The following is a 116,505-nucleotide window of genomic DNA, read 5'->3' as shown; positions in this document are numbered from 1 at the left end:
CCTGGGATCGAGTCCCGCGTCGGGCTCTCTGCTCAGCGGGGAGCCTGCTTCCCTTCCTCTCTCTCTGCCTGCCTCTCCATCTACTTGTGATTTCTCTCTGTCAAATAAATAAATAAAAATCTTAAAAAAAAAAAAAAGAGATTGATACATGGTGACCAGTATGAACCTGAGTCACAAAATTCAGTCCCTCACCTGAAACCCAAGCTTATAAAGAGCACAGGAAAGTGGAAAGAACTTTGAATTTGAGGTTGGACAGAGGGGCTGGATTCTAGTACCGGTTTCATATATTATCTGTCAAATGAGGATAGTAACATCAAGCCTCACTGCTTCCCAGGGATTCTGCTGTCATCAAATAAAATAGCCTTGAAAAGCTTTCCAAAGGTTCTAACAGTGCTTCGCAGCCATTAAAAATTATGTCTTGTATGTACCGACATACAAAGGTGTCAGAGATACATGAATAGCTGTATAGGCTTCCTGAGGATGTCAGCTGTTTTAAAGAGAGAAAAATGAGATATACTGTTATGCTAAAAAAAAAAAAAAAGTTGCAGAAGAGAATGATTCAACACTTTGATTCAATTTTCAAAAAAGATTTGTTAGAGAGAGAGAGAAAGCACACACATGTTGGGGGAGGGGCAGAGAGGGGGTAGAGTCTTAAGCAGGCTCTGCACTGAGCATGGAACCCAACACAAGACTTTATCTCACAGATCGAACTGAGCTGAAACCAAGAGTCAGACACTTAAATGACTGTGCCACCCAGGTGCACAATATTCAATTTTTATTTAAAAACAAAAACAATGGGGCACCTGGGTGGCTCAGTGGGTTAAAACCTCTGCTTTCTGCTCAGGTCATGATCCCAAGGTCCTGGGATCGAGCCCCGCATGGGGCTCTCTGCTCAGCAGGGAGCCTGCTTTCCCCTCTCTCTCTGCCTATCTCTCTGCCTGCTAGTGCTCTCTGTCAAATAAATAAATAAATAAAATCTTAAAAAAAATAAAAAATAAAATAAAAACAAACACAAAACAAACAACTGGGGCACCTGGCTGGCTCAGTCAGTATAGCATGGGACTCTTGATCTTGGGGTCATGAGTTTGAGCCCCATGTTGGACACAGAGTTTACTGAAAACAAAACAAAACAAAAAACCCTAATATTAAGTCTATGGATTAGACTCCGAACATTTTTAAAAAATATTTTATTTATTTATTTGAGACAGAAATCACAAGTAGGCAGAGAGGCAGGCAGAGAGAGAGAGGAAGGGAAGCAGGCTCCCTACTGAGCAGAAAGCCCGATGTGGGGCTCGATCCCAGGACCCTGGGATCATGACCTGAGCCAAAGGCAGAGGCTTTAATCCACTGAGCCACCCAGGCGCCCCTGTAAAAAAAAAATTTAAAGTGAGGCGCCTGGGTGGCTCAGTCAGTTAAGCAGTTGCCTTTGGCTCAGGTTGTGATCCTGGGGTCCTGGATTAATACTTAAGATTAATATTTAAGTATTAATCTCTTAATACTTATGGAACTTCGGGCCCTGCATTGGGCTCCTGATCTGTGGGGAGTCTGCTTCACCCTCTCCTCCCACTAGTGCTCTCTGTCACTATCTCTGTCTCTCTCTCTCTCAAATAAATAAATAAAATATTAAAAAAATTTAAGGCAAATGTGAAGTATTTTTAAAGATTTTATTTTTATTTATTTGACAGAGTGAGAGAAAGCACAAGCAGGGGGATGTGGGAGAGGGAGAGGGAGAAGCAGACTCCTCACTGAGCAGGGAGCCCAAGCAGACTCGAGTCCTGGGACCCCGGGATCATGAGCTGAGCCAAAGGCTATTGCTTAACCAACTGAGCCACCTAGGTGCCCCATGAAGTATCTTTATAACATTAGATCTAATCCCAAGCAAGACAAATTTTTGTTTGTTTTATAATTCTATTCGTGGTTCTGTGAGGAAATGGTGGCAGAAAATAATAAAATGGACAGAGAGAACCACAGGGTTGGGGTCAGGGAAACAGTGATGGGGAACAGAATCTAGACCTAGCCAAAGGGCCATGGCCATTAGCTGGGAAAAGCCCCTCCTCTTCCTGAGCAGGGACTGAATTTCCAGGAAGAGAGAGTCCTCCAGGCCTCAGAACCCAGTGCCGTCCTCATGACCCAATCCTCCTGCCTTCTTGTCCATTGGCTCTTGGTTCCTTGGGATGTTTCCGCTCTCCTCAGGATCACTTAAAAGTTCCAAATCAAATAATCATGTGTCCAGCTGGATGGGAAGTCAGAAAATTAGGAGCCTCTTAGTGAAAGATGGTGGTGTGTATCAAGTCTGACACCAAGCTGACCTTCCCACTTGAGGAAGAGGAAATGAGTTCAAGTGGAACATACTGACACCCTACTTAGCTGCTCACATACCCCAGAGCAGAAGGCCTCCCAAATAGCTTGATACTTCTATCTGGGCCAGGACCAAGGATAAACACTTCTGGGAATCACCCAGCAACTGGGATGAGTTGGAAAGTTCTATACCTCATGACAGGTCCATCCATTCATTCTTCTAACCAGATCTGGTTAGCCTCAGCTGGACTGAAAAAGTTTTAAAATAAAATATAAAAGCAAACACTTATGTGGTGCTTACACTGTGGGCCAAGTGCTGTTCTAAGCACTTAAATACAATAATGCTTTTAATCCTCAAAAGAGCTCTATGGGGGTAGAGACTGTATTATCATCCCTACTTTACAGATGAGGAAACTAAGGCACAAACTTGAACCCAGGCATTTGGGCTCTGGTTCCATGCTCTTAACCACTTGCCTGTACGGCCTCCCAGAACAGCATCATAAGCAGTGCGCCCAGTGAATCAATCTCTCCTTTGACCCATAGGGGCAGATACCAAAAAGTGGACCAGATAGCGGAGGCCAAACACTTCCGGTCTCTTGCCCTTCTCCCAGGATGGGGCTTGGGATGAGGGAGCGAGGCTGGGTGGGGGAGGGCAGGTCGGCAAAGACCCAAGGAACACAGGTAATACCTGTCATAGAAGGGGCACTAGGCAGGCAGCAAGAAGCCCAGTCACAGCAGATGCTTAATAAAAATATATTTAAGGCTGAATGGACAATGTCAAAGATGCCTTGGAGCTCTTAATTCCCTGTGCCTCTGATGAGAGAGAGTCCTTCCCACTCTACCCACCACCAACCCCTTTGGGGAAAGCTCAGCAGGGACAAAATTAAAGGAACCTCATTAGTCTGTCTCTTCTATTTCCTTATTGCCTAGGAATGTGGGGGCTCCCTCGTGCTTCCATTAGTAAATAATTACTGTCATCCCAAAGACCAAATCACTAACTAGGTTCTGGACTCTAGTCTAGTAGACTTCCCAAATGGGCAGCTCTTGAAATGCAAGGTGTGAGCTAGTCTCTCCTCTCCAGATATGTACTGACCACAGCCTCAGCAGAGCACCCACTGCGTGTCTGTATAGATAGACAAAGGCAAAGAAGACACAACTTGCTCCGGTCCTCAAGGAGACAGCACTGTGGCAGAGAGAGATGGAGAGTCTACAAATAACTATAAAATATATCTACGTTCAGCTCAATAGAGCAGAAAGAGGAAGTGGAATTTTGCAAGAGGACTCTGTCTCAGCTTCAGGATGGGGGAAGGAAAATGTATCTGTTTTTCTGTATTTAACCTCAACTTCTATTCCCTGCAGTCTGGGTGGGGGACCCCTTTTTCCCCCCTTCACTGAATAGGGACCTGAGCCCCCCACTCATTCCTCCCCCTATTTTCCCCTGCAGAAGCACATCCACGCTGCATTCCTGTAGCCCTAGTTGATGTTATCTCTCCACACAGGTCGGAACTTGCAGGTCCTGGTACATCTTGCATCCTCCTGTCTGGAAAGTAGCTTGGGACCCAGGGAAATAGCGCCAAACCCTTTCCAAAAATGGGTGGGTCTCCCCATCTCCAGCTCAAGCACATTCCAGGACATACCCCTGAGCCTACCCTCCCTTCATCCCCACCTTTCTTAAGGCTGGCTCCGCTTTCCCTGAGAAGCCTGGGTTTTGGTGGGAGGAGGAAAGGGAGATAAAATCAGGTGAGGCAGGGAGGGGCCCACAGAACTGGTACTGTTTCCTGCCCTGATGGCTTCCTCACCCTCATTGAGGCTGGGTGGGGAAGAATCAGGTACAGACAGGGTGTCCCAGTCCCTCAGCCATTCGTTGTTCTCTCCCCTTGCTAGCCCTTTGCTTAGGTTTCCTGCAAGGATATGGGACACAGGACCTGGTAGCCCCAGGTGGTGCTAGAAAAAGGCAGAAGGTAGGTAGCATACATGTGCTGAGCCGCAAGCTCATTTCTGCAGGCAGGTCCCAGATCTGCCCCACCCGGTGGTCACAGAAGCAACTGGAGACCCTGGAATGTCTGTGCAGTGGCATGGGCATTCACCCTACATGCTCCAGAGACTGTCTCACTCTGGATGTGGAGCAAGGGTCTTGCTGGGCAACTAGAGACAATAACTGTTCCCAGGGTGACAAGATCTAGAAGACCTCAGAGCCTCAGGCACTTCCCACTCATTTCTGCTAAGAGGCTACAGCTCTCAGTTTAAGCTGGAGACAGTCTTCACAAGGCTAGAAATACAAATGCCTTCTGCGGGTGAGCCCGCCTCTATCCTCGAACTCTGCAGATTCCGACTCACCAGGAATTATGGAAGTGGGTGCAGGTGAGGATGAGTGAATCACATCAACAATCGATTAAAAGTGTTTATTTTTAAGTGGAAAGGGGAGAGGGAGTAACACAGAGGCAATGTTTGGCCTTTTGTTTCTAGGCCATCATCCCCCACGTGCTCTCCAACTCAAAGCACTGGCAGGAGGGGCCCCAGGGCAGGCTGAGGGGCCAGAGAGTTGCAAAGTCAGTCACGGAGGGATCTGTACAACCCAGGAGAGGTGGGATCCAAGAGTCCTTCCCAGCCCCCTTGTTCTGGAACAGGGTTAGAGCTCAGGGGCATAGGGCTCCCCCGTGGGTGAGGGCACCCGCAGCTCGGCATTGTGCCTGACCACGGTGAAGAGCCCCACCACTGCCAGCAGAGCCATCACCATGACGGCAGAGCAGATGCTGAACATGTTCCGAGTGCCCGTTTTGTGATCGCTGTCATGGAGAACCAGGAGCCCCAGGCAGGCCAGTAAGTGCAGGGGAACCCGGAACCAGTTGAGTACGCCAGCTTGCTCTGTCTCTGGGATCACCTTTCTCCGCAGGAAGCTCATGCTGGGAAAGTAGAGCCCACAGGCCAATTCAATAAGTAGAAAGGCTATGAAGGACTCCACTGGATTCTCCTGGCCTGGGCTGGTGGAGAAAGTCAACATGAAAAGGGAGAAGACAACGATGAGGACAGCAAGGGACAGTAGGTGCATGGGCTGAAGGTGGTACCTCTTGGAGGTAGCGATGCGGTACAGCGAAGAGCCAAGCAGGCTGGCAGCCATGAAACTGGAGAAGACAATGCCCAGTGGAGCCCCATGTGGGTCCAGCACAGGCGTCCAGAGGAAGACAAAGATGAAGATAACACTCTCGAACAGGGCCTGTATGGTACCTAGCAGCAGCACGCGGCGGTCCGACAGGAGGCAGCGGAGGCCTCCAGCACAAGTCCTTGAAAAGGCACGCTGCCGATCATAGTTCTCTCCCCAGTTATGAAGGGCCAAGGCCCCAGCCAGAGCCAAGAGAGGGATGGCGGCCACGAAGGGCGCTACTGGCCCCAGTCCCATCCAGCAGGTCACAGCTTCAGCTGCCACACCTGCTACTACAGCCAGCACATGGTTCCAGAAGGCAGCTCGGGCAAAGGTAGCTGGGATCCACTCAGCAGGGAAGTCATGGCGCTCCATGTGTTCGTGGATGTACCAGGCCTCAAAGGCCGAGAAGAGCAGGGCCGTAGACAGCCCACCCAGTGCTCGGCCCATCAGCAGCACAAAGTAATCCCAGGAGAGTTTGGTTAAGCAGCACAGAGAGTAAGTGAGGGAGAAGAGGACACAAGACTTCTTGCGACCCAGCCAATCCACAAGGGAGGAGGCCACCAGTCCAAAAAGGACTGTGGAGGCCAGGCCACAGACATAGAGGATGGCAATCTGACCCTCCAGGAAGTGGTAATGCTGATAGAGTTTATAGAGGTAGGGGGCCTGGAGCCAGTCAGCCGCCAGGGCCAGGAAGTAGACCTGATAGAAGTCCAGTTGAAACCGAAGGAAGGAGGGGTTGCTGCAGGCCCTTCCAGGGGGCTTTGCCCTGCATCTTGACAGTTCCAACCCCAGGCAGGAGGCCAGGAGGACCACAAAAGCAAGATAGGCGGTCACCAGCATGGCGGGCCCCCGGACGACCTAGAGAAGAAGGGGGGCTCGTAATCACATCCATTGCCCAAGTAGCACGTGTCAAGGGGCTGGGTGTCTAAGCAGAAGTCAGCTTCACTCCCCCACCCCACCCCCCCCAACTGCATTTCCCCACCCCTCAACTCCACTCCCCTAGAGCTCAGACCGGAGGGACCAGTCGGGTGGGTGGGAGGAGTGGCCCGCCAGAGTAGGTCTCCTAGGACACTGTGGGGCAGGGAGGGGTAAGAGGAGAGCGGAGAAGATTGAGTATTCGCCCCACCCTTGCCTGGCATAGCGAAGAGTGAGTCCCTCTAATACACTAATCCCATAATCCCTGCTCCACAAATTAAGGGGGTGCTGTCCTCTTCCACTACACCTTTTGCATACTTCTACTACCCCCCAATCTCTCTGGAGAGCTCGTTTTTAGCCTCAAAGTCTTTCCATTTGTCGAGGGCATCCCTCCCGCCCGCGCAGGCCTCCTGAGTTGCTTCACGGTCACGCGCGTGCATCTCGGATTCCCGCTCCTCCGGGTCATAGGCACCCCCCGGCGCCCCCTAGCCCCAGCCCAGCGCCGCCACACCTACTCGCACCTCGCCCAGACCCCGTCTCACCTGCTGCCCCGGTTTGCGGGGACGCCCCGGACACGTCCGGCTCCAGGCCGCCCGGCCGCCCTACCCACTCTACCTCCGGCTCCTACTCCGGTTCGGGTTCCAGCAGCGCGCCCGCCCCTCACAGCCTGCTTCCGGGAGCCGGGTAGGCCTCTGGCCGCCGCCATGATGGCCCCGTCACGTGACGGGGTGAGGCGTTCAAGCCCCGCCCCTACTCCGCCCCGTAGCGCTCAAGATTGGCGCCCAAGTAGCCAAGCCTGCGGTAAACTGGCCTCGTCCGCTGCCTTCCCGGGACACCCGCTACTTCGACTCCCGGGTACCTGCGGGGCTGCCCCGAAATAAAGACCCATTTCCTCTCTCTCCCTCCGCGACAGAGAGAATGCCCGCAGTCCCGCAGACTCGTTGTCTGGAGCATCCGAAGGAACACCGCTGCCCTAAGCCAAGCCGGCTCCCCGGTTTTCCTCCTCTCTCACTATAGTGATCTCCAGGCCCGACGTCAGGATGGCCCAGACACCTGAGGGAGGCAGTGTGGTGTTAAGGACTTGGACTCCGGCATGAGGACGGGCTAAGGCTCAAATCCCACCCCTGTCATTTACCACGGCGTGGCCTTGGACAAGCCACACGACTTCTTCGACTTCTTCATGTCCCAGTTCCTTTGCCTGCCGTCACAGGAGAGAAGTGCCCAAGTAAAAAAGTCTAAAAAAGGGGCGCCTGGGTGGCTCAGCGGGTTAAGCCTTTGCCTTCCGCTGGGCTCATGATCCCAGGGTCCTGGGATGGAGCCCGCATGGGGCTCTCTGCTCAGCAAGGGGCCTGTCCCCGCCCACCCCACTCTGCCTACTTGTGGTCTCTCTCTGTCAAATAAATAAATAAAATCTTAAAAAAAAACAAAACAAAACAAAACAAAAAAACCCAAGGCTAATAAAGTTCAGCCCTGTTCCTGAATGCCCACTTTTACCACCACCAGCTGTGTTACCTTGGAGAGGTTATTTTCCCTGTACTCCAGCCTTAGTAGTATCTCCAATGGCTTTCCATCTCACTAAGCATAAAAGCCAAAGTCTTTATAATAACCTACAAAACCCTCTCTCCCTTGTTCCTCCGCTACTTCTCTGACCTGATCTACAGTTCGCCCTCCAGACTCTACTCCATCTGTATTGGCTATCTCCCAGGCCTTTGCATACTGCGCCTTGAAAGGTTTGGTTTCTTTTCCAAATACCCACAACAGTTCTCTGTTCAAATGTCACCTTCTCAAAGAGGCCTTCCTCGGCCATCCTGTTTAAAACAGCAGCAGCACCACCTCCGCTAGTTATTTCCCTACTGTCCTTCTAGCCTCTATTCCCTTTGCTGCATCTTCTCCATAGTACTTAAAACCATCTGGCACACTATATATTTTACTTACGTACTATCTCTTCTCCCTACAGATTTTTATCTATTTGTTCACTTGTATTCCCAGTACTTAAAACAGTAATTGGGGGGCACTGCATGGCTCGTTTAGTTGGAAGGCACCTGACTCTTGATGGGGGGAGGCAGATACCAGCCCCATGATGGGTGCAGAGATTTAAATAATAATAATAATAATAATAATAATAATAAAGTTATCAGTAAGTAAAAATCATGCAATAAATATTTGATGAATAAATGAGTAAGCGAATCCATATAAATTAGTCTAAAAAGTGCTGGCCCATATTAGCTGGTAACACTCATCAAACAGTTACCTATCTATGCATCTAAACTCTGTTTTAAGAATTCCTGGGCCATCTGCTATAGATTAATTATGTCATGTCACAACAACCCATAAGGTAGGTACTATTATCCTTGACAGTTGGAAAGCTTAGATAATAGGCCCAGAATCTCATGGTAAGAGGCAGAGTTAGAACTGGGACCCAGATCTTTCCAGTTCCACATTCATGTGGTTTCTGAGAAGATCAAATGAGTTCACTCATTTGCACAGGTGATATACTATACTAAGGCTTGGAGGGTAGAGGTGGGAGAGCCTGGGATTATATTTTGAGAAATAGTTTGTTGTTGTTGTTGTTGTTTTAAAGTAAGCTCCACGCCCAGTGTGGAGCCCAACACGGGGCTTGGACTCATGACACTGCGATCAAGAGTCCAGTGCTTAACAGATTGAATCACTCCAAAAAATACTTTCTTATGACAAAGTAAACAGCTAAGATTTATATCCTGCAAGTTCTAGAGTGCCTTTATTCCTAACTGACAAATCCTACAGAGTAGAAAGGAATAGTCATTCCCATGCATTCGTCTAGAAACACAAAGACTCAAAAACCATTTCCCCAAGGTCATTCAGTGAGTGAGAACATAGGGTGGAGGTCATCCTGAATGAAAGCAGAAGTGGAACAGGACGGCTTTACATTCCTGGGTTTCTGTTCTCCAGGAGGGAGGGCAGTTTTCTCCCACTGTTGAGCTACATTTTGCTCAGAAGCACCTGGCAGAGAGAGACTTACAGCAAGATTACATTATTTTGGATTATTTTTGCACATTGTGGGACCTATTAAAAATCATTTAGTCTTAAGTCTCCCCTGTCCCCTCAGAACTGAGAAGCAGAGCTGGGAAAGGTCCTAACATGGGAAATATGCCAGCAGAGGACTAGAGGGAATAAAAGCCATCCTGTGAGCACAACCTATCTCTAGGACATGTTTCTAGTAGAGAGAAAGGAGGACTGAGGTCTGTGTATTGAGGAGTTCTGGTTTTCAAGGAAGGTAGGAGGATGCTCTGGGAAAACTAGGAACCCTGCTCACCAGAAGAGCATCATGAAAACTTTTATTATGAAAATGTTCAAACATACATAAAGGTAGAGAGTATAGTTCTATGAACCTCTATATGGTTAATTCAATAATATTAATTTTTTCACTTTGTTCCTTCTTCTCCCTTCTTTCTGTCCTTTTTTATTTGCCAAAATATCTAACAGTAAGTGAATCCAGATAAATTAGTCTAAAAAGTGCCGGCCCATGTTAACTGGTAACACTCATCCAACAGTTCACTTCACTCATACCTCAACATGTATCTCCAGGAAATAAGGCCCTTTCCTTGCATAACCTAACTCCAAAGCCATTTTACATCTAACAAAATCAATACTGATTTCTTGGCATTGTAAATATACAATCCATAATTAAAAGGCTCCAACTCTAAAATGGTCTTTTTACAGTTGGGTTGTCCAAATCAGGAACCAAACAGTGTCCATGTGTTCCATATAATAGTTGTCCTTTTATTATTATTATTTATTATTATTATTATCTCTCCCCCCAGCCATTCAGTAGTTGAAGAAGTTGGGTCTGATTTCGTTGAAAAGATTCCACATTCTGGATGTGACTTCTCACTTCTTCGTTGTGTCATTTAAGTTGTTCCTCCATCCCTGATATTTCCTGTTGAATGGAAGTTAGTTCTATAGGTTTGATATGAATCACATTCAGCTTTTTTGTGTGTTTGTTCCTTTGTTTGGCAACAGTCTTTCACAGGTGGTGCTGAGGGCTTCAGATTACATCACATCTAGAGTTAGACGGTGGGTGGTTGTGCCCCTTTTGGTGATGGTAAGACCTATTAGTGGGGTCGGGTGGTGACAGATTGATTCTTCCATTATAAAGCTCCCCATCCACTGTCATCTTTGGTTTCATCCATTCATAATTCTTGCTTTGATCCATTATTTCATTAAGGGTTGCAAAATGATTTTTCTAATTCCATATTTCTTTTATATTAGCTGGAATTCTTCAGTAAATGAGAAGTTTTCTCCACCACTTGGAACTATTTGGCTATCCTGAAATATAGTTTATATAGGACAGGCAGCGTAAATGCTTAATTCTTTTTTTTCCCCCAAAGACTTTTATAAAAGTAACCTCTATACCTAATGTGGGACTTGAACCTACAACCCCAAAATCAAGAGTTGCATACTCCACAGATTAAGTCGGCCAGGTGTCCCCAGTTCTTCTCCTTTATTGCTGATTTTCAGAATAAGAAGTTGGAAGAAGGGGCACCTGGGTGGCTCAGTTGTTAAGCAGCTGACTTTGGCTCAGGTCATGATCCCAGAGTCCTGGGATGGAGCCCTGCATCAGGCTCCCTGCTCAACAGGAAGCTTGCTTCTCTCTCTCCCACTCCCCTGCTTGTGTTCCCTCTCTTGCTGTGTCTCTCTCTGTCAGATAAATAAAATCTTTTAAAAAAAGAAGGTGAGGGGTGCCTGGGTGGCTCAGTGGGTTAAAGCCTCTGCCTTCGGCTCAGGTCATGATCCCAGGGTCCTGAGATCGAGCCCTGCATTGGGCTCTCTGCTCAGCAGGGAGCCTGCTTCCTCCTTCTCTCTCTCTGCCTGCCTCTCAGCCTACTTGTAATCTCTGCCTGTCAAATAAATAAATAAAATCTCTAAAAAAAAAAAAGAAGGTAAAAGAAACATCATTTTTAAAAAGTTTGAGCTTAAAGCTGAGTAGGGATAGATTGCCTGGATCATGGACGGGGAAAGGAAGGACTATTCTGGTAGCTGTCTCTGGCCCTTACCCACACCAGTGCTTGGGACATGTGTGGGACAGACATTGGAGGATTCACTGTCCTGGACCTCATGCAGCAATGAGAGAGGCATGACACAGGCATGGTGTGTAGGTACTTGTAGGACCTAGGGAGAGAGAAGGCAAATATGGAGAGGCAGAAAAGGAGATAGGAAGTAAAAAAAAGGGGCGCCTGAGTGGCTCAGTGGGTTAAGCCTCTGCCTTCAGCTCAGGTCAAGATCCTAGTGTCCCCGGATCAAGCTCCACATTGGGCTCTTTGCTCAGCAGGGGGCCTGTTTCCCCCACTTCCTGCTCCTCTCTACCTGCCTCTCTACCTCTCTGCCTTGTGATCTCTCTTTGTCAAATAAATAAAATCTTTTTTAAAGAAGGAAGTAAAAAACAAAACAAAAAACAGCTAGACCCAGAAGACAGGGAGGGAGACAAGGACAGAAAGGGAAATAGAAATGAAAGACATGGAGAATGAAATGTACCAGAAGCAGAATAGGATAGAAAAACAGAGCGGGGCATGCAACTCTGGACTTCGGCATCCTGAGTTGGGCGTAAAGCTTGCTTTAAAAAGAGAGAGAGATGTATAAGGTGAACTGAAAGACCAAGAAAGCAGATAGAGATGATGACACAGATTGAGACAGGGAAGGGGGAAAGAAAAAGACATATATGTTAAATAAACTTTAAATTAGATGGAGAAGGGTGCCTGGGTGGCTTAGTCGGTTAAGCATCTGCTTTCAGCTCAGGTCATGATCCCAGGGTCCTGGGACTGAGTCACACATCAGGCTCCTTGTTCAGCAGGGAGCCTGGTTCTCCCTCTCCCTCTGCCTGCCACTTACCCTGCTTGTGCTCTCTCTCTCTGTCAAAAAAAAAATTTTTTTTTTAAATTAATGAATTAATTAGATGGGGAAATGGAGAGCGAAATAGAGGGATAGAGAATGGGGAAAACTGATGTAGAGACAAAGTTAGGTGAAAGCAGAATGTCCCAGTGATAGAAAGAAGGAAGTAGAAATGGAGGGAGTGATATAGACAGAGAGAGGAAAGGTAAACAGAAGGCTATACAGAGATAGAAAGGAAAGAACAAAGGGTCCCAGAAAAGGAGGCTGAGAAAGAGAATACTGAAACGAAATAAAATCTTTTTAAAAATTTTTATTTATTTGACAGAGAGAGAGAGGGAGAGAGCACGTGAGCACCATGGGGAGTGGCAGAAGGAGAGGGAGAAGCTGACTCTTCACTGAGCCGGAAGCCCCACATGGGGCTTGATCCTAGGACCCTGGGATCATGACCAGAGCCAAAGGCAGAGGCTTAACCGACTGAGCCACCCAGGTGCTCTGTGAAACAAAATAAAATTTTAAAAATAAGGGGGGGTCACTTGGGTGGCTCAGTCAGTTGAGCCTCTGCCTTCATCTAAGGTCATGATCCCAGGGTCCTGGGATTGAGCCCCGTGTCAGGCTCCCTGCTCAGCAGAGAGTCTGCTTCTTCCTCTCCCTTTGCCTGCTGTTACCCCTCCTTGTGCTCTCTGTCAAAAAAATAAATCTTTAAAAAAAAAAAAAGAACACTGAAACAGACTAGTGTCAGAGGACTTGAGGAATGTGGAGAGGAGCTTAGAGGCTCTCAGGTTAGGGCCCAGGCCTGGGCAGATACCTGGGGCTTTTACTTCCAGCTTCCTCTTGGTTGCTTCTCCAAACTCCCATCCCCACCCCCAGGGACCTGGGATTCTGACTAGCTATGTGGATGGGATCACTGGGAGCCTGAGTCCAGGGTTCCCAGCTTCCCTTATCCCATGCCAGATGAGCATGGATGTAGCAGATGCGATTATTGATGGAAGATTAAGGTCATGAGACTGCGTGAGTACTCAAAGATTTGAAAGACAAGATATCCAGGCAGAGAATGCCAGGTTCCTAGAAGCAAAGTACCAAGAAGGATGTCATGAGATCCAAGGGGAGGGAAGAGCCAGGAACCCTCTGCTCAGCATTCTCTTCTGGTCCTAGAGCCATTGACCTTCTTTGCCCCACTCACGGTGGGAGGTAAGGGATCCAGAGACTTTTGCGTCAGTCAGGGAGATGGGTAGAGGTCCAGGGGGCAAGAAATGTCCCCTGGACCAAGAATCCCCTCCTGACTCTGGAGGAGGAATGCACCTTATCCACAAAAACTACAGAGACAATGAGCCAAGAAGGATCTCCAGCAGAGGTTGACTAGAGGAAGAGAACAGCCAACTTGCTCACCTTCAGCGGCCACGACGGAGGCTCTGGGAAGCACGATTTCCATTCCAGAAGTGGCAGAAGAGGATGTTCTGGAACCAGGGGAGCATACCCAGAAACTAACATCAAAGTGGATGCACCGCTCTCAGGTACTGAGCGGGGGAGGCTGGGTCTCTGAGCAGCCTTCTGTCTCTACCTGCCTGGGTGAAGGTATTTAGCTGATCCCTATCCTCACTCCAGAACTTCTGCCTCCCCCCAGAGGAAGCAGTTGGCCAAAGGGCTCCAGGAGCCTGACAATCTCTCAGGAGGCGGGGGCAACAGCCCAGCTAGACTATCAGACAGTGCCTCTGAGAGGTGCGTTGTCCCCTGAAGCAGTGGCCAGTGGAGCCTGGAGGAGCCCCTCGGCCACAGCCACAGTTGTCACTGCAGCCCAGGCAGGAGCTGGGACAGGCAGCTTGGCCTTTGAAGCAAGGGTAATTTGGGCAAGGTGAGCCGTGGCCGCAGGTCAAGTGCGGACCAGTGCACAAGCTGCAGGAGTTGTATGGACAATTCAAGGGAGGGCAGGCAGGGCAGGGAGAGCAGGAGCAAGTACAGGGTGGGCCAGGGAGGCTTGGACAGGAGGGGCAGGGGGCTGCATAGGAGGGATAGGCGGTGCAGGAGCAGGTGGGAGGAGGACAGCTAGGGCAGGGGCAAAAACAGACAGAAGGGGGACAGGACAGGCAAGGAGAGGCTGCTGCTGGTGGGCCGTGCCCAGAGGGTGGAGGGGGCTGTTGGTGGGTGGGTTTCTTGTTCCGAGGTCCCAAGCGTAGGCCGAGAGAGAAGTCCATTTAGCTGCAGGAGTGGCCAGGCTGGGGGCTGGGTAAAGGGAAAGGCAGGGGTGAAGTAGGAGGGGCAGACTAAAAGAGGCAGGGGTGGGAGCAGGATTAAAAATCTAAGACTCGCTGAGCCTTTGCTGATCCTGCTTGGAGCTCAGACCTCCCCAGCCAGCCCTCCCCTTCAAGGCCTGCCCAGGGATGCTCTCCTAGGTTGCTACCCTCCACGGAAAACTCTCCAGCCAGTTCCAGCGCGCAGAACACAGAACGCCTTGAATCTGACACTCTCGCTTTCATGCCTCCAGTCCTTTGTTTCCACTGTTCCTTTTGCTCTGCTCCAGTGCTCTTTTTCTCTTCTCTGCCTGGTGAGGTTCTCCCATCTCTGAAGTCTTCCCCTTTATTCAATCAAAATGTTTTTTCTTGAGCTCCGGATACTTGGGGACTTGACACCTGCCTGGGTAAGGACCCCTGCCCGACGTGCTGCTCTGGCCCTGATGGCCACTGGCCCAACAGCCAGACCAGCTGCTTCCAGCTCCCAGACAGTCCCCAGGGGATTTAGGGAAGCAGCAGCAGCAGCAGCAGCCTGTGCAGCAGGCCTGTCTGAGACACTGAGCCAGGGATGTTGGCGGGAGCTGGCAGTGAAGGGAGGATGCTTAGGTTCTGGGGATTTCCAGCCAGGGCAAATCCCAGGTGTGGGGGTGGGGTGCCCGGCTGTCTCTGGAAGACTGTATTTATTGAGGACTTATCGTGTAGCAGGTAGTGAGTAAGACAGCTAAGTTAACTCTTTCACAAAGCTCCCGTGAAAGTGAGGGGTGGGGCAGGGTGGGGACCAAAACCAAACCAGTAAATAAACAAATACAGGAGCTGATTTCAGAGCATGAGAATAGCTGTGGGAAAGCCAGGGTGCCCTGATAACAAGGGGCTCAGAGAGATGGGTCCATCGGCAGGAGCAACTAGTCAACCCCCAAACTGGCAGGTATGACAGCACTTAAAAGTTTGCGGGGAGGGGTGCCTAGGTGGCTCAGTTGTTGGGCGTCTGCCTTTGACCCAGCTCATGATCCTATGGTCCTGGGATCAAGCCCCGAATTGGGCTCCCTGCTTGACGGAAAGCCTGCCTCTCCCTCTCCCACTCCCCCTGCTTATGTTCCCTCTCTCACTGTCCAATAAATAAATAAAATCTTAAAAAAAAAAAAGTTTTGGGGAGATACAATCTGTAAAGCCCCAGCAGATCAAGGGGGAGCTATCTGAGGCTGAATGTATCCCAGGTGGCTGGGCTATGGAGAAAAACAAAACTGAGGAGGGGATAAGGAATGTGGGAAGTTGTAGTATCAAATTTGGTGGTCTGCGTTGCCTGCGTTGGTGGCTCAGTCAGTTAAGCATCTGCCTTTGGCTCAGGTCATGATCCCAGAGTTCTCTGGGATGGAGCCCTGTAGCGCATCAAGCTCCCTGCTCAGCGGGGAGTCTCCTTCTCCCTCTTCCCCTCTCCAGACTTGTGATCTCTTTCTCTCTCTGCCAAATAAATAAAATCTTTTAAAAAATTAAATTAAATTAAGTGGTCAAGGAAAGTGTCACCAAGAAGGGATATTTTAGCAAAGACTTGAAGGAAATGAGGGAGAGAGCCAAGGAAAGATCTAGTGGAAGAACATTCAACAGAAGGATGGGGGTGGGGCAGAGGTGGGGACCCTGGTGGGACTGGGGGTAAAGGGGAGAGTCCTAATGGCACAGGTAGGGAACAGGGCAGGGCCCCCAACACGCAAGGCCCTGGGAACCCCCGCAGGGACTTGGATCTTACTCCAGTAAAAGGGAAACCAAGGAGGGTTTTAGGCAAGAAAGTGTATGGGTCTTCTTGGTCTCACTCCTGACCCGTGATTAGAACATTCTTCCTGTGTATTTGGTGTAACCACTTTGGAAAACAGTTGGGCATTATCTAATAGAGATTGCCCGTAGGAACACTTTGACTCTAAGGTTTGGTTTGGCTTTTTTCTTTTTTAAAGATTTTATTTATTTATTTATTTATTTGACACAGAGAGAGCGAGAGTGAGAGAGCACAAGTAAGCTTTGCAGCAAGCAGAGGGAGAGGGAGAAACAGGCTACCCACTGAGCAGGGAGCCTAATGTGGGGCTTGATCCCAGGACTCCAGGATCATGACCTGAGTGGAAGGCAGACACTTAACTGACTGAGCCACCCAGGTATCCCAGTTTGGCTTTTCAAGTAAGTTCTACACCCAATGTGGGGCTTGAACTCACGACCCTGAGATCAAGAGTTGTATGCTCTACTACTTGAGACAGCCAGTGCCCCAGGAATCTTAATTTTTTTTTTTAAGATTTTTTTTTAAAGGTTTTATTTATTCATTTAACAGAGAGGGAGAGTACAAGCAGGGAGAGCAGCAGGCAAAGTAGGAGGGAGAAGCAAGCTCTCTGCTGAGCCAGGAGCTGGATGTGGGACTTGATCCCAGGATCCTGGGAATCAGGAGCCGAAGGCAGACTCTTAACAAATTGAGCCACCAGGTGTCCCCCAGGACTCTTAGTTTTATAGCCTGGAAGAACTCTTGCATGTATGCCCTGGAAAACACATGCAAGAATGTTCTTAGCCAGGGGTGCCTGGGTGGCTAAGTGGGTTAAGCCTCTACCTTCAACTCAGGTCATGATCTCAGGGTCCTGGGATCAAGTCCCACATCAGGCTCTCTGCTCAGCAGGGAGCCTGCTTCCCCCCTTCTCTCTATGCCTGCCTCTCTACCTATGTGATCTCTGTCTGTCAAATAAATAAATAAAATCTTTAAAAAAAATAAAAATGTTCTTAGCCATGTTAGTTATGATGGGCATACTGAAAACAACTCAAACATCTCCCAACAGTAGGATAAAAACATAAATAGTGATATATTTATGCAACTGAGTACTATGCAATAATAAAAAGGGAGTTATGTGCAACAACTTGGATATGTCTCATAAACAGAAAGTTGAACAAAAGAAGACACAAAAGAGTAATACAGTGTCATTTCATTTACATAAACCTCAAAAAAAGACAAGATTAAGTAATATTATTTAAGGATGCATACATAGGCGCTAAAACTATAAGGGAAAACAAGGAAGGGACCCCTGGGTGGCTCAGTTGCTAGGCATCTGACTTTGGCTGGGGTCATGGTCTCAGGGTCCTGGGATCAAGCCCCATGCCCCCATGCCAGGCAACCTGATCAGTGGGGAGTCCACTTGTCCCTCTGCCCCTCTCCCTGCTCTCTCTCTCTCAAAAGATAAATAAATAAATAAATAGATAGATAGATAGATAAATAAATAAATAAAATCTTTTAAAAAATGCAAGGAGATGATTATCACAAAAGTCAGGATAGTGGTTAGTTACTTCTGAGGGGAGGAAAGAAATTATGGGAAGAGAGGTGCCTGGGTGGCTCTGTGGGTTGAGCCTCTGCCTTTGGCTCTCCTCAAGCCCAGCATCCTATTGGGCTCTCTGCCTCAGCAGGGAGCCTGCTTCCCCTCCCCCTCTGCCTGCCTCTCTGCCTGCTTGTGATCTCTCTCTCTCTCTCTCTCTCTCTCTCTCTCTCTCGTCAAATAAATAAGTAAAATCTTAAAACAAAATAAAGAAATTATGGGACACAGGGAACTTCTGGAGTGCAGGAAATACTATTTCTTTTTCCTTTTTTTAAGATTGTACTTATTTACGGGGCGCCTGGGTGGCTCAGTGGGTTAAGCCGCTGCCTTCGGCTCAGGTCATGATCTCAGGGTACTGGGATCGAGTCCCGCATCGGACTCTCTGCTCAGCAGGGAGCCTGCTTCCTCCTCTCTCTCTCTGCCTGCCTCTCTGCCTACTTGTGATCTCTCTGTGTCAAATAAATAAATAAAATCTTTAAAGAAAAAAAAAAAAGATTGTACTTATTTACCTGGCACAGAGAGAGACAGAGAGAGAGGGAACACAAGCATGGGAAGTGGGAGAGGGAGAAGCAGGCTTGCCATGGAGTGGGGACCCCAATGCCGGGCTGGATCCCAGGACTCTGGGATCATGACCTGACGCTTACGACTGAGCCACCCAGGCACCCAGGAAATACTATTTCTTGACTTGGATGGCAGTTAAATAGGTTTTTGGTTTGTCCCAGTTTATCTGTACCCTGTTCGTAATGTATTTATATATTCTGCCTAGAAAGAGAAAATAAAGTATCACTTTTTTTCCCCTCTGGTCCATGCCACCTGTTCAGATCAAGATGCAGAAGTTAGATACTTTCTAGCCCACGTATCTATTTTTTCCACCAGATCTTAAGCACAGCGACTTTCTCTGTATTTCTGGTACCTATCAGTGCCTTGCACAAAGCGGGTGATAAGTGTTTGCTGGATTGCATTGAATTTCCCAAGTCTCCCATCCCATGGAGAGAGGGGCAGCTGCGGAAGAGGAGGGTCCTGGGATCAAGTCCTACGTCGGAATCTCTACTCCACAGAGAGCCTGCTTCCTCTTCTCTCTCCCTGCCTGCCTCTCTGACTACTTGTGATCTCTGTCAAATAAATAAATAAAATCTTTAAAAAAAAAAAAAAAAGAGCGCTCAGGACCACCAGGACCTGGGTTCCCATTTTAGCTTTGCCACTTCCTAACTGTGCAATCTGGGCAAGCTGCTTAACTTCTCTGATTCTCAGCTCCCTCTTCCGTGAAATGATAACGTGGGATCTTATCTGCCACCCCTCTGGACTGCTGTGTGGGTTAAGGCACATGCCTAGCACAGTGCCTGGAACACAGTAGGTGCTCAACAAAGGATAGCTTCCCAACCCCCTGGCCCCAGCCCCACATCTTTTCTTCAAAGGAAGCTACTAGATATCAAGCTACTAGAAACTACTAGAAGCAGCCAGATATCAAAGATAGCCCCAGAGAGTGGGACAACATCTTTGGCGAAGGCCCCTGGAGCTCAGGTGGATCTGTGGTCTGGTGGAGAGCTGGCAGACAGTGGGATCCAACGGAAGCTGAACTGATCCCAGGCAGTTGGTGGGAGCTGGCCATGGAGATAGGACACCAGGGTTCTGGGAGTTTCCATCTCGGGGAAGTCCCAGGTGTGGGTGCGGGGGTGCCAGTTCGGCCCCACCCACCACTCTGGCTCCAGGGAATGTGGGCACAGGGAGGAAAGTGGGTCAGAGTAGGGCTGGAATTTAAGCCCATTGGTCCCATTACCTCTTTGCCAGCTCCAGAGGAGGCAGGGCCACAAAGGAGCCTGCTCCTTCCTCCAATGGGCCTTCAATTCCTTATCCTCAGAAAGGAAGAACCTTGGCACCTTGGTGTCTAGCCAAGAGGAACTGGAAGCCCCCCAGTGGACAGAGCAGAGAGAACCCTCTAACTCCTGGATTGAGGGTGTACAAAACACTGCTACACCCACCCACATGACCACTGACAGACCCCGGGAGCTCTCCCCTCACATGGACTCCAGACAACTAGACCTGCTACTCATTCCTGGGAGTGGGACAGGTCAGGGCTGGATCAGGGAGGGGGAAGGGTGCATGGCAGAACAGCTTGGAGGAAAAGGCTTTTCTGTCTGGTGAGGCTCCAACTAGGCAAACACAGGAATCCCTTACCCTGGGGGATCTGCCAGCAATATGGGGCCTTGTATTCTGTGTATAATCTGAGGCCTAAGCCTGTGGTTTCCTCTTCTCTATCTGTGCCTCTATTTCCCTTTCCGGGAAAGGAAAATCAAGGAGGAGAAATTTCCGGAGGAGGAAATCAAGGAGTTACCAGGTGTCCCCGGGGCCCCACTGTGGCTTTTAGGAGGTGCTTATCATCTCTCCCTTGTACTGTATCAAAATCCAGGTGGGGAACAAGAGTGGAGGGACCCTCTTCTTTCCCTGGGGGAGAGGGTGGCTAGGAGCCAGTATCCTGTTTCAGGCCCTTTGCACATATTCTTTTGTTGCCTTCCTTTCTCTCCACTCGTCAGTTTTTCCTAGAAGCCTTTCCTGATCTCCTCAGCTGGGGGAGGTCCCCCTATTACCCCTCTCATTGTGCCCTATGCCTCTGCGCACTACTTATTACTTGCAATTTTGCAGATTATTTGGTAAACATCTGACTCCTTCACCAGATTTTGAGCCCGCGGCTGCAGGAACCATCTCTGGGTATTCCCAGGGTCTAGTAGAGTGCTTGGCACACAGTGGGTACTTAAAGAAGATTTCTTAAATTAACGAAGGATGCATGTTCAGGGAAGAAACTCCTAGAGTTGTTTAGGCTAGTCCCCCAGTCTTGTGTTTCAAAATCAAGGCCTTATTCCTGGCGATCTGGGCGGCACTGGGGGCCAGGAAGGGCCTTCCACACACAAAGTCATTCACCAGGAAAGCCGACAAACTGGCAAGCAGAAGAGGCCTGGTAAGAGGGGTGGAATTGAGCAAGCACTCAGGACAGGGCTGGCACCAGCCTTGGCACGGGGCAGGTCTGAGGGAGGAGGTGGGAAAAGAGGGGAGGAAGGGAAAAGAGAAGACACGTGTTGTACAAAACATGTTTTCATCACACTCTCCCTGGGTGCCCTGGCCTCCAAGCTCCAATGGCACTTCCGTGCCTTAATGATGTCCTTGGGGGCTGTAACATAGCTCCCCCACCTCCTGCAGACATCTGCCAGCCACCTCTGAGCGAGGCATAGGATGTTCTCCCCACCACAAGTGTGGGCATGGGATAATTACCCATTCAGTGTCCTCATGCTGGTGGGGGGAGGGAAGGATGACAATAAGAGGTGGGGCAAACAAGAACAGTCAGGGCAGGTGGGTTGGATGTCCTGTCCTCTGTATCTCTCCTTTTGGTCTTTGTGATGAGGGAAGCAAAGGAAGCCTGGTCCTGAGGCGCCCAAGAAATAATTTCTTCAAGTTGCCAGGGTGACCCGGTGGAGCAACCACAAACAGTAAAGGCTTGAAATAGGGATGACAGAAGGGAAGAAGAAACCAGCTTCCAGAGTAGGAGGCCCTCTTCCCAAGTCTCCTGCTGAAATCCCTGGACGGAACCCTGATTCCATTGCAAGACGGAGAGAAGAAGAATCCGAACCCCTCACAATGCTCCACTTCCCTGATCCCCAGTCTGCTGGCTTTTTGTTTTGACTTCCAAACAGACCCCAGTCATTGGGTCCCAGGGAGGGGCGGGGGCGGAGGCGCGGCAATCCCGAGGGGAGGGGCCGGCACAGGGCGGGTCTTCCCGGGCATCGCCCCCTGGCTGCAGTCCTTGGCTGGGGACGGAGCAGGCCACCCGAAGGGAGGAGCCACAGTTACCAAAGGCGGATGGATGGACAAACACCACCAGAGACAAAGACAGAGGCAGACAGACAGACAAACCAAAACAAAGAGAAGGGCAGAGATAGATGAGATGGAATTTTAGACTTGCTGACCCTTTCCAGGCCACCACAAGGGTTTGGTACCCCCTGCCCCCTTTAGCTTCCTGGTCCCCAGCTGCTACCCCAGCTGCACAGTTCTAGAGCCCTAGCTCTTGGCCTCTGGGACCAGCCTCTGAGCCCCTTTAAGAAGGAGAGTGGGGAAGAGTTGGGAGAGGAGATTTCCAGCAGGAAGAGTGTCATGGGGGTGGTGCCTGGTTCTGTGTCAGGATGCCCGGCCAAGGGCCAAGGAGGGAGCGGTGCCCTTGCCCGGTCATGAGGACAGGAGACTCATTCACTGTAAACCAAGTACAGATGTGTTGGGACAGGGAGGGGGAATTGGGGCCACATTCACAAACCGCACTTGGGCCCGCCCTTCTTCTGACTGCCGCCAGCATCAGGACAGGAGGGGTTAACTCCGTAGCCTCCTGGCAGGATCCCTGCCACACAGGCCGGAGCCATCCCACCCCAGCCTGGATGCCTGGGTCCAATTCCCTGATACTCGCCCCTCCCGCGCTGCTGAGTGCTGCTCCCAGGGTAACCAAGCAAAGTCAACAGCAGCCAGGCCACCTGGGGACGGGACCCTGGAGTACCTATTCCCAGTTCTTTCCACCCCTGGAGTGAAAGGGAGGGCCTTGTCTGCCCCCCCCCATTGACGTCTCCTGTTCTCCTGAGAGAGCCACAGCACGCCCCTTCTTTCCCCCTCTCCGTCACCTGACTCTGGCTACCAAAAGTGGCCTTTCCTAGGAGGAAGGACACCTGGCCCCCGGGGTGGCAGTGAGGACAGAGCAGAGTAATTTCTGTATGGAAAATGTGATGATGTGATCAGGAGCCCACATCCCCAGTGCTGGCCACCCAGGGACTGTTGCTGGGGGAAGATCCTTTGGGTGCGTCCCTCCAGCCCAGCTCAGCCCCTATTACTGCTCCCCTTCTCTCCTTTCTCACTCCCACCCCTCGTGCCTATGGAAGTGTTTGGGGTCCATGCACAGAGCCTGGATTTCAGACCCCTCCTTTTCTCTCACTCTGCCTGCAGTAGAATGGAGACAAACCCCTGGGTTCCCACTGTTGGCCTGAGACTCTTTGGTGGTCATGCTGAAGTCAGACACACACACACACACACACACACACACACACACACACACACACAGAGAGTCAACAACATTCGTGGCGCATCTACCAGGCAAGCAGGCGCTGGTTAAGGCCGACACACACCCTCTGCTTAGGCTTTCTCCCTCACACCCAGCCCCAGGCTCCTCCCACTCCCAGCTACAGTTCCTCCTGCCCTCCTCACCAGTCTCTCCCTTTCCAGATTCAAGGTGGGGACAACATTGGCAGCCAGGGACCCAGGGATCCTAAATCCTGGACTCAAGGCAGGGTGAGAGGAGGAGGTCTTCCACAACCCCTTCCGTGCCTCAGCAGCACCCCCCCCCCCCAATCCCACTAGGTAAACCAGTTTGCTCCTGGCACCAAAAGACGACCTGGGATAGGCTAGGGGAAGTGGAGACTACCTTGACCTGCAGGTGAAGGCTGAGCAAAGGGTAAAGACAGTGGCATTTGCTTCGTACCCGCAGCCCCATCACTCCACCCCCGGAGATAAAGCTCCCATCGTCTCCCCTGGGGAGTTAGCAGAGATTGGCTTCACTGAACCACACAGCCGGGCCAGGGAACCCAACCAGTCCCCCTAAATGGCAGGAAGGGGAAAAGTGCCAGAGAGAAAGGGTGGCATCATGGGCCCAGGACACTGACCTCTTCTGCCAGCCTTGCCCAGCCTCCTGGGGATGGAGCCACGGAAGCCCAGCAAATGGGAGGGGCAGAGACCCAGGCGTCCGGGGCTGCCCCGCCCAACCCCCCTCCCACCCACTCCCGCCCCCCAGCCCCAGGGCACCGAGGAGGGAGCCGGGCAGGGGCAGGCGGCAGGGGAGGGAGGAGCGAGGGCGGGAGGGGGAGGAGGGAGCCAGGCTGGGAGGGAGGTGGGAGGGTGGGGAGGGAGAAAAAGAAAGAAAATATTTTCCGTGTCCCCGCCTGCAGAGTCAGTGTGCGGTTTGGGAGAAAATGTGTCGGATATTTTGGGGCGGTCACGTGGGCGGGCGGGCTCGGAGAGGCCCCGGGACAGTCCCAGCCTAGAGCCCGTGCCCCCCCAAAGCCCCCCGTTGCCGCGAGCCCCTGACACTGCGACGCCGCATCCCCGCGACCGCCCGACGCCGGGACCTCGGGGCGTCTCCGGCCTCCCTTCCCCCTCCCTTCCCTCCAGGTGAGTCAGGCGGGGAAGCAGGCTCGCCGCCGCCCGCGGACGCCTGGGTCCCCGCCGAGGTGGGCTGGGGGCGGGGGCGCGGGGCAGCTACGCTGCTCAGTCCCTGCCTCCGCTGCTCTGGCAGTCCGCAGCGCTGGAGGGGCTTCCTGCCCAGCTTGGGGGTCAGCCCCGATGCGGGAGGGAATAGGAAAGATTTAGACCGACTGGGGCTGGGTTGGGCTTCAGCGAGACTTCATTTGGGGAGAGCGCTTGGGGAACAGTCTTCAGCCAGGGGGTTTCTAGCCTACTTTTGCCCTTTGGAGCGCGAGGGAAGACAGGGTTCCCTTCTGTGTGGAAGGACCTCGCTAGCCCTCCCTCAGGCTTCCGCAGGGGAGTCTGACGGGTGAACTTCTGGTCCAAACTGGTCCAGGTTCCTCCTTTCCTGGTGGAATGGCCCAGCTGGGACATCCAAAGGGCAAGGAGACATCCAGAGGCAAGTGCTCCGAGCCTTTTGGGTCCTGGAGTTTGCAGAGACAAGTGGATAGGATAGGGGTCTGAGAAGGTTCCTTAAACTGCACTTCTGTATTCCCTGTCACTTGTCCCCAAGCAGGCTGTGAGTCTTTGCTCCCTCCAGCCAAGGATGGGGGCTACTCAGGAGTATTCAGGAGGGGAGGCAAAGGGAACAAAGGAAGAGCAGCAAGACTGGGCCAGGACCTAGTCTGGGAGCCCCATTGACATGCCTTTCTGTCTTCAGCAGTGACAGCCCAGTCCCCTCAACCTGACCCAGTATGTAGGAGGGCAGCTCTGCAGGTGGCCAGAGGGTAAGAGTACGTACCTTGGCTGGGGGGTGGGGTGGGGGTGGCAGGGGAGGCTAAAGAGGGGTCTGTAGGGGGAAAAGCTGAGATGACTGTGCCCCTTCAAGGCCCATGTGCAGGGTAGGTGCAATTCCAGACCTCAGGTCTGAGGCTCCAGCTCTTAATATCACTCCTCTGATGCCGAGTTTGGGTTGAGGACCACAGGCAGTGTCCCATATCCTTGAGGCAAGAAGAGAGAGGAAAGGGGTGGGGGGCACGAGGTAGTACATGCAGGGTGCCTGGAGCATGGGTATCCCAAATAGACACACACACACACACACACACACACACACACACAGACACCCCCCACATGCATGCTCCCGTACACACACGCATGCACACTGTAGCTTAAAGCCTGGTAGGCAGAACAGGGCACACCCCCCCACACCCCGGCACACCCCCACCCCTGGCTCAGAAAGCCACCTAACTGGCACCTCCAGTTCCCCCCTCTGCCCCACCCTGCCCGTGCCCTCCATTGCCCACACACATTCCACTGGCATTGCCCGCCTGCCTGCCTCCTGGGCACTGCCCCTCCCTGGGGCCAGTGAGGTGGAGGGAGGGCACCTGGGGATGAGAGGTGGAGACTCAAGGGTCTGGACTCCCCCAAGGGTGGCACAAGGCCAGGGAAACCCAGGCCACCGCTGCCTCCTGGGGAGCAGGCTGGGGGCCCAAGCTAGAGCAGAGGATGCCTGGGTTCTCTGCCCAGGCTGGGGATGGGGTCATGGAAAAAGGTGGTCGTGTTTATACAGGGGGGAGGGGGGCAGCGGGTGGAGAGCAGCCGACAAGAGCAGCTTTGTTCCAAGCTCTAGAGCAGGCCAGGGCGGCAGGGAGACTTGCTCCCCGCCATCCGGCAGCCCCCTTCATCCATGCCCTCCCTCAACTCCACCTCAGCCCTAAGAGAAGCAGCTTTGTAAGGGCCCCCAGTACCCTAGTCAGCCCCGCCTCCATCTGAGGTGGCATCTTGGGAAGAGAGAAGGGTTCTCTTCCTTCCACAGGTTCCCCAAAGAACCAACGCTTCTGGGTCCCTAGTGCAGGATTTCCTTTTACTCTCTGTACCACTGTCCTCAGTCCCTTGGTGCCTTCCTCCACCCAGAACCTAAGACCCTCTGGTCCCCTTCCCTTCCCAGCCAGGGCAGAGGAACCAGGGCTCAGAAATGAATGACTCTCTGTGTCCTTCCCCTCTCCACTCAACTCTCAAGTCCCTTCTCTGAGGCAAAATAGGTGGAAGCCCAAGGTGAGCTGAGGTATCCTTCCCTCATTACAGCTTCATTCCTCAGTAAGGACCAGGAGCCTAAGCATCCCTCTCTGGGACACCGACGTCCTCCTGCCCCACACTCAGGTCGCCGTTTCCCACCCGTAAGTGAGAAGCAAGGACAGTGAGTGCTGGAGCCAGAGCTGGGGCCCAGTGGAAGGCAGTCTGAAGAAGATGGGGGGGCTCTTGTAGCTTCTCACCCTTGGCATCCTAGGGGTTAATCCACCTGGAATGTGGCCCAGCCTGTTGAGCTATGGCCCAGGGGCCTCTGGGGCCCGGACTCCTGGCTCCACCTGGGCTTAAGCAGGGATGAGGACTTGAGGGAATAGGGGAAGGAAAAGGAGGAGGACCCTAGGGGCTTGGGGGTCAGCCTTTTAGGCCTGGGGAGACACTGGGCTGAGGAGTCTGAGGGCACTGGGGATATGGGTGATGCCTCTTGAGGAGCAAGGGTTGCTTCTTGCATCAGGAGTGAGTGAAGGGTGGTGGTGTTAGGGTCTAAGTTTCTGTAACTTCCACAAGAGAGTCTGCCCTCAGGAGTTTGAAGGCCAAGGTAGATGAGAGATAGAAAAGAAAGAAGGGAAGGAAGGAAGGAAGGAAGGAAGGAAGAAAGAAAAGAGGGAAGGAAGGAAGGGAGGGAGGAAGGAAGGGAAGCAGAGGTACAAAGATGTAGAGATACTGGTCCTAGAAGCAAAGACTGATGAAAAGAGATGCAGAAATGCCTATCACCTACCTCTGGGCCTGCCCACCCCATGATCTGTATGTGTTTCATTCTCAGTCTTTCTCTGTCCTTCCGCACCACAATCCATTATGGTTCTGGCTGGTAGAGGAGGTACCCAGGCTGGGTGACTCTCCTTCCCCCTAACTCCCCTAGAGTGGGCAATTCTGGGGCTCCTGGGAAAGTCAAACTTTCCTTTGTCAGAGCATCAGGAAAGAAACCACCTGCCCAGTCCTTGGATTCCCATTTCCTCTCTCCTTCCTTCCTTTGTCCCTCCCCTGGGCTCAGGTTAAACATCTACTGGGGCCAGGCCACACTTGAGGGAGGGGAGGATGTAGGGAGGGCTTCCTAGAAGGAGAAGGCTCAGAGAAGACAGAGAAAAGGAGTTGGGGAAGTAAAGTAAGGTGAGGACAAGGAAAGGAGCTGCTCCCTGGCCTCATACCTAGCACTCAGTGGGGCTTCCATCAACATCTGTGGTTTTGAAGGAGAGTAGGCAAGACAGGTTAAGGAGTGAGGGATAATGGAGATAGAGATCAAACTGGGAGAGGGGGAACTGGAAGAGGGAGTATTGAGGAAGATGGGGACAGAAGGAAATGCTAACTACAAGAGAGGTATGGAGGAAGAGAAGGTACAAAGAGAAATGACATGAGACACATGGTATTTAATATGTGCCCTAGATTAATCTAAGCGCTTTACATATGTGAAATCATTTAATCCTTACAACAACCTTATGAAGTAGGCCCTATTATTCCTAACTGACAAATGAGGAAACTAAAATTCAGCAAGGGGAGATTAAGTAACACACCCAAGGTCCAGCTAGTGAGTAGTGGGGATCAATGCTGGTAGCCCAGCTCCAGAGTCAGGGTTCCTAACCACTGGACCACTACTCCTTTCCAGAGAGATGTAGGGCCCCAAACTTACAACAGAAATATGTTTGCTTTCCCCAGAGTGGTAGAGAGTTTAGTCTCTTTCTTCTTCTTCTTCTTCTTTTTTTTTTTTTTTTAAGATTTTTAAAATTTATTTGACAGAGAGATCACAAGTAAGTGGAGAGGCAGGCAGAGAGAGGAGGAAGCAGGCTCCCTGCTGAGCAGAGAGCCCAATTCTTATTTTTTAAAAATTTAAAAAAAATTTTTAAATAAGCTCTATACCCAACATGGGGCTTGAACTCACAACAGGAGGGTTTGAATCCTGGCTCTACCACTTACAGCCTCATGATCTTAGGCCAGTGACTCAACTTCAGTTTCCTCCTCTATGAAATGGGAATCCTAATTCCTACCTCCCAGCATTGATGTGAAGGTTAAATCAAGGGTCTAGGGCTCGCTCTTGGGCTTCACAGTCACGTGTCAGCTTAGGGGTCCTCTCTGCCGGGATTCCTAAGACCTGAACTAGTTTACCCTTCCCTGGAGAATTTTTTTCCTCAACCTGCATAAGATCCTGCCCTGCCTTCTACCCTGGGGTAGAGCTAGGGTGGTGCAAACCTTAGAAGCATGGAGGGAAAAGGCTCTAAGTGAGAGAGGGCCAGGGGGCTTGGAACCTTCTGGTGATCATTCTCTTATCTTTCCCTTTCCTCTCTTTCTCCCCAGGACTCTTGGAGACCCAGTGGGCAGGCCAGGAAGGGCGGGCACGGAGCCTCCCAGGCTGGGGCAGTGGGCATGGGCGGGGGCTGTGGCTGAAGACCTCCCCCGCCCATTGCAGACCCCAGGGGACACAGCCTCCCTCACCACAGCGATGGCCACCAATAAGGAACGACTCTTTGCAGCTGGTGGCCTGGGGCCTGGATCTGGCTACCCGGGGGCTGGCTTCCCCTTCGCCTTCCCAGGGGCTCTCAGGGGGTCTCCACCTTTCGAGATGCTGAGTCCTAGCTTCCGGGGCCTGGGCCAGCCTGACCTCCCCAAGGAGATGGCCTCTCTGTGTGAGTCTCAGGGACCTTGGGGGATGAGGGCAGGGGGAAACTGGAGGACATTTAGAGGTGGGAGCTAGAAAACATTGGCACCCTAGTTAGCAAGGCGGGCAGGGTTGGGGGTTTCATCTAAAGTAGTAGGGGACAGGGGTTGTGGGAGGGGGTTTGCATGTGGAACAAATGACATTGTTTGCAAATGAGAGTTCTCCTGCCCCCAAAGCCTCGAATGTTGCCTCCTGAGTCAACTGGTGGTAGAGAATATTTTTTTTGGGCAGCCAGGGGTGTGTCTGGGGAAGTGTGAGGCTCCTGCCTGTATGCTGTGGTGGGTACAGTGGGGGAACAGCTTGGGGGTGGAGGAGTCTGGAAGGCCAATCAGCTGACTGTGATCAAGGGGTGAAGCTGGTGAGGCAGCTTAGAGGCAGACAGCACAGAAAGAAAATGAAATAGTGCCAGGTGCCCAAAGATGTGTGGGGTCAGGGAACTCTCCTCTTGGTGGTGGGGATGGTGGAAACAGCTGCAGAGAAGGTGGCCCTTATACCATAAGTAATCCGGGGAGGTAAGGGGGTGTTCCAGAAACATCCTTTCCTCCAGCCCTGTGGGTTCTGGACTCCTCCCCTCCCTCTAGCTCTGGCGTGGTGCCCACATGCTGTGCAGATCCCTACTTGTCCCTCAGGCCTGCCCTCTTTGGGATAAGCCTGAGTGCTGACAGCAGACAAGCGTCAGGCCTCTTCTCTTGCTTCTGGATCCTCTTGCCTCCCACTTCGTAGTGGATCTTCTTGACCAAGCCATGACAGGCGTGGGTGCCCAGGGGCTGGAGGGCTGGGTGGCTGCGTTCTGCTGGGGGGTAAAGGGGCCACATGTGAGCAGGTGTAGAGAACCCTCACCTGGAAAGAAGGGGCAGTGATGGAAGAAGAGGCACAGAGAAGGGCAGAAAAGCAGAGGCCCAGAGACGGAGAAGGAAAAAAAAAAAAGACAGAAAGATAAAGACATCCTTTATAGCCCCGCAAGGTCAGGGAGAGAGAGGTGGGAGAGAAAGGGCCCTGCCTTCAGGAGGGGTGCACATGGAGGGTTGTGTGTTTGTGTGAAGGGGTGACTAGATGGGCTGGCAGCTCTAGTGGAAAGAGTGTGCTCATCTGGAGAAGGTGTGTGAATGTGTGTGTTTGTGAGTGTGAGTGCACACGTGTGTGTAGACCATATACAGTTGTCTAGGCACAGCCTGTCCTCGAGACTCTCTGCTCATACATAGATTCCAGTGCACACAACAGAGTCAGTGTGAGGAGGCCACATTTAATAGGGCTGTTGACGGTGTGTCTGGTTGCTGAGGCCTTCTGGTGGCACGTCTGTAGACCAAAAGGGGATATTTGGGTGGTATACAAGTGAACAAGAGAGCACAAAGCCCCCTTTTTGGAAACCTCAGCTGGACTTCCCCTGCCTCATTTACACCCCATGAATCTATCCCAGGGCCTGAGGAGGGAGAAAGAAACCACCCATCGCACAGAGAACTGAGAATCCTACAACTCAGTGCCTTGGGACTTGGTTTCCCTAGGTTCTGGGAGAGGCTACTAAGGGAGCGAGGAGTAAGGAGGGAGAGGAGAAAAAGAATGGTAGTGGGGGAATGTTGAGAGCATGTGGCCAAGTCCCCAAGGAAGTTCTCCTGTGCCCTGGACACGCTGAGATCAAGGTCAGGGATCAAAGCAAGGTCAAGGCAAGGGAATGGGTCACACTGGGCTCTATCCTAGCAAGGCTGCACTGAAAGGGGGGAGGGGGACTGAAAGCAGAAATCCAAAGGAGGAGCCAAAATCAGGGCAGGTAGTTGGGGAGGGTGTGGCTGGCAGCAGGGGGGTGGGGGGGGGGACAGGCCTGGGCAGAGAGGTGCTGGTGGGGTGGAGAGGAGGGGAAGGCTTGGGTCCAGACAGCCTGCATGGGAGTGGGGCATGCAGGGCCCAGTGGCAAATGAGAGGGAGGCAAAGGGGAGAGGAAGGGATTCTGGGGTCTGGGAGACTTCACAAAGTGGGAGAGCAGCTGAGGGGTGAAAGGGCATAGTCTCTCATTTTTCTGCCCCATTGTCCCTTTTTGCCTAGGGCCACCCAGTGGAGAGGGGTTGGAGGCCTAGGTCGGATGCCAAAGTCACACTCACCTTGAGTCTGTGTCTCTCTCTTCGCCCTCTCTCTCTCTTAGTCTAGGGGAGGGAGGGTGGTGCATGAAGGAGTCTGGAACTTCTCCCTGAGGCTGCCTCCTGGATCCTACTGCTGGGTCCCTAGCACCTTGGAGACATCCACATTGAGAAGGGAAATCTTGCTCCACCTCTTGGGGTTCTCCAGGGGCCTGAGTGGGTAAGGCAGGCATCTCAGAGTGGGGAGGGGGAGGGGGAAGGGAGGGGGGCATGTGCTGTGGAGGCAAGCACAGGCCTGTGTGCATGGAAAAGCGGAGGGGTGTGTGTGTGTGTGTGCGCGCGCGCGCACGCGTTTGCTTGTCCCGGTGTACGTGCTCACAGGGGTGTATGAAACCCTGGGGTCTGCGTCTCTCTGTATCTCTGTGTTTATGAACACTGATGTGTTCTATTTGCTTTGTCAAGACTACAGGGAACAGAGTGGGATGGGAGGGAAGGGAAGCCTTGCCCTCTTCCCTGCTTGAGGAGATGTCTGTGGTGTGGAGGACTTAGCCCTGTTTATCCTCTGAACTTGGTGACAGTGTCCCTGGGGCAAGGAGCCCAGGCTGCACTGCACTAAGTCACATGGAGAAACTGAGGGCAGGCTGGCACAGGAAGAAAAAGAGTTCTACTTAAAAGAAACTGAAAAAAGACAGACTCAGGGACCTAAGTGAGGTGACAGAGAACTACACAGGCCAAAAGGCACAGACACAGAGAACCCAGACGCTGGGAGAGGAGGCCAGCAGAACAGGCGGGTAAGGGTGGCGAGCAGGCAGCGGGCAGGCAGCGGGCGAGGCCTCCTCCAGGAAAAAACCCCAGCCCACTGCCTCCTTCCCCTCCCCACCCCGGTCTCCACTGCTTAGGCTTGGGCTCCAGCTCCAGGCCTACACAAACGGGGCTTTGATTGCAACAGGAAACCTCTCTGGCGGGGGGGAGCTGGGCAAGCCGCCGCCACTGGGGCCCAGGCTGCACCCCCCTCTCCTGGCCCCCTACCCAGTCCCAGCCCCCATCCTGCCCTGCTCCTTCTTTACACCCCTGCTTTGGGCCCCATCCCTCATTCACACCTCCCTTCTCTCTTCTGCTGCCCCCTCCTCCAGAGACCCCCTCTCCCTATTGTCCTTCAGGTGGGACTCCTAAATTAGGACTTACCCTCAGGGTGGGGCTTCTGGCTTTGAAATGCCCCCTCTTCACCTTTTTGAGGGAAGGTTTTGGAAGAAAAGGAGAATTTAGCATGAGGAATTCGGAGCCACTTATCCTCCAGCTCTATCCAGAAGGTGGCAGGAGGGGGGAAAGGAGGGGTGCATAGCAGTAAGCTGTTCCTCCCTCCACAGTCCCTCGTTGGCCAAACTCCTCATTGCTGGGGTGGTAGAGGCTCGGGAGGGGTGACCATGCAAGACCCTGAGTGCTAATGGCCCTGTTAGTGGGGGGAGGGGTACACTTCTCTGCCTCTGAGGTCTTGCCTTTGTGGGGCTCTAGCTGGGAGGGGTGAACTGTGGTGGTGGTGGGGATCATAGATTGGGAGGGGGGGTGAGTCAGGCAGCAGCCCCCCCTCATACTCCCACCAGGCTGGTGGAGAACATCTGGTTCCCATGAAATGCTAGAAGGCTAATGGGTCTAATTGCTGCAATAAGGGCTGGGGGGACTTTGGGGATAAGAAGGGGCACTAGATTCCCCCATCCTCTTACCCTCTCTTCAAGGCTGTGCTAAGACTGTCTAGAATGGGGGGGTTGGGGTTGATGGGAAGGGTGGGCCTGGCACTCTAATGCCTTGTCCCTTATAAGGCCCCCTCTCCCTGCAGTGCCTGGGAAGCACACACAGATGGGGTCATGAGGAGTGGGGTGCATCTGGTGAAGAGAAAGGGGGGTTATTGAGGACTCATGACTTCCTGGAGCCCTCCACCCCCCTCCTGTGCCCCACTCCCAACCCCCCTCCCTGTGGCCTGGCCACTTCTGGTTCTAATTACCAACCAGGCAGGGCTGACTTAATTGGGACCTTTCAGATTTCGGAGGAGGAAGGGGGGGTGGGGGACTGACAGCCTAGAGTTGACTAATCAGGGCTCTTTTCCCCCTGGTTTTGGGGGTACTTCCCATTTTATACTTAATTGATTTTTTTTTTTTTTTTTTTTTACCAGTACCCAGAGACTGACTCAGAAATCTATCATTCCCCCACACCTTCTTTTTGTGTGTGTGTCGGGGGCTGGATTGAGAAATGGGGTATTTGAGGTCGGGGGGCAAGAGCAGGGAGCTCACATTGGGTTGGAAAGAACGCTGCCTTCCCACTTCATCCCCACTTCAAGCCCCCCCACCCCCACCCCCGCGTCAGCTCTGCCACCCCGGCCGCACTCCCCATTCCCCGCCATCCACGAGCCAGGCCCTTCGTCCCAGCCCCGCCCCCCCACCAGCTCGCCCCCCCCAGTCCCGGGCCACCACCCCGGCCCCTCCTCCGCGCCCGCCTTCCTTCCCTGCCTACTCCTGGCACCCCTTCCTGCTCTTTATTCTTACAAACTGGCGCCCCACTCCTGCAGCACCCCAGTGCGCCCCCCACCCGGTACAACAGATTCTTAGAAAAGCGCGCCCCGCCCTGGCCCAGCCGCAGCAGCCGGGCGGGGGAAGGGGCCGGCCGGGCGCCGCTCCCGCTCCCCCGGCGCTCCCCGTGCGAGCGGCGCTGACAGAGCCGGCTGGGCCGGCCCGCCGGGCGGGCGGGCGGGGCCGCGGGGGAGGGGGCGGTTTCCGGGAGTCGCCGCCGCTGGCGCTGTCCCGGGGCCAGGGTCCCCGATTCGGCCGGGCGGCGAGGGCAAACTCTTGACGTGGCCAAACCCCAGCCCCCCTCACCCACTTCTCCGCCGGGCGAGGGCGCTCAGTGCCCGGAAGGGGCTACCGAGGGGACAGCGAGGCGGCCCTCGGAGATCTGAAGGGCACTCAGTGTGGCACTGAAGGGGAGAAGGGCCAGTGACTGCCCATGGGGGGTGATGTGTAATGAGAACAGTTGACGACCGGACCCGAGAGTTACAGCCGAGAGGGGCCCTTGGCACTTTGGGGCCACTGGCACGGTAGAAAGTCTGGGGGAGGGGAGTTGGCACTCAGCAGGGCAAGTTCATCGGAGGCGCGGTTGGCACTGTAGGGACAGTTTGGGGTGGCAATTTTGTGCTCGGAAAGTGAAGTCAGGCTCGAGGAAGGGGCACTGAGAGAGGCGGTGGAGCGCCTGGGGAGCGTCAGTCGCGGGACGGGGCTCAGAGATCTTCGAGGGAGGCAGCCCGGGACGCGGCGAAGGGAGGACGGCTCCGGCTGGGAGGGGTAGACTCCGGGCTGCGCTGGAGGGGGCGGGGGACTCCGCGGCGGCGCTGGCGACCGCCTGGGCGGGGTGGGGCGGGGCCGGGTCAGGAGGAGGTGAGCGCGCCCGGCCACCCGCCCCGAGGGGGGTTCCCGGAGAGTTCACGGCGGGAGCGCGCTCCGGCCCTTCGACCGGGGGTGGGGAGAACGGGAAGGAAGGAGGAGGCCGCGCGCGCCGAGCCGCAGGAATGTACGGTTCGGCCCCGAAGCGCGCGCGCGGAGGGAGAGGGAGGAGCCAGGCCTGGGAATGAGGGGGTGGAGGTAGTGCAGGTCCCCGAGCTCCGAAGAACTGCCGGGCGCCCGGAACCTCCATGTTCCCCTCTCCCCCGTCTTCCTTGATACCCCTGCCTGTAGCGACTTGTGTGCAAAGAGTGCTGGGGAGAGGAGGGGGAAACTCAAAAGGAAATGCGTGTGCTTGGTTCCTTCACTCCTTCCCCCTTTCCCGACCAGGGCACGCGCCGAAGTGCAAATGCGTGCAAAGCCTCGGGGCTGTGGAGACAGAATCCTTAACAGCATTCTCCCGAGCTAGATGTGCTTGCACAAGCGTTTGTGCAGCTATGGTTTTGTGTGCGTGCAGATAAATGCACGCGCACTGTTGCATATTTGCAGATACGTGGTGCCTTCCTAGATAAATGCATGCACGGTTATGTGTCTAAGCAAGCGCGCGCGCCGGGTGCGAGTGTGTGTAAGTGTCCGCTCCACTCCTAGCTCCGCTAATCTTAGTGCCCGGCCCCCTTCGCTCTCCAAGCCCCACCCCCCCACCCCTCCGGGCTTCGCTTTTACAAAAGGTCTCCCCAGTGTTAGCCGCCGAGGCGCCCAGAGTGAGCCGGACCGCGGCCGATGCGGCAGCCCCGGCTTTGCGCCCCGCCCAGTCCCTTTCCCCTGCTGGGGATCCCCCTCTTCCCCGCCCACCCCTTACCCCCCATGCAGCCTGGCGCCCTATGCTAGCCTTCCCCCTCCCCCCCTCCAGGAGCGGGGCGCCGCCGGGGGAGGAGGGGGAATCGGCTGCGGGTCCTTGGTGTTCCTAGCACCCAGCTTCTCTCCAAGCCGGGTCGCAATGTACGACTGCATGGAAACGTTTGCCCCGGGTCCGCGACGGCTGTACGGGGTGTCCGGGCCCGGGGCCGGCTTGCTGCGCAGAGCCACCGGCAGCTCCTGTTTCGCCGGATTTGAGTCTTTTGCCTGGCCTCAACCCGCCAGTCTGCAATGTAGGTACCAGAGCCCAGGGGTGGGGTGAGGGGTGCAGGAGAGGCAACGCCTCTCCCTTTCCATGTGTAAAAGGTGGAACCGGGGTGCAAGCGGAGATTCTCACTCTCTCTATGTGAGGGGCGGCTGTGTAGGAAAGAGAGGTACTGGCCCTTTAAACGTGGGGACCTCAGCAACTCCTTTGGGTGTGTGCCGTAGTGTTTGGAGTGTGTGTGGTTTTTATGGTGGGTGTTTAGCTAGGAGCTGCGGTTGATGCCACTCCAGAACTTCTGGGGATAGGGAGAGACCGAATTGCTATTGGTAGCTTGTGCCCGCAGGTCCGTGGCCCGGAGGGATATGGCACCCAGGACCGTGGGTGGCGTTTGTAGAGTCCATGTGGGAAGTTGAGAGCGTAAAAAATATTTGCAGAGCGTGTGAATCCCTGGAGTGTGCAGCGCCTTATGTAGGCGGTGTGGCTGTGAGTGTAGGGGGGTCTCTCCACGCCTTGTCGCCCTCCGACAGCGCTGGCAGGTCCGCATGGCCCTTGCGTGGGGATGTTTGTGGCGTGGGACCGGGAAGGCGTGTGCCCCTGCGTGACTGCGGGGGCGGTTTTGGAAAGTGCCGTGTTCGGGCGTGCATCCTGTGTGCTCTGCGTGCGGAGTGGACCGGGTGGTGCACACAACGGGGAGAGGGCTGGGCTCTTGCGCCCCTCCCCCACCCTAAAAAGCAACGTTTGGAACTGTGTATAGGGTTGTATGCGGCGAGACGACTTTTTCCTACGGCTCCGACACGCACAATTTCAGTAGAAAGCGAAAAGTTTACCCAAAGTCTGTTGACGGTGGGGGGTGGCCCGCAGGAGGCAGCGGCACGGAGAACTGGACTCCTGGGTCCCCAAATATCCATCTTCCCCTCTCTGTGAAATGGGAGATGCCAGGCCTGGGGCCCTGGAACCCCTTTCCAGAGCGGTAATAAAAAGCTGGGGACTGAGAGGCAGTAAAAATGAAGTCCAGATGAGAGGCGGCTTTGAAGCCTGGGCCGAAGTGCCTGGCGGGGGTGGGTGTGGGGAGGAGCCGGGAGGGGAGCCTTGAACACCCCCCAAATTTACCCAGGGCTGGGAGTGCGCTAGTAGCCGGGTGCGGACGCCGGGACGAGGGGCTTGTGGGCAGCTGGGAAGGGGCGGGCGGCGGGCGGGGCGGAGGGCGCAGGGGGAGTGCGCGCGCGGGGTCACCGAGACCCCGCCAACGCGCCTCGCTCCTTGGCACTCGGCAGCGCTGTTTACGAGAGTTTGGCTCCCCCCCCCCCTTTACTTTTTTCTTTACTGCTCTTTTTTCTTCCTTAGTGTATTTTTTCTTTTTTTTTTTTTTTTTGGGAGGGGTGCTTTTGGTTCCAGGGCAATGCTGCTCATAGATTGGAGGAGGGAGGTGGCAAGCAGAAGATCCAACTTTGGGGGTGGGGCGGGGCAAGAATTAAAAGTGTGGCATTTGTAGGGTGGAGAAAGCATGGAACTGTTATTACTTTGCACCAAATCCTGGTGACATCTTAACCTTCCTTTCACTGCCCAATAGGAAGGGGAGTTGGGGTATGTTAGGAGGAGTGCTGAGGTGCAGAGACTTTCTCAGGAGGGGTTTTTGTGAGGGCTGGGTCCTTTTTTCAGGAGCTTGGCAGTCTCAGGGACTTGGCTGGCAGTCTGTTTTTTTGCATTTCAATTTGGACCAATAATTTTGGCCTCTAGGGTCTTGGTGGGCTTCAGGCCTGCTCCACACACTTTCAGAGAGAAAGTAGTTTAGACCTGTGTCTGCTTTGGGGAAGGGAAGAGTTCCCTTGAGGAGAGGGCCACATGGTGTGTTTGTGGGTGTTTGCCAGAGTCCTGGTGCTGCGCTGGCAGGCTGGGGGTGTTTGTCTGGTCGTGGAGCTGCTCTCTTGCAAATGTGAAGCTGGGTGTTGTGTCAGTGACTTGTGCCTCCACCGTGTGGCTGGAGTGAGTGTGCTTTTACCCCCGCCTGTGTGTTCTCCCACTCCAGGGGTGGTTGGGCTATGGGGGCCCATGGGTAGTGTGTCTGCTTTTGTGCCCTGTGTGCTGTTGATGTGTGAGTGTCTCCCAGGAGGTGTGTGTCAGACTGTGAGTCTGGGATTCTCAGCCCTGTGCCTCGCAGCTGGGAGCGTTTACAGCCGGTTATAAAGAGTTTGTTTGAAGCTCCGCTCAGCCTGGCCAGGAATTTCCTCAATTTCAGCAATTTGGGCTTTAAAAGGAGAAAAACCTAGAGCCCACCCCCCTCCTTCCCGGCAGGGGCCCCTGCCTAGCTCCTGTTGGGGTCTGGGCCCAGGGCTGAGAAGACTCTGAGCAGGCCTGAGCCAATTAGCTCTCTTGTGCCCTTCGCCCCCAGAGCCCCTGGGCTGCACTCTAGGGTTCAGGGGGCGGGCTTGTGCCAGAGGGGTGCCCAGAAGGGGTGACACTACCATTTAGACAGGAAAAGTTGTCCCCAGGGCTGTCTCCCTGCGGCCCCCAGTCTTGTAATTGCCTGGCACTGCCCCATGCCAGTCTGACCGCACCCAGGCCCTTTCGCAAGAGAGGAAATGAGGCAGCGCTCTGCGGGCAGGGAGGGCGTCAGCGCTGGAACGAACACCACCCCACGCACTGGCCTGTGGGCCGCACTTGTGCCCTCCTAGGATGTCAGGAGGGGTCCTGAAAGGCATTCCAGCCCGCCACGCATCTCTCTGCCCCAGCGCCTCCTGGAGTCCCCCCCACCCCCACCCTGGTCCTGAATAGACTGGAGGCACCTTCTTTCCTCCCCTCTCCTCGGTCCTTTTCCAACTGGAAATCTCTCTCCGGCAGGATTCTTATGCTAATGGGGTCTGCGTGTTGGTGGGTGGGGAGGGCTTCCCTCCTGTGGGGTGGGTGGAGCTAGCCCAGAACCCCGGCATCCTGGGCATTCCTTCTGCCCTGCTGGCGGCCTGGGGCCCGCCCTTTTGACCAGGTGGGCCACAGCGGGTTAGAAGAAGAAGGTGCTCACGAGGTGGGTGTGTGGGCCACTCCTCAGGGAGGGTCTCAGCGTTTTCTTGCACTAATTGGGCCCTCTAGGTGTGGGCATCAGGTCCTACCGGTTGAATAATTTATAGATTTTTCCAGCCTTGGAAGATGAACTACAGACCCAAACAACCTGCAGAATCAAAAAGATCTCCCAAGTAGCCTCCTGAATAGGGAGGGTGTCCTCCCAGCCACACATGCTCAGTGTGGCAGGGGCTGAGAACCACCCCCCACAACCTTTGAGCTGCAATTGGGTATTTGTGTGGGAAGTTTAGGAGTGAAGACCTAGGCTCAGAGAGGGTCCAGAGGTAGATCCCCTCCCCCACGAGCCCTGTTTACCCACTGTCACCTGACTTTTCCTGCTTTGCTACACCCCCAACCTCTTCTGGACCTGAGAATCAGAGCAAATATCTCAGTCTCTCCTTCCCCAACTTCTCTTGAGTCCTGCAGGCCACTTAGACTTAGTCAGAGGACCAAAGTGGCTTGGCTCCACCATCAACTGGTAGTGTGGCCCTGGGCTGGCCACTTCCCTCTCTTGGCTTCCGTTCCTTAGGTGTAAAATCAGGCTATTGCATATCCTCTCACCTGCTTTCTTGATACCTGTGTTTCATTTGCTCCACTGCCTCAGTGGTTCCTGGAGAAAAGGACACTGGCAGTTATTTGTGGGGAGGGGGCGGTATGATAGGCAAAAGCTGGAAGATTATCTACCATGTACTACTTGAGAGAAACTGAGGACCTCTTCCACCTACTGAATATCCCATCAGGTCAACTCCCTGGGCGCTAGCTGCTACTTGCCTACTGGGCCCCAGAACTCTTGCCTCATGAGGAGGAAGGTGGTGGGAGGTAGATGATCTGACGAGGTGGACCGACATGGACGTGACAGACAGCGACTATAGAGTGCAGAGCCACAGCCCATAACCCCTCCCCCTGCCCACTTGATAGCTGGGGAAACTGAGGCCCGTGGCAGTTAACTGCCAGTATGACCTGGACCTGGAATTTGGGGAACTGAGCAGTGTCACGAGGGCTTGGACTGGCACTGTTGTGCAGGGAGATGGCCCGACTGCAGGAGGTGCACTAAGAGTGGTTTTCTGGAAGCGTTTGCTCTGGGGCTGTACATGGTCGTTGGGACTTTAAGTCACCTTGCCGGAGATGTGGTGGCACCGCTGAGCTGGAGGGAGAAGTGGGAATGGGGTAGATGTGTATAGTGAGGGTGCCTGGAGAAGTGAGGGACCCTGCTCCCTGACCCTCATGTCACTGCTTTCCCCCCAGCGGTGGAGACGCAGAGCACTAGCTCAGAGGAAATGGTGCCTAGCTCGCCCTCGCCCCCTCCACCTCCTCGGGTCTACAAGCCTTGCTTCGTGTGCAATGACAAGTCCTCAGGCTATCACTACGGGGTCAGCTCCTGTGAAGGCTGCAAGGTGTGTGAGTAGTGGGGGTGGGAGCCCTGGGCCTCGGGTCCAGACTAGAGGGGCAGGACCCTGTGTGTGAGTGGCTCTCACTGGGGAGCGGGAGGGGCTGCTTTTCACAGACTTGGCCCCTAGTCTGGTGGGGGCCTGGGCCGACCCACAAGGCCCCAGAGAGGCTGGTATACTCCCAGCATCCTGCTTCACTGCCCACCCCCACCCCCAACTCCAGGGCTTCTTCCGCCGCAGCATCCAGAAGAACATGGTGTACACGTGTCACCGTGACAAAAACTGTATCATCAACAAGGTGACCCGGAATCGCTGTCAGTACTGCCGGCTACAGAAGTGCTTCGAAGTGGGCATGTCCAAAGAAGGTATTGCCCCCCCCCCCAAGCCTGGCCAGAGCAGGAACCCTCCCAGCCCACGGGTGGTAGCTACCCTCTTCCCGCTGGCCCGCTGCCACTTCCTTGACCTCTGGGACCTGGCCTGCCTTGCCGTGCTGCTTCTGCTTCTTAGTCCCTGGCTCTTCTGCTTCTTAGTCCCTGGCCCATCCTATTTGATGAGTACCCGCCCATTCACCCAGGAGGCCCAACCCCTTGCCCTTCTTCCCTCTCAGTGCTTAATCTTTTCTCTGAATGAGTGAATGGGGGTTACTGGCTCTCTTTGCCTGGTTTCATGGGGAGATAGTTGGGGGGGGCTTGACAGTTGCCTCCCTGCTCCCAAGACTGAGCCTGAGGTGGATCTGGGGTGGCCCCCTCTCCTGCACCATTGTGCTGCCAAGGCTATAAGTGGATATCCTGCCGCCTGCATATCCTGCCCCCCCCCCCAGCTCCTGCAGGGTGACAGGAAGGGCAGGATGGAGCCGAATGGCTTGGGGAGGGAGCAGGGGCTGCAGGCCCTGGGTGGGGCTGGAGAGAGCCAGCCTGGGAATGGGAGCTCATAGGAGCTAGGGAAACTGAGGCAGCGATTAGGGTCCCAGGGAACAGATGTTCATGATAAGGACAGAGGACAGGATAATTTGGGTGAGAGGGGATACCCAGAGGGAGGTTCTGAGAGTCCTGACCCTCTCTGTGTACCTTCACCCCCAAGCTGTGCGGAATGATCGGAATAAGAAGAAGAAAGAAGTAAAGGAAGAGGGGTCGCTTGACAGCTATGAGCTGAGCCCTCAGTTAGAAGAGCTCATCACCAAGGTCAGCAAAGCTCATCAGGAGACCTTCCCCTCACTCTGCCAGCTGGGCAAATATACCACGGTGAGTCCAGTGAGGGCAGGGGACCCTTCACTTTGGAGACTGTGGGTTTGTATTGAGGTTACGGTCTAGTGCTGAGGACAAGGAAGGGCAACAGAATGCAGAGGGGAGAGCTTGGGGTTTGGGCAGAAAGAAGATAGCCCCCCAGGGCAGGCTTTAGTTTGCATTCCCACCTGCCTTATCTGTAGAACTCCAGTGCAGACCACCGGGTGCAGCTGGATCTGGGGCTCTGGGACAAGTTCAGTGAGCTGGCCACCAAGTGTATCATCAAGATCGTGGAGTTTGCCAAGCGGCTGCCTGGCTTTACCGGGCTTAGCATTGCTGACCAGATCACTCTGCTCAAGGCCGCCTGCCTGGACATCCTGGTGAGTTAAGCCCGGAGGCCTGTCTCCTTCCACAGCCTGTGAGGCCAAGGAATTGGTCTGCACAAAGATCTCATTATCTCCTCCAACCCCATCTCCAATCTGGGACTCCCCAGATCTTCTCTAAAGCCAAGCTTTTTTTGTCTTCCTCCTGCCCAAGACCTGATCCTACACTTCTGGACGCCCTGCCTCTTTCCGACCTCTCTTCCCTCCCAAGCTTTAGATTCCCCTCCTCCGCCTCCCTCCTGTGCCTGCTGTAGGTTGCCCTCCTTCAGCTTCTAACTCCTTCCCGTGCACCCCATCACCTCTTCTCTCCACCTGAGATGGGCTCTTCCCCAGACACAGCACTCAGCCTTCCCCTTGCCTACCTCCAGATGCTACGGATCTGCACAAGGTACACCCCGGAGCAGGACACCATGACCTTCTCCGATGGGCTGACTCTGAACCGGACCCAGATGCACAACGCCGGCTTTGGGCCCCTCACAGACCTCGTCTTTGCCTTTGCTGGGCAGCTCCTGCCACTGGAGATGGATGACACAGAGACTGGTCTGCTCAGTGCCATCTGCCTCATCTGTGGAGGTGCGGGGGCGCCCCCTGGTGGTTACATGCGCTCCTTTCCCACTGTACCCCATACCTGCTCTCGGACCAGGCAGGAGACCTTGGTCCTTCATTGTTGCAGCTGCCCCATGTGCAGACTTCTCAGAGCCAGTACAGCGTCCCAGCAGCGCTGGGGCCTAGGACAGAAAGGAGAGCAGAGGAAGAGCTGAGGAAATCCCAGATGACTGATGCTGAGATATAGCGGTCTGGGCAGGAGTGATTTACCAGAGGGGAGAAGAAGGTGTGGGGCCTGGAGCAGGGGAGGTGGTCTGGGTAGGAACCATAGGAACCATAGGCAAAGGGCTGATGGGTTAGATTGGGGTGCCTCGGGGGGCCATAGGGCAGGGCCAGTTGGGATGGGCCCTCTCACTGTCTCTTCCAACTCTTCCTCTCTCACAGCTCTGTGCTTGTTCCTGCAGACCGCATGGACCTGGAGGAACCCGAGAAAGTAGACAAGCTGCAGGAGCCGCTGCTGGAGGCCCTGAGGCTCTATGCGCGCCGGCGGCGGCCCAGCCAGCCCTACATGTTCCCGAGGATGCTCATGAAGATCACGGACCTTCGGGGCATCAGCACCAAGGGTCAGTCATGAGGGCACTCCTCCCCTCTCCAGGCACCTGCTGGTCTCTCGGGTCAGGCAGGCAGGCAGACAAGCGAAGACCAGAACAGAGCATCAGGGGCCCTGCACTGGACTCCTAGCTCTGCCGCAGGCTGGTGGCAGACTTCGGGAACATTCCTTTACTTATTGTACCTTGTTTTCCTGTTTGGAAGCTAGACTGTACTTAACAGTTACCCCACCAGTTGTGAGAACTAAGCAAGTTAACAGAGCGGGCTTAGAATGGCTCTGAACTAAAAATGCAGTTCCTCAGTGGCTATAGCCGCATTTCAAGTGCCCAGGGGTGAGTGAGGACTGTGCTGGATGAAGCAGAGAGAACCATCCTCACAGAAAGTTCTTTTGGACAGTGATGATTCAGAAGGATGTGTGGCAGATAGTAGGGGTTCAGTTGGTATTAGCTGTTATTCTAAAGCTTAGTAAGAAATGACCTAGGAACAGTGGGCCAGCTGTAGACATGGGAAGGGGGAGTGCCTGAGGGATGGGACTGAGAGTTAGGCCGTGATCTTGGAGCCTAAGAATGGGATAAGTGGGCAGCAAATTTGGCAGAGAAGGCAGGTAGAAGCTGCAGCAGAGGAGTGGCCCCCAGGGACCATGGAGTAGGGAGAGGGTGAGCTGGGACAGAGAGGTGGCAGGCTTGTGCTAGGTTCCTATGGTTTCCTGTGTGTTCCCAGAGAGAGAAAGGTTGTGTTCCCAGAGAGAGAAAGGTTAGGGAGATGGCCTCAAGGGGCATGGGCTTCTGCTCCCTTGAACCTCTTTGTCCCTCTGTTGCAGGAGCGGAAAGGGCCATTACCCTGAAGATGGAGATTCCAGGCCCGATGCCTCCCCTAATTCGAGAGATGCTGGAGAACCCCGAAATGTTTGAGGACGACTCCTCGCAGCCTGGTCCCCACCCCAAGGCCTCTGGCGAGGATGAGGTTCCCCGGGGCCAGGGCAAAGGGGGCTGCAGCCCCCAGCCTGACCAGGGCCCCTGACTTCCCTGCCGTGGGGGTTGGGGCTCCAGGCAGCAGACTGACCATCTCCCAGACACTGCCAGTGACTGGGGGAGGACGTGCTCTGCCCTCTCTCCACCCCTTCCAGTGAGCTCCTTGTTTTTGCCAAAGTTTCCAGGGGTGCCTCTGTGTTCAACCCCTCCCTGTTCTAACTGGCTCCCTCTCCAATCTTGGGGCCTTGCTCTGTTCCCACCAGGAGAGAGGGCAGAGGGGTGAGCCTCGGTTTGGACTCTAAAATCTCAGCACTGCCCCTCAGACACCAGGGTCCCAGGCTCCCCAGGGCAGAAGGAAGACCCTGCCAGTTCCATAGCCCCTTCCTCTGCCAGGTGCTTAGGCCTCTGGGAGCAAACAGGAACACTAGAGACCAAAAAGGGGGCATGGGGGGGCTGAGCCCACCCTCTTGCCCCTGCCCTTGGTGCCTCGTGCCGCTAATGCACCTGCCAGGTGTACGCTGCCCTCGGAGCCCCAGCCTCGTGCCAGGTCAGGTTGGGCCAGGCTGGGCCCTGCATTTTTGGGGGGCCCAGAGGGTGAAAGGGACAGACACAGCTCCGTTAGGCACCTCTTTGCTTGGGCCCAGAGTTGACCTTGTGCCCTCCGTTACAAGTCCCTCCCTCCCCCAGTCCCGTGTTGTCCCCCACCCCTGTCATGTGCCTTGGGCTTCCCTTGCCTCCCATCTCAGCCACTGGGGCAGGGACCCTCCTACACTACAGAGGGGCCAGGGGATCCCTCTCCCCCTAGTGCCTTCCCCACTCCTTGATCTCCAGAGCAGCTTGGCCCAGGGAGGGGGGTGGGTGGGCGCTGCTTAGCTGATCCTTCCCTGACCCAGAGGAAACCTCTATTTATTTATTAGCTTTTGTTTACACCCTGGACTTGACCCCTTCCTCCAGGGGTCTTGGGAGGGGGAGCCCAGGGCCCCTGTGACCCCTCCCTTCTTCCTCCAATCCCCAGTTTGTATTTAGCTGCCAAATAAGATTCCCACTGGCTCCCCTTTTTCTCTGGGGGGGTCAGGGTGCTGTTCCCTCCCTTCTGTTTACATCTCCCCTCCACCCCGCTGTATCGCATATTGCTGAGTTTTCTATTTTTGCAAAATAAAGTGATGGAAACTCATGGCACATGACTCCCTCTGGGAAGAGGTGGGGGAAATGACCTGGCTCACCTGGAGAGGGGCTGGGTGAGTCTACTGGATTTTGCAGCTTTCTTAGGGAAACCAGGGAAATTGGATGAGATGCACCTAGATGGGGGTGGTGGGAGGGTGGGGGAAGGGAGCCCATGGGGCCTACCCTGGGTTTTTGGGCCTCCCACAGCCACCAGGTGTGGGCTTTTAGATTGGGCCCTGTGGACCTCTGGGAAGGTGTGAATGGTCCCAGAGGCCTTTAAGGTGTCCCCACAGCCCTGGTTATGTATATGTGATATCTGCCCTTCTCTGGGGAGGGCGTTCATCGAAGCTGCCTTTGGCTCTCATGAGGGTCTCTGGCCCCAGAACCACCACATCCCACATCTGAGTTGCAGTGTTTCTGTTTTACACCAACCCTCTCTTTACTTCATGAGCTCCCCTGCTCTGTGACCCCACTATCACCTCAGAAATCACTCCCTCTGCCCCTTCTGACCCCACTGTTCCCTTTGGTCCTATCTCTCCTTGCCCCCTTTGGTCCTAATATCTCTCCTTGCCCCTGCAACACCGCCACCCTCAGCGCATTGCCTGTGGCCTCCCCACTCCCCCTCTCCAACTCTCCCTCCATACCCTGCCCTACAAACACACTGTGGCCCACCTTCCTCACTGGGACCACGCCCTGCCTACCTTGTGCCTGGCTTTCTTCCACCTTTCTTGGAGGTTGACCTGTGCATGTAGGAGAGAGGTTGGGGATGGGGGAGTCAGAGAGAAAAGAAGAGTGGGGAAAAGCAGAAGAAGAAAGTGAAAGAAGCTGTGGTGGAAACCACAGGGCCTATGGGGAAGGAGGGGTCGTCGCCATAGTAACCCCTGCTTGTGGGGGAAGGGTACAAGGGCTGGTAAGCTGAGGCCAGCTGAAGAAGCACCCCCCCACACCAAGAAGCACCCCCACTCTGTTCCAGTGGCTCTTCCCAGCAGCAAAACTCCTACAATCCACCTGCTGCTCACACCCACCAAGAGACAGGTGCTTGTCTACATGTGGTGACGTGTCAGTCAGTCCCCGCCATGCAGAAGCTCCCTCTGGCAGAGGAGGCCAACCTGTGAACATAGATCTCCAGTCCAGCTCCTTCTCAGAGCTCCCTGTGGTCAACTGTGGGTTGGAAGCCGGTATTTTCCACACCCCCTTTTCCTCCCAGGCTTCATCCTTGCCCTTGCTCCAGCGGCCGTGACCTCCAGCAGACCTCCAGCAACCGTAACCCCACCCTCGGCTTCTTCCATTTCCCTCCTCTCCGCCTTTCCCAGCCTCGGCCGCTGCCTTTTTGGCACTGCTCCCCCCCCCCAAGTCTCGTTCTCTGAGCCTGGCCCTGTGTCCATCTCCAACTTCCCAGCTGGCCGGACCTTGAATATCTCAGCCTCTCTGCTTCTCACTGTGTTCCTTCTCATCCACGGAGTCTATTATCAAGCCCTTAGGTTGTCCCGGGTTCTCTTGGAAGCAGTTGATGTGATTTAGCTCATTTAATTATCACGGCAATCCTCAGTTCCCTGGGACCGATGAGAGGAAGCCACAGGAAGGTTAAGTAACTGCAGAAGTTCTCAGGGCTGTCATGAGAGATCCAGGATTGGAGCTCAGGCTGTTTGGCCCCAGAGCCTGTGGCGTTCAGCCCCCAGCATGAGAGAGTGGGCACTGGGTTTTCAAAATGAGTGCCCATAGTCCCTTACATTCCCCTTCCCGGTACTTACTGCCTCCCTATTTCTTCCTTTCCTAACATGTTCCTGTATGAAGAAGTGGAGAGGTCACACCAACTTGGGAAGTAGGCAGCCCTGGACGGAAAGCCCATACCCGCGAATTGTTAGCTAGGTGGTCTTGGGCAAAGATTTTCATTTCTTACCTCTGAACCACAATATCTATCTCTCCTCTTAGCCTCTATATCTGTATAATTTGGGAGCTGGGGAGATATTAACCTGTGGCTGTGTCATGGGTTAATTATAATATGGGACACCCCAGCATGTCATAGGGTCTCGGTAGCCAGACAAGCTTCCTTGCTTCCTTCCAGATCCCTGTATCATCACCCCCTCCCCTTGGCTCAATTCCACCCCTATGGGCTCCACCTTCTCCTAGGTCAGTTACCCCACCACCCCGAAATCTCCTCCACCCCACCCCACCCCAGGGCGTGTCACTTCCTCCTCTGCAGCCTCCCAGATCAGTACACAAAGGCCACCACTGCTGGAGGAAGAGCTGCTCGGTGACATTCACCTGTGAGTACCAGGGCACCAGCCCTCTTCCTCCTCTCTTCTTACAACCCAACCCCTGCCTGCTCCCTACCACCTCCATGGAATAGGGCTCTGGGCTCTGACCCCAAGATGCCCAAGATCCGGCTGAGACTGGAGAAGGCTCTGAACTCGTTTCTGAATTCCTAAGATCCTCTTCCCAGTTCCCTCCTCCAGTCTCTCAAGCTCTCCCCGCCTCACCCCTACCCATCTCTCCTGCATAGGTTTCCCAAAAGTGGGGCTGGAGAGGGAGGCAAAGAAGGTAGGGGAATGTATGACTGCTATCATTGGAGAACCTGCCATGTGCCAAAGATTATGTCAAGGTAGGGCTCTCCCAGTGTGACTCCCCAGCAGCTACCCCAGGTGCCTAGTGCCTGGTGCTCAGATCAGATCTGCCAGTGACAGCTTGACAGTGACTACCACAGTCCTGGGGGATGGTGGCCCAGTGGCTCTGTTCTCTTCCCTCCTTGTGCTGCTGAGTGGGCAGCAGAGGATTCCACCTGATTTGGGAGCTCTGAATAGGTTGGGCAAATGCTCTGTTTCTCAGGTGGTAAGGGGGGCATGTTAGGGTGTGGATTGGAGTCAGAATCGAGGCCAGGAAAATGGGACAACTACAGAGGGAAAGAAGGGAAGATGGCAGAAGATCCCCTCAAGGGAAGAGAAAGGGGGTCAGGTGGAGCCCACTGGAGTTGATGGGGAGAAGGCACAACTTTTGATGAGTCTCACTGTCTTAATCCCTGTTCACTGTCACTTTCTGCCCTGGGATTCAGGTTTGTAAAAAGAGGGGGATAAAGTTGACAGTCCTGCTGCTCTATGGTTAGGATAAGAGGGAAAAGGAAGTAGAACAAAGAGTTGTACAGAAGTGGTGAAGAGGGGCGCCTGGGTGGCTCAGTGGGTTAAGGCCTCTGCCTTCAGCTCGGGTCATGATCTCAGGGTCCTGGGATTGAGCCCCATGTCCAGCTCTCTGCTCAGCAGGGAGCCTGCTTCCCTTCCTCTCTTTCTGCCTGCCTCTCTGCCTACTTGTGATCTCTGTCAAATAAGTAAATAAAAATCTTTAATAATAATAAAAAATGGAGAAGAGAAAAGCAGCAGAAAGATGTCATCAAATTTTTTTTTTTAAGATTTTATTTATTTATTTGACAGACAGAGAACACAAGAGACAGAGGCAGGCAGATAGAGAGGAAGGGAAGCAGGCCCCCTGCTGAGCAGAGAGCCCGATGTGGGACTCTATCCCAGGACCCTGAGATCATGACCTGAGCCGAAGGCAGCGGCTTAACCCACTGAGCCACCCAGGCACCCTGTCATCAAATTTTTGAGTGGGTTGGGGGAGAAATTAACAGAAACAAGCTGCAGGTCGTGTATCCTCAAGTTAGAAAGAAGAGGGAAAATTGGGAGAAGGGGGTTGGCAAGTCCTGGGCAGGGAGTCCCAAGGGCTCCCTTTAGGGGAAATGAGTGGGTTTGAGGTCTCTGGATATGTCCAATCCTGGGGGCCCCGCCTTGACAGATGAGTCAAAACTGGGCTTTGTGCTGCAGCATCGTTGGCCTCCTTGACCACAGGCGTGCAGAGCAAGCAGGGTTGAGGTTACAGAGCCTGAGCCGTGGGCCGACCTTGCACAGGACGGGGGCCCCGAGACATATACATATATATATAGCACCCGAGGTCCTAAGTGGTAGTACAGCTGAGGTCAACAACTTGGCACCCCACCCCTTCCCCATGCTGTATAGAGCATCCATTTGAATCTAGAACCAGGAGGAGGAAGATGCAGGTGCTTCAAGCCAAGGACTTAGTTGGCCTTTCTCATACACACACCACTGGTGGGAATATAAACCGACACAGTTGCTAAAGTGCTTATGTCAGAGATAACCCGCCAACATTACAAGTGATACCTATTTACTGACCCTACAAATCCTCTTCCAGGGACTTTAAAAAAATTATTCATTTATTTGCCAGACAGAAAGGGGGGGGGAGCACAAGCAGAGAGAGGTGCAGGCAGAGGGAGAAGCAGGCTCCCCACTGAGCAAGGAGCCCAATGTGGGGCTTGATCCCAGGACCCCAGGATCATGACCTGAGCTGAAGGCAGACGCTTAATCAACTGAGCCACTCGGGTGTCCCTTCTTCCAGGGACATACCCTACAGATTCACTCACACACATGTGAAATGATAAGTGCATGAATTTCCATTGCAGCTTTAGTTTCAATAGTGAGCAATTAGAAGCAATTTAAATCCCTATGAGAGATTAACTGTAATGTGATATATCCGTGCTAAGTGGAAATCTATATGGCTGTGAAAATGACAAGCAAGTTCTTTACTTTCTTCAGTAACAGGTTTCCAAGAAAAGTAATTGAAAGAAGAAAAAAATAGAGGACAAAACTGCGTGTATTCTAGAATTGTGACCGTAGAAATCTGTCATTTGATTTGACCATTTGAAGAACATATGTATTTATATTAGTTTGTATATGCATAAAACAATCCCTAGAAGGATTATAAGCAACAAAAGATAATAAAAAATTGATGGTTATTTATTTGGAGTGAGGTGTGGAAATGGAAGGATGGGAGATACGAGTGGGAGATTTGTAAATGTTTTGATATTTTATGTGATAAAATGCACATAAAATTTATAATGTTGTAAAGATTTTTTTTAGATTTTATTTATTTATTTCAGATAGAGACAGAGAACGAGAGAAAGCACACGCCATGCACAAGCAGAGGGAAAGGGAGAAGCAGGCTCTCCACTGAGCAGAGAGCCTGTCTCACGGGGCTCGATCCCAGGACCCTGGGATCACCACCCAAGCCGAAGGCAGACGCCTAACCAACTGAGCCACCCAGGTGCCCCTAAAATTGATCATTTTAACCATTTTAAGTGTTCAGTTCAATGGCATTAAGTACCCTTACAATGTTGTACAACCATCACCACTATCTAGTTTTAGAACTTTTTCTTCACTCCAGAACAAAACTGCCCATCAAGCGGTTATTCCTCATTCTTCCCTCCTCCCCAGCACCCCCTGCAATGACCATCTACTTTCTGTTTCTGGGGATTTGTCTAGTCACAAGAGTTCCCATAAACTGAATCGTACAATGTGTGTGGTTTTTTTTTTTGTGACTGGTTTCATTTACTTAACATTGTGTTTTCAAGTTTCAGCGATGATGTAGCATGGGTCAGGTCTTCATTCCTTCCTATGGCCAAATAATATTCCATAGTGTGGAGATAGCACATTTTGTTTATCTGTTCATCAGTCAATGGACATTTGCATTGTTTCTACCTTGAGGCTATTGTGAATAGTACTGCTATGAAGGTTCATGTACAAATTTTTGTTTTATTTATTAAATTCTGTTGTACCATTTTACATTCCCACCAGCAATATATGATGGTTTCATATTCTCTACACCCCCTTTTTCTATTTTTTAAAGAATTTAATATAGCCGGGTGCCTAAGGTGTGTCAGTGGATTAAGTCTCTGCCTTCGGCTCAGGTCATGATCTCAGGGTCCTGGGATCGAGCCCCACCCCACGTCTAGCTCTCTGCTAGCCGGCTTCCCCTCTCTCTCCCTCTGCCTGCCTCTCTGCCTACTTGTCAAATAAATACATAAAATTTAAAAATATATATATTAAAAATTTTAATGTAGCCATTTACTGGGTATGAAGTAGTATCTCACTGTGGTATTTGATTGGCATTTCCCTGATGATTAATGGTGTTGAGCATCTTTTTCTGTGCTTGTTGGCCATTTGTCTACCTTCTTCAAAGAAATATCTACGTAAGTCCTCTGCCATTTAAAAATGGGGTGGTTAGGGGGCGCCTGGGTGGCTCAGTGGGTTAAAGCCTCTGCCTTCAGCTCAGGTCATGGTCTCAGGGTCCTGGGATCGAGCCCCACATCGGGCTTTCTGCTCAGGAGGGAGCCTGCTTCCTCCTCTCTCTCTGCCTGCTTCTCTGCCTACTTGTGATCTCTGTCTGTAAAATGAATAAATAACATCCTTAAAAAAATAAAAAATAAAAATAAAAATGAGGTGGTTAGGGGCACCTGTGTGGCTCAGTGGGTTAAAGCCTCTGCCTTCGGCTTGGGTCATGGTCTCAGGGTCGTGGGATCAAGCCCCACATTGGGCTCTCTGCTTGGCAGGGAGCCTGCTTCCTCCTCTCTCTCTGCCTGCTTCTTTGCCTACTTGTGATCTCCGTCTGTCAAGTACACACATAAAATCTTAAAAATATAAAAATAAAAATGGGGTGGTTTGCCTTTTGGTTGTTGAGTTGGAGGAGTTCTTTATATGTTCTGGATCCTTCCCAGATATATGATTTGCAAATATTTCCTCACTTTCTGTAGCTTGTCTTTTCGTCTTCTCCATAGTGCTCTTTGAAGCACAAAAGTTTTATATTTATATATTTATATTTTTTGAAGTCTAATCGACCTATTCTTTTTTCTTTTGTTGCTTGTGTTTTTGATGTCCTCATTAAGAATCCATTGTCAAAGGGCACCTGGGTGGCTCAGTGGGTTAGGCCTCTGCCTTTGGCTCTGGTCATGATCTCTGGCTCCTGGGATCGAGCCCCATGTTGGATTCTCTGCTCAGTGGGGAGCCTGCTTCTCTCTCTTTCTGCCTGTCTCTCTGCATGCTTGTAATCTCTATCTGTCAAATAAATAAATAAAATCTTTTAAAAAAATCCATTGTCAAGTCCAAGGTCACAAAGATTTACCCCTCCATTTTCTTCGAAGAATTTATAGTTCAAGGACTTACATTTAGGTCGTTGATGCATTTTCAGTTAATTTTTGTATATGTGGTGAGGTAGGAGTCCAACTTCCTTCTTTCACATGTGGATAACCAGTCATCCCAGCACCATTTGTTAAAGACTGTTCTCTCCCCATCGAGTAGTTTGGCACCCTTGTTGCAAATCAAATGGCCGTAAATGGATGAATTTATTTCTGGACTCTGGATTTTATTTCATTGATCTACATGCCTACCCTTGATCTACATGCCACATTGTCTTGATCACTGTAGCTTCCTAGTAAGGCTTGAAAGATGTGAGAGACCTCTGATTTCATTCTTTTTCAAGATTGTTTTTGGCCATTCGGGGTCCCATGCAATTCCATAGGAAGTGTAGGACCAACTTTTCCATCTCTGTAAAAAAAGGCCATTGTAATGTACCTTTCTGATTTTTTTTAAACATTTTAATTTATTTATTTGACAGACAGAGATCACAAGTAGGCAGAGAGGCAAGCAGAGAGAGAGGAGGAAGCAGGCTCCCTGCGGAGCAGAGAGCCCGATGTGGGGCTCGATCCCTGGACCCTGGAATCATGACCTGAGCTGAAGGCAGAGGCTTTAACCCACTGAGCCACCCAGGCGCCCCTACCTTTCTGATTTTTAAAAAATATTTATTTATTTGAGAGAAAGCGCGCTCGCACACAGGGGAGAGAGACAGAGGGAGACAGAGTGTCATGCAGACACCGTGTTGGGCACAGAGCCAGAGGGACATAGGGTAAGAAGAGAAGCAGGCAGAGAGAGAGAGAGGAGGAAGCAGGACCCCTGCTGAGCCCCAGGACCCCAAGACCCCAGGACCCCGGGATCATGACCTGAGCCGAAGGCAAAGGTTTTAACCCACTGAGCTACCCAGGCACCCCTCTTCCTCTCATTCTTATTCCCTGACTTTCCTTCCTTAAATTTAGAACCCTTGACCCTCTCTTTCTTTTTCTTTCTTTCTTTCTTTCTTTCTTTCTTTCTTTCTTTCTTTCTTTCTTTCTTTCTTCTTTCTTTTTCTTTCTTCCTTCCTTCCTTCCTTCCTTCCTTCCTTCCTTCCTTCCTTCCTTTCTTTCTTTCTTTCTTTCTTTCTTTCTTTCTTCTTTCTTTCTCTTTCTTTAATGTTTTTTCTCTTTTTAAAAAGATTTTATTTCTGGGGCGCCTGGGTGGCTCAGTGGTTTGGGCTGCTGCCTTCGGCTCGGGTCATGATCTCAGGGTCCTGGGATCGAGCCCCGCCTCGGGCTCCCTGCTCCGCAGGAAGCCTGCTTTCCTCTCTCTCTCTCTCTCTCTGCCTGCCTCTCTGCCTACTTGTGATCTCTGTCTGTCAAATAAATAAATAAAATCTTAAAAAAAAATAAAAAGATTTTATTTCTTTATTTGAAAGAAAAACAGAGACAGAGCATGAGCATGAGCAGTGGGGAGGAGGCAGAGGGAAAGGGAGAAGCAGACTCCCCGCTGAGCAGGGAGCCCAATATGGGGCTCAGTCCCCGGACCCTGAGATCATGACCTGAGGCCAAAGTAGACGCTCAACGAACTGAGCCACCCAGGCACCCCTGTTCCTTCATTTAGAATCCAAGATTATGAAAACTGCAAGGCCTGTCAGATTATTTATTTAACTGTCTCTTTACAGATGTGGGAACTAAGGCCCAGAGAAAAAGTCTGATTGGCCATACAGCCATCGAGAGACTGAAGCAGGACGAGAACTTGGTGTGTTTCCTGTTTGGTTCTGTTCCACTGTGGCTTGGAATCTTGGTGACTAGACATTGGTGGGTGTAGACCTTAGTGCTTCGGGGGCTAGTCCCCAGACTCTTGTTAGGCCATTTTGGCCACCTTCGCCCTGGCAAAGTCTGCACAAAGGAGGGACAGGACTTCTCTGAGGGTCCTACCCACGTGTGGTGGCTGCCTCTTCCCTACATTTTTTTAAAAAAAGATTCTATTTATTTATTTATTTGAAAGAGAGAGACTGAGCAAGACAGAGACAGCATGAACAGGGGGAGAGGGAGAAGCAGACTCCTGCTGAGCAGGGAGCCTGATGTGGGGCTCGATTCCATGACCCTGGGATCATCACCTGAGCTGAAGGCAGTTGCTTAACCAACTGAGCCACCCAGGCCCAGGTGCCCAGTCTTCCTGACATTTTAAAGAAACAGCTGAATCCACAGGGAGAGACTCTCAGAGGAGATAAAGAATTGAGGTAGAGGTTTGTTTGTTTGTTTTCTTAAGTAAACTCTACACCCAAGGTGGGGCTTGATCAAGAGTTGCATGCTCTAGGACTAAGTCAGCCAGGCACCCCTGAGCAGAGTTTTGAGAATGACAAACACAGGCTAAGTTTAGAGGACTGAGAGCTTAGAGGCCCTTCCTTAAGGACCCACGTGTCACCCTTTATGTCCTATTGTAGGCCATGGTGGCTTTGCCCGTAGTCCTTGTTTTCCTGCTGGTCTTGAGCAGAGGGAAGAGTGAGTTGGATGCCATGATCTCCCTGTCCGAGAAGACCACAGAATGGAGAGATCCTGATCCATCCCTGCCGGGGTCCTGCCAGCCCACCTCCTCCTGCCGGGAGTGCATCCTCTCACACCCAAGCTGTGCATGGTGCAAGCAACTGGTAAAGCTGGGCCTGTGGCCTTTGGAGACTGTGTATAGGTGTATGTGCAGAACAGAGCTCTGTGCGTGATTGTGTGGGCAAATGTGTGATTTCTGGGTGCACTTGGCAGTCCCATGGGTGACTGAGTTTGTGCACCTAGGACTCCTGTGTGTGACTGTGTGTGTGTGCATGCATGTGTGTGCAAGGGTCCTGTGTATACACTTGTGTGTCTGTGTATTTGCGTATCTCTGGAGAAGACTTGGTGACCTTACATTTGGTGGAAGTATGTTCTTGCTGGAACTCACACTTGCATACAGGTAAAGTGAGCTTTGGCACACGTGTACATGTGAGAAAGTGTTTGTCAGCTCAGGCAGCCGTAACAACATACCACAGGCTGGGTGGCTTAAGCAACAGGGATTTATTTCTCACAGTACTGGAGCCTAGAAGGTGACAGTCATTTTGGTTCCTGGTGAGAGCCATCTCCCTGGCCTATAGTCAGGCTGTAGACAAGATATCTGGTGTCTCTTCTTATAATGGCATCAATTCCACCACTCCCCAGCCCAACCACGTGAGGGTTCTCCCTTCACGATCTCAACTAATCCTCATTTCTTCCCAGAGGCTCCATCTCCAAATGCTTTATCATCACATTGGGGGTTAGTCCCTAATAGAAAGTATATGACTGGTTTTCTGAGTCTGTGTTGGGGGTGCATGGGCATAGCCTTCCCAAGGTATGTAGTCTCCTGTGGCTGGGAAAGTAGAAGGAAAGGAGGTAGAAGTGGGTAGGTTTTGGGGGAAAGACTTGATCTACCCAAGTGGCCCAGAAGGATGCTGGGGAGGAGATGTCTCCCTGGCCTGTCAAACAAGAGGGTTCTTTGTGCCTTAAAGAGACAGGGCTCATGGAATGGCAGAGCATGGTGGGTACCTGAGCTGGGGGGTAGGAAGAAGGAGAGTTCGATCAGAGATGAGGGCAAACTCCCTAGAAGGCAGAGCTACAGAAGCTGAGTGGAGGCTGAGCCAGCAGGGGGAGAAAGGCACCCTGTGAATCTGGGAGGACCGGAAGAGGATACTCAGAGTCAGTGGGAGACAGAGAGCAGAGATGGGCGAGGCAGTCAGATACCAGTCTGCCTCCTTCAATCTCTGGACCTAAGACTGGCACCAGGGCCAGTTGAGAAGCCACTGTAACCATTTCCTTCCTCTGCCACTTCCCAGCCAGTCCCCAAGGGACCAGACACAGGGGTGGGAGCTGGGTGGAGGGAGGGGAGAGGAGTCTCCTGTTCTGTCCTGGTCCTTCCCCCTCTGGGGGCAACTTAGCCTGGGTCTTAACCTGACCAGCTTTCCCGTTTTGGCCTGAGCATGCAGGAGAGCTAGGACTAGGAGACCAGGCTCCTCCTTTTCTTGTGGTAGTGAGGTGCCTGAGATCTCAACAGGAAGTCTGTGGCCCTGCGGGGGAGGAGAAGGGTAGGTGGCTAGGGAGAGGGGGTTGTCTAGATGAGCAGAGGGTAAGTGTGGTGCTAGAGGAAGTGGGCTCAGACAAGACAGAACCAGGTTTGGAGGTGGCTGTGGGGGGGATGGAGAGGGGAGGGCATTCGAGGGGCTCAGGGCACTGTGAGGGGAGGGTCGCGAGCGGCCTGGATCGCAGGTGTTGGGGTGGGGGGTCCGTGGGGGACCAGAGTCCCGACGGGCTTCCCCTTGGATTCAGAACTTCACCGCGTCGGGGTTAGCGGAGGAGCGGCGCTGCGGCCGGCGACAGGAGCTGCTGGCGCGTGGCTGCCCCTTGGGGGAGCTGGAGGAGCCCCGCGGCCGGCTGGAGGTGCTGCAGGACCAGCCGCTGAGCCCGGGCACCCGCGGCGAGGGGGCCACACAGCTGGCGCCTCAGCGGGTGCGGGTCACCCTGCGGCCCGGTGAGTCCCCGGGGCGGGGCCGGAGGGCGGGGCCGAGGTGCCATCTCCAGCCCGCTGACCCACGCCCGCCCACCAGGGGAGCCACAGCAGCTCCGAGTGCGCTTCCTCCGGGCCCCAGGATACCCCGTCGACCTGTACTACCTCATGGACCTGAGCTACTCCATGAAGGACGACCTGGAGCGCGTGCGCCAGCTCGGGCACGACCTGCTGGTGCAGCTGCAGCAGGTCACACACTCCGTGCGCATCGGTGAGCGCCCCGCCGGCCCTCGGCCTTCCCTTGCGGGGAGCTCGGGCCCCTACCTGCCCTCTCCTAGTTTTTAGCAGACCTGCTCAGGCAACGGGTTTCTGGTCTCTCCTCCCAAAGACATTCATCTTCCAGGACAGAACTGGAGGGGATTTAAGAGGCTGTCCAGTAGGAGCACTCATTCCACATGAGGGGTAACTGAGTCCCAGAGTCTAGCCAGACGGGGTTCAGACAGGGTCAGACAGGGTCAGACAGGGCGCCCTGGATCTACCAACCAGATACTACCCTGATACTGTTACTACCAGATACTGCCCTGATGCCACTGTCTCAGCCCCATCTGTGTCCCTCCAGCAAGGGCTAAATACCACTGTCCCTGGCTGTGCCTTCTGCACTCACATCTCCCTTGTTCAAGGGATGCCCTCCTTTGCATCAGGCTATACCCTATTCCGTCTCCTTCCTCCAGAGACCCTGCCTGACTGCCACTGTGTCCTCCTCTTGATCTCCTCCATCCTCCACTGCTCTGAACCAGTGATCCAAACCTTTTGCTCCACCCCTTCCCCCGCCTCCACTGGCCAAGTAGGCCAGATACTCAGACCCTTCATGCTGGGGGCACTTGCTCTCATTATCTCCTCTACTCCTCTGTGACTGTCCCCCTGACCGCCCGCCACTGCTTTCCATGGACCTCTGCCTTCTGAGTCCTCAGCAGAGGCCCTTCCACCCTGCAGCTAGCCAGTGACTTCTGGCACAGCCCTCATGATTTCCGCCCTCCCAGGCTTTGGCTCCTTCGTGGACAAAACGGTGATGCCCTTTGTGAGCACGGTGTCCTCCAAACTTCGCCACCCCTGTCCCACCCGGCTGGAGCGCTGCCAGCCACCCTTCAGCTTTCGCCATGTGCTGTCACTGACTGGAGATGCTAAGGCCTTTGAGCGGGAGGTGGGGCGCCAGAACGTGTCTGGAAATCTGGACTCGCCTGAAGGTGGCTTCGATGCCATTCTGCAGGCTGCACTCTGTCAGGTGAGGACGTGGGGAGGGCATCTGGGTCCGAAGCACTGTTTGGGGCTGAGACGGCCACCTAGGGTCATGCAGTGCCCAATTCTAGAAGTGCCCTTTGTACCATCCTCAGTGTAGTTTGCATATTCATTTGAACAATTTCCTGGTGGATTGGACTAAAGTACCTTAAGGAAGAGGCATGTTTTTCTAGTTCATAAGAAGGCCTCCACCAGCAGCGACCATGTTTGGGGGGCTGGGGAAAAGCAGGGGGCTGGAGACAGGGGGGTACACAAATGACTCAGAATGAGGCTGGCAGATCCTTGGCTCGTAGAGCAAGGTGCACAGCCTAACTTCCACCCTTCCAACCCCAGGAGCAGATTGGCTGGAGGAATGTGTCCCGCTTGCTGGTGTTCACTTCGGATGACACATTCCACACGGCTGGGGATGGAAAGTTGGGTGGCATTTTCATGCCCAGCGATGGGCACTGCCACTTGGACAGCGATGGCCTCTATCGTCGCAGTCCAGAGTTTGTGAGTCTCTACCCTCGCCCCACCCCTATCGGAGCCACCCCTCCTCTATGCCCAGTCCCCCCATCCCTGCCTCCTTGCCCTTACCAGTGACCACCCTGCCCTCTTCCCCAGGAGCTCCTCTTCTCCATGTCCCCCCACTGGTCAGACAGAAACCCATGTCACCCCACTCCCTAGCCCCTCCCTCCTCCTTGCTGAGCCTCCCGGGTTCCTCTAGCTGGTGGAACCCTGGTTCCTGGACTTCCTGGGCAGAGGGCATATTGGATGTTGTGGGGGAGACTGGTGGACCTCACCTTATCCCTGTTCCCCTGCCCAGGACTACCCCTCTGTGGGTCAGGTAGCCCAGGCCCTGTCTGCGGCAAATATCCAGCCCATCTTTGCCGTCACCAGTGCCACGCTGCCTGTCTACCAGGTGAGAGCTGTCTGAATGCCAGACCTTCCCGCTGTGAGCCTTTCTCAGCTCCCTCAAAGACCGCTCTCCTCCTCCCCATACGTCCTCGCCTCCCTTCCAGACCCTTCAGAAGCCCATTTCCCTCAACTCCTCATAACCTAGGAGCTGAGTAAGCTGATTCCTAAGTCCGCAGTGGGGTTGTTGAGCGAGGACTCCAGCAACGTGGTGCAGCTCATCATGGATGCTTATAAGGTAAGGGGCTGAGACTGGGCAGCATGGCGAATGCAGGCCCTGGAAAGGGGCCTTTGGGGAAGTGACAGAACTGAGAAGGACTGATCGCTTTTCGGTGTAGCCCCCCACGGCTCTTACCTACAGTTTGTCTATGGCTGTCATTAATCATTCACTCAGCTGAGCTGACACTTGTACATCTGAAGTATCTGGCTTGTGTGAAACACAGAGCCCTGCTCTGGGCAAGGAAGGAAAGGAACATTCATTGAGCCAGTATTTCATGCCAAACACTGTCCTAAGTGCTCATGCTGCTTGCCTTCCCACTTATCCCGCTGAACCCCTGTTTGCTAACGATTAGCATCCCTATTTTATACATGAGAATACGGACTCAGGGGGCTGAATGACTTGCCCAGGGTCACACAGAGAACAGACAGAAGGGCTGGCATTTGTGCCCCAGATGATCCATAAGGAAAGTAACATCTGAGCTTACAAATAATTCAGAGGCATTTTTCACAGGAACCATAGAATTTTACAGGTAGAAGGAACCATAAAGATCCTTAAGTGTTTCTTGAGCTTAGCTCTGTAACCATGCTATAAGCGTCTTATGATGGTGATCACATCCTAAAGCCACAGTGAGAAAATCTGAGACAGGATCCAATTTCCCAGGGCAAACTCAATTGAAAGACTCTGCCCTCGAAGCTTTACGTGTACAGGTTGTATATCCTGATTGGGAGTATGAGAAGCAGCTCCTGCATGTTATAAGGGGCCCCACAGCAGGCCTAGGGCAGGCCTGTGGTGGAATTTGGAATGGCTGCAGAGGGCACAAGGTGGGTTTGGAGTCCTGCTTTCACATGGTTACTCACTGTCTCCCTTCCACAGAGCCTGTCCTCCACGGTGACCCTCGAACACTCTCCACTCCCTCCGGGGGTCCATATCTCATACGAATCTCAGTGTGGGGATCCTGAGAAGAGGGAGAGTGAGGCTGGGGACCGGGGCCAGTGCAACCATGTCCGAACCAACCAGACGGTGAGAGCCAGCCGAGATAGGCAGAAGGAAGGAAGTGGGGGTGGGGGAGGGAAATTGAAGCAGGCAGGAAAAGATTGGGGGCAGACAGAGAGAACAATGCAAAAGCTTGGGGTTGTTCTCCCTCCATCCTTTCTGGAAGGGTTTTAATGAGTGGCTTTCTCCAGTGGGTTTCTAAGAGATGGGTGTTAGCATGATCTTATCCCTTCATTTCCTAAGGAATAGGTTCTTGATGATCAATGGGTTTGGCGTGTGTGTGTGTGTGTGTGTGTGTGTACACGGGACCTCAAGTCTGATTTCTGCCCATATTGTCCTCAGGTGAATTTTTTGGTTGCTCTCCAAGCTACCCACTGCTCCTCAGAGCCCCAGCTTCTGAGGCTGCGAGCCCTTGGCTTCTCAGAAGAGCTGACTGTGGAGCTACACACTCTGTGTGATTGTAACTGCAGTGACACCCAGCCCCAGGCTCCCCACTGCAGTGATGGCCAGGGGCTCCTACAATGCGGGGTATGCAGGTGAGGCCTCCTGCTTCCTTTCAGCCATGTGGCTCTTCACACATGACCAAGCCCAGTATTTCTCCTCTCCCTTCTTATCCTCCCACTGGCATCTCTAGACATCTTTTTCCAGATGTCCCAAGACTCCACCCTGAATTTCATCTGAAGTTTCCCAGATATGCCAAGACCCTCCCCTCCATTCTTTTACTCCGTGGTGCTCAATCACATACTAGCATCCCTTCAGCCACTCGTCTCTCTCCCACTCTTTAGAGATCTTAGGTTTAGAAGATCCTGGGAAAGATAGGTCAAGGGATGGTAACCCTCTGACCCACCCTTCCCTTTCCTGGCTCTGCCTGACTCTGTCTGACTCTGCCTCTGTCTTCCCCTCTCAGCTGTGCTCCTGGCCGCCTGGGCCGGCTCTGTGAATGCTCTGAGGCTGAGCTGTCTTCCCCTGATCTGGAATCTGGGTGCCGATCCCCCAATGGGACAGGGCCCTTGTGCAGTGGGAAGGGACGGTGTCATTGTGGCCGCTGCAGCTGCAGCGGACAGAGCTCCGGGAGTCTGTGCGAGTGTGATGATGCCGGCTGCGAGCGACACGAGGGCATCCTCTGTGGAGGTACCTGCAGGCTTTGGGAGAAGGGAGGGATTGGAGTGGCTCCCAAGGGTATTTAGGCTCTGGGGACTTCATGGCCTTAAGGGTGAGTATGGAAGGTTCTGGTGTAAGAGTTGGAGGTGGCTGGCAACCTTGGGAGGGAGTTGGATGCACGGGAACAGACCAGCTTTAGGCAGCCTGTGGTGGCATGTGATGCCCATTGTGTGTGAGGAGCGTGGTTGTCAGCCCGAGCATGGCTCTGCCCCAGGCTTTGGCCGCTGCCGATGTGGATTGTGTCACTGTTTCGCCAACCGCACTGGCAGAGCGTGTGAGTGCAGTGGGGACACGGACAGCTGTACCAGTCCCGATGGAATTATCTGCAGCAGGCACGGAGAGTGCAGGTGCAACCGCTGCCAGTGCTTGGAGGGCTACTTCGGTGCCCTCTGTGAGCAGTGCCCAGGCTGTGCGACATCATGCGAGAGATACAGGTGAGGCCTCCAGTCCTGTGGCTTGGGAGCAGAGGCACAGCGGGACTCGCAGAGCCACTCCCATCTGCCTGCTCCTTCCTGCCGTGTAGTGTGGGTGACAGCTGCCTAGCTGGTAATCTACTGATGTCCACTGGACAGGGACTGTGCAGAATGTGGGGCCTTTGGAACTGGCCCCCTGGCCCTCAATTGCAGCAGGGCTTGTGACTCTCTCAACGTGACCCTGACTTCTGCCCCTATCCTGGATGACGGCTGGTGCAAAGAGAGGACCCTGGACAACCAGCTGTTCTTCTTCCTGGTGGAGGAGGGAGCTGGAGGCAAGGTTGTGCTCAGAGTCAGACCCAAAGAGAGTAAGTGGGCAGGGATGCTATGGACATGCCAAAGGGAGCCCTGGAAGTTTGATTGGTAGGGCCTCAAAACTCAGGTTCGGGAGGTGAAGAGAATGGGAAACGAGGCTAGGGGTTGAAGTAGAGCAGAGTGTCCAGGCAAAAGTGGAGGTGATGGACTAAGTGGACAAGACTAAGGTCTTGGCTACTGAGGATAACCTTGGCCACTGCTGGGTTCCCTTTGTTTTCAAGGACAGGCAGGGATGGGGAGGCTGGACACATTGTGGGCAATGGCCGATCAATCCCCATGGCTGTTATTTCTTCCCCATAGGAGCAGATCACACGCAGACCATTGTGCTGGGCTGTGTGGGAGGCATTGTGGCAGTGGGACTAGGGCTAGTTCTGGCTTATCGGCTTTCTGTGGAAATTTATGATCGCCGAGAATTCAGGCGCTTTGAGAAGGAGCGGCAGCGGCTCAACTGGAAGCAGGTGGGGAAGACTGCCTCCTACCCTGCTGGGCTCTCCCTGGTTAGGACCTCTTTGCTCTCTGCTGCCCACCCCCTGCCCCCCAGCCCTGGCTCCTTCCACTTAGGCCGCCCCCTCACTTTGGTCTGTACCTCCTCTGGCCCATCCAGCTGCTAACTTCCATCAGCTCTTGGGGTGCTGCTCAAGTTTGAGGTTGGCCTCTTAGGATCAGATAAAGCCCAGGGACTCTTCCTCATCATTTCCAACCTCCTTTCCCAGGACAGCAATCCTCTCTACAGAAGTGCCATCACGACCACCGTGAACCCTCGCTTTCAGGAGGCAGGGAGTCCCCTTCTCTGAAGCAGAGGGAGGAGCACTCCTGCCAGGGCTCTTCTCAGCTGCCTAGAAGGGGACTACTGAGGAATAGTCACCACCCACTTCATTCTCAGAGTGACACCCGAGGGCTGCCTACCCCTGCAACCATGCTTCCCTACCTCATGAGTGGGGGTTAGCCCCCGCTCTCCGTATACAATAAAGAGTCTTACCTCAGAGCACCGCTGTCATCTTGCTTTTACCCAAGGCCAGAGCAGGCTGTGGAGCCTGGGCCTCAGGAAAACATGTGCTCCTTCCTCCCACCTGAGTGTTGGGAGAGCCTGTAACCTGACGTGCAGGAGGTTTGGTAAGCGGCTGGCTGCCGGGCGGGTGGGAGGGGGCGCTTCTCCATCCCCAGGTAATGCTGATATGGGAGGACTTGCAGACACACACTCAGAGACACGTTGGTACCCCGCCTCATTTTGTTCTAGCATGCATGTTTTTTTCCCCGCCCCCCATATTCAGAAGTGTTACCCTGTTTTCACTTGCACTTGTTGCTCTTCTGTGGAGGGGAGTTTTAAACAGTGGTTTCCAGGATGCTGGAGGTTTGGAGTGGTTACATTTGGGGGGAAAACAGAAAACCACTTTGGCCCCAAAGAAAAAGCTTTCCCAAAAAAAGAGATAGTATGTAGAAAAGCCCCATTTTCTTTTTATTTAAATATCCTAAATATATCACGAAGTAACATACACTGCACTTTAATGGTAAAAAGATACAAGTTTATAACATCTTATAAAAACTACCATTTAAAAGTGATTTTGTTCATTTGATATTCCCCTCCCCCAATAGCAAAATAAGTATATTAAAAAAAAAGAGAGAGAGGGAGGGAGGGAGAGGGCAGAGAGGAAGAGTTGGGAGGGATTGTTAAGATAAAAGCCTCAGGACTGCAGCAGAGGCAAAGAGCGTCTGGGGAGAGGGTTTGAAGTTGTGGTGGGACCCCACGTCTCATTTAACCCTCCAATGTCAAGCCATAGGGCACAATCAGTAGCTAAGTGATGAAAGAGGCTGTTGGGGGTGGACGGAGAAGAGTTGGGGTGCAGGCAAGGGCAGGGCTGGTAGGGCCCAGTACAAGCCGCCCCCCCCCCCCCCCCGCCAAGAACTGGTGCTACTCTTTCCCAGGTCCCCAAATTCCATGTCCTGGTCTCTGAGAGCCTGCCCTAGCTCCCTTTCCCTTCACTCCAAACGCACCTGAGGCATCTGTCCAGTGCTAGACCTCACCAGCTGAGGAGGGCTGGGGCCTTGTTCTGTGCTTTCCTTGGGGTGTAAGTGGGACTTCTGGGCCCTCTGGGAGGCTAAATTACTCCTTTCTTCTCTTTGCTCCTCTCTCCTCACACATCCTTGGCCCCAGAACCTGGACACCTAAACCTCCCTGCTCCTAAGTTGCCCCCACACCCAGTCCTTGGCAGGGGTGCTTCTGGTATGGCTCTTTACACACCTGCGCACAAACTCCTTCTCACCCACCCTGGTAGGAGACTGAAGCTGTGGGGGGGCCGCGGCACACTGGGACCTAAGCACACATCCGCACATGTAAGGGAGAGGTCACTCAAGGGATTCTCTCCACACACATTCCACCCCCTAAACAGATTAGCTGCATCTGGCAGGGAATGAAGCCTCCTATTTTCAAAAGTCTCCTGGGAGAAGTTTGTTAAATGTTGCCTCCTTCCAAGAATCTACTCCCAGAGGTGAGTGATAAATTCCGGCCCCAGCAGAGCCCTCTAACAGGAAAGGGGTTCACTCATATACGGGAAGATACCCAGCTTGCGGGGACCACATGGCAGCTTCAAGGACTGAAGCCTAGGTTCTGGACGGTATCAAATGCAAGTGCCAGCGTAAAGCTAGAAGAGCACAGGCGGCAAACACATTCCCCAGTGTCTCTTCCAAAGGATCTCAGGCGCCATCAGGGAAAATCTGAAGGGTGCCATACCTCTCTCTTTCCCTGAAATCCTCACATTTCGAGGTATAGAGCCCCTCCCCCCACCTCAGGTAACAGCCAGGAGCTTTCTGCTGCTGTTCCCTACATTTTCTAGGAAATGAAGTCACACTGCCTGGAGTTGCCATCTTAGAGCCCCACTGACAGCATGGTCAGGTTCACCAAGCCTCCATGATTATTCCATGATTACTCCCCTCTACAGGTCAGGGCAGGCCACAGTGGGGGCCAACCAAACCCCAGGACCTTCCATAGCAGAAAGAGGGTTTTTTATTTCACTTAAAAATTCATGTTTACAAGCTATGGCTTGGATTAAACATCCTAACCAGCCTGTTGAATCAATAAAAAAAAAACCCTCCAAAACAAAGCACTTCACTCCCCTAAATCAAGTTCCTCAGCTCCTGCTGGGACCTCAAGCACCCTCAGATTTGGTGGTGGTGATGGGGGCTGTTTCATGCTCATCCTCCCCTGAGTTGAGGGCCAGAGAAGGGTTTGGCTCAATAATATGCCATCTCCAAGCATACAAACGCAAGCACACACTTGAATGAACACATTCACACACGCACGCGCACACACACACCCCTGATCACTTTTTTGAGGGTGGGTAGGGTGGTGGTGTTGGGGCAGAGAAGAGCAAAGAATATGATTAAGAATAAAACCTATGATAGATTTCTTCCTCAGTCCTTTCTCTGCAGCACCCCCCTCCCCCAATTCTTTGTTGGGTAGGGATGGCCATTAAGAAGGAAACGAAGATCTTATTCTTTGGGACCAAAGGCCACACCCCTATCTCCTCTCCCTGAATACAGTGATAGGACTTGGGCAGGGAGAGCAGCTCATACTGCTCAACCGTCATGTCAGGGGACACCAAACTCCTCTGTTTCTTGAACAGTTGTTGCTGACCTTGGGACTAGTTTCGGGTTGTTCCAAGAGGGAACAAGGAGAGAGAGCCCCCTTTGATATCCATGACTACCTGCTGAACACCTCTGTCTGGCTCAGGAGTCAACGGCAGCGAGGTAGCCACACACCATCTCCAAGATCGAGTGCCCAAAGAGGGCATGGAAGGGCTCTGTGGGCCGCTCTCGCCCAAGTTCCCTCCACAAGGCACTTGAGCTGACCCCATCAGGTACCAGGGTGGCCTGGACCAATGCAACAGCTGTGGGCACAGCTCTTGCTCTTCCCTGGAGGAAGAAAGAGGTACCTGCCTACTCTAGTTGGACCCAGCCCTTATCTGCTCCTCCCGCCATTCTTCCTTCTGTCCTTACAGTGTATAAGGAGACCAAGGTAAACTCAGCTGCCATCCCTGATCCTACTCTCCTTCAAACAGAAGGTGAGATGCAGGGCTGTGGAACACTGAGGATCAACTGCAACTAAAAACTCAATTTTGGGGAGGGCTGGAACAGCCATAGTCCCTGCTTTGACCAGGGCTCTATGCCTCCATGTTACCTGTATCCACAGTGTAGCTGCTAAAATTGCTTTTGGATAAACAAAAACAAGAACAGAACAAGCAAACAAATCCCTCTCCCCAAACCTTTCCATTTCAGCTGCCAGCTGGAGTCCAAGGTTGTGGGAGCCACACCAGTCTTGGTCCTGTACCTTCAGTCCCCACCTATAACCTCAGCCAAGGGTCCAGGGACTAGCTTCCCTACCCAGGAATGCTGTAGGAACTTCCCCGAGATACTCATAGTCTCAGATTATTTACAGAGCTGAAGCTCTGAGGCCGCTGTCCCCTGATGCACTCTTCTGGTCTCCTGGGTCAACTCCTCCAGGAGGGGGACAGGTACAGACGGGGTGGTGGTGGGACCATCAGACCAGAGGGGGTGCGCTCTTCGGTAAATTCTTCTGATCACTCCCACCACCCAGGGCCCCTTGCGCCTATAGAGAAAACTGCCCGTCGGAAGTCTTGGACTGGCACCCTTGGCACATCCGTTTGTGTCTGAGTAATCGATCTGTCCGAGAAAAACACTGAGAAGAAAGGAAGGATTAAGTGTTGAGAGAACCTCAGCTACCTTTGGCTAGCTCTGCCGTCCCTACGTGGGAGGCAGGCATTCGGTTCCACATGCCCTCAGCAAGTACACAGACAGCAGGAGCTCACAGTGGTTAAGAGCACAGGCTCTGAAGTTGGGAGTCCTGGCTCTAGCACTCAGCAGCTGTGCAACCTTAGACATGGTATCTAACAGCACTCAATCTGGACACTCATCTGTAATGGGGCTAAAGTACCTACTCACAGAAGGGCTGTGTCATTCATCCAATATTTATTGTCTGTCTCAAGGCAGGTACAGTTCTTGGGGCTGAGGATAGAATGGTGAACCAGAGGGGCAAAATCTCTGCCTCATGGAGCTTCCATCCTAGTGTTTTGAGATTCAGTGTAAGAGGGTGGAGCAAACATTCTTATCAGATCAGACAAGGACCCCCGCCCCCAGGGCAGAGATGGTCTTTCTTCCAGGTGCACCAGCTCTGAGTTTGACTGAATCCTGCCTCTGCCCTCAATCTGCTGTGACTTTAGGAAACTTAACCTCTTGGAATCTCAATTTCTCCATATGTGAAATGATGAGAACACAGGTCTTTATAGAATTAACATGAGGATTAAAAAGATAATCTATGTTAAACAGGCTCTCACAGTACCCTGCACAGAAATAAGTACATGAAAAATACTATTGTTAATACAATTATTCTCATGGCCCCTCCCCACAGACAGCTGCATAAGGCCAGAGAGGTACACCTCACCGGGACATACTAACTCTATCATGGCCAGGAATTCAATGTGGCCCCTTGTTAGGAAAGTGACGGGGGCGGGCCCTGCTTCTTGGTGAAGGAGAAGTTTGTTGTGCGGGGTGGGCGGAGGACACATGAGCTTACCTGATGACACCGTTCACACTGGTAGGGCTTTTCACCACTGTGTACACGCTTGTGACGCTCCAGGTGGTACTTCTGGATAAAGCGCATATCACATATATCACACTCAAATGGCTTTTCACCTGGCCCACGTGGAGAGAGAAGTTGATTATCAGGAGGTTCACAAGGTAGGGACTTCATTCGTATTTTCCCAGAAATTTTTAATTTTTAGCCATGTACAGATACCTAATGAGGAAGGGTGCCCAAAGCTGTTGGTCTCACTGACACTAGATACAGAGCCACAAAATTTCTCTAGCTAACTCACTTATCTTCTTTTTCTACTTCTAATAGTTGGCCTCTAAACAAACCCAACAAGAGCTACACACACAGACACACAGACACACACACACACAAAACTACAGACTACTGAATATGAGCAAAAGACTTACCAGTATGAATAAGAATGTGCCTCTTGAGGTGGTAACTGCTCCTAAAGGCTCCAAAGCAGTGTTCGCAAATAAAATTTTTGGGAATCTTTACTTGAAAAGAACCATTTTGTTCCACTACCACCACCTAGGGGCAACAATCAGGCATGTCATAAGGCTATCTCTCAGTCTCCTTTTTGTCCTCATCCTACCCTAGGTCAATTTCCAGTTGCTGGACAAAGCAATTTTTCTGATGCTGTCATCTCCCTCATTCCCTAGATTTAAGAGACCTTCTGAGGAAGGAGGTGGATATGGGTAAGCTGTATGCCCCATCAAACCCAACACCTCTGAATGCGACCTGAGGGAAGTCTACCTGCCCACAGAATCCCATGCCCTCCCTGGCCCTCTTTCCTTTACCAAGGATGTTCCGGAGAGGGCAGAAATCAAAGACCAAAATGGTCTATGGAAGAAATCCGAGTGATACATTCACTGGCTACGAGTGACCAAAACATCTAGGAAAAACTCTAGGTTGAATCACAGATGAAAAGAAAAGAAGGATTATCCTATTACCAAATGATACCAGTTCGGGGATTACCCCATTACCTGCCTTTTTAACAGTCTTCTTTGAATGAGAGGCCTCAGCCAAGCTGTCATCATCTTTGCGACTCCGGGACTTATCGCTGTCTTTTCGGTGGCCCTTTTAAAATAAATCAAAGCTAAACTCACAGTCTATCTCCCTACACAAGACAGGAAACCAAATGCTGTGCTTGCAGACAGCTTCTAAATAACAGTAACCACCTGCCCCAAAGGTTTAGAGAAGGTACTCATCCATTTCCTCTCTAAGTACTATGGTGTTAAGGGGTTATAGGTAAAGAAAAGCCCTTCCTTAGCTCTCTAAAATACCCACATTCACTCATTCCCCGACTGGATCCCTTTTCCCCACTTCCCTAAATAGATGCACTGAGGAATTAAAGCTTGACATCTCCTGGCAGAGAGCTTGGGCCACCCGACCCCCAGGTGCCACAATGGACTCAAACGCTGTACCTGACTTGAGCACCTCAGCACATCAGGGCTACCTGCCCGCTCTCCATTCTCGGCCTGCTTGCTGGCAATCTGGCTCAGCATCATCTTCTTGCTGGCTGCAGTGGGAACCAAACTCACACCTGCTAGGCCTTCACAAGCCAGGAGACTTGCCTAAGTTGAAAGGAGATGAGGTGTCAGGTCACCTGGCAGGCAGGGCAGGACAAAAACAGGCTGCCATCTTCTGTACAACTACCTTTCACACCCAGCCACAAACTGCTTCTCTAGGGAGTGTCCCTCTCTACTTTGAGAAACTGTTTCCTTCAAGAGTACTCCCTAACTCACCTCACCAAGAACAATTTACTTGTTGTTATTCAGCATTTAAATACCAATCAAGTGAATAACCAAGTATTACTGACACTTTTGTCATTAGCAGTGTGCTAGGACATGTTACCAACTTGACCTTGTGAATAGGCATGAGGGTCTGCCCTGCTGATCCACTGAAATGGGAGATTTCTAGCAGACTTTCCTCCTCTTCCTCTCTCAACAGAAGCTTCAGAGCTCACTATGATTGGCAGATATCACTGGTGCCAAATACATATTCTTTCAGGTCCCACAAACATGCTTATCAGCAAACTAGGTTATTTCTCCCTTCAGATTTTAAATTCCCGAGGTGTTGTCAATTTTAACAGGTCTAAAAATTAAATCACTTGGAAGAATTTTAGGGTTGAGTATCGCTTTCTCTTGACCTCCAAGGCCATTTATTTATGTGCAAATCCATATGTTTTCACATTCTCTACTCTATGTGTAGTTTAAAAACTGCTCAAACAAGGAATGATTAAAATTTCCTCTTTTCCCGGTTATATTCTTCAAACTAACTTTGTTTGGCTAGCACTAGAGGATATTTTTTTACTGAAAAAACATTTAAGAAACACTTCAAAGAAATAGTCCATCAGCAAACTTCCACAAGTCATTTATTTAAAAAATTCATTTTAAAAATTATCTCGGGGTGCCTGGGAGGCTCAGTGGGTAAAGCCTCTGCCTTTGGCTCGGGTCATGGTCCCAGGGTCCTGGGATCGAGCCCCACATCGGGCTGTCTGCTTGGCAGGGAGTCTGCTTCCTCCTCTCACTCTCTCTGCCTACTTGTGATCTGTCAAATAAATAAATAAATAAATAAAATCTTTAAAAATACTCTCTTTAAAAAAAGTTCCTTTTAGTATAACCTGCGATCCCTTCTTTCCTTTCTCCTTCAAGGACTTTGGACATTGAAAGGTTTAGAGATGGAAAGTTCAGATCTGCTGTTTGCACTGCATAATCGTGGGCAAGTTACTCCACCTTTTCAGGCCTCAGTTTCCTTAAATGCAAAATGTTTATGAAGAGTATCTACTCTCACAGGGCTGACAAGAATAAAACTAAGATACAAATACATAGTGGTACCCAATACAAAGTTAGTTATTAGTGAAAGGCAGTTTCTCAGAACAAGAGTGAACATGATGCTGTGAAGGGGGTTGGAAACAAAGGAAGAAGAAACCAAAGGGCTCCTAATCTGCATGGAAAGGAGGAAGCTATGCCGGCAGCTGGAAGAAAGCCAATTATACTATAATCAAACTGCCCTCCTGGTGAGACTGGTAAGGAAGGTCCCTGGAAGAAAGCTGAGAGAAGCTCCAGGGATGCCTGCACATAGCTTTGCTATCCACACTTAGAGCAATATAACAGATCATCCTGTCTCTCCAATCCAATCCTGTCCCCTCACAATGACAACTACCTTCTAAATACACTGATCTGACACCACTCTGCTACTTAACATTCTTCTGAGAGCTCCCATTCCCTACAGAATAAAGTCTGATTCCTTAGCGAGGCATAAAAGGCCCTTGGGTTATACTCTTACATCCTTAAGAAACAACTCCCTTACTCTAACTCTTCCCTCTATCATTACCTACCCTGTCCCCCTAACCCATTTAAGTCCTTTCCTCCTTAACTAGCAAACTACATGCAGTACTTCTAACACCTCATCACATTCTCCTATGCCTTTAAGCCTCTGCCCATCCAGTTCTCCTTGTCTGAAAGCCTTGTCTGCCTGTTCGTCTAGGAAAATCCCATGTATTCTTCAAGCTTCATCTGCTTTTGTTCATCCAAGCAGAGGTACCCTTCTCTCCTCTGCCACGTACATACCTCTATTATTATATGTTCCTTCAATCAACAGTTTCATTGAGTCTCTGCTGCTAATCAACCACTATGCAAGGTATTATGTACATAAAGATAAATAACAGACTTTCTCTCCATTTCCCCCGACCCCAACCCAACTATCCTGGAAGCTTGTTGGGGATGGGGATAATCTTATTCATCTTTGTATCCCCAGCATAATGCCTTGCATGTAACAGGAGTTCAATTAATTCCTGTTGAAAAAAACAAATGAAGCATTCACCAGACTCTTCACTCCCTCATGCCCCTCAGCACTTAATGTACCAAGTGTAAACTGAGTAGTTGTTTCGCAAATGTCCCATCAGTGCCTGTGAGGCAGAATGGCCTACCTCCTTCATTTGACTGGAAGCTCCCTGAAGGCAGGGGCTGTGGCCTGTCTCTTTTCCTTCCTCTAGATCTCCCCCTGGTGTTTAATACAGAGCTTGGCTCACTGGGCTGGTCAATATGTTGACTAAGGCAGCATTCAAGAGTGAAACTGCAAACACGCTTCCCAGTGATCTTGAAGGAGGAGGATTCTATAGCTTTTTACCTGAGCCATGCTGATTTCTCACTTAATGCAACCCAAAAGTTCAGGAGTTTGTTGATCCACCTTTCCTAAGACACTGTTGTTTGAAGAACTGTCACCAAATCACTGTAACAACTCCTTCGTGTCCTTTCAGTCCTGCTGCCATATTGAACTGCCTTTGTCTTCAAACAGAACTTAGTGTCCTCCAAAGGGAAGATAGATGTTCCGATGTTCCAAGAATCCCTGGACTCGGCCTGGCTCCTGCCTATGATCTGAAGAAGTCTGCCAGTCTTGGTTTTCCAACTGAATCCTCTTGTTGAAGTTCACGATCTGTTTCAGAAACCTGAAACCAGAAAAGGAGATGGGGCTGTTAGGTGCAACATTCTCAGGCCATACGACCTGCAGTAGGCTGGACTTTTTTTTTTTTTTTTGGTGACCGTGGCCGCTCTCTGTGAACCTCAGAAAGAGGACATTAGTTAAGCAGAGTTTTCTTTCTAGGTCAGGAGAAGAAACTGGCCTCCAGGGCAAAGACGAGCTGCCAACAGGAGTAAAAGTAACTGGGGCTTCTCATGGATGAACTGCAATAGGCCAACTGCTTGGATTTGCCATCTTACGAATAGAAGAAGGGGGCGGAGGCCCTTCGGGGCTTTTGAGCCGAGTGGGCCGGGCCGCGAAGCTCGCCCTCTATTAAGGAGATCAGAACTGGGGTGGAGAAAAGCTCTGAGGCTATCGCTTGAGTAGCAAGGCAGCAACCGGACTGGCAGTGTGCGCCGGGCCGGCCCACACGTGCGCGTTCTCCGAGTCCGCCCGAAGGTACGGAAACTCGCTGCGGAAGAAGGCAGGCAGGCGGAGGCCGGCGCTCCGTGTTCCTTCCCTGCTCCTCCTCCTCCTCCAGCCAGCCAGCCAGCCGCAGCGCCCCGCCGCACCGAGCCGGAGGAGAGCGCGGAGGAGAGCCCCGAGAAGCGCGCTAGGTGCGTGCTCGCGCCCGCGTCCCCGCCAAGCAAGCCCCTCTTCGCCGGGCGGAGCGAGCGAGGTGCGCGCGCGCCCGCGCGCGCGGCCCCTTCCTCTCCCCGGCGAGCCCCCTCCCTTCGCCACGCGCCCCTCCTCCCTTCCCCTCCCCCTTCCCGCGCGGCGCCCCACGGCCTGTGAGCTGCTGAGGCGCCGCCGCCTGCCCGGACGACGCTGCGGTCCCTGAGGCGTGCTCCTACCTGCCAGGCGCGGCCTCCCGCGGTCTCCCAGACCGCGCGGCGCCTCCTCCAGGCCCCAGCACACCGTGCCAGCCCCGTGGCCGCCGCTGCCCTGCCGGGACCGAGGCAAGTTTACAAACACCAACCCGGGGCCCGTTTCCCCGGAAGCACTTCCCCCTCCCCCTCGTCCTCTCAGCCGAGCCGCAATATCCACTTCCGGGCTCGGAGCCTGGACCGGCGGGAGCAGCCAGAAAGGGGGTGAGGCTGAGGACGCTGGGAGGGTTGCGGGGGGGTGGTTGTGCAGCTGGTGAGTGGGCGGTACCGGCGCGCGGAAGGACGGGAAGGGGGCGGGCCGGCGGCACGACGCGTGCGCCGTGGTAGGGCGCGCCCCGGCGGCCATCTTGGCTGAGGGCAGGAACGGAGATTGTGAAGTGACGTGCGTTGCGTTCTTTCGATAGGTTTTGCTAAGTGGGCTGTTTGAGGCTCCTTGAAAAAACGCCATCAGTTTCTTTTCCTCGCGTACGTCCCCCTGTCGCATCTGAGCCTGCAGCCCCAAGTACATGAATAGTTCGTACTCAGTCTTTTCACGTAACTCAGCGAAGGTCCTCTTTATCTGAGTTTTCTATCAGACCCAGCCCTGAAGATTCTGGGGCCGCCCGGTTCCTGGGAGAAGAGTTAATTTTCTTTGCATGCTTCGGCCGTGTACACTCAATCTGGGCGTGTGCCGAGGCCAGTCTGGTTGACTTATACCGCTTACCCCTTCATTTCAGACCTTCCAGTGTCTAACATTGGCCTCCTCGCCTGAAAGAAGCCATAGGACTCCCCTCAGTAGAAGACGAGTTTCATTGGAGACTAAGTCATAGAGGGTGGCCCTTGGATCTGGCGTTAAGAAGATGGAAACTTGAACTTTTCTTTAGAATCTCCCAGCTTGAGCTATTAGGGAGAGGTCCCGCTAAAGATGGACTATGCCAAGTGTTCTTAGTGGATGGAAATGTTAATCCATTTTAATCTCAGCTTCTGCTGTAGGTGCTGCTAGGATGTGAGTTGAGGAGAATTAATTGAGATGCCAAAAGAAAAATACTTATTTATGAAAGAGAGGAATTCCCAACTACACTTTGTACATGGGCTTCATTTCCTTGAGCACTTCATGTTTTGAGCCGTTGACAGCAAACCTTTGTGCTCTTAGACTCATGATAAAATTGAGATAAAAAATAGAGATATGTCATCAGAAAGAACCTTTTTTTTTTTTTTTTAAAGATTTGCATTTATTTGACAGATCACAAGTAGGCAGAGAGGCAGCAGAGAGAGAGGAAGGGAGGCAGGCTCCCCTCGATTCCAGGACCCTGAGATCATGACTTGAACCGAAGGCAGAGGCTTTAGCCCACTGAGCCACCCAGGGGCCCCAGAAAGAAGTCTTTAGAAAAAAAAAACCGCTCATATTTAATGTTTTTTTTTTGTTTGTTTGTTTTTGTTTTTGTTTTTTACACTGAGAGATAGATCGTAAGTAGGTAGAGAGGCAGGCAGAGAGAGAGGGGGAAGCAGGCTTCCTGCAGAGAGCCCGATGTGGGGCTCCATCCCAGGACCCTGAGATCATGACCAGAGCAGAATACAGCGGCCTAATCCACTGAGCCACCCAGGCGCCCCGCTCATACTTAATTTGCCAAGTCCACACACACATAAGAAGAAAAGGCAAAAATGTTAACTGTCGGTTTTCTACTATCCTGTGCTCCTGAAGATAGTCACTTTTATCCATTTGGCAAATATACTTCCAGGGTTTTTTTCTATGTTCATACAATTTTTTTTTTTCATCCAGAGTATATTTATTGAGCACCTAGAGTGGTGGACACTGTGTTAACATGGTAGATATCTAAGTTCTTTAACATTTTAACAATTGTTGCATAATATTCTAACTTATATTTGTGCTTTGATTTGTCTAGACTCATCCTGATGGGCATTTAGGTTAATTCCATTATTTGTTTTATAAACAGTGTCATAAAGAACATCTTCATACAGTTAATCCTTTTGCACTTATAGATTTGTAGATAGAGTATGTGCATTTAACACATTTTTAAAAAGATTTTATTTATATGAGAGAGAGACAGCACAAGCAGAGGGAGTGGCCGAGGGAGAGGGAAAAGCCAGGTGGGGCTTGATCCCAGGACCTTGGGAAATTGACCTGAGCAAGGGCCCCTGTGAGTTTTATTTTTTTAAATTTTTAAATCTTTAAATTTTTATTTTTTCCCCTGTGTGTTTTAAATCTTAATTCTGTGAAATTGAATTTCAGTTTGTTACAATTTACGTGCTCACTCAGAACCATGTATGAATGCCCCCATTTCCTATGGCATAGCAATACTGGATATTATGAGTTTTTAGTGTGGTTGCCAATTTGATAGATGAAAAATAGTTGGGGTGCCTGGGTGGCTCAGTGGGTTAAGCCTCTGCCTTTGGCTCAGGTCATGGTCTCAAGGTCCTGGGATTGAGCCCCGCTTTGGGCTCCCTACCCAGTGGGGAGCCTGCTTCCCCACCTCTATCTGCCTGCTTCTCTGCCTACTTGTGATCTCTTTCTCTGGCAAATAAATAAATGAAATCTTAAGAAAAAAAAAAAAAGAAAAATAGTGATTTCATCATTTAAATTTGCATCACCAATAGTGGAGTGGAGCAACTTCTATTGCATCTTCTCTAAGTTATATTAACTTTTTATTTGTCATATGTGTTTAAAATACTTTCTCTTCATTTTTCATTTATCTTTCAGCTTCTCCCCTCCCCGAGCAAATTATGCTTTACAGGAAATTATTTGAAGCATTTCTATCAAAAATAGGAATAAGACAGGAATGTTTACCATCAAAGCTAATATTGTATGGAGCTCCTGGCCACTGAAGAGTCTCACTATTTTCATATGATACATTCATCAAGAAAGAGAATTGACTGACAAAATACTGAAATAGTGAGTTCAGCATTATGACCAGATGGGAGATTAACAAACAGAAATCGCACACATAAAATATAAGAACCACCAACCATAAAAATGCCATGAAGTAAATACTCTCACAATAAGAATATTACACTTCTAGAAATAAATTTGACAGGAAATTTCAAGCCATATATTAAGAAAATCAGACTATTTTGGCGAAAGACAAAAAGATTTTGCTTAAATGGAGAGTTTTTAGCGTATACGAATAGAAAGACTTAATTTTGTAAGAGGCATGAGTTTTTGCTGTCGATTAAAGTAAGTTCTGGGGCACCTGGGTGGCTCAGTGGGTTAAGCCTCTGCCTTCAGCTTAGGTCATGATCTCAGGGTCCTGGGATCAAACCCCACATTGGGCTCTCTGCTCAGTGGGGAGCCTACTTCCCCACTCTCTGCCTTCTGCTCTGCCTACTTGTGATCTCTCTCTCTCTGTCAAATAGGTAAATAAAATCTTAAAAAAAAAAATAAAGTAAATTCTAATTAAGATAGGACTTTGGGAGCATCTGGGTGGCTCAGTCGTTAAGCATCTGCCTTTGGCTCAGGTCATGATCCCAGGGTCCTGGGATTGATCCTCACATCGGGCTCCCTCCTCGGTGGGAAGCCTGCTTCTCCCTCTCCCACTCTCCCTGCTTGTGTTCCCTTTCTCCTGTGTGTCTCTCTGTCAAATAAACAAATACATAAAATCTTAAAATAAGATAAAGTAGAACTTTGCATGGAACTTAATCTGATTTTTAGATTTTCACGGAAAAGAGTGCTTGTGTGGCTAAGTGGGTTAAGCATCTGCCCTCGGCTTAGGTCATAATCCCAGGGTCCTGGGATCAAATCTGGTGGTTGGTCGAGTTCCCTGCTCAGTGGGAAGTCTACTTCTCCCTCTCTCTCTGCCCTTCCTCCACACATGTGCTCGCACTCTCTCTCTCTCTCTCAAACAAATAAATCTTAAAAAATTAGAATAAAATAAAATTTTCATGGAAAAGAATAATTGCAAGGAGAACAAAAATAACTTTGGAAAACACAGAGTGGGTAAAATAAGGGGTGGGGTAAAGCCATGAATTATCTTTAACCACTTTAATGGTGTCTTTCTTTACACAGAATTTTGAAGGTTTTATGTAGTCAAGTCTGCCTGTGGCTTTTGGGTTTTTGTGACGCTACCTCAAGATTATAAAAATATTTCCCTGTAGTTTCTTTTGACATTCTTATAGTTTTATATTTTCAGCTTATGTTTTTATCTTAGCTGCAGTTTATTTTTGTGTATGGTGAGAGGTAGTGAGAACTGCCAGACTTAAAAGTAACCAGTAACATAGTGGGAGAGGTACTAGCCTAGAATTCAGAAAATCAGAGATCTAGTCTTGTTCTCGTGTCACCTGTGTAATCTTGGACAAGTTAACTCTAGACTGAGAGTCCTCATCTTGAAAACCAGGGTGAATGAATAAATATCTCTCAGGCTAATTTGCAGCACAATGTGAGGATCAGATGAGGTCACAGATGAGAAGGTTTTGAGAGAGAAAAAACCCTTTGCAAATCTTCCATATCATTAATTCAGATTTTTGGTCTATGTAAATCAAATATGTAAATCAAATATAAGTGAAATGCAGCATTATTTTTCAGTGCCTGGAAATAGTGGGTCAATTCACTCAGATGTTCATTGAGTGCAAAACCTTGGGGGAAGGGTGAGAGGAGAGGGGTAAATTGAAAACTAACATTTTTTGGAGTGCCTCTTTTGTATTTAGTGCTTTCTTTAAAGATAAGATTTTAGGAGCGCCTGGGTGGCTCAGTGGGTTAAAGCCTCTGCCTTCAGCTCAGGTCTTGATCCCAGGGACCTGGAATCCAGCCCCGCATCGCATCGGGCTCTCTGCTCGGGGAACCTGCTTCCTCTTCTCTGCCTGCTTCTCTGCCTACTTGTGATCTCCATCTGTCAAATAAATAAATAAAATCTTAAAAAAAAAAAAAAAGATAAGATTTTAACCCCCAGAAATTTACAATCAGAAGGGGAGAAAACATTATACACATAAGGAGAGTTGGTGCCTTTATGGATGTGGGTATAGAGTCTGTAGGATTTGTGACCATGTAGATTGTACCAAGGTCAGTATCATTTTCTAACAGTAAGCCTGGCCAAAAGTACTTTAAGGAGCAACTGCCCTGATCTTTTTTTGTCTGCGCAGGCCTCCTCCTGTGTTACCTTCCCTAACTTCTTTGGCACACCTCTCCCCTCAGGCCCATCCTATCAGTTATTCAAATAGTATTGTAATGATTACCAATGAGTCTTTTCCTGCACCAGCTCTCTATCGCTTTAAGTCCTGAGTATTTTCTCTTTGAAGGCTGCCATGAGCCAACAGAGCAGAATTAACCAGCCTTGACTTTCCTTTTGAGCATTCCGCTCCTTTGTGGCAAGTGTGTCTGCCCACCTCCCTACTGGCCTGTTAGCTGAAGCACACAGGGTAGACACAGCCCCGCCTCCCCTGTTCCCCCTGGGTAGTGCCAGTGCCAGGGATACATAATGAGTCAGTGTTTTCTGAACTGGCTGACCCCGTACCTCTCTCTGAGAGCCATTGGGGCTGCATCATAGAAATGAGGAGTATATGGCTACATTTGTCACCAGTGAGACCTTTTTGATGATAGTGGATTGAAGAGTTGGAAACCACATGATGTCCTAGGGCCATTCTTGAGCCTGGTGATTTGTATGTTTTGGAGTTCTTATTGCCCCTTAACCTCCTTAATTTTTCTTGTTGATTAAAAATAACCTTTATTTTGGGGCGCCTGGGTGGCTCAGTGGATTAAAGCCTCTGCCTTCAGCTCAGGTCATGATCCTGGGGTCCTGGGATGGAGCCCCACATTGGGCTCTCTGCTCAGCAGGGGGCCTGCTTCCTTCTCTCTCTCTGCCTGCCTCTCTGCCTACTTGTGATCTGTGTCTGTCAAATAAATAAATAAAATATATATTTTTTAAATTATTTATTTATTTGACAGAGATCACAAGTAGGCAGAGAGGCAGACAGAGAGAGAGAGAGGAGGAAGCAGGCTCCCTGCTGAGCAGAGAGCCCGATGCGGGACTCGATCCCAGGACCCTGAGATCATGACCTGAGCCGAAGGCAGTGGCCCAACCCACTGAGCCACCCAGGCACCCTAAATAAATAAAATCTTAAAAAAAATAAAAATAACCTTTATTTTAATGATGTGAGTAATATGAAGTCATATAAAATTATAAAAGTATATGTGTATAAATAAGAAAATGAAAATAATTCATAATTCCAATAGCCAGGAATAACCCTAATTACTATTCTGAAAGCTTTCCCCATCTTTTTCAGTCTTTTAAAAAATGCATGGGGAGTGACTGCTAATAGGTATGGGGCTTTTCTTTGGGGTGATGAAAATGTTCTGGAATTAAATAGTGTGAATGATGCACAACTTTGTGAGTATCCAAAAAAAAAAAAAAACCCACTGAACTGTACAGTTTAAAAGGGTGAACTTTATGGTACGTGAATTGTATCTCAATAAAGCTATTCTTCTAAAAATGCCTGTAGATACATACAGTGTTTGTCTTTTTCTGAACTGAGAGAAACTTGCAGATACCATACTCCTTTTCTGCTGAATGTTTCAGTATGTTTTCTCAGAATAAGAATATTCCCTTATATAACTACAATGCAATGATCAAATTAAGGAAATTTAACACTGATTGAGCGCTAATATTTATGATACCATCCATAGTCAGCCTCCACCAAGTGTTCCAGTAATGTTCTTTATAGCAGGTTTTTCCTTCCTCATCCACATCACAAGTAGGCAGAGAGGCAGGCAGAGAGAGAGGAGGAAGAAAGCTCCCCACTGAGCAGAGATCCCGGGGCTCGATCCCAGGACCCCGGGATCATGACCTAAGCCGAAGGCAGAGGCTCAACCCACTGAGCCACCCTGGTGCCCCAACAGTTCTTCAGTCTTTCTTGGAGTTTCATGACATTGACATTTTTGAAAAGTAACCGGTTAGTTCTTTTGTAGAATGACTCTCAATTTAGATATATCTGTTTCCTCACAATTAAATATGGGTTACGTATTTTTGGCAGAAATGTGACAGGAGTGAGGTTGAATGCTTCTCAATGCCTCACATTAGGGCCATATGTCAGTCTGTCCCATTATCAATGATGTTGTCTTGATCACTTGGGTAAGGAGGTGTCCCCCGGGTTGCTCCACTGTAGAGTTACCTTTCTCCCTTTAAAGTGTTTTTAAGGAAAAGAATTTTATAACAGAGCCCATGGTGGGGTGGGGGAATGAAGCTTTATTCAGGTTTTGCTGTTTTGCTGATGTTTTTGGATGAGACAGAGAGAAAGATGTAACAATATTTGAAGACGAAATGAAAAGGGGGAAAAAAAACAGTCAAGGATGAGGAGGCAGGGAATCAGTTAGAATCTAAAGTTTGAGTAACCAGTAGAAGATGGGGCCATTCACCAAACCAGGGAACCTAAGAAGGAGAGAAGATTTGAGAGGGCCGATATTGAGTTTAATTTTGGACCTACTGAGTATGAAGTGCCCAGGAGTCTTCTTAATTAGGCAGGTGGCTTTATGGACCTGGACTCAGGAGAGAGGTCTGGAATGGAGGAGCTGCCAGCAGGTAGCCCTAGGAACAGAAGCAGTTGTCCAGGGAGTAGTGCAGAATTCAACAGGTAAAAGAGGCACTGGGACAGAGCCCTGAGGGACTCTAGCATTTCAGGTCGAGCAGAGGAAGGTGAAAGTGCAAACGGATCTAAGAAATGGCTGGTGGTAATCCTATGGAAGCCAGGGAAATAAATGTTTCTAGGATAACACTGATGTGTGTCCATTGGATATAGAAATTCTTGGTGACTTGGTGGTGGGCTGGGGAAAGTGTGAGAGGAGGGAGATCGAAGATGGAGTGCAGATGACTCTTTTAAGAAGGTTGCTTGTGATAAGGAGGTGGCTAGAGTGGGAGCATGTGAGAGGCTTAAACAACTTAAAATGCTATGAGAAAGAGGTAGTAGGGAGAGGTAGTAGGAAGGAGGTAGTAGGAAGGAGAGTTGAGAAAATGAGGGGATAATTAGGAGGAAATTCCTGAGGGAAAAGGGGAGTGGTTAGACCAATGGTTCTATCAGTGGTTCCAACTTGGGTATCTCCAGGGCCAGGCAGGTAATGCGGATGAGTGAGGTTGGCTGGTGTGGGCTGAGGTGAAACAGAATGCAAAAAGAATTTTTAAAAAAGATTTTCAAAATTTATTTATTTGATAGAAACGGAGAGCAAGAATGGGGGGAGTGGCAGGCAGAGGGAGACGGAGAAGCAGCCTTCCTGCCGAGCAGGGAGCCCAATGTGGGGCTCCATCCCAGGGTCAACCTGAGCCAGAGGCAGATGCTTAGCCGAATGAGCCCTCCTGGTGTCCCCAGAATGCAAGGGTTTAAGGGTTTCTGTCCAGTGCCCTTGCGATGAGAGTTTACATCTTCACCCATTGCCATGACTTTGGCAGTGCCCGCCTGCAGGAGGACCAGACATCCTCACCTTGCTGCCCTGGGGTTTGCCAGGGTCTCCAGTGTATGAGCAGATGTGCCCTATGCTGAGGTTTTAAGAGTCCTTGCATGGTTTTCTCTGCCTTTTGCTCCTTTTCTTCTTCCAAGAGAACATTGTGTCCCAGATAGGGGCTGTTCCTTCAACTTAGGTCTTGGACTAAAGGTATACGAATCAGAGCTGTAGCCAGCCATACCACCAAAGTAAACCAGGAAAGAGAGACAAACTTCTCTTGTGGCAAGCCCGTGGGATTTTGAAGCCATTAGTTCCCACAGCAAAACTGTCTGATGCAGGTGTTCACCTAAAATAAAGCCATACTAAGATACCATTTCTTACTCATCAAACCACAAAGATTCAGAAGTTTGACAGCATACTCTGCTACTGAGGCTAAGAAGGCAAGCGCTTTTTCATACACTGGTACAACCCTCTGTGGATGCCGGCAGTCCTCATCAAAATTACCAATGCAGGTGGCTATAACAAAAAGGGTAACAATAAGTCTGCCAAAGACGTGAAGAAATTAGAACCCTCACACCTTACTGATGGGAATAAAGAATGGTATAAAGAATAAAAAATGGTACCGGCTCTTTGGGGGACAGTTTGGCTGTTCCTCAAAAAGCAAGACATAGAGTTACCGTAAGACCCAGCAGCAGTTCCACTATCGGGTATGTACCCAGGGGAATTGAAAATACGGACCCACACAGAAACTTGTACATTCATGTTTGTAACAGCACCTGCTGTTCACAATAGCCGAAAAGTAGACATAACCTGAATGTCCATCGGTTGGTGAACGGTTAAATAAAATGTGGTCTATCCATATTATGGGATGTTATTTGGCTCTAAAAGGGAATGAAGTGCTGATACATGCTAAAAACATGGATAAACCTTGAAAACACTATGTTCAGTAGAAGAAGCCATATCTTCAAAAGAAGATCATATATTGTATGTTTCTGTTTATATGAAATATCCAGAATAGGCAAATCTGTAGAGGCAGAAAATAGGGTAGTGGTGGCTGGAAGCAGGGGTGGGTGGGTGGGTGGATTGGAAATGGAGAATAAGGAGTGAGCACTAATGAGTTTCTTTTTGAGGTGATGAAAACATCCTGGAATTTCTGATGATGGTGGCATAATTCTGTTACTATACCAAAAACCACTGAAAATGTACAGCTTAAAGGGTTATGTTTTATGGTATTTAAATTACATCTCAATGATTAAAAAAAGAATATAGGGGCACCAGGGTGGCTCAGTGGGTTAAAGCCTCTACCTTCAGCTCAGGTTGTGATCCCAGGGTTCTGGGATCAAGCCCCACATTGGGCTTTCTGCTCAGCAGGGAGCCTGCTTCCTCCTCTCTCTCTGCCTGCTTCTCTGCCTACTTGTGATCTCTGTCTGTCAAATAAATAAATAAAATCTTAAAAAAGAAAAGAAAAAGAGAAAGAAAGAAAGAAAGAAAGAAAGAAAGAATGAATATAGAAATTCTATATGTACAAATACAGGATCACCTATATATTGTTAGCTGAAAGAAAGCAAGGTACAAATCAGTGATTATAGGCTATCATTTGTGTCAAAAGAGAAAATAAAAATACATACCCACATTTGTTAGTATTTGCATTAAAATCTCTGAAAGGTTACCCAAGAAACTATTAAAATATGGTTACCGGTGGGGGTGGAGGTAGGAATGGGACACATGGAATGGAGTGGGAATTAGACTTTTCACCATTAATATTTTTATATATTTATATATATTACATATATTTTTATATATATGATTTTTGCACTACCTGAATATATTGCTTATTCAAGAATTAAAAAATGGGAAAGAAAGCATAACGAATGCAAACTGCAATGGTAATAGTGGCAATTCCAACTACAGGTGATTGTTGCTATTTACTAATTCAGGTCTACTGTTGGTAGGCCTTCTTTTTTTTTTTTTCACCAGAAGCTGGAAGTTTCAATATTGACAATAGTTTTTAAAAGTTTTAAAACAGGGGGTTCCTGGGTGGCTCAGGGGGTTAAAGCCTCTGTCTTCGGCTCAGGTCATGATCCCAGGGTCCTGGGATCGAGCCCCACATCGGGCTCTCTGCTCAGCAGGGAGCCTGCTTCCTCCTCTCTCTCTCTGCCTGCCTCTCTGCCTACTTGTGATCTCTCTCTCTGTCAAATAAATAAATAAAGTCTATAAAAATAAAAAGTTTTAAAACAGGGGTGCCTGGCTGGCTCAGTTGGTAGAGCACATGACTCTTGATCATGAGTTTGAGCCCCACTGGGAGTAGAGATTACTTAAAAACAACAACATACTATGCAAACCAAATGAAACCACCTCTGTGTGAGAGTTGGCTCACCGGTGATCTGGCTTAGCTGCGAGCTTCATGAGGGCAGGGCTATGGCCTTTTCTCCCCCCCCCCCTTTTTTTTGTTTAATTTTTATTTTATTAAGTAAGCACTCTGCCCAACGTGGGGCTTGAACTCGATGACTGAGCCAGCCAGGTGCCCCAAGGGCTATGTCTTTTGCTCTCTATTGTATCTCTAATGGCCGTCAAAGTGCTTGGCACATACTAGATACTGAACAAATATTGAAAGAAGGAAGGGAGGAGGAGAAGGAGGAGCTGTGGGGGGGCAGTCCAGAGGGCAGATAACCAAAAGTTGAGTGCTGTTATCCTTTGAATATGGTTATTACCTTCATTTTGGCCCTTTGGGTTCCCCTCACCTCTCTCCTGTGTTGGAGGTGTTTGATTTGATCCGATTCTCTGTCTTTTGTCTATGTCCCAGTTTTGGTTGGTTTGTTTTGTTTTATCTCTGGAAGTCTTTGGATCCTCCGCTGTTTTAAGACGATATTATAATCTGTCTTTGTATTGGTCCTTCAGTGGATCCTTTTAATCTGTCCTGTTCTAGAAAGCTTTCTTTGATTTCTTTCCTCCTCCTTTACTTCCATTTCTGAAACTTGTATTACTTGACTGTTGGTCCTTTTGGATTGCTCTAAGGTTCTTTCCTTTGTCCATCTCTTTATATTTTTATCTTTCTGTGTGATTTTCTTGGCATCGTTTTATTTCTAATTTTTCATTTCCGTTGTTGTATTTTTAAAATCCTAGAGTTTCTTCATGTTCTCTGAGTATTTCTTTTTGAGGGTGACCTATTTTTTAATGAATACAATATCTTCTGGAAATTTTGAGGCTTCTTCTGCTCCCTGACTTTCTTTTCTTCCATCAAATGCTTTCTTTCAGTTTGCCTGTTTTTATCTGTGTGGTTTAGGTTAGGGGCTTTCCTCTAGTGTCTGGTAACCTGTGGCTGGTTGGTTGCTCACAGTGAAGAGGGAGGCATGCTGGCATATTGGAAGGCCCAAGTGCATGGATGGGCCATATTGACTTGTGGGTACCATTGACCAGGAGATCAGGTGAGGACTGAAATAAGAGGACCAGGAGGTCTTTTTTCTGGGGCTGTCGAGGTCAGTTTCTCCAGAGAGGAATCCTCTACTCTGGAACACTTACCCCTGGCCACTGGATCTGAATGCTGGTTGGGAGAAAGGAGTTGATTTGATGGTTACTTCCTCCTAATCCTCCTGCAGTGCCTCCTGCTCACCTGGTGTGCCTCAAGTCTCTAAGTCCTGGCCCCCCCTAAGTCCCACCCTACCTGTTCCAGTTGCTCTAGAAAACAAATCTCTTGCTTTTTTGGAAGTGGGGGGAAAGGAAGGGAGTTGCCTGACTGTATAAGTAGGAGGAGAAGGAGTTCTAACTGCACCTTATACACACTTCTGCAACTCCCTCCTGCCTTCCAAGATGGCTAGTGTTTCCAGTTCCTGAGCCTTTCTGAGCCCCAAGAACCAGCTTGTTTCCCATTGGCATAGCCATCTGCAGACATACTGGTTTCGGCTTTCTGCCTTGTGCTAATAAACCAGTTACCACTTCTCATCTGCCTTCTGTCTTCTGCGATTATTGACATTTCTTATCTCTCCTCATTTACTTTATTCTTCTGAATTTAAAATGCCACTGATACAGTTTTAGTGGGGTTTCAGGAATGAATGGTGGTACACATAGGTGTTTAATCTGTTATGTTTAATTGGAATGAGCACAGGGACCACGAATTTATAGCTATATCAATTTGAATGGCTGGATGGCTTTTACTAGTAGAATCCAATGGTCCCGGTAGATTTGGTAAGAGAAGGATTGGCCAGTTGGATTGGAGTTTCTCCAGGTGGATTTGGTGGAAGGACCAAAGGGCGTAGGAGCTGAGGATTTTGCACAGAATGGCTGAAACAACAGAACATACAATCAAGGTTGCATAAGTGAAGAAAAGAAAGATATGAGGGAGTTGATGGCTAGAGGAGTTGATGGACTAGAGATCCCATGAAGCTGGAAGAAACAAATTTTTAAACAAACCCTACTTGGTTCTACCAACATCTTCTCAGCCCTGAAGCCCTGTTCCTAACTCCATTCATGTTTCTTTGCTTTATCATTCTATCCTGCAGGTTAATGTCCTCCTTCTTTTTATTATTTATTTATTTATTTTTAAAAAGATTTAATTTATTTATTTGACAGACAGAGATCACGAGTAGGCAGAGAGGCAGGCAGAGAGAGGGGAAGGGAAGCAGGCTCCCCGCTGAGCAGAGAGCCTGATGTGGGGCTTGATTCCAGGACCCTGGGATCACAACCTGAGCTGAAGGCAGAGGCTTTAACCCACTGAGCCACACAGGCGCCCCTCCTTCTTCTTCTTCTTTTTTTTTTTTTTTTTTTTAAAGATTTTATTTATTTATTTGACAGAGAGAAATCACAAGTAGATGGAGAGGCAGGCAGAGAGAGAGAGAGGGAAGCAGGCTCCCTGCTGAGCAGAGAGCCCAATGCGGGACTCGATCCCAGGACCCTGAGATCATGACCTGAGCCGAAGGCAGCAGCTTAACCCACTGAGCCACCCAGGTGCCCCTCCTTCTTCTTTTTAAAAAGAAAATCTCTGGGACATCTGGGTAGCTCAGTCGGTTAAGCGTCTGCCTTTGGCTCAGGCCATGCTCCCAGGGTCCTGGGATCGAGCCCCATGTTGGGCTCCCTGCTCAACAGGGAGTCTGCTTCTCCCTCTCTCTCTCTGCCTGCCGCTTCCCTCTGCTTGTGCTTGCTCGCTCTCTATGTCAAATAAATAAAATAAAACCTTCTAAAATATTAAAAGAAAAGAAAAAGGAAAACTCCTGGCATGGGTGGCTCAGTTTATTGACCATCAGCTCTTGTGTTTGGCTCAGGTCATGATCTCGTGGGTTGTGGGATTGAGCCCTGAGTCAAGTCCTGAGTCAGGCTCTGTTCTCAGCAGGGAGTCTGCTTGAAATTCTCTCCTTCTCCCTCTGTCCACCCCCCACTCCTGCATGCATCTGCGCGCTCACTATCTCTCTCAAATTAATTAATTAAAAAACAAAGAAAAGGGCGCCTGGGTGGCTCAGTGGGTTAAGCCGCTGCCTTCGGCTCAGGTCATGATCTCAGGGTCCTGGGATCAAGTCCCGCATCGGGCTCTCTGATCAGAAGGGAGCCTGCTTCCTCCTCTCTCTCTCTGCCTGCCTCTCTGCCTACTTGTAATCTCTCTCTGTCAAATAAATAAAAAAATAAAAATCTTAAAAAAAAAAACAAAGAAAAAAGAAAAACTCTGCAGGCGGGGTCCCTTCCCTTTCTCAGGGGCCCAGGGCAGGATTCTGTATGTGGAACAAGGGTGGTGATGTCTTACTTCTCTGTTTATCCCTGGAAAAAACTGGGAGTATTCAGAGGCCTCGGCTCCAGATTTCATTTCTGAGCTATGACTCTGGTGGGAAGGATAAAGAAGGTCCTGGGAAGGGAGGATGGAGTCTCCCTTTCGAGCTTTGGGGAAAGTGTCCCTCCTGCTAGGAGATTCTCTTTGTTAAGCAGTTGTTCTTGCCTTACAAACCCCCTGCAACCTGTTTGCTGCCCCAGCTTGGAAAGAAAAGTCTCCCTTAGCCTGCTTGTCATGTCTTCTGGCCTGAGCTCCTATGAACACCAGCAAGCACCTTGGAGGTTGTCTCTTGGAAACCCCTTATTTTACAGAAACGGAGGCCCTGAGGTGTCCTCACTCCTGGCGCAGTGGTCTCAGCAGCACAGCACACTCAGGGCCTGACGGAGCCTCGTGAGAGGCAGTTGAGTGTGATGGTTAGGAGCAGAGGGCTTCAGAGTGCACCATGCCTGGCTTCATACCCCGCTTGGCCATGTGCTGGCTGCGTGATCTGACCCAGCTACATCCATAGCGTCTCTGGAATCTCAGTTAAAATGTGGGCCATAGGGGCGCCTGGTGGCTCAGAGGCTTTAACCAAAGCCTCTGCCTTCGGCTCAGGTCACGATCCCAGAGTCCTGGGATCAAGCCCCACATTGGGCTCTCTGCTCAGCGGGGAGCCTGCTTCCTCTCTCTCTACCTGCCTCTCTGCCTACTTGTGGTCTTTGTCTGTCAAATAAATAAATCTTTAAACAAAACATGTGGGCCATATACCTACCCTCAACAGTTGTAAAGATGATAATAACACACATTAAGGACAGAGTGTGGCACGTGGTTAACTGCCTCATCGGTACCTATCTTCCTTTGCTTCTTCCCCTCAAGCCTCTCCACCCCATCACCCCACAGCTGCCACCTGTCAGGGGAGCTAAAGCGACACTGATAAAGGACTGGCCCTTCCATTTTCAAGGCCTGGGCTAGCTCCCCTCTCTCCCCCAAACCCTGTCTACTGAGGAAATGTTTAAGGGTTGGACCTCTGGGGTTCCTTGAACCTGTGTTTTCTACTAGTGTGGGGTCCAGTGGCTGCTGATGGTGGATTAAACCAGAGCAACCCACTTTGAGGAAGGTTCCTCTTCCTATTCCCTTGATCCTCTCACCCACCTGTTTGCGGGGGGTTCCTAGGCCTTGGTGTTTTCCCCTCCCCCTGGCTGTCCCTCTGAACGTTTTCTCCCATGAGGAATGGAGCCCATCACCAGGCTTCAGCCTGTACCCTGACTCTCAAATCTGCTTTTTGTTCCTATAGCTCTTCAGAGCTTTGGGCGGACCTCCTCCTTCCTCTATCCTTTCCTACCCACACCACCCTTCTTCCAGTGTGCATCAGTTTTCACCTGGTTTACAGCCACATCTTGTGACTTCTGCCTCCTGTGCTGTGTACTAGTCTGGGCATCAGCTCATCACTGTTCCTTGCCACTGAGTCAGTGAGTTCCTGTTTTCTTTTTCTCTTCTTTTCTTTTTCTTTTTCTTTCTTTCTTTCTTTTTTTAAATATTTTATTTATTTGAGAGAGAGAGGGAGAAAGAGTGAGCATGAGAGGAGAAAGCAGACTCCCCACTGGGATGGAGCCCCAGGACCCCGAGATCATGACCTGATCTGAAGGCAGGTGCTTAACCCACTGCCACCCAGATGCTTCAATGAGTTCCTATTTTCTGCAGGATAAATTTAAATCCCTGGGCCTTTCTGGCACTCAGGGCTCTCCCCATAACCTCATGCAACTCTGCTCACCTTGCAGACCTCCCTCCAGCCAGCCAGGCACCTTCATTGACCTTACATCAAGCCATACTTCTTCCCCATGTCGGCTCCTGGCATCACCCTACCCCCCATGCTCTCTTTCTCCCTTTTGCCAATCCCATTTCTCTTGCTTTCTTTCAAGATTCGGCTCCAGTCGCACTGCAGATCTTCCGCAGTCTTCCGCTGCCATCCACCATCCGTCTTCTCTCGAATTCTGTAGCACATGGGGTCAGCATCCAGCCTGCCTCGGGCTGTGACTGTTGTACGTGCATCTGTGCCCTCCCAGCAGACAGGAAGGCTTTCTCGGTCCCCAGTACCATGTCACGAACACAGTTGGTGCTCACTTGAGACCACCACGTTCTGTGTATTGAGTGCTCTCAGCCTGCGAGGCACGCAGATTACACTTGTTTAACAAAATGCGTCCTCAACATAACCCCCCTTTCCTTCCTGCTCTAGAAGAGGGCTTTAGAAATCAGGATGGTTCAGGGGGCCTGGGTGGCTCAGTGGTTAAGTGTCTGCCTTCGGCTCAGGTCATGATCCCAGGGTCCTGGGATCGAAGTCATAATCCCAGGGTTCTGGGATCGAGCCCCGCATTAGGCTCCCTGCTCTGCAGGAAGCCTGCTTCTCCCTCTTCCACTCCCCCAGCTTGTTTCCTTTCTGGCTGCATCTCTTTCTGTCAAACAAATAAAATCTTAAAATAAATAAATAAATCAGGATGGTTCTTTGGGGGTAAGGGTACAAATAGATAAACTGTTTCACCTCCACCTCTCTCGGGCTCCCTCCCGCTTCTGTCTCCAGGGTCAGGGGCAATAACTCCCTGCACCACACCCCCAACATTCTCCACTAAGTCCCATCTCCAACCCTTCACAGTGATTCTTCCTGGCTGCTCTCTCAACCCCGATGTTAATGTTTTTTGCTTTTCTTTGCATTCCCCCCTTCTTCAGGTCAGCTAATGATTATTCAGGGACTTATCTCAACCAGTTGTCCCTATCCCAAATCTCTAAGTTCTCTTCGGGGCAAGGGTCAGGAGAGTGAGCTCATGGTCATGTGACTGCTGCCTATACCTCACCCCCTCCACTGTCCCAGTCCTAACTCTCTCAAAAGCTAGTTGGGTGCCTTCCCTCCGGCTCCCCTGAACCGAGACCTGGGTGGAAAGGTAAGCCTCTCATTGTTGCCTGAGGTAGGCAGTGGCCACCCGTTTCCACCAGCTCAGCGCTCACTGCCTGTTTCTTCCCCACCTGTTGCTACTGACCTTCTCCCTGGGCACTTGCTCTTGTCCACCCAGCGAAGGCTGGGACTGGGCTGCGGTTGGGGGTCCTTGCTGCTTAGGTCCTGCTGGGATACCCTGGGCGGAGTAGGGAGTAACTCCTGCTTTGCTCACAGATTTTATCCTGATGGCTGACTCTAAACCACTCTTCTCCCCTGATGGGGACCCCATGGCTGCAGAAGCCTTGCTCCGGGATGTGTTTGGGATTGTTATGGATGAGGTCATTCGGAAAGGGACCAGTGCCTCTGAGAAGGTGGGTCCTTTCCCCTCCTCCTGCCCATTGTACCTGGCTCCGAACTTTTCCCTGCCGACAAGCTTCACCCCCTAGTTCATCACTGTCTCGCCGTGTGCCTCAGGGATTATATGCTGCCTCCTACTGTGTATATTTATCCTTATTCACGAGTTACTTGGGAAACATTCCTAACTTGTTTTCCACGCAAGCTGAGAGGCGGTGCGGGCAGCCGGTCAGTGGGGTGTCCACGGGCCGCCAGAACCTCCCGCTCCTCCCACCAGGTCTGCGAGTGGAAGGAGCCGGAGGAGCTGAAGCGGCTGCTGGACCTGGAGCTGCGCAGCGAGGGCGAGGCGGCTGAGCGGATCCTAGCACGGTGCCGGGAGGTGATCCACTACAGTGTGAAAACCTGTGGGTCCTGGGCTGCGGCGGGAGGAGCGTCTGGAGTTTGTCCATCCACCTGCCACGGCTGCCCTCTGAGCTCCCTGCCCCCCTCTCCCCCCTCTCCGCTGCCCTTCTCCAGGTCACCCACACTTCTTCAACCAGCTCTTCTCAGGGTTGGATCCCCACGCTCTGGCGGGGCGCATTGTCACTGAGAGCCTCAACACCAGCCAGTGAGTCATCTCCGGGCCCCTTCCCTCCACCTTACAAAGGCTTGGATTTGGTGGAGACATATCCCAGGGGGAGGAGAATGGTTTTGCCCCCCCCCCCGCCATTTCCTGGCATCTCTGCTAGCAGTCTTTCTCCTTGTACCCTTTGGGCTCCCTTTCTCCCAGCTTTCTCATACCTCTGGACCCCCAGTTCTTCCTCATTCTTGCTTCCCTGGCTCTTGGTCACCAGGTCATTCCTCTCTTTGGACCTTTCCTCCCTCATTGTCCCCACCTCCTTTTCCTGCTCCTCTGAGTCTGACCCCGCCGGCCCTGCCTCCTCTTTTCCTTTCTCATCTCCTCCTCTCCTGGCAGGTACACTTATGAAATCGCCCCTGTGTTTGTGCTCATGGAAGAAGAGGTGCTGAAGAAACTCCGGTCCCTCGTGGGCTGGAGCTCTGGGGATGGGGTCTTCTGCCCTGGTATGTGAGAGGGAGGGGGGCCTCTCTTTGGCCTTTTTGAGGGTTCTCCTCCCCCACGATTTTTTGCTCTATGCTGGTGGGCGGGGTGATTCCTCTCTGTCCTCTCCAGCTGGGCTCAGGCCAAACCTGAGAGAAGCTGCCCAGTCCCCTGTATCCTCATGTTTGTCAAACAGTCCATGGGATCAGCACTCCAGTGCCTGCTCTGGGGAGGGGAGGCACTTGCCTGGGGTCCACCCAGAATATGGAGGGAAGTATTCGGGGGAACCTGTGAATCCTCCGGCTGTTCAGGGGTTATCAGTATGCTCTGAGGAGAGCCCTGGGAGCCTATCACTTGTGCTGCTTTGATCTGTTCTCCTGGGTGGAGGTCAGGGAGAGCAAGCTCCAGTTTTGACCCGCTGCTCCTCCCTCTTACCACCTTCCCTGTGACAGGTGGCTCCATCTCCAACATGTATGCCGTGAACCTGGCCCGCTATCAGCGCTACCCGGACTGCAAGCAGAGGGGCCTCCGGGCGCTGCCGCCCCTGGCTCTCTTCGCATCAAAGGAGGTGAGAAGAGACTCAGACCTGCCCTGGGCTCCTGATTCTAATGTCCAGCCAGTGGAGTCTGCCCACCCAGCCCCATCTCCAGGGCCAGCCTGCCTCCAGGCAAAAGCACTTAAGGGGCTGGGTAAACGCTCCCATTCGCCTTGCCTTCTGTGCGCAGGTAGCAGAGGGACCAGGAGTGCAGCGGACATAGTCCACGCCCTTTCTACTCAGAGTGTGTGGTCTGTGGACCAGTAGCATCAGTGTCACCTGGGAACTTGTCAGAAATACAGAGTCTTAAGAAAGAAAGAAAGAAAGAAGGAAGGAAAGAAAGAAAGAAAGAAAGGAGTCTCAGGCCCCACCCCAGACATACTGAGTATGAATTTGCATTTGAACCAGACACCCTGGTGATGTGGAGGCACATGGACATTCGAGAAGCCTTCGTCTACAGAGTCTCATCTGTTGTAGCTCTGTAGCTCACACATTCACCAGTGTCTCTCTCCTCCCTGTCCTCCCAGCCCTCTTGGCCCAAGCCTAATCTGCCCTCTGCCTTTCTCCGCAGTGTCATTATTCCATCAAGAAGGGGGCTGCTTTTCTGGGACTTGGCACCGACAGTGTCCGAGTAGTCAAGACAGATGAGAGGTAAAGGTCCTTCTGTTCACATGGCTCAGAGCCAGCCTGGCACAGTGTGCCTTCCTGCTGCCAGAAACTCTGGCCTCAGGCCCATGCCGCAAGTGGGCTCTTCTCCCCTCTCTGTTCCTACAGAGTTGCCCCTTCTGTCTACCAATGGCTGCTGGAGTCTCTCGCCCTGTCCCCTGAGATCCGCTTACCCCTCTTAGGAAAAAAATCAACATTATGGCCTCTGTGTAGCTAACCCCACATTACCCTGCTCTCAGCCATTCTGCCTCCTAGCTGAGAAAACCAATTACTTCTTTACCCAGTCAGTTTTCTTTTCCAGAGGGAAAATGATTCCTGAGGATCTGGAGAGACAGATCAGGCTGGCCGAGGCTGAGGTGAGTGAGGGGTGCTGGGACAGTGGAGCAGAACCCCTTGGTCTTTTTTTGGAGGCTTCTCTGGGCCCTCCCCACTCAAGGCGCCGCTCAGTCCCTCTTCTTGACCTCTGTGCCCTCTGCCCCGTGGGCTGAAGTGATCAGTAGGAAACCTGAGGAGTCAGGACACTCTGTGCTATTCTTGGGGGCTTTGCCAAGACCTTGGGCAGGACCGGACCCCAAGAGTCAGGAGCAGGCTTGAGTCACTGAGCATAATATAGAACTTTATTGCATAGGGTTGTTGTAGGTATTACATGAGTAAGTATATATGCACTTGGAACAGTGAAGGACTATATAAATATTAGTGGCCATTATTGTTTTTGTTGTTATTATTGGAGTACTTATAGCCATTTAAAAGAATAAGGTGGGTAGTATTTACTACCTTGAAAATACCCCCACTATATATTTAAGTAGACCTATATAAAGTACATATAGTATGTTGTAGTATAGAATGAACACTTTGAACCTATGGTTATTTATTTTTACTTTTTAAATTAAAAAATATATATATTTATTTATTTGGAAGAAAGAGAGCATGCAAGAGCATGGGGGGTTGGGAGGGGCAGAGGGAGAGGGAGAAGCAGGCTCCCCCCTGAGCAGGGAGCCTGAGCTGAAAGCAGACACTTAACTGACTAAGCCATCCAGGCGCCCCAGAACCTATGGTTATTTAGAATAATACATACTTAAAAAAAAAGATTTTATTCATTTATTTGACAGAGAGAGGCACAGTGAGAGAGGGAACACAAGCAGGGGGAGTGGGAGAGGGAGAAGCGGGCTTCCCGCCATGCAGGGAGCCTGATATGGGGCTCGATCCCAGGACCCCAGGATCATGACCTGAGCTGAAGGCAGATGCTTAACGACTGAACCACCCAGGCGCCCCGAATAATATATACTTATTGATAAATGGGTGTTACCTCTAAGTAGCAATGTGAGCAGTAACTAGAGTAGTCGAGTACCACTTTTATTGGGTAAACCTTTTCTTTTTTTGTAAATGCTGTACTGAGATATCATTCACATGTCATACAATTCACCCACTGAGTGTGTGCAATTCAATGTTTTTTTTTTTTTTAAGATTTTATTTATTTTATTTGAGAGAGAGAGTGAGAGAGCATGAGCAAGGAGAAACTTAGAGGGAGAAGCAGACTCCCCAGGGAGCTGGGAGCCTGATACAGGACTCGATCCTGGGACTCCGGGATCATGACCTGAGCCAAAGGGCAGTCACTTAACCAACTGAGCCTCTCAGGCGCCCAATTCAGTGGTTTTTAACAGAGTTGTGCAACCATCACTACAATACAATTTTCATCACCCCCAAGAAGAAACCACACACCCTTGAACCCTCAATCCCCAATTTCCCCCAAACCTACTAGGCAGGACTATGCGAGTTTGTGTCTCTATGGACCTGCCTGTTGTAGATTTTTCATATATATGGATTTACACTATGCATAGTCTTTTGTGATGAACTTCTTTTACTTAGCATACTGTCTTCGAGCTTCATCCTTGTTGTGGCATCTCAGCATTTCATTCCTTTCATTGCTGGGTAAAACTCTGTTGTATTTCATTGATCTGTTCCTCTGATGATGGATATTTGGGTTTCCACTTTTCAGCTCTTCTGAGTAATGCCACTATGACCATTTGTATACAAGTGTTTGTGTGAACGTATGTTTTTCATTTTCTTTGGTATATACACTTGGGGACAGAATTGCTGACTCATCTATTAACTGTATTTAACTTTTGAGGAGCTGCCAAACTGTTTTTCCAAGTGGCTGTACCAGTTTCCAGTCCCACCAGCACTGGATGAGAGTTCCAGTTTCTCCACATTCTCACTGACACTTGTTACTTCTTTTCTCCTCCTCTGTTTGTTTGTTTCAATGGAAGTATGATTAACATAAAGTGTTAAGTTAGTTTCAGGCACATGACACATTGATTCAACAGTTCTATCTTTATGGTACTTGGAGAAGGTACTAAGTGTAGTCACCTTCTGTCACCATGCATTACCATAGTATTAATGACTAGACTCCCTATGCTGTGCTTTTCTTTTTTTAAAAATTTTTAAGGTTTTTTTATAAACATATAATGTACTTTTATCCCCAGGGGTACAGGTCTGTGAATCACCAGGTTTACACACTTCACACTGTGCTTTTTTTTTTTTTTTTAAGATTTTATTTATTTATTTGACAGAGAGAGAACACAAGTAGGCAGAGCGTAGGAGAGGGGGTAGGAGTATGAGAGGAAGGAGTAGGAGTAGGAGAGGGAGAGGCAGGCTCCCTGCTGAGCCTGGAGCCTGTCCTGGGGCTTGATCCCAGGACCCTGTCACCACCCGAGCCAAATGCAGCCGCTTAACCACCCAGGTACCCCTATGCTGTGCTGTCATCTCCATGACTTATTTATTTTATAACTGGAAGTTTGTTCCTAATCCACTCTATTTCACCCATACTCCCCCAGCCTCCCCTCTGGGAACCACCAGTTTGTTTTCTGTATTTGAGTCTGCTTCTTTCTTTGTTTCTCTCTTCATTTGCTTTGTTTTTTTCAGTTCCACATACAAGTGAAATGATATGGAATTTGTCTTTCTCTGTCTGATTTATTTCATTTAGCATTTTATTCTCTGGGTCCATCCTTGTTGAAAATGGCAAGGTCTCATTCTCTTTTATGGCTGAGTAATACTCATGCACACACACGCACACACACGTATACTACAGCTTCTTTATTCATTTATTGATGGACACTTGGGTTGCTTTCCTATTAGCTATTGGAAATAATGCGGCAGTAAACATAGAGGTGCATCTATCTTTTCAAATTAGTGTTTTCATTTTCTTTGGGTAAATACTCTGTAGTGGAATTATGGATCAAATGGTAATTCTGTTTTTAAGTTTTTGAGGAACAGTGTCTGTATCAATTTACATTGATACAGTGCACAGGGGCTCCCTTTCCTCCACATTGTCGCCAACACTTGTTTCTTGTTTTTTTGATTCTAGATGTTCTGACAGGTGTGAGGTCATACCTCACTGTGGTTTTGATTTGCACATCCCTGAGGATGAGTCATGTTGAACACCTTTTCATGTGTCAGCCATCTACATTCAGGTCCTCTGCCTTTGTTTGTTTGTTTGGTTATGATTTTTAAGTAATCTCTACACCCAGTGTGGGGCTTCTGCTGCTTTCCTCTCCAATTGGATGCCTCTTTTTTTTCCCCCCTTACCTAATTGCCCTGCTAGAACTTCAGTATAATGTTGAATGGACAGGGGGAGAGTGGGCATCCTTGTCATGTTCCTGATCTTAGGCAGAAGGCTTTCAGTCTTTCAGCATTGAGTACGATGTTAGCTGTGGGTTTTTTGTAGTTGCCTTTTATGAGTTTGAGAACGTTCCCTTCAACTCTTAGCTTGTTGAGTATTTTTATCAAACAGGATTGTTGAATTATGTCAAATTTTTTCTGTGTCTCTTGCTATGTGTTTTTCCTCTCTTTATTCTGTTGATAAGAATGTATTACATTAATTGATTTTTGGAAGCTAAATGGAGCTTTTGCTCCTGGGACAAATCGTTTTGTCTTAACGTGTAATTTTTTTATATGTTGCTGGCTTTGGGCAGCTAGTGTTCTGTAGATTTTTATATCTATATTCACAGAGATATTGTCTGAGGTATTCTTGTGATGTTTCATCTGGCTTTGCCTCATAGGATCAATTCAACAGCGTTCCTCTTCTGTATTTTAGAATTTTTGTGAAGAAGTGGTATCTGTTCTTTCCTAAATGTATTGTAGAATTCATCAGTGAAGCCATATGGGCCTGGGCTTTTCCTTGTGGTCATTTTTTAAAATAAAAATTCAAGGGGCGCCTGGGTGGCTCAGTGGGTTAAAGCCTCTGCCTTCAGCTCAGGTCATGATCCCAGGGTTCTGGGATCGAGCCCCACATCTGGCTCTCTGCTCAGCAGGAAGCTTGCTTCCCTTTCTCTCTTTCTGCCTGCCTCTCTGCCTACTTGTGATCTCTGTCTGTCAAATAAATAAATAAAATCTTAATAAAATAAAATAAAAATTCTAGTTCTTCATGAGCTTTTGTACTATTAGACTTTTTAAAATAACATTTTGATCTTCAAGACATTAAAAGTGTTTGAAAGTGTGTGAGCTTTGAAATAGACCTGCAGCCAGACCTAGGATTGAATTCGATCTCTGAAGCTTCAGCTTGGGGGTCAATTTCTTATTACCGCCGAACCTTAGTGTCCTCACCTGCAAATTAAGGAAGCAACAGTGGCATGTTGTCAGGGTGAAAGGGCCGAGGTCAGGCATGCAGTAAGAGTTTAGAGATGGCTCAGTGCTGGGCTCTGGGTAGCTTTTTAGATCCCTTCACAGCTTCTCTCTGCATTTTTGCCGCAGGGCATTGTCCCGTTCCTGGTTAGTGCCACCTCTGGAACTACTGTGCTGGGGGCCTTTGACCCCCTGGAGGCAATTGCTGATGTGTGCCAGCGTCACGGGCTATGGCTCCATGTGGATGTAAGTGAGCCTTGGGCCTGAGTGGGGGAGTGGGCTGAGTTAAGGCCAAGACCCACATTATTTCTTTTGCTCCACAGGCCGCCTGGGGTGGGAGCGTCCTGTTGTCACAGACACATAGACATCTCCTGGATGGGATCCAGAGGTACATACCTGAATCCCACCCTTCCAATCCTTGACTCAGAGAATAGTCCTGGACTAGGGAGCTTCCAATGGGAGGGAGGGAAGGAGGTTGGTGGGAGGGGCGCTGGAGAGATGGTGGACTGGGGCCCATCAGACACTGGAATTCTTCCTGACTGCTGGGCAGTCTCAAGCCCCTTTACTGAAGCTGTGGTAAAGGTGGGGGGGGGGGCCTCTGGCTGAGGACCAGCGAGCTGATGCCGTGATGCTCTGCACACAACCCCCCCAAAACACACAGGGCTGACTCTGTGGCCTGGAATCCTCACAAGCTTCTCACAGCCGGCCTGCAGTGCTCAGCTCTTCTTCTCCGGGATACCTCGGTGGGTTGGCCCTGCTGCTCTCCTCACTCCGCCTCTCACCTTGGACCTCCATCTTTTTCTCTCTACCCCCCATCCTTTGCAAGGGTCCTGACCTTATTCTGTTCTCCTCATCTGAAGCTGAGTTTCTGTGACCACCCTCATCCCCTGGGGTGCCCCCTCCCCCACTGTGGCCTGTCTTCAAGGCAAAGGGAAAAGTTTCTAGCTGGCAGTTGTAATTGAAGAGATCCTATGCCAAATCTGGGGAGAACTCTTGGCATTGGGAGAAAAACCTGCAGAAAGGGGCCTGATGGCAGGAAAAGAATGGGTGGGCTGAGCTAAGAACCGCCCCCCCCACTTCACTATGCAGCTCTGGAGGCAGCCTTGGTGGTGAGGATGGGGTCTGACAGTCTCCCCCTCTTTGCTCCCTGCACCCCCGCAAACCAACAGAACCTGCTTAGGCGCTGCCATGGGTCCCAGGCCAGCTACCTCTTCCAGCAGGACAAGTTCTATGACGTGGCTCTGGACACCGGAGACAAGGTGGTGCAGTGTGGCCGCCGCGTGGACTGTCTGAAGCTGTGGCTCATGTGGAAGGCACAGGGCGGGCAAGGGCTGGAGCGGCGTGTTGACCAGGCCTTTGCCCTCGCCTGGTAGGAGTGGGGGCGGTCCCAGTTCCTCTGCCCTGGGGTTCTGTCCTGGTCCGTCCTGCCCCCACCCACTGCCCTGCTCTTCCCATTTTCCTTGTTCTCAGGGTCTCTGGGCTCATTCTGCAGGACTCTTCTGTTTCTGTAGCTCTGCTTTCCCTCCATTTGTGATTTTTTCCCCCTCTCTCTGTGTTCGCAGGTACCTGGTGGAGGAATTGAAGAAGAGAGAAGGATTTGAGTTGATCATGGAGGTATGCTTCCCCACCCCTCCCCGCCCCCCTGCATCCCAGTCTATCCTACACAGCAAAGCCCTGGCAGCAGGTGGGGAGGCAGGGGGGCGGGGAGGGGGGAAGAGGGGAAGTGAGGGGGGAACATCCCCCCCCTTCCACAGCTCACCTCTTCTCCTCCCTCATTCCTCTCAGCCAGAATTTGTCAATGTGTGTTTCTGGTTCGTGCCCCCCAGCCTGCGGGGGAAGCAGGAAAGCCCGGATTACAGTGAAAGGCTGGCTAAGGTAGGCTCTGTCTTCTGGGCTCTGGTCAGGCCAGTTTAGGGAACTGCCATGCTTCTGGTGTGTTTCTGCCCCCTGCTGGCCATGCATGGCATGGCAGGTCCCTCTGCTAGTCTTCCTCCCGAGGGTGGGGGGGTGTGAAAAGGAAGACAACCTCAGCTTGTCCTCATTTCTGTGGGGATGGGGATAGGAAATAAGGTATGTTTCTGGAAAATGAAAAGAGGACAGAGAGGGATGTCATGGGAGAAATCACCAGTGCATGTATGTAATCCATGGGAGTTCTGCTGGGAGCTCCAGCCCAGGACAGCCATGTGAGGCCTTATTCCCTGGTGCTGGGGGCAGAATAACTCTGTAAGGCTGGTCCAGACCTGTCTCCTACAGGAAAGGAGATATGTCATATCCCTAAGGATAGATTGGTGCTAAGTGCTGCCGATGATCTGAAAGGACAAGAATGTTCTTGCCCTTAAGGAGTTATTTAGAAAAACGAGAGTTACCTATCTGAAACCAGTATGTTCGAGGCAGTCTTGTAAATTACGTGTTAGATTACAGGGTGCAGATCACAGATATTCCAGGAATTCAGAGAGGGGAGAAGAAGGTGTTAAGGATGACAAAGGCTAGATGTTAGACTAAAGCAGTGTTGGGTGTCAGGGAACAGTCAGGATTTGGCAGAAAATGGTCCATGTGACAACCTAGAGATAGGTAAGATAGGAAATAATGCAGAAGCTAGAGAAGGCCAAGCAGGTGGGATGCAGCTGAAAAGGTGACCCAGGGCCACGGTCAGGAGCTGAGTGATGAGTGCTCCCTCCAAAAGGTAGCCGAGTGGGAGGGAGGTGCACCTAGGGGAGTAGGCATCAGGCTGCAGCTGGAAGTTCTCTCCACCCCTTCCACAGGTGGCCCCGGTGCTCAAGGAGCGCATGGTGAAAGAGGGCTCCATGATGATCGGCTACCAGCCCCATGGGACCCGAGGCAACTTTTTCCGCATGGTCGTGGCCAACCCTGCGCTGACCCGGGCTGATATGGACTTCCTTCTCAACGAGCTGGAAAGGCTAGGCCAGGACCTCTGAGCCTCCTCCTCGCTGCTGGCCCTGACACCCTACCTTGCCCTCACTGTCTCTGCATTCCCTTCCTGTGTTCTCAGTAACAGAGGGACCTTAACAACCTTGATATGCCTTGACCCACTAACTCTCTTACGAAATATTTGCTATTAGGAGAACATTTAAATAAATTATAGTATATCTAGATCATGGGATGGTTCTCTGCCATTAAAATTATGTTTATAAACAAGATTTTTACTGATAGGAGGAAAGATAATTTTAATATAATGTTATATTGAAAAAGCTGGATACGAGACTTTGTATATAGTAATATCTGAGTGGTGTTCAGACATACATAGGAGAAGATCGATAAAATGAAATATGCCAAATATTAATCATTTTCAAATAATAATAATAATAATAAACCTGGGATGGGATTATAGGCAATTTAAAATTAATTTTTATACCTTTTGTGCTCCTCCCTTTATTATATAATGAATATGTATTACTTTTATAATAGGGACATAATAAAGCAAAACCTTCAACTATATTATTTCGGAATGTTTTGAAGTTTGTTACCTTTCTACCAAATAATAGCGAATGAAATGTTTTTTTAAAGGGTGGTGTGAGAGAGGCTAAAGATAAGATTTTTTTTTTTTAGATTTTATTTATTTGTTTGACAGAGAGAGCACAAGCAGAGGGAGCAGTGGAGGGAGAGGGAGAAGCAGCCTCCCCACAGAACAGGGAGCCCAATGTGGGGCTTGATCCCAGGACCTTGAGATCAGGACCTGAGCTGAAGGCAGCCACTTAACTAACTGAGCCACCCAGGCACCCCTAGAAGTTTTGTTTTTTTTTTTTAAGAAATTTTTAGTAGGAAAGGAAAGACCAAAGTGGAGTAGATCTAAATTAACTGTACTTTAGTGACATTGAAAACAAAATGGGTATTGATTATATGTTGGGACCAGAGCCTGTCTGCTTATCACTCCTGAAAAATCCTCACACACAAAGCAAAGGAGGAATTTGCCTTCTGTAGGGGCGCCTGGCTGGCTCAGTTAGTAGAACAGATGACTCTTGATCTTAGGGCCATGAGTTTGAGTCCCATGTTGGGTGTAAAGTTACCTACTTACTTATATACATACATACATAAATTTAAAAATAAAACACAAAATTTCCTTCCATAATTTAAACAACAGAAACCAAGTTAAAAAAAAAAAAAAAGAAGAAAAAGAAGGGCACCTGGGTGGCTCAGTTGGTTAAGCGGCTACCTTCGGCTCAGGTCATGATCAGAGTCCTGGGATGGAGCTCAGTGGGGAGTCTGCTTCTCCCTCTGCCTCTCACCCTGTTCCTTCTCTCTCTCTCTCTTTCAAATCAATAAATAAAACCTTAAAAAAAAAAAGGCCCAGCAACCAAACATCCATTTTACACTTTAAATCCTGGGCTGGTGTTGCTTTTCAGTCATTTTTTGGGAAAGAGGCAATTAGCTACCCAAGTTATTTGCTTTTTTTGTTGTTGTCCAAGGGTAATTGAAGATATTACAGCAGAAAGATTCAAGTGGCTCTATGAGGTGTTTTGAAATTCATCCCAACTCTAGACAGAGTGACCTGCAGACTACAGACTGCCCAAGACCAAGACCGTCAACATTTCCTCAGTGTCAGGATCCACTGCCATGGTCTCCTGCCCCAGCACTGAGACCTCAGGAATGTAATTCTGTCTCCTTTCTCTCTCCTCCTCCTGCAGGGTGGTGGAAACCCCTCTCACTGGGCCTCTCCAAGTCTGCTCCTTCTGACATGTGACAGGCTGTTCTCTCTTGCAGAGCTTCTTGACGGGAATAATGGCATCTCCTCACACACGGGTTTGTTGGCATGGAAGAGGTTGCCCAGGCACGTGTAGTACTTCTTGATGATCACGCGGCCCATTCTTCATGGCTTTGGTGCCAACGCAGCACAGGTTGGTGGGTCTCGTAAAGGAGGAAACAGTACTATGCAAGTTATTAAGGACAAGTGGCAAGTCTGCCAGAACTTTCTGTTATTTCCAATTCCTAAAAATACCTTTTATGGAAACAATAATGTGGTCATGTAAAAATCATCCAAAGTTATTTGAAGAGGCAAATACAGACTGTACAAACCATAGCAAAGGAACATCCAAATCACAGACCCAATTCTCTTGACCATTTGGCGGGGGGGGGGGGTCTTTCTATTTATAAACTGCTAACAATTCCCCTATAAACTTATTATTCTGAAAATGGTATTTAACTTCTTCCAAGTAATAAAATTGTTTGAGAGTATTAGTAATTTGAACTCTAAGCCCTATTCTTGTTTTTTTTTTTTTTTTTTTTAAGATTTCATTTATTTATTTGACACAGAGAGAGAGAGCATAAGAAATGGAAGAGAGAGAAGCAGGCTTCCCGCTGAGCGGGGAGCCCAATGTGGGGCTTCATCCCAGGCCCCTGGGATCATGACCTCAGTCAAAGGCAGAAGCTCAACTGACTGAGCCACCGAGGCACCCCTCTAAGCCCTGTTCTTAAAGAGTTCTGTATATCTGCAAAATGCCTTAAACTTAGTGAAAAAGATAAATTTTAAAAATCCTCATTTTCAACCCAAAACAAAGCTAGAAAGCAAAACTAAAACCAAAATCTTCAGGACACCTGGGGGGCTCAGTTGGGTGAGCATCTGCCTTCGGCTCAGATCATGATCCCAAGGTCCTAGGGTCGGTCCTGCATCAGGCTCCCTATTCAGGGATCCTGCTTCTCCCTCTCCCTCTGCCTGCCGCTCCCCCTGCTTGTACACTCTCTCTGACAAATAAATAAATAAAATCTTTTTTTTAATTAAAGATTTTATTTAATTATTTGACAGAGAGAGATCACAAGTAGGCAGAGAGGCAGGCAGAGAGAGAGGAGGAAGCAGGCTCCCTGCTGAGCAGAGAGCCTGATGCGGGACTCCATCCCAGGACCTTGAGATCATGACCTGAGCCAAAGGCAGCAGCTTAACCCACTGAGCCACCCAGGTGCCCATAAATAAAATCTTTTTAAAAAATCTTCAAAATCCTTAAATCATCTCCATTTGAGAAATATTTTTAAGAGGTCAGAAAGACAAGACCTAGAATCAGTTAATCACCAGATCTTCTCCAGCTTTATGAGCTAAAGCTTCTACTCTTCCATTTTTTTAATTTTTATTTTTTTTAAAGTATGCTCTACACCTAGTGTGGGGCTTGAAATCACAACCCTGAGATCAGGAGTCACATGCTCTATTGACTAAGCCAGCCAGGTACTTCTACTCTTCTGTTCTCAAAATTCAACCTTTAAATCTCTGGATATAATACGGCAGTCTCCTCCTGCTTACTCTCTTCCATCAGCATTTACAGAGCTCCTGTTATGTGGAATTCCTTTCCCTGCCTTCAAAGAGTTAAAGATTTAAGCAGTCATCTCTCATCCAAGGCATGTCCTTATTCAAAGCCTTGGCACCTACTGTTCCCTTTTGCCTCAAAATTCATCTATCTACATGGTTTGTTCCTTTATAGATTTTAGATTTCTGTACAGATGTCACCTCCTTAGTGAAACTTCAATTGAATATTCTACTTAAAATTACATTTTCACCTTTGGTTCTTGCACTTGCTTTTTTATTGTCTGCCCTGTTTTTCTCCATGGCACGTGTATCTGGCGTCGTCTATATTTCAGTCTCTATTTGTCTATCTATCAGTCAGTATATTTATTTAAATTATTTTCTGTCTCACCCAACTAGAATGTAATTTCTGGGAGCAGAGATTTTGTATCACTGCTTCCTAAAATGCAGTCTGGTACTTGCTGGATGGATAATGTTGAGTGAATGGTTAATGAGCTCCAGGTACTAGCTGACTTGCTGTCAGTCACGTAACTGAATGGTGGAGTCAAAGCCAAATTCAGGCCATCTTCCTCTAGCTCTTAACCACAGATGCAGCCTGCTTCTAATGTCATATGTACATAATTCATAGGTAGGTGGGTGTTAGGCCCGTTGTATTATCTATATGCTGTGGATCTGCTGCTTGCAGGAAGGATGAAGCCGTGCATAGGTTCGGATCCACATCTTGCCCTTGACCTGGGGAAATCATGTTTTCACCGAACAGGAAACAAAGCTGTTGGGAGTACCTACCTGGGTGGGTTGCAGTGTTAGAATAGGTTTTGTTTTGGTTTGGGTTTGGGTTTTGGTTTAGAGAGGTTGATGTATTCAAGTGGCTAGATTGCACAGGACTGGAGAAGGAAAGTGGCACCCTCACAGGTAAGCCATGGGCTGAGGTGCTAAGAGCTAGGTGGGCACCTGTGATATGGCCGGTCTTGAGGTTGATGGTTAAGAGCCTTTTTAGGAAAGTAGATGAAAGGGACCAAGCTACAGGAAGGTCAGAATTTGACTAAACACTTGGAACTTTTCTTTCTTTCTTTCTTTCTTTTTTTTTTTTTAATATTTTATTTATTTATTTAGCAGACAGAGATCACAAGTAGGTAGAGAGAGAGAGAGAAGAGGAGGCAGGCTTCCCTCTGAGCAGAGAGCCCAATGCAAGGCTTGATCCCCGGACCCTGGGATCATGACCTGAGCCGAAGGCAGAGGCTTTAACCCAGTGAGCCACCCAGGAGCCCTCTTTTTTTTTTTTTTAAAGATTTCATTTATTTATTTGACAGAGATCACAAGTAGACAGAGAGGCAGGCAGAGAGAGAGGAGGAAGAAGGCTCCCCACTGAGCAGAGAGCCTGATGCAGGGCTCGATCCCAGGACCCTGAAATCATGACCTGAGCCAAAGGCAGAGGCTTTAATCCACTGAGCCACCCAGGTGCCCCCAAAATATTTTCCTTTTGAAATAATTTAAAACTTAGAGAAAAATTTCATATAATAGTGACAGAGAACTTCCATATACTCTTTACCTAAATTTGTTGATTGTTCCCATTTTGATACATTTTCTTTATCATTCTTTTGTATATGTACTATAACATGTTTTTTCTGAACCATTTAAGAGTTGGTTTCATGCAGTATGCCCCTTTATCTTTCATACTCTGGTGCATATTTCTTAAGAAGACTATTCTTAAATTTAAATTTAATTAGCCGACATGAGAAGAATGTTATCTTAAATAACCATGGTACAGTTATCAAATTCAAGAAGTTTAACATTGGCACTATACTTTAAAGTCCGTATTCCAAAATTGTCTGTTGTCCCAGTAATGCCCATTATGGCATTTCCCCTCTCATACGAGATCCCAGGCCAGGATCATGTATCACATTTTGTTGTCATGTTCTATTTCCTTAAACTCAAGTAAACAAAATTAAACTGAAATAGTTCCTCAGTGTTCTTTGTCATTAGTGACATAGACATTTTTAAAGAATATGAGACAGTAATTCTATAAAGAATATGAGACAGTCATTCTATAGAATGTTCATCTATTTGCTTTTCCTGATGTTTCCTCTTGACCAGATTCAAGTTCTACATTCTGAGCTGGAATATGATATAAATCACAGGTGTTCTTTTCAGGGAAGTTAACCCCAAGGTCCGCAATGTCCATCTGCTTCTTATTGATGATGTAATTTGATCAAGGTCAAAATGGATCAAGGGGTTGTCTAGTTTCATTATAGTATATTTATTGTTTTCCCCTTTACAACTAATACACAATCTATGAGGAGACATTCTGAGAACATGCAAATATCCTGCTGTGCTTGTTGTACTCCCTGCTGAGACTTAGGATTCACTCATTATCCTTGCCCAAGCCAACTTTCATCATAATGGTTGCAAAATGATTTTCTAACTCTAGCAAGCCCTCTACTTTTATCATCTGGCATTCAGCTACAAAGAAGAACCCTCCTTTCTTCTCATTCATTCACTCATTTATTCATTCATCTATTTACTATCAATACAGGGATTTGTTTTATCCAGTAAGTTATAATCCATTTCTTTTTTTTCTTTTTAAAAAATATTTTATTTATTTATTGGACACAGAGAGGGAGATCACAAGTAGGCAGAGAGGCAGACAGAGAGAGAGGGGGAAGCAGGCTCCCTGCTGAGCAGAGAGCCGATGTGGGGTTTGACCCCAGGATTGAGATCATGACCTGAACTGAAGGCAGAGGCTTAACCCACTGAGGCATCCAGGTGCCCCTATAATCCATTTCTATCCTTACTTATTTTAATGCTCAAATTGTACCATTTTTGACCATAAGAAGCCCCTTTAATCTGGCACCCGGGTCCTTTCACCATGACACTTTTTTTTCTTTTAGCACTGCCTCTGCTCCTGGCACGACAAAAATGTTCCAGGATTTCTTGTGCTTTCTCTGCTCCACTTGGAATCACCATGTCTGCAAGGAACCCTGATTTCTTTTTGTGGAGAATGGTATTTGCAAACTACCATCTTGGTAGCTTCAGTTTGTGAAGCATCTGACTCTTGATTTTGGCTTAGGTCACAATCTCAGAGTCGTGGGATTGAGTGCTGTGTACTCAGTACAGAGTCTGCTTATCCTTCTCCCTCTGCTCCTCCCCACCCCCATGCTCTCACTCATTCTCCTTCTGTCTCAAATAAATAAATAAATAAATAAATAATCTTAAAGAAACCATGATCTAGGCACCCTGTTCATAGCTAATGATAGATTGATGGACTTGTGAATTTTAAACTCACATCCTTTTGGATGTGAGTTTAAAATCCCATCTTAATTGTGCTAAGGGAAACAAAGGGCCAGAGCTTTAAAGGGAGGAAGTGATGTTCCACTGGGAGATATCACAGAGGAAGCAGAGAAAATGGATTGAAAAACCAGGATTATAGGTGGGGCATGAAGTGCAAATGAGGTGGGATGCTTGATTCTTCTCTCTCTCTTTTTAAAATTTTATTTTATTTTTTCAGTGTTCCAAGATTCATTGTTTTCTCTCTCTCTCTCTTTTAATTTTAATTTAATTTAATTTATTTATTTGACAGATCACAAGTAGGCAGAGAGAGAGAGAGAAGGAAGCAGCCTCCCCACTGAGCAGAGAGCTGCATGCGGGGCTAGATCACAGGACCATGGGATCATGACCTGAACGGAAGGCAGAGGCTTTAATCCACTGAGCCACCCAGGCACACACACACACTCTCTCTCTCTCTTTTTTAAAAGATTTTATTTATTTATTTGACAGAGATCACAAGTAGACAGAGAGGCAGGCAGAGAGAGAGAGAGAAGCAGAAACAGGCTCCCCACCAAGCACAGAGCCAGACTTGGGTCTCGATCCCAGGACCCTGAGATCATGACCCGAGCCGAAGGCAGAGGCTTAATGAGCCACCCAGGTGCCCCACTGTTTTCTCTTTTTTAAAGAGAAGTTTCTAAATGTTAAATGAAGTACCTTGAAGGTAAGACTTTGTATAAAGAAGGCAACATTAAAAATAATAATAAAAAATAGATTTTTTTAAAAAAGAAGGCAACATTCTCTCAACCCGTGGTTAGTGTTAGTATTATAAGTTTGCTAGAATAATAGGTCTTGGAGTTGAAAGGCCTGCACAAGTACTCACTTGATACAACCTTGGCCTTAGGCAGATTTTTTTAACCTGTATTTTACAAATAAGGCAGCTGAGTCTGGGTAAAGCTATGGTTCTTACAAAGTCACAAAAATATCTCTTAAGGAGAACATGTAGTTTATTCTAAAGAGGATTACCATTGGTTTGTACAAGCCACCATCTCTTTAATTTTATCCCCCCAAAAGCAACAATTCTGTGCTTTCTTTTCTAGACTGATATTTTGTCAGTTCTTGAGATCCAGTTTCCACATGTTAGAAGAATCCAGTAGTCTGATGACCTAGTTTTGAAAAATTCCTGAAGTTCATTTTTAGCAAATTCTCCGGTGCCAACATAATTAGCTTGCACATTTCCTTAGTTTGTAGCATGTTATTTTTAGCTTTTTTCCCCTTATAACCACATACATTTTAAAGTTGGATGAGAGGTTTAAGTGTTTTTAATGTCAGCTGGAGGTGTTTTGCTGCCCTTCTGCGAAGGAAGGTAGACTAGAGGGTTCTAAATACCAGGTATAGACACTGGGATTTCTTTGGGGGAAAATTCTAAACCACACATTCAATTTCTTTAACAGATCAGGCTGTTGAGGGCTGTTTCTTCTTGAGTGAGCTTTGGTAATTTTTTTCTTTCAGAAAATGGTGTATTTTCATCTAAGTTGCAGGATTTACTGATCTAAACATGTTTCCTTACTATCCTTTAAAATCTGTAGAATCCGTAGTATTGTTACCTGCCTCTCCTTCCTTATTCTGGTAACTTGTGGCCTCTCTCTTTTTTTTTTCCTGTTCAGTTTATTATTATTATTTTTTAAAAGATTTTATTTATTTATTTGACAGACAGGGACCACCAAGTTGGAAGAGAGGGAGGCAGAGAGAGAGTAAGGGAAGCAGTCTCCCTGAGCAGAGAGCCCAATGTGGGGCTCGATCCCAGGACCCTGAGATCATGACCTGAGCTGAAGGCAGAGGCTTAACCAATGAGCCACCCAGGCACCCCTCCTGTTCAGCTTAGTTAGAGGTTTCTTGCTATTGATCTTCTCAAAGAATCAGCTTTGGGATTACTGAGGTTCTTAATTGTTCTTCTTACTTGATTTCTGCTCTAATCTTTATCCAAGTGAGTTTTCCAGATTGGCAATATTCAGTGCATACGGTCACACCCTGATGCTGAAAGAGTAACACATTCTGAGGGAAATGGAAGCTTTGGTTACTACAAAACTGTGGTATTCAGCACAGTGTAGGCTACAGTACAGACCTACAGACCAAAGTAAGAGACTGAGAATCCAGAAATAAGCCCTCATACTTATAGTCAGTTGATTTCAACAGGGATGTCAAGACAGCTCATTGGGGGAAAGAATAGTCTTTTCAACAAATGGTGCAAGGACAACTGGGTACCATATGCAAAGGAATGAAGTTGAACCCCTTTTCACATGATGCACAACAATTATCTCATAATGAATTCTAGAACTAGGGGCTCCTGGGTGGCTCAGTCGTTGAGCGTCTGCCTTTGGCTCAGGTCATGATCCCAGGGTCCTGGGATCGAGCCCCGCATTGGGCTCTCTGCTCTGTGGAGAGCCTGCTTCTCTCTCTTCCACTCCCCCACCTTGTGTTCCCTCTCTCGCTGTCTCTCTCTCTCTGTCAAATAAATAAAATAAAAATCTAAAAAAAATTGTTTGAATTCTAGAACTAAATATAAGAGCTAAGACCATAAAGCTTTGGGAAGAAAATAGAGAAGTAAATCTTAGTGAGCTTGGGTTAGGCAAAATCTTACATATGACACCAAAAACACAAGCCACCAAAGAAATGGATAAATTGGACCTCATCAAAATTTAAAACTTGTGCTTCAAAGGACACCATCAAGAATGTGAAAAGACAATGTGGAGAATGGAAGAAGATATTTGCAAATTACATATCTGATAAGGGACTTATATCTGGAATGGTTGAAGCCTTCTTACAACTCAACAATAAAAGACAAATTACCCAATTAAAAAATGGACAAAGGGGATGTCTGGGTGGCTCAGTGGGTTAAAGCCTCTGCCTTCAGCTCAGGTCATGATTCCAGGGTGCTGGAATCAAGCCCGGCTTCGGGCTCTCTGTCCAGCAGGGAGCCTGCTTCCTCTTCTCTCTGACTGTCTCTCTGCCTACTTGTAATCTCTGCCTCAAATAAATAAATAAAATCTTGAAAAAAAAAATGGACAAAGGGTCTGATTAGACGTTTCCCCAGAGAAGATATACATGAGGCCAACAAGCACGTGACAAGATACCCAACATCATTAGTCATCAGGGAAATGCAAATCAAAACCACAATGAGATACCACTTCATACCCAGTAAGATATTATAACAAAAAAAGAGAAATAGCACATGTTGGTGGGGATGTAAAGAAATTGGAACCTTCCTCAATTGGAAAGAAATTCTCCTGAGAGAATTTCTCAATTTCTCCTGAGTTCCAAAGAAATTGGAACCCTCTCCTGAGCCACTAGGTGGCCAGTGGGTTAAAGCCTCTGCCTTCGGCTCAGGTCATGATTCCGGGGTCCTGGGATCCAGCCCCGAGTTGGGCTCTCTGCTCAGCAGGGAGCCTGCTTTCCCCTCTCTCTCTGCCTGCCTCTCTGCCTACTTGTGATTTCTGTCTGTCAAATAAATAAATAAAATCTTAAAAAAAAAATAAAAAGAAATTGGAACCCTCATATACTGCTGGTGGAATTGTAAACTCGTGTAGCCACTGTGGAAAACAGTCTGGCCATTCCTCAAAGGTTAAATATAGAGTCATCATATGACCCAGGGATTCCACTCCCCGATATATATCTAAGAGAAATGAAAACAGGCATCCACACAAAAACATGTATACAAATGTTCATGGCAGCATTATTCATAATAGTGCCAAAGCAGAAACGATCCAAATGTTCATTGTATTGGTCAGGGTTCTCCAGAGAAACAGAAACAAGAGGATATATATGTAGATATAAGAGGCGATTTATTATACTAATTTGCTCACCTGGTTATGAAGGTTGAGAAGTTCTACAGTGTGCCATCTGTAAGCTGGGGTAGGGGTGGGGGCCAGGAAAGCCAATGGTGTAACTTGTTCTGAGTCCAAATGCCTGAGAACCAGGAAGCCACTCATATATCTCCCAGTAAGAGGCTGAAGGCCCAAGAACCAGGAGCTCTGATGTCTGAAGACAAGAAAAGATAGATATTCCAGCTGAAGAAGAGAATTTGCCCTTCCCTTGCCTTCTCATTCCATTTGGGCCATTAAAAGACTGAATGATGCCTGCCCACATTGGTGAGATGGGATCTCTCTGCTCAGCCTACCAAATCCAATGCTAATCTATTCTAGAACAATCTCACAGACATACCCAGAAATAATGTCTTACCAGCTATCAGGGCACCCCTTAGCCTAGTCAAGTTGGAACATAAAATTAACCATAATATTCATCAACCAATGAATGAGTAAATAAAATGTGGGATATCCATGAAATGGAATGTTACTTGACCACACAAAGGAATGATGTACTGGTATATAGTATAAAATGGGTTGACTTAGAAAACAGTGTGCTAAAAAAAAAAAAAAAAAAAAGCCAATCTCAGAAGACCATATTTGGTATGTTTCCATTTATTTGAAATCTCCATAAGAGAAAGTAGATTTGTGGCTGCCCAAAGCTGGAGGGCTAGAGGGGAATGGAAAGTGATTTCTAATGGGTACAAGATTCTGGGGGCAGTGATGAAAACGTACTAAAATTAACTGTAATGGTTACACAAATCTGTGAACATATTAAGACTATCAACTTGTACCCTTTAATAAAGTGGGTATATTAAATGGTATATGAATTATATTTAAATAATCCCAAAGTATATATATTTGAATAAAGCTAATATACTGTATATGTATACATCTTTCCTTCTAAGATCAGGAACAAGACAGAGAGGTCCACACTTACTCCTATTTAACACTGTACTTGAATTTCTAGCTAGGTAATAAGGCAAGGAAAAAAAAAGACATAAAAATTAGAAAGGAAGAAGTAAAATTGTTTTGATTTGCAGGTGACACGATAATCTATGTAGAAAGTTCTAATGAGCCTATAAAAATGCTACTGGAACTAGTTTAGCAAGGTTGCATGATACAAGACCAATAAACAAAAATTAATTGTATTTCTCTACACCAGCAACAAACTTTTGGAAGTGGGAGAGGCAATATCATTTACAATATCATCAAAAAAGAAGAGAGAAATATGTAAGGACAGTGTAAGGACAACTCTGATGAAAGATGTACAAATCCCATACACTGAAAACTAAAAAAACACTGGTAAGAGAAATTAAGTAAGTCTTAAATGGAGAGATATACAGTGTTTATTGCTGAAATGCCTTGTATTGCTGAGGTGTCAATTCTCCCCAAACTTATTTTTAGATTCAGTGTAATCTCAATAGAAACCTCAGCATGGTTTTTGTAGAAATTGACAGTTGATTCTAAAATTCATATGGAAATGCAAGTGATCTGGAATAGCTACAACAAAATTTGTTTTTTAAAAAAGACTTTATTTATCCACTTGAGAGAGAGTGCATGCGAGAGAGAGAGAGAGAGAGAGAGAGCGAGCGAGCGCAGGAGCGAGCTAGCACAAACTGGGGGAGGGGCAGAGGTACAGGGAGGAGGCTCCCTGCTGAGTCGGAAGCCCTATGAGGCCAGGAGTCCAGGACCCTGGCATCACAACCTAAGCCCAAGGCAGGTGCTTAACTGATTGAGCCACCCAGGCACCTCCCAAAAATAACTTCAAAAAAGAAAAAAAGTTTAGGGCACCTGGATGGCTCAGTCAGTTAAGCATCCGACTCTTGATTTCTGCTTAGGTCATGATCTCAGAGTTGTGGGATCAAGCCCAGGGTCCAGTCCCAGATGGAGCTCCACACTCAGTGGAGAGTCTGCTTAAAGATTCTCTGCCTCTGCCCCTACCCCCACTTGCACAAGCACATGCTCTCTCTCTCTAAAATACATAAATCTTTTTAAAAAAAATATTTTATTTATTCATTTATTTGAGAGAGAGAAAGAGCATGAGTGAACAGGAGGAGTAGGGGGAGAGGGAGAAGCAGACTCCCCGCAGAGCACAGAGCCCAATGTGGGGCTTGATCCCAAACCCTGAGATCATGACTCTAGCCAAAGGCAGACACCTAACGACTGAGCCACCCAAGGGCCCCCAAATGAATAAATCCTTTTAAAAAAGATTTTATTTGGGGCGCCTGGGTGGCTCAGTGGGTTAAAGTCTCTGCCTTCGGCTCAGGTCATGATCTCAGGGTCCTGGGATCGAGCCCCGCATTGGGCTCTCTGCTCAGCGGGGAGCCTGCTTCCCTTACTCTCTCTGCCTACCTGTGATCTCTGTCTGTCAAATAAATAAATAAATCAATCTTAAAAAAAAAAAAGATTTTATTTATTTATTTGAGAGAGAGCAAGTACACATGAGCAGGGAGAGGGACAGAGGGAGAAGGAAAAGCAGGCTTCCTCCTGAGCAGGGAGCTGGATGCAGGCTTCCATCCCTGGGCTCTGGGATCATGACCCTTTAGCCAAAGGCAGGCACCCAAACAACTGAGACACCCAGGTGCCCCTAAAATAAATAAATCTTTTTTTTTAAAGATTTTATTTATTTATTTGACAGACAGAGATCACAAGTAGGCAGAAAAGCAGGTAGAGAGAGAGAGGAGAAAGCAGGCTCCCTGCAGAGCCCGATGCGGGGCTTGATCCTAGGACCCTGGGATCATGATCTGAGCTGAAGGCAGAGGCCTCAACCCACTGAGCCACCCAGGCGCCCCTAAAATAAATAAATCTTTAAAAAAAAAAAAAAAAGTAGTGTGTGGCCTTGTTGGAATACTACACAAGTATCAGCAGAAATTTACATATTTAAATATAGCACCATTTACATATTTTTAAACAGTGATGAATAGAATGAGAATTGTAGCATAAATTACTTGATATAAATTAAAAAGGTCAAGTACAACACTCTTATTTTTCAAGAACACATAGAGATTTGTCATGTACTGGAGTGGATCCCTAAGGGCGGAAAGGAGATGACAGGAAGGGATGAGTGCTGGAGTAATTACCCCTACTATACTGTGAAGAGACACTTTTGTAGATAACATGATTAACTCAAAAAAGTGAGAGGAGGTGAGAAAACAGCCACAGTGAGCAGACAACTTTTTCCAGAAGTTTGGCTATGACAGGAAGCTGAGCAGGGAGACAGCCTGATGAGGATCTGGGGTGAAGAGGGGAAAGTTAGAGATGGGACATAGTAGAGGAACTCACCTGGGTGCTAATGGGAACATTTGGTAGAGAGGGAAAGGAGGGGGAGGTGCCTGGAACTCATAAAAGGGTCTTAGTGTTGGAGGTGGTGGGAGGGGAGGGAATGTCTTACGATGTGAGGGGGGCAAATTCCTGCAGTTCACAGGAGGAACCTGGAGTTGAGGAAAGCTGGAGTGGGTGCTTTAGGTGGATCTATAGAGTAGGAGATGAATGGTGGGAAAAGAGAAGAAATCAAGTTGCTGGGGATGCATGGGTGGCTCTGTTGGTTATAGTGTCTGCCTTCAGCTCAGGTCATGATCCCGGAGTCCAGGGATTGAGTCCTACATCGGGCTCCTTGCCCAGGGGGAGCCTGCTTCTCCCTTTGCCTGCTGCTCCCCCTGCTTGTGCTCTCCCTCACTGTCTCTCTGACAAATAAATAAATAAAATCTTTAAAAAAAAAAAAAAAAAAGAAGTTGTTCTTTTGGAGAGTGGGGAGGGAGTCCTCCATAGGATCACTGGACATTGCTGAAATGCCCATTTGAGTTCTGTGTTTCAGAGTTGCGGAGTGTGTGTTATAGGAGGGGTGCTCCCAGCAGCAGAGTGAGGGAGGAGTAATATGGGAGGGAGAAACTCCAACTAGTGGAGTATGGGACGATATGGAGGTTGCAGACCACTGGGCCAGCACCAATTAGGAAGAGGGCCACAGAAGAGGGGAGTGAGTGTTACATGGGATCCCAGGACAAGCAAGGAGATGCGGAGAAAAAACTGGACAAGTCAAAGAGGTGAATAGAAGGTGTTTGAGTTACAGGACAGGCACAGAGTCTGAGGGGCACAGATAGGGCCCCAGCGAAGAGAACCCGGACAGACAGACAAGGTGGTTCCTAACCCAGAAGGAGGGCCTTGCTGGGTGGGAAGATGGCCCCAGAGTCCTCCCTGCCTCGAATGCAGATGCCCACTCCAGGCACTGTATCCTCACTGATGTCCTGGCCCAAGGCTGGTGGGGCTCTGCTGCCACCCTCTGGGTACCAGGGTAAAACAAGGTTCCACAGGGGCACCTCGGTGGCTCAGTGGGTTAAAGCCTCTGCCTTCGGCTCAGGTCATGATCCCAGGGTCCTGGGATCGAGCCCCGCATCGGACTCTCTGCTCAGTGGGGAGCCTGCTTCCTCCTCTCTCTCTCTGCCTGCCTCTCTGCCTACTTGTGATCTCTGCCTGTCAAATAAATAAATAAAATCTTAAAAACAAACAAACAAACAAAAAAAAAACAAGGTTCCACAAAGGGCCTGAGCCTGTGCAAAGGAGGGGCTCTCTGGTCTGACCCACCTCTACTCCACTTTGGTTCAGCCTGAAGGGGTTCTGGTCTGGGCACATTTGGCTCTCTGCCACTGCCTTCTTCTCAGACCAGGAGTCAGGGCACTAAAGCCCCCAAGATGGCTTTGGTAGGCGAGGGGGCCTGGATGGAGCCCAGTCGTGTATGAGCGTCAGCACGATGAATAAGTTGAAGAACCCACGTAAAATGAGGAGACACCTTCCTGACATTGATTAATTTCCTCACCATAAAAAAAAAAAGCTATAATTTTGAAGAAGAGTGGCTTGGTTTCATGTATTTTAATGCAGGGGTTGTCAAAGTGTGGTTCCTCAATCAGCAGTGTCAGCATATTTTGGCAATTCCCAGGCCACGCCCTAGAAGGAATCAGAAAATCTTGGGGTGGGGCTCATCCTATCCTGGCCTGCCCTGGAGGGGATTCCAGGGTGTGGTCCAGTTTGACAATCGCTGTTCTAAGGGAATTTCCACTGCAAACACCTGCCTCTTCTTAACCAGAGTGCTGCTGGGCCAGGGACTGGATGTGCCAGTGAAGGCTTGAACTTGGAATTAGGAAGGGAAAGGCCTAATGAGGAAACCTGGGGAGGAACGTCCTCATTCTCACCATGGAAGAGTCTGGAGACCAGCTTTGGAGAGCCCCTGACCAGAGGTCGGGACCATGGGGGATCCTGAAAGAACATGAGTCAGATGACCCTGGCTTTACGGGGATGAGGTCATCATAGCTGTTCTTCCTGCCTACCAGGCAGCAACAGGAACCACTGAAGAGTTAGGAGACAACTTAAGAAAATATTAGGAGCACTTAAAGAGCTTCAAGTAGTGTACCAAAAAGTACTTTCTGGAACTAAAGAAACATTATTTCAACAACCACAAAAATTAGTGTATGCATCAAAAGAGAAAAAAGTCTGGTCCCTGCTGGGACTCAAATTAGTGGCTTGGAAGAACAAGTGGAAAAAATACTTCAAAGCACAGAGCAAATAATACAAAGAGATGGAAATAAAGAGGAAAATTTGAGACTTGGAGAATAGATCCAGTAGTCCTAACATTCAAATGTATTAGCTCCAAAAGAACGAAAAGGCACAGATGGAAGAGAGGTAATAATTTAAAAATAGAAGAAGACTTCAGTGACTTGAAAAAAAGATCTCAGCTTGCAGACCAAAAGGGCACAGGAAGACACAAAAAAGGAAAGAAAAGAAAAGACAGACATCTAAGCATGAAACTCCTGAATTCCAAGATTAAAGAAAAACATTTTCAGGTTTCAAGACAGAAAGAGCCAGTTCTATACAAAGGAAAAGCATCAAATTGACCCAGGACTCTCCATCTGAGGTACTGGAAGCTAAACGTGGGGACAGCGAGAGAAAAGGATTGGCTGCCCAGGGACCCCATCCCCAGCTGGGAAAACTTTCACCTGTCAGAGCAAAAGAAAGATATTTAGAGCTATAAAGAGTATCTCAATCTCCTATCTCACCTGAGGAAAATACTCAAGAAAAAACTCAGGGAATGGAGAAGTCAAGGTAGAGGAAGATGAGGGGGGAGGAAAACCTCCAGTGAAAAGGACACTTGACCAAATATCACGCTGTTAAATGCTCATGGAGCTGGACAAAAATCTAATTATACCTAGGACCCTAAGTATTGTGTTCTCTTGGGCACACCTAGGGATGGGAAGCAGAGTAAGAGAGATCAAAGTATTCTGAAGGTCTCTCTTAGCAGGGTAGAAGTGGCAGGAAAATAAAACATCGTAATGGAAGAAATAATTGGTATATTAACTTTTTAAAGTTTTTGTTTCTTTACTTGAGAGAGAGAGGGGAGTAGGAGCAGGGGGAGCAGCAGAGGGAGAAGCAGACTCCCCACCGAGCAGGGAGCCCCAAACGGGGCGCGGCCCCAGCGCCCCGAGATCATGACCTGAGCTGA

The 116,505-nt window shown here is 49.7% G+C and overlaps 6 protein-coding genes and 1 long non-coding RNA gene across 33 annotated transcripts; 3 read left to right on the top strand and 4 right to left on the bottom strand.

Moving 5' to 3' along the window:
* Positions 1-4,685: 4,685 nt before the first annotated feature.
* Positions 4,686-7,690, bottom strand: MFSD5 (major facilitator superfamily domain containing 5). Its single transcript, XM_082741477.1, has 2 exons — positions 6,898-7,690; positions 4,686-6,298 (listed from the first exon to the last, which is right to left on the bottom strand). The coding sequence occupies exon 2, from the start codon at positions 6,278-6,280 to the stop codon at positions 4,928-4,930; it is 1,353 nt and encodes a 450-aa protein (XP_082597603.1). The 5' UTR covers positions 6,281-6,298; positions 6,898-7,690; the 3' UTR covers positions 4,686-4,927.
* Positions 7,691-10,093: 2,403 nt separating this feature from the next.
* Positions 10,094-23,606, bottom strand: LOC309869815 (uncharacterized protein). 9 transcript variants are annotated; one of them, XR_014314357.1, is made up of 4 exons: positions 23,459-23,535; positions 13,607-13,674; positions 11,389-11,503; positions 10,094-10,660 (listed from the first exon to the last, which is right to left on the bottom strand). XR_014314357.1 is itself a non-coding variant. In XM_082741510.1 (2 exons), exon 2 carries the CDS (start codon positions 14,407-14,409, stop codon positions 13,909-13,911), a length of 501 nt encoding a protein of 166 aa, XP_082597636.1. In that variant the 5' UTR covers positions 14,410-14,437; positions 23,459-23,533; the 3' UTR covers positions 13,818-13,908. The 9 variants fall into 9 exon arrangements, 1 of the variants encoding a protein (XP_082597636.1); XR_014314360.1 differs by having other exon boundaries at positions 13,607-13,778; positions 23,459-23,524; XR_014314354.1 differs by lacking the exon at positions 13,607-13,674 and having other exon boundaries at positions 23,459-23,606.
* Positions 23,607-23,701: 95 nt separating this feature from the next.
* On the top strand, positions 23,702-44,669 carry RARG (retinoic acid receptor gamma). 7 transcript variants are annotated; one of them, XM_082741466.1, is made up of 11 exons: positions 23,702-23,963; positions 24,697-24,763; positions 25,924-26,030; positions 28,347-28,675; positions 39,621-39,769; positions 39,987-40,128; positions 40,844-41,004; positions 41,190-41,366; positions 41,738-41,942; positions 42,380-42,538; positions 43,345-44,669. In XM_082741466.1, the coding sequence occupies exons 4-11, from the start codon at positions 28,492-28,494 to the stop codon at positions 43,542-43,544; spliced, it is 1,377 nt and encodes a 458-aa protein (XP_082597592.1). In that variant the 5' UTR covers positions 23,702-23,963; positions 24,697-24,763; positions 25,924-26,030; positions 28,347-28,491; the 3' UTR covers positions 43,545-44,669. The 7 variants fall into 7 exon arrangements, with proteins under 7 accessions (XP_082597592.1, XP_082597591.1, XP_082597593.1 ...); XM_082741467.1 differs by lacking the exon at positions 25,924-26,030 and adding an exon at positions 26,061-26,152 and having other exon boundaries at positions 23,737-23,963; XM_082741465.1 differs by lacking the exon at positions 25,924-26,030 and having other exon boundaries at positions 23,725-23,963.
* Positions 36,073-45,498, bottom strand: LOC309869817. Its single transcript, XR_014314362.1, has 5 exons — positions 45,361-45,498; positions 41,998-42,097; positions 41,732-41,884; positions 41,175-41,402; positions 36,073-38,985 (listed from the first exon to the last, which is right to left on the bottom strand). It is a non-coding gene; the product is annotated as an uncharacterized lncRNA (long non-coding RNA).
* Positions 45,499-46,843: 1,345 nt separating this feature from the next.
* Positions 46,844-62,449, top strand: ITGB7 (integrin subunit beta 7). 2 transcript variants are annotated; one of them, XM_082741458.1, is made up of 16 exons: positions 46,844-46,926; positions 53,288-53,364; positions 54,053-54,256; positions 55,935-56,136; positions 56,213-56,383; positions 57,153-57,394; positions 57,742-57,900; positions 58,214-58,309; positions 58,451-58,540; positions 59,396-59,542; positions 59,858-60,051; positions 60,423-60,646; positions 60,891-61,110; positions 61,249-61,457; positions 61,765-61,922; positions 62,178-62,449. In XM_082741458.1, the coding sequence occupies exons 3-16, from the start codon at positions 54,056-54,058 to the stop codon at positions 62,256-62,258; spliced, it is 2,394 nt and encodes a 797-aa protein (XP_082597584.1). In that variant the 5' UTR covers positions 46,844-46,926; positions 53,288-53,364; positions 54,053-54,055; the 3' UTR covers positions 62,259-62,449. The 2 variants fall into 2 exon arrangements, with proteins under 2 accessions (XP_082597584.1, XP_082597585.1); XM_082741459.1 differs by having other exon boundaries at positions 46,861-46,926; positions 53,288-53,423.
* A 450-nt stretch (positions 62,450-62,899) lies between these two features.
* ZNF740 (zinc finger protein 740) lies at positions 62,900-72,611 on the bottom strand. 3 transcript variants are annotated; one of them, XM_082741455.1, is made up of 7 exons: positions 72,388-72,611; positions 71,204-71,522; positions 68,497-68,646; positions 68,060-68,149; positions 67,477-67,600; positions 67,052-67,170; positions 62,900-66,157 (listed from the first exon to the last, which is right to left on the bottom strand). In XM_082741455.1, the coding sequence occupies exons 2-7, from the start codon at positions 71,210-71,212 to the stop codon at positions 66,068-66,070; spliced, it is 582 nt and encodes a 193-aa protein (XP_082597581.1). In that variant the 5' UTR covers positions 71,213-71,522; positions 72,388-72,611; the 3' UTR covers positions 62,900-66,067. The 3 variants fall into 3 exon arrangements, with proteins under 3 accessions (XP_082597581.1, XP_082597582.1, XP_082597583.1); XM_082741456.1 differs by having other exon boundaries at positions 71,004-71,522; positions 72,388-72,522; XM_082741457.1 differs by lacking the exon at positions 62,900-66,157 and adding an exon at positions 66,431-66,540 and having other exon boundaries at positions 72,388-72,522.
* On the top strand, positions 71,908-100,103 carry CSAD (cysteine sulfinic acid decarboxylase). 10 transcript variants are annotated; one of them, XM_082741447.1, is made up of 15 exons: positions 71,921-72,150; positions 89,668-89,804; positions 90,065-90,191; positions 90,304-90,394; positions 90,743-90,849; positions 91,279-91,394; positions 91,933-92,012; positions 92,329-92,383; positions 96,777-96,893; positions 96,971-97,035; positions 97,309-97,390; positions 97,817-98,016; positions 98,210-98,261; positions 98,433-98,522; positions 99,410-100,103. In XM_082741447.1, the coding sequence occupies exons 2-15, from the start codon at positions 89,679-89,681 to the stop codon at positions 99,581-99,583; spliced, it is 1,482 nt and encodes a 493-aa protein (XP_082597573.1). In that variant the 5' UTR covers positions 71,921-72,150; positions 89,668-89,678; the 3' UTR covers positions 99,584-100,103. The 10 variants fall into 10 exon arrangements, with proteins under 10 accessions (XP_082597571.1, XP_082597573.1, XP_082597578.1 ...); XM_082741452.1 differs by having other exon boundaries at positions 71,926-72,212; XM_082741446.1 differs by lacking the exon at positions 71,921-72,150 and adding an exon at positions 72,286-72,492.
* The last annotated feature ends 16,402 nt before the right edge of the window (positions 100,104-116,505 follow it).

Source organism: Mustela nivalis (assembly GCF_964662115.1).
Source record: "Mustela nivalis genome assembly, chromosome: 7".
Taxonomy (NCBI): Eukaryota; Metazoa; Chordata; class Mammalia; order Carnivora; family Mustelidae; genus Mustela; species Mustela nivalis.
The sequence above is the reverse complement of the archived record's forward strand: the minus strand, read 5'-3'. Positions and strand labels throughout refer to the sequence as shown.

Coding starts and splice junctions, on each gene's coding strand:
- MFSD5 (XM_082741477.1), bottom strand. CDS start 6,280: ATGCTGGTGACCGCCTATCTTGCTTTTGTGGTCCTCCTGGCCTCCTGC.
- LOC309869815 (XM_082741510.1), bottom strand. CDS start 14,409: ATGGACTTCTCTCTCGGCCTACGCTTGGGACCTCGGAACAAGAAACCC.
- RARG (XM_082741464.1), top strand. CDS start 34,788: ATGTGTCTAAGCAAGCGCGCGCGCCGGGTGCGAGTGTGTGTAAGTGTC. Junction 39,770..39,986: donor GCTCCTGTGAAGGCTGCAAG/GTGTGTGAGTAG, acceptor CCCCAACTCCAG/GGCTTCTTCCGCCGCAGCAT. Junction 40,129..40,843: donor AGTGGGCATGTCCAAAGAAG/GTATTGCCCCCC, acceptor TTCACCCCCAAG/CTGTGCGGAATGATCGGAAT.
- ITGB7 (XM_082741458.1), top strand. CDS start 54,056: ATGGTGGCTTTGCCCGTAGTCCTTGTTTTCCTGCTGGTCTTGAGCAGA. Junction 56,137..56,212: donor GCGGGTCACCCTGCGGCCCG/GTGAGTCCCCGG, acceptor CCCGCCCACCAG/GGGAGCCACAGCAGCTCCGA. Junction 60,052..60,422: donor CTACAATGCGGGGTATGCAG/GTGAGGCCTCCT, acceptor TTCCCCTCTCAG/CTGTGCTCCTGGCCGCCTGG.
- ZNF740 (XM_082741455.1), bottom strand. Junction 67,601..68,059: donor CAAAGAAGACTGTTAAAAAG/GCAGGTAATGGG, acceptor TGTTGCCCCTAG/GTGGTGGTAGTGGAACAAAA. Junction 67,171..67,476: donor GCACATTCTTATTCATACTG/GTAAGTCTTTTG, acceptor CACGTGGGCCAG/GTGAAAAGCCATTTGAGTGT.
- CSAD (XM_082741447.1), top strand. CDS start 89,679: ATGGCTGACTCTAAACCACTCTTCTCCCCTGATGGGGACCCCATGGCT. Junction 90,192..90,303: donor CCACTACAGTGTGAAAACCT/GTGGGTCCTGGG, acceptor GCCCTTCTCCAG/GTCACCCACACTTCTTCAAC. Junction 90,850..91,278: donor GGATGGGGTCTTCTGCCCTG/GTATGTGAGAGG, acceptor TCCCTGTGACAG/GTGGCTCCATCTCCAACATG.